This window comes from Micropterus salmoides, unplaced genomic scaffold (genome assembly GCF_014851395.1).
Source record: "Micropterus salmoides isolate LMB-PRFRI ecotype aquatic unplaced genomic scaffold, ASM1485139v1 Ms_hic_scaffold_10, whole genome shotgun sequence".
Taxonomy (NCBI): Eukaryota; Metazoa; Chordata; class Actinopteri; order Centrarchiformes; family Centrarchidae; genus Micropterus; species Micropterus salmoides.
In genome coordinates, this window is record NW_024040041.1 from 12878959 (window position 1) to 13019313 (window position 140355).

Genomic DNA, 140355 nt, shown 5'->3' on the forward strand with positions numbered 1-140355 from the left:
TACAGATCACGTGTTAAAACGAGATGTAAATGTGGCCTGAATGCTTGCTAACAGTGGCTAAAGGCTATAATGTAAACACAAAGCGTGTTTCAATATGCTTTTGTGTGCATTTCCATTTGTGCATAAAGACCTGAGTGGAAACCATACCTGGTGGTGATGACGCAGTGGATAACACACATGCCTTTGGTGTGAGAGACGCTAGTTCAAGTCCACTGTGACACACCAGAGCAAGAGACTTAACCCATAGTTGCTCAGAGGTGTGCAACCATAGATATATATATGTAGCAATTGTAAGTCGCTTTGGATAAAAGCGTCAGCTAAATGAAGGATGACTGTTACTATACCTGCAAACAGTCCCAGGTTTGTACTGTATTTCAAGGCCATTTCCTAGCACCATGTGCTTTTGTTGTTTCTCCTAGGAAAAGATTGGACATAAAGTTGTTACCGTGATGTAGAGACAGTGCACACTTAAAACGTGACATATGAAAGATAAATTTGTTACATATTAAAACCTTACCACTCTGAAACTCTTGCTGCAGTCTAGGTTACACAGCTGGTTTGGGAACATGTGCAGCTGAACCACCCACTCTGCTTTTGATTGGCTAGTGGTCCTTAACTAGACACTACGCCATAGACAGTCTATTACTGGACGAAGCCACCCCGCTGATTTGAATGGAGAGGAGTGAAGCCAGTTTTGGACCAATAAAATACTACTACAGGGATACTTCCTGTTGGCACCAGCGTCTACTGTGCATGATCGCGCAGCATAACCGTGGTTTAATGACGTAGAACAACGGCAGAAACACCGTAATTCTGGTAGCTGCGTGGCTGCACCAACAAAACGTTTCATGGCTCAGTGTGTTTGTCTGACTAGGATCGTCACTGATTAACCAGCCCACCTACGAGCTCACCTGTGAAACACCAACGCAGCGTCACTGATGGCTGAATAGTTTTTTTTACATTGCTGAGAGCTTATAATCTAAGCAATGCGGTTACCTCTCTCATGTGCAACGGGGTGTCATATGGGTTTTGATGTCATTTTTGGGCCTACATGGATCCCTCCATGTAGGCTTTGGTCGGCTTCACTGTCCGATCTCTGGCTTACCCCCTTGCACTGTGCATGCGCAACTCCCAACAAAGATGAAATAGAAGTAAGATGCTTCACTCCGTAGCTAAAACAGACCAGTAAACACACAGGAGGTGGAGAGGAGCTGCAACAATGTACAGTATGACAAAAGTGTTTTTTTCATGTGTTTTCAGTGTTTTTTGAAAATTAAATCATGTAAACCTGTTCTGGTACAACCCCTAAATGAAATGAAAAGTCACACAGATACGGTCCTCCCTCTATCTCACCAGGATCTGCAACTGAACAGCACACTTCAGCAGGGTGGATCTAACATGGGTTCAATCCAGCATGTGAACAGAGGAGGCCTTGGATCCAGGTTTTAGAGGGGAGTGAGGCACCTTAGAGCAATAGCCCCATGAGATATTTTAGATGGAGCCGTCCACACACTGAACGCCAGGGATACATGTGCTGTTTCGAAGTGGAGGTTTGAAGGCTGGCTGTGCCGTGATGCACACATCCGTGAAATCTCACCTTTAATGTTCTTCAGTACGGAACAATGAGCAATGACTTTTCTTTGTCACCTCTGCTTCATTGTAAACCTGCTCCTGCACCAGGACCTGAAGCATTGCCTGATTCTCCCCAGTAACCCTGAGAGAGTCGATGCAGAGAGCCTGTCACAGCCAAGTCTCTCAGATCATTTATTATTCATTCGGCAGGAATGAGGTGGGTAGCGTGAGGAGGACAGAAAGAGATGGAGAATGAGTGAAAATCAGTCATGAATAACAGGTCTTTTCTGACACTCAGCAGAGTGAAAGAGAAAAAAACAAATAAAAGACAGCAGGAAAAGGAGTGAGTGTGGAGAAAGTAAGAATTTAAAGCTATTTAAACAAATTAGTGAAACATAACATGTCTCACAGACAGTTGGTGAGAGAAAGATGGAGTTGAGGTTGGGAGTGAGGTTGTGTGGGACAGGTAGTCTCAAAGCTTTGCCTTGTTGCAACATGCTCTTTGCCTCCTGCAGGCTTGTGCGCCAGAGGCAGAAACATCTCCATGTCGTCCCTCATCAACAGTGTTCCCAGTCTTGGGTCACCCAGCCTGGGGACGCAACTGGCTGCACTCTGTCAAAGCACACCGTGCCAGGGAGGAGAGGATGGAGAGTGGCTTTGTAAAGTCAACATTTGGCTGCATTTGGGTCAGTCAGATAGATCTTTATACCATCCACCTGATTTTATATGCAACAGAAATAAAAAATAACAATTTTAAAGTCAAATATCACAAAAAAACGTTTTTATGAGACTGTCTAGCCAAAACGACATAGTTTTACAACCACATGACAGTCCTGTAGTGACCTAGTAAATATGCAAAGGAGGAAGTCAGATATTATAGAGGAACATAGTCCGCATAGGAATGAGGTCATGGATGGATCTAAAACACTGGACTTCAACACAGGAGGAAGCTGTTAACATTTTCTTTTAAGCATGACCATGGTCATTTCAGAACTTTTAACAAGTGTTTATTATTGTCGTCATGATGACGAAGCTCGCGTAACCTTAAAGATCGTCCTGCTGATAGTGGTGTCAGATCAGAAACCACTTCTTTATGTCGCTCTAGAGGGCATGGACGAAAAGTTTTTTTGTTCATTTGAATTTCTTGGATTTTTGTCTTGGCTGAGGTAAAAAGGTTGGCCCATCGAAACAAAATGTGACAAAGTGCAACAGAAACAGAAATTCAGTCAAAATTTTAGCCACATTTGTATGCAAACTTGGCTATTGTCCATGTGCAATTCCTCTCTTTTAGCTTGCTTTATTAAACCATTTGTTCCAATATGTGTCCCCTAAAACCACAACTGCATAACTGTACAGACTGCAAAGCCCGAGCTGATTGCTTGTAATTAGGCCCAGAAGATTTTTGCAGAAACGCATCAACGTCTCATGTCTTTCAATGGAGTGTTTTATTATCTGGCAGCCTGATCATCAAATGAAAATGAATAATTTCTTTTGTCATTTGGCGGGGTATTACATTACGTTACGCTCCCCCCTTTACTGATACTTTACTACTAACCTTAACCATCATTAATTAAATATGCATGTTGACTGGTTAACCCTACCTGCCAGCAGATCGGCCTCTGATCTGCTTTAGAGCAACAGCAGCACACTTCATTATGCTTAGTGTGAAACTCGCTTTTACGCACTCAAAAAGGCTCCTTGATTCAGGAAGCTGTTTGCTATGTCTCATCATCTCTGACAGATTCAATATCGTTTGTGTTTGAAGTACACTGTAAACATGTATTTCATACATGTAACATCATACAGTGTGACTTCCTTTTGCTCTTCTCAATGCTACACAACAAATTACCCAACCATTGAATTAGCCAATTCAGATGATGTTTTACCTTTATAACCAGTAAACTGGTTGAAGTTAGCGGTGAGTTAGGGCTTGGGTACAATACTATACCAGCCGGGGTCCATATTACAGCACATCTAACAGAAGCTGTTTAGCAATCTGAGAGAAGTGCTGGCAGTATAGAGCTCAGGGCAAAGACATCAATCAGACAGCCGTGCTGGACCCACTGAGAACAACAACCATCAATAATAACTCCCTTCAATTCAACACATTCTTTACAGTCATGAAAATACAGTAAAGTATGTGCAGTTATTATCCTACGCTATGCTGGTCCAGCAGAATTAGTCAGTTTTAGAAGTGAGCTGCGTTTATAATTGCAGGTCATAAAGTCATCACGTCATTACCACTGTCCAGCACTTACACAGCCAAACCAGCCTCAAAACTCTGTTCCACCACTGAGTCTGTATCCGGCTGATGTGAATCCTTATACAATTAAACTCTAACCCTCTCTACAAATCTTTCCCAATGCTAATTCAGTGGAAATGAGGCGGTGATCAGATTATGGCCATCCACAGCAGTGAGCTCAGTTATGAGGGTCTGCAAGGTTAGGCTATTTCCTGCAACGGGCTATTTGTAGAATCAGTCTAAAAAACTATCACAGCCATATGACAACCTTGAAAGACTGCTGCCACACTAGTGGAGGATTCAGTCCTATTGGTGTCTACATGGTCCACATCCCAATACTGATCAGGTACATACAACTTTAAAAGTGGACTGTGTAGTTAGCTATATATTTCTAATTAAGAAGAAACAACAGAGAAAATTAGCCATTGCAGCAGAAAGTAATTAATGCGGACCTAGATCTGATGACCTGCTTTGAGAGGACTCATGAATACCTAATAACTGTCTTAATGGAAACAGCTTTGCCTTGTTGGAAAAAGATGGGGAAGCTAGTGTCGCTCTGGCAGCACATCTGTAGGATAACTTAATTTAAACCACACATAACACTAAAAAAGTCACATCTAAATTCCTGTTTAGGTTCACTTGGACAGACTGACCACCTTCCTTACTTGTCTTGCTTGTGTGCTGCTAGCAAACACAAACATTAGGAAAACATTAGCCTGAGCAGACTCTTAACTGATACTGACTGGTTCCACTCATGGTTTGCAGTGTTAATTTCATAAGTCAGACAGGAGTTTGTGTTGGAATAACATGGTGGTCTCCCGTCAAGGTCACCTCTGCGGCACCTCTGGATCAGCTCTGTAGAAGATAAAATGCACCTCTGTACAGCCTGAAAACATTTGTTGTTTGTACGATGTGGCACAAATGAAAGGGACTGGGCGCATCATGCAGATAATTCTCATGTTAGTCTTCAGCAGCTCTTAGTGGTCAAAGTTAAGGACTGCAAGGGGCTGCACAGCACTGCATCCTTCAATCTGGAACCACCTTCTCGGTATTAAAACATTTACACAGTTGTGTATTTGTGATAACAAAAGCTGAAATTACAGTTGCAGTCTGTGATATGTGCATTCTACATATTATGATGTTTTGCAAATATTCTGTGTCAAGTGGAGTGACTGTTCCCCAAAGGAAACCCATTGCGGAAAGCTTTTTATTTGATGGAGAAACACATCCATGAGAGCCACAATATTTATTATTAGATTAATCTACACTTATGTAACAGTAATGCCTGCCCACTCAAGTCTAATTTTCTCTTTGACTGGATAGTAGATTCATTGAAGGACTGGTATCCCAAATGGTAGCCACAATAATTTAATCTGATATTCCCTTATGTTATTTATTTCTTCACAAATTGCCCAAACACATGAACACATATAAACATACATAAGTCATCAGCACACGCTCTGCAGTTAAAGCTCGGCAGTTGCTAAGATCTTAGTTTGGATCTTATAAATTATTCAATGGCTCCATCATAGTTTCATCTCACAGTTTTAACAAGAAGCTACTGAGCACCGGAGGAAGATTAAGTATGGGGTGTAAGGTGGTAGCAGGTGTTGTCAAAACAATGAATGCTAAATATGTTTAATTAGAGATTGGATTATGACTCAGTGGGAATCCCTGAGGTTCAGTAACGACACAGCAGATTGCATTAGCAATTTAAGAGGTGAGATTATAGGCCAAGCACAGTGGAGTGTGGCCTGTTAAGTAATTCCTGATGTGTTAGTTTATCTGGAAAGCAACAGTCTCTAATATTACCAAATGTAGTCATAACATAGGTCAAGATGTTTGTTATTCATATTAAGTTGTTGAAGCGCATGTGAAACGGCCTAACTTGACCCACGGCGAGAGAGAACTGAGGAGGTTCCTTCAAGGCTCTTGTACATTATTGCTGAATTTTCTTTTCTCTTACACACTAATAAAAGCATAGTAAATGCTAGATTCCTGAGGAAGTAACAGCCATTTCCTGGTGAGTCAAGCAGCACAAGGAGTATGTACGATAACACGAGGAACACCCTCTCACCACCACCAATACCAAAGCCTGAAACACCAAGAGTTTGTCTTCCACACACTCCTCCTCTCCCTTCCTGTGTCCCTCCCTTGTCCTTCTGACTGCTCCTCTGGCCTCTGTCTCCTCAGCCCTCTGTATTTTAATCTTACAGCAGTGAACCACCATTACTCAGGATGGACTCCAGACCCCCCAACCTGCTGCTGCTTCTCAACAGCCTCCTACAATTCTGTAAGGACCCACTGTTGTGCTACTTCAAGGATAAAGGATGTTCCTTCACTTGAAGCTACTCTCCTGATTCTCACTTTTGTTTTTTTCTCCCCTTTTCTCCAAACACAGTTCAATGTGCCAGTGGACAGTCATGTAAGTATAACTACCTTACACTTTAAATTTTACACTTATTTAAATATTGGTCTAGAGGGTTGCAGTTTCTCCAGCAGTGAGACAGTTTCAGGTTATCCAGTCCGTGCTGTATTAGACAAGAAAGCTATTTTTACCTCAAAGTAATTTTTTTTTGCAGGAAACTGGCATTGTATCGTGCACTCCTGGCCTCCTTGATATTTTCAAGCCTTTAGGGAGGTTCATTGAAGCTATTTTTAGTTGTCATAGGTGAAGCTGCATAATCTTTCAAATCAGCATGAGTTTGAATGAACTTCACAAATTCTGAAAAGCTCAAACTGCATGAATTTGAATTAAAATGCTCTTTTTTTCTTGTGTCTGTATTTATCTGGAGCTCTTTGCTAGGTGGCTAGAGAGGCAATCAGTGTCTTAAAGGAATAATTCAGCATTTTGGGAAACACACTGATGGCCGAGCGTTATATGAAAAGATTGAAACCACTCTCATGTATGTCGTCCACTCAGTCTAAGTCAGACTACAGCCAGCAGCCGGTTAGCTTAGCATAGCATGAAGACTGGAAAAAGGGGGAAACCGCTTGTGTCAAGATCTGAAGGTTACACAATCCAGTTACCAGCATCTCTAAAGCTCAATAATTAACCTGAAGTGTTTTTGTGAGCGCAAGGTTACCAGTAACCAGCAGAGACAGGAAGTCACTGTTCCCAGTAAAGATATAGTGCGACACATAACCCTCTGTAAAATGGCTTGGCTAAAATTATTGTTTTTACACCTACAGTTTAAATAAAAGAGATATAATGTGTTAATGACTGATTAATGGAGGGGCAGATTCCAGGCTAGAGTTAATATTATTTTGTCAAACTATTATTTTCAAGGTCAAGAATGAACTTTCTCACTCTATATTTTTCTGTGCTGGAGTTAGCACAGAGCCCAGATCCCAAACTAACAGCAGCACTTTGAGGATATGGACTAAGTGATTGTTTCTTAGCAGCTGAGGCAGGTTACACTGCGCTGTTTGTTGCTGAGGGAGAGCAGAAGCTGGGATAAATCAACAGAGCTCTCCCAGGGGGGTGGAGAGGGTCAGGCACTGTTTGTTGAAGCTTTTTCCTTCAGCAGCTCCTGCTTACTCTGCAGTAGACTGGCTGCCAGGGAGTGTCTTCCTTCAGACTTCACCTTTATTGTGGGGAGAATAATAGTGCCTGACTGTTGTATTATTTTACTGGTTGGTTTTATAAAAACATGCAGTTCTAATTACATTATTTCTTGTTTGTGTGCCTGTGGTGTTTGTGTGACATTTGGACCTACAGTATACATTATAGATACCGTTGGCCTTACAATCCTACCCAGCAGCACAGTTCAAAGTGGAGCACTGGTGAACATACGCTGCCGGGTCAGCGTCAGTCACGACAACACCCCTCACCTGACGCATACTTTCCAGCTCACACGGGACGAAGTTCTCATCCACTCCTCTACAACTGCAGAAGACTCAGTCCTGTATGAACTCAGCCCAGCCAGGGCAGCTGACTCTGGAAGTTACGAATGTCGGGTCACAGTCAAGGACAAGAGCAAAGTCAGCTTGAGCCAAAAACTTGACGTCACAGGTAAAGCTGGAGATGACAATCCAGAGTTTTCTTGTTTTCAATGAGTTTTTTTTGTTTGTTATTATTGCGTTTCTCTAACAAGGGTGGTATAATATGAAAACTTTGATAATATACCTTAAATCCATCCATATATTACCATGGTTAGGGAGGAAAGTCAACGTAAAGTAGTTGGACAAAACCAGTGGTATTTTCTTTCCAATTGATGAATAATTAAAATTTCTACCAACCATTTTCCACAGCATGAAAGAACATTTTAGAGTTCCTGCCTTCTACAGTACAAACAAGCATTTTCAGTCACCGGAATCTTTTTTTAATAAAATATCATTATTTCCTGCAGTATAAGAAAAAGCTCAGTGGCCGCTATTAGTTACACCTTGCAAGTACCGGGTTGGACCCTCTTATGCCTTCAGTTCACTAACAAGGACCACGCCAAGTTAGAGGTGGTTTATGTATCATGTTTACGAGGAGGGGTCGAGAGGGAAGGGATGAAAGGGGTTGAGGGAAGGTAGATGAGAGAGGGTCTTATAGCGCTACCAAGAACACGGGGGCCGAGACTCATTGTGGGGACTCGTCTCTGTAGAGGCTTGGTTATGGAGCAGTTGATGGATCGTCCCCCCATGGTTCCTAGGAGACTGAGGGAGCTAGATGAGGCCATATGGAGAGAAGAACTGAGACAGTGAGAGAGAGTTTGGGCGCTTTTATGTATGTGATGGTGATTGGATTCGCAGGTGTGTGTGATGGGACACAGGTGGTTTAATCAGTGAGGGGAAAGGGGGAGGTGTGGTCCTGTTCCTGAACCTCAGTTTACATAACTCCATAAGTGCCTTAATTCTTTGTGGCATACTTTTAACAACGTATTGGAAACACACCCGTACCACCACGTTCCATAGGTGCTCTATTGGATTGAGATCTGGTGACTGTGGAGGCCATTGGAGTACAGTGAACTATTGTCATGTTCAAGAAACCAGTTTGAGATGATTTGAGCTTTGTGACATGGTGCATCATCCTGCTGGAAGTAGCCATCAGAAGATGGGTAAACTGTGGTCTTAAAGGGATGGACATGCTCAGCAGTACTATTGCATTTGAACAAACAACATCAGTATGTAGAGTAAAGGCTTTGCTTTCAGCTGTCATGTTGGGTTTTCCCCTCTCCTTAGGCCTGCAGACCCCCATTCTGTATTTGAGTAAGACCAAACCCTATCAGAATGAGGAGTTCAAAGCCACCTGCAGTGCTCCGGAGGAGAAAGGATCTCTCATCTTCCGGTTTTACCAGAGATTTAGGGCTGGAGATTCTGAGAAGATAAAGCAGCCAGCGCCCACTGGGAACTCATCAGAGACTACACTGGTCCTAAGGCACATCGGAGACATCTTCCTGTACTGTGACTACGAGATCAATTTGGTTTCTGGGACCAGGCACTCCAACCACAGCAATGAGATTGAAGTCATAGTTAAAGGTAATTAGATCAAGATCTGTCATGTTGCTAAGAAAAGATTGCTTAATGAAAGGTGGGATTGAATATTCTGAGTTGTGTTTTACAGAACTCCACATTACCCCGGTCATGAATGTGCTGCCATTCTCAAACGTCTTTGAGGGAGACATAGTCGAGGTGGTCTGTAAAGTAGTGAATCCACCGAAGAACATTTATGTATTCCTGACGAGGGACAGGAGGATCCTCAAGCAAGCCTCGGCCAGCCTCAGTTATCAATTCACTGCAAAAGAAGGCGACTCTGGGAAGCTTGTGTGCAAGGCAGAGTGGGGCAATGTGCAGAAAGAAACCTATCATGCAATCACAGTCAAAGGCAAGAACTGGAAACTCTTTATGAAATGTCTGATATGACATTAACTACCTTCTTATCTTAAGTTAAAAGCCTTTTGTATTTTTAAAATATACCACATATAATAATGGTTGATTTTGCTGTCCCACTCCAACAGAGCTGTTTTCAAGGCCACACCTGACTGTTGAGCACATACCCATATTTCTGGGTGAACACTTCAAACTGACCTGCTCTGTCAAGATTTATGTTCCTGAGAGGATCAACAATGACACCATGCATTTTTCCATCTACAAAGATAACATCAAACTTACCAGCGAAGAGACATACGTCGCTGTGGCAGACTCTCATAATAATGGCAACTACACCTGTAAAGTTGAGACTGCTTCTGTTGCAGGCAGTTTTGTAAAAGAAAGCCAAACCATTGTTGTAAAAGCAAAAGGTGGGTCATCAAATCAAATGACAATGAATTAATTATATATATAATAATTAATTGTTTTTAGGCAGACAGCAAGACTTCCTTTAAGCCAATGGAAGAATTATATCATCAATGTAAAGATTCTGAATATGATTTACTATTTTTAGTCATGCTAGAGGCATTGTAATATGGATCTGCCAATTTAAATCCAGACTCAAACATAAAACACAAACATTTGTACAGAAATGCATGATTCCCAGATAAGTAGGATAATCCTAATGACCTTCCCTGACTTTTCCTCAGCCTTTAACCCTAATTTGTGTTTATTGATAATTAACTTGTGTTCGCTTGCTAACATGTTAAACTAAGATGGTGAACATGGTAAAGATTATATCAGCTAAACATCAACATGTTGTCAGTGTGAGCATGTTAGCATGCTGATATTAGCATTTAGCCACACAGAGCCACTAGCGTGGCTGCAGGGTCTTTGTCGTGTTTATCTGTGTCTTGTTCTAACCAGCCAAACCAAATCACCTTTTCCCCAGTTCCTGTTTCAAAACCCAAGCTGAGTGTGGTGGGGGGTACGCTGGTGTTGGGAAAGCACTTCCAGTTGCTGTGTTACAGTGACAATGGCACTCTGCCCATCACCTACAACCTACACGGGCCTGACAAGAAGATTCAGCAAAGGGTGGTGAGCAAGCCGGGGGAACACGCCATCTTTAACTCTTCAGCCATCTACAAGATTGCAGACTTAAACAACTTTATTTGCCATGTGACAAACAGTCAACAGAGGGCTCCCATGGTAGCAACAGGGGACCAGATGCTGCGTTCAACAAAAATCATAGGTGTGTTTGATGCAGGAATTATGACAACACATTCAAACATACAGATGTTAACATGGTCTAACATATATTTTACTCCATGCAGAGCCTGTGTCAATACCAGTGTTGACCTTGCAGCCCAGCTCGAATGACATCTCTGAGGGGCAGGGCGTCACTCTCGTCTGCTCTGTTCAGAGAGGCACTCTCCCCATCAGCTTCACCTGGTACCACACTGAGGGAGAGGGCCCTCTCGAGTCCAAGACCCCCAATACACTGGAAGGAGCCTACAGGATCATCAGTGTCAGACAAAAGGACCAAGGGGGATACTACTGTGTGAGCACCAACCCAGCCAACGAAACCCAACAAAGTCCCACTGTCATGATTGGAGGTGCGTTTTGTCCCCTTGATGATGGTCATGTGCGTGCGTTCTTGTATGTCTATCTTTGTGAGGACCAGTTAGAGTTTTAGAGAGTTAGGATGTTTTGAAAAGTGAGGAAAGTCTAAAATGAGCAGGTTACTCAGTCTGACCCAAAGTTATTTTTTTTAGAAATGAATGACATAAAGACATTTGCTGTTGGAAAAATAAGAATCTTGTTGTGGCACCCCATGAGGGTACACAGATTGTTTTGTGACTCAGCATTTATTAGAATAATTACAGACCGACTAAAATATAATTGAGCCATAATGAGTTTTAAGTATACACCATGAGGCAATTTTTTACATTTTTACAAGAAATATATAATATAATATAAAAGAATAAATACTTAAATTTAAAAGTGGTGCCAGTGTTTGAATCCATTCACATCTTTGGCATCCAGCCAGCACTCTGCAGGTGTGGAATAAACTTTAACAAAGACTGGACTGACCTTAACAGAGCTCTCACATGATCATAAAATGAAATAAGTATATACCCAGAGGTGAACGGTACACTAAATCAGGCAGAAAGGTTTGAGATTCTGTAGGAACATTTTGATCGGTGTGTTTTATAATTCAATTAAAATGTAATTCAAACCCCTTTATATATTTTATTCTACTCTACAGTGAAGATGGCTGGTTGGAAGAAAGGTCTTCTCGCAATCATCTGCATCCTGCTCATACTGGCATTGATCCTTGTTGTCACCTTTAAAAGACGTCTCCTTCGATTCAAGAGGAAAAGAACTGCCGATCTGTCAGTGTAAGTAACATTTCTCAAGTGCTTATCAAACATTTAAAGGCAAATTAGAAAAGTATGTAGAATGGTGAAGCCCATACAGTTTCCTGTTGTAAAATGCTGATTGTGTTTTGTGTCCACCTCGTCTTAGGAAGTCAGCCAGCACCAAAACAGAGAGGTTGAGCCTCACCCAGGCAGAGTTTAATGAGGCCGCCAATGGTAAAGTCTATAATACTGATACAAATACTAATTAAAATGAGATTGTATTGATTCAACAACTGAGGCTTTATTTGTCCTCTCTGTGTAGTCACTCCAGGCATGATGGGAAAGAGTATTTGGAGTGAACATGTATCAGGCTCTGGTGAGTACAGTGTGTAGAAATTTATGAAACTTTATTCATATGTTTATTAAAGGATGAGGCTAGTGCTATTCTGCATGTTTCTTATTGTCAACAAATCCTGTGGAAAGACCAAAACCAACAATTTGCTAGTCTTTCTCTCAATACTCTCTGACTTCCCAACCTTTCTGTGATCCTCAGCCTTGAGCCCATTTGTTGCTAATGCAGTTACAGATCTAAAAAAAGGATTCCCAAGTACATTGTTTCCATTTCTTAAAAAGGCTAAGTAATTTCCTATAGCAGCTGTAGTGTATATTGTAGTTTTTACCAAACATTACACAAACAAGAACAAATGGTGTATTTGTTAGGGGCTATTTTACACTGCGGATTAATACACATTTGGTGCACATTTGGAGTATTTTAAAGCAGCCGGATCGTGTGTGTGACATTAAGTCAAAGTGCCCGTGTTTGTTATAATGAAGAAACATGCCTTCCAGTGCAACAGTGTGACTCTTTGTTTTTAACAGTTTTATCAGTGAAGTCAAGTGGCACAGAGGATATATATCGGTCTAGCAGACAATACAAGTTTTTGAGCTCAGTTCATTGTTGCTTTTGTTTTTTTACAAGAAAGAAAAATACAAAATACCACCAGCCATATCCTTTAATTTAATTTGACTGCTATGCTGTGATTGATTTCAAATAATATGAAATGCGATAAAGTTTAACTTTGTTAATGCTCTAATGTACTGCAGAGTCTGATGACCAGAATAGTGTGATCTCTCCAGAAAAGCCAGAGCCTCAATACACTGAGGTGCAGACCAGACAGCCAGATCCTAACAGAGGTGAGACTGTTTCTGAATTGTAACATTTTTAGTGTTCAATCATATCACCATTGTCATTTTGATCTTTAAAACACAGTCTAAAAGAATTATGCACTTGTTGTGACAGCTCCGGTGAAAAAGGGCACAGACACGGTGTACAGCGAAGTGCGGAACTCCAAGCAAGGTACGACTTACATCCTCCTCGTCATTCAACTCCCACTTACGTTACACGGTGGGAGAAATCAGGCTGGTTGCTGACGTTAAAAAAAACAACAAAAGGGGTCAGGAAACAGGATCAGCTCCAACTGTAAACATCTGCATTGTTAGTGAAATAATGTCCCATTAAAACAGAAGGCCCAGTCGCCAGGTGTCCACTTCCTGCTTTCGTCAAGGAGAACTTCCTGCTCTAACAATCAGAGCCAAACAGTGTGTATATCCGTTATGACTAAGTTAGCAACACACTCCATTGTTTCATACTCATAATGGAAACTCTTGTCTATTGTTCAGTCATTAGCTCCTAATAACTTCCAGCAGTTTAAATGTCAGCCAACAATGATGCAGCAGTAAAGCAAGTAAAGGTAAACGCAACTCCAGGCATGTTTTTTGCTCTGTGTTTTCTAAGAATAGACTTGCTTGTAGCTGAAGACTGTACATATTAGTGTGAATGTGTGCAATGTGATATTATATTAGTGTGAATTTGTGCGATGTGATAAGTAGTTTCCTGGGATCTGGGATCTGTTCATGGGAGTGCTGAAGACTATACAAGCCCTCCTTTAATCCTCAGACTCCTTTTGTTTCCTGAGCTTGTCCTTTTGCTTTGTTTTTGCAGGTGTCCCAGAGCAGGCTGATGGCGTAAGTAGAAACACACACCACACCGCATTCATACAGTGCACTCACATGCTACAAAAAGGCACACACACATACTTATGAATGCCTTGTGTCTTTGCTCAGAGAGACCTCTCACGGACAGACACACAATAAACGGAAACCCTGTGGAGTCACATTCTTTAATGTTTGTAGACAGCTAACTAAAAGCACTAATTGTGTTCAGTAAATTGACCTAGAGTCTATTAGCCACTACACAGCAGGTCAACTGAACATGCAGTTAAACATGTATGAGGAATAAAGTTTTCTATAATAGATAAATGATTATACATTTGTGCTTGGGTTTCAAGAATATCCCTGTGAAAATCAACTGCATTTAAACTCAACTAACTAACTAAAATTATTTAATCATGCTAGCGGCGGGATGGCATGACAATTATGGTGCCCAGAGGATGAATTCTGGTGACTTTGGTAATCCCCTGACTTTTCCTCTAGCGCCACTGTGAGGTTCACATTTGTGGTTTTCTCTGTCTTGACAACTACTAGATGGGTATTCGATTGAAATTTGGAGCACAAATTTGTGTCTTCCCCCCCCGGGATTCATTTTAAAAACTTTTGATGATCCCTTAACTTTTCATTTCATCATCAGGTCAAAATTAAAATCTGTTCACTACTTTTGTTTGTCACTATACCCATCGGCCTCAGCTGTACTTTGTGTTTATTACTAATTAGCAGATGTTAGTATAACTGGCTCTGAGTTGTTCTACATGGGCCGTCCTTGGGTACTTGAAGCAGATGACCTAACGAGGAGGCTAAAACCCATTGGCCCTCGCGTTCGTCGCTAGTGCATGTCTTAAGGCAATGGGGAGTGAGGTTTACTCACTACACAACCTAGCTGGCTACATCACATACTAATTACATACACAACATAGCTGGTGTTACATTAGCATACTAACATGCTAAACTAAGATGGTGAACTTGGTACACATTTTCCTGACAAAGCATGTTAGCATGCCGATGTCAGTATTTAGCTCAAAGCACCATTCTGCCTCAGTAAGTATGTCTGAGCTGCTATCACGACTGCAGACTTTTGTATTCTATATAATTTGTACTAGTTAGGCTACATCGGTTTGTCTACTAAACTTTCTAGAAATTATTAGGAAATAAAAGACTTAGGGTAACAGTGTTACCCAACACTACTCTACAGGCACAAGTGTCATACAATGATCTTTTTCTTCACACAACATCTCATATTTAATTTGTCCCTTCTCAGCAGGGATCAGTGGAGTATGCACAGCTGAATCATGAGACAGATCATCACATTGTTCAGGAAGACCATGGTGACCATGATGTCCAGGATGACCACACAGGCAACAGTGTTGACAGCACCACTGCTGACCATGGGGAATGAAAACATGACCTAATGCCGGACTGTTAATAATCCAATAAGAATATTTATTCCCTTATTTATCCGGCTCGTTAATGCAGCTGGAGTCTTGTGCACTGAAAGACCTTAAACAGCCCTAAGCAAATGTACTTTTTGTATTTTTATAGCGCTTTACAAGGGAGATTCCACACTGTAAATTCACTTGTTTTGCCTTTGACAGGGCAAATAAATTGTTTTTGTTAAGTGGAAAGCTTCTCTTTCCTTCTCCTGGTTGTTTTCCTGCCAAGACACAGAGAGAGGATGTGTATGGTGTTCCCAAAGGAAAAGACATTCAGGTCTGTATCCTTCCACTGGTGGCAGCAGTGACAGAATAGGAAGAGAGGTCTTTCAAGTGAGCAGAGCAGTAATGTTACTTCTTTAGTGATAAGGTTTATGAGTACATTCATCAGCCCCCTCTGCTGTGTGAAAGTTTCTGTTTAAACCACTAGAGGACAGACTTCAGGCAGAAGCCGCATGGAAACGTAGTGCCATCTGGCTGTGATCTCTCTCACTGTGAGAAGGTCTTTCACTGTGTATTCAGGAGATATCAGTTTCATTTTCCATTATCTAAGCTTTAATTGAGTAATGCAGCTTGAACTCATTCAAGGTCTCCATACACTATGTTTATCAGACTGTGGATTCTGATTATAGCATGGCTGAGTGCAGCAGAGGAGGATATAGTATATTAATAACTGGCATGAACTTTAAGTGACACTTACTATCCAGGAAGCTTTTAGCTCAGAACATAATGTAACAACTTAGCCTGCATGTTGGAATAATATGTTAACGTGAGTCCGATATGACTGCAACTACCAATTATTTTTGTTGGGTTAACTGTTGATTACTTTTTTGGATTAAATGAATAATTTAGGCAGTCAAAAAGCCCAGGTTGACTTCTTTAAACTGATTTGTCCAACCAACAGTACAAACCCAGACACATTCAATTAGCATGATATGAAATATAGGAAAGCACCAAAGTCTCACATTTGAGAAGCTGGTACCAGTTAATGTTTTGTTTTTAATGCTTTAAAAATGACTTAAAGCATGAATTTTTGATTAGCATTTACTAACAGATAGATTAACTGACTAACCACATCTTATCGTAAATACAAATTTGAGCCAACTAAACTGCAGTACCAAGTTATACCATAACGGTCACTTCATTGCAGTGAATGCAAAGCATGAAAATTATCTTATTTCATGTCTAATTTTAGTATTTTAATTCAATTTTTAAATAATTATGAGTAATAATATATGGTGTCTTTACAAAACAAGTATTCTTGTACATAATGGATGGCCATTGTTTATGATATTGTATTAATATATATATATTTTGAAGAGATCTACAGTGTACTACCATTATGTTAAACTAACCTCTGTACATATACAGCATTACTACTAAAACTTCAGAAATGTGGGCATATTCTAGCAGCTTTGGAGTCTCAGAGGCTGACCATATAATCGCAAGGGCTCAAGTTCGAGACCAGTCTGAGGGGCGTTGTTGCATGTCATCGATACGCTGTCTGATAGCCAAATAAATGGGAAAATGCTCCAAAAATACTGTGAGGAAATGTTCTCTTCGTGATGTGCCATGTCAAAAAAAGGCCTACACGCCTAAACACATGACTAGGCAGATGAATAAAGTGTTCTACTGTAACTGTATATTGCTGTTGTGACATAAAACCTATTTATTTCCATGGGTTTAGTTTTATCATTTTAAATGGCTTGACCTCTTTCAAATATCTGCGTGTGGATGTCAATAGTGCATCATAATTTTTGGTAGCTTGGCAGTGTGATTTTCACCTGTCAGCGGGTGAAAGTGGAGAAAATCAGAAAGGTCCTGCACTGGATCTGAATTCGAGGGCATACATTGACTTTACTAGGTTCATGCCAACTGCTGTCGATGGTCTGGATTATGAGGATCTGCGTTTTGACAGGAAGCTCTTAAGGACACTGAACAGCAGATCAAATCTGTGCGGGAGTCTGTAACACCTGACACCAGAGCTAAAACCAACAGCCTGCCACCAACTCACACACTTTCATCTCCATTCTTAGCACAGACTAACGTATAGACATGGTCTACGTAGGAGATCAAGTGTTCATCTTCATTAACTGCCTGTCTTCAGTTTGTGCATTTGCATGTGTGTGAGTGGGTGTGTTATGCATATGTAATTCCTTCTTCTCCTCCTCCTCCTCTGAGCTTTGTTCACTGCTGCAATTGTGCTAAGTCTTCATGAATGTGTGCAAAATACGTGACACAAGGGTGTGGCAGAATGTTTCTGGGGTTTGCACCATTCCCTCAGGCCCCCCCGCGCTCTCATATGCAGAATGATATGTGTGCTTCTTGGCCTCCGTGGGGTCCTCAGATAGCAGATACAGATTCAGCTTTGAGGTGCCAGAATGAAAACTCAGCCTTGCCCTCAGTCGACTCATGGTTTATTAATCACGTTACTTAACCAGGGGGCTGGCCTTGACAGGAGGGAACAGCATATTCTGAGCACACAGGAACTGATACTGTGTTAAATAAATATCAGGAGTGTAAGTTGTACAGTGTCAGAGTTGTCAGAAATAGGCTGTTGGAGTATAATGAAACAGTGGGCAGAGAAAAGTATTGCCTGAGCTTGCACTGGTTTTATTTTTGGACACATTTGACCAAAAGACAAAACCACAAAGTTATGTAACACCCATTTTAACCAGTGCAACGAGCAAGGGTTTGTTTCAGACACCCCACACTTTGCCCAAGGATGGTGCCGTTCCACCGTCAGACCATAACTCTGTCAGCTGTGTCAGGAGGAAGATGGTGGATTTATTACTTTTCTCAAAGCTGCGATGTGTGAGTTCATGCACCCTCACAGACTTTTGGGTGTACTATTACAAGTAGGGACCCACCACCAACCTCAGACAGAAATATTGTCACATGATCAACTCTTATGGTGTCAATAGTATGGTACCGTAACATACCAGTATGGTACATACTGTACATATGGTGATAGGTCAGTGTCATAGGTCCACTGCCCCCGCTTTATAAGTGCACGTACGCTGTTCGTGTCTCCGCCGCGTAACCTGATCCAGCCCCTCCCATATCTGGTGCACAACTCCTGAACTGCCATTGGCTGCTATGCTAAAATTAGCATATTGACCCCTGTGAAATGCATTCTGGGAATCTCCTGTCTTTGACTTGGCCTTATGGAGCCAGTGCTGTTTGCGGTCTTCAGATGCAGCAATGAGGTCATCATGCAAACCGCATCTTTCTTTTCCTTGCCAAGGAACATTGATGTGATAGAGATGTTCTCAGCCACCATGTAATTATCCTACATGTATGTGGTTTTATATTTGACAGTATGGCACCACATAAATTGAAAGCAAAGACAATAAGACAATAAAATCCCTATCTGCATCAAGTGATTTGTCTACTCATTTTACTCAAATCAAGATGTGCAATAATGCTCATTTCTAAAACATATAAAGCCAAGCACATGTATCATTTTTAAACCTATACCGGGTAAAATTCAGTGAAACACAGCAAACGTCAAACTGTTAATCACTGTTTCTAACATTCAATATTTAACGGAGAATACTTGTTTTAATCTGCGAATTGGTGGATACAATGTGCAACCTATGATCACAATTCAAGGACAAGCCTGCCAATGAACCTACAATAAAATGAATTGGGAATCCATAGAGGTTGTTTATTAAAAGGATGGTATTTCATGACTCATTTGTCTTTTGGTGGCCTGTCGCCGTCTGGAGCTGTCCCCAAAATGTCCCCGTTTTTAACCACATGGACCCTGGCAACTTTGTGTGTTAATCATAGAATGCATAAGGTGTTAACAGACCTGAAATCAGATTTTACGTAGCCATACAGACTGGACAGCAGAGCATAAAGGTGTCATGCCGAAAATGAATGTCCGCCGGAAAGCGCTTGCAGCGTGTTAAAGCTGTATTTTATCTGGATCAAACAGACATAACGAGCAAATAAACATCACGAGCAAATAAACATCACATTATGTCCGACGTAATAGCAAATCTCTTTGTGAAACTTGGAATAATCACAATTGTGGCCAAATAAGTGTTTGCAGTTTATAACGTAACCAGGCCTGACATTTACGTGATTAATGTAACGATAGAATATGTGTTTGGTAGGCCTATGTCTAATATCCTTCTTTATATTTGGAAAACGGAAGCTTATAATAACATGACTTACTGCTAAGTTATATATAAAATAAAGACATGATCTCTTTTGCAATTATCCTTATGACTGCATTATTTAACTTGCTGTGTACTCACCAATCCAGTCCCTTTTACCTGTTGAAACACCTTTAACCCCTTAACGCAGATTGTCGCAAATTCGCGTCACACCTCTTCCTTTCAGACTGCAGCTGAGATAGCGTATGTATTCCCCCAATGCCTGTTTGCACATATTCAATACGTACCAGGGAACCTTTTGTGAACGCTGGTTTCTCCTTTATGCCTGCTGTCGCTAATTTGCATCATACCTAATTTATTTTTTATTGTAAATAAATTCAGGCATCAAGGGGTTAAATTGCCAATACAAGTCATGTAATGCAGTATTCCACTTGCCAGAAAGTGACTGCAGCTTCTACTTGACTGAAAGGTAGATTCTGCCTCAAAATGACTTGATTTCATTCAGATTCTGACAGATTGTCACTCAACTAGCACTTTTTACCTCTTAATACCTTTCAATAGCCAAAACAACATATAAAATGCAGTATTCTACTTCCCAGAAAGTGATTGCAGCCTCTACTTACTGACTGTTTACTTACAAAGATTGTTTCTGCCCTGAAATTAGTCCATTATGCTCATGAGTTATCTTTGACAGATTATTAAACCGAAATTGTTCCCCTTTTTTACTTCATATATTATAACATAATAGTTTTTTAATGACATACTGACGACCAAACCAAAAATGTCCCTGGTTTTCAATTCAGAAATCTGGTCACCTTATCCTAGATACCACTCACTGGTACGAGGCGCATTAAAGAGTTGTGCCGGGATATTAGAGATGACTACATGCAGTAGTGCACAGTCTAGGTTTGAAACCTATTAAATAGTACTGATATCACTGAAGAACAGTGAGTGTTTATGCAAGTTCTATAAAATAGATGTTTATGTCGTAGTGCACAGTTTCCTGGTAGGAAATGATGCAAATAACGTAATTGTTTTGAGGCTGAAGCTTTGAAGCTGGTGTCACTTTGGGTGTACCTAGACTTCATATTAACAGTGCAAACTGTATATTCTTCATTCTTGTCATTAACACACAGCCACATGTCCCTGTGCTGTATAAAGTCTGTGGGCTAAAGGCAGCCCAGGGATGCCATTGTGTGAAAGTGTTACTCCATCGTCCTTCATATACTGTGTAAAGGTTGGATTTAGTAAGTCCACCTGTTCGATGCCCTCCATCTCTCATTGCTTAAGCTCTCACAGATCCAGGAAATTAATTCATCATAACCCCTCGCAACCTGAGCACACAGTGGCAGCGCAGGAGGAGGCTCACTCTTCTTCACTGACCCCTGACCATTTCCAGGATGAAACACAATTGTGAAATTAGCCATCAATAAATTAGGCACACATATTCATAACTTTTAACCTCTGACCTCCTTTTCCATGGATGCTGGCTTTGACTAAGGTAACCCAATCCTCACACAAACGGCCAGCCTTGGTGCTACTCCCACTCCCTTCTGTGCTAAGTCTGAGCCTCTTACTCTGTCCCGGACAGCTGCGGCGCCATTCTTTATTCTTCACCAATGTCAGCAGCAGCGTGTGTCAACAGGGCAGCAGCTTTCCCCCCCGTGTCTTCAATTGGGCCACTGGATGGCATACAAATAACTTTTCAAAAATGTCTATAAAAGCTTTGAACCCTCTCATGGGACTATTTATTCAAAGCTGTACTGGCAAAATTTTCATTTTGGGTTACATGGGTCACTGGAAAAATATACTGTAAAGAGTTTATGAGGATATATGCACAGTTGAGAGCGCCGCCCTTTCTTATGCCAACATTTAGACATGGCCTCAGCAGTTATATTTCTCTTGGAACAAAAACACATTTACACTCCCAGCGGGCAGCCTGCAGGGTTCATTCACCTCCACCAGGCTGCACCTGTTACTGTTTAGCTCTACATAATAGCTATGGCGTTAATTAATGATTTAAAACTATGACCTGTAGTTCACCTGAAACCCAGATGAATTGATCAGAGGTAAACGTTTTATTTGAGATCATGTACATCGGTCCGTAGAATTAGATACACAGAATCATTTCTAGCTGCTGTCTAATGTAACCACAGCTCTTTGTGATCACAAATTAAATCCACAGGAACAGAAACAAGTCTGTAAATCTGATTCAGGTATATGGTAATTATGAGGCTGAGGTTTTTGGTGAAACTGACCAATAAATGAAATAAGTGGAAAAGACTTAAGCAAGCATGATAGCTCATTTTGCTTATAAGGACTAGGACAACAACAAGATAGTTCATGTCCAAGCCTCGAGCGGGACACTGGCATTCTGCTGGGGTGAGGCTCTAATGGGACTCTATAGGCTTAGCCACTCATCTTTAGAAATGTACTCACAATATGTTAAACTGGCACCTATGCTCATTCATAAAGTTGAAAAAAATATCAAAACTAAGGTAACCAAGAAGACATTATAACACTGTTTTCTAGTAGATCTACTCGTGACAGATAAACTAAACTTTATGTTTCAAATCATTTGAGGGCCCCTTTGACAGAAAATGTTCAAGATATATAATTTGAAAAGCATTTGAAGAGCATGGTGTTTAAAAGAATACATATTCTTTCAGTCTGTGGTAATGAATATGGCCCAGTTCCCTTGGAAACTATGTGCTCATGACTGAGAGGGTTCAGCAACTTAAGAGTCCAGAGGCATGGGAACCACGAGGACCATGCCATGTATGTAGGGCCAGATGGCAGTTGGGCTCATTTTCAACAGCAAATGGCTCACTTTACTTTTGGTTTGGCTTATCTGATGTGCTCGCTTGGCTTTGTGTCAATTCACCACATGCCAACTGACCCTGTAGTCTACACGCACTCGAGGATCCACTACAGAGCACGATGCTCAATAAAAAGCACACCACTTTTGCTGCTTTGGCTGCTGTTTCTGTTAAATGACAAAGCAAATAACAGGCAAAGAATTGCCTGTATCTCAAAAACACTAAAGGTGGCTGTTTCAGCTCAGTCTGGTTCTTCTCTGTAATGTCGTACCATTGGTGTTCTAGCCTGTGTAAATATGTGACATTGTGGACTTTCCTTTTGTTTATTTTGTATTTGTCAGTTTTTTTATTGTATGTTTTTTGCAGTAATTCTAGTGTAGCCATATTATCCGTACTGCATATCCTAAATGAGTAGCCATAGAGCTGTAGAAGTTACCTGGATGTAACTTCAGTGCTATGAGTATATTTACAGCATTCTAGCTGGCTTCACTATTGATAATAAACAGAAGACCATTAGAGATGTGATGCACTGCCAGCAGCATCTAAAACTTCTAATATTGAATTCTAGTTCTACCATGAAGGGTGGATAGTTGAATTAGCAGTAGATGCAATACAAGACCTTCTATTAAAGATCTACTGTTATAATAATTGTGATATCTAGCAAAGATCTAACAAGTAGTTACTCTGACTTGTAGTCTGTTGGTGCCTTTCACTTTGAGTTTTCCAAGATGGAACCATTTCCACGGCCGCAGGTATCACAGTGTCCCTCTTTCTCACTGAGTGACAGCAGGCGACACGCTCCTAGACTCCAAGTTCTTTTTTTTTCTCCACAGCAATGCGTATGCTGTAACCACATACTTTTCTGCCCAAGTCACCATCTCCCACTGGGCCTGCGAGGATCCAGACAGAGACTAATCCCTGCAGTGTTTACCGTCCAGTGATGCAGGTGTGTTCAAGTGCTGCCTGCTAAGAAACACACTGATCCTGTTGTCACCCACGGGACAGGATGTGACCGGGACAGCAGGGTGGTTTCTGAGAATAGAAAGGGGCAGATGAGAACGGCCGGTGTTTTTGTAAAAATATACCTTGCAACTCTCTGGCAGAAGGTCTGGATTATCTCTTCACCATGTGCCCAACTTCTATTTAAAATTCCTGCTAAGACACATCACAAAGCTGTGACACTTGTTCATACGTACGGATTATTCAAACTGACTTTTCACAGACTTGTATGACTTGTTACACTGACCTTTTTAGACAACAGTGTTTATGAGGATGGCAGCCTGCATTAATAACATGCTATACGCAAACAGGATGCTTCACAGCTCCTAATTTTAGGCAGTGGAGTCACCAACCTGCCTCCTACCTGCTTCTCACAAGTCAGTTGAGTGTTGAGGAATGTATAGCTGGCTTTTTTGTAACATGTATAGCCCAGTGATAAGCCTCTGTGACAGGCTGCTATTAAAATTGTCATTCTTCTGGCTTCATGTGTCCTGAACTGTTTGTCCCACCTGGTTGTACAGGGCCGAGGTACTGTAGTAATAGGGAATCAAATGGATCACTGGTGGCAACTGACAGATTGCTAACTGTATTTTGTCGATAATATGTCAGAAATGTCAGCATTTTGAGTTTGTTTTCTGTGAATGAATGTGATTGGCAGATATAAACGTCTAAATCCAAAACTATCAAGAAGCTAGTGCAATATCACAAAATTTGGTGTCTGTCCAATCCAAAACAATATATGGGCCAGGATCAGAGATATCAATAGCGACGTCATGAATAGCAGCCAATGTATGATGTAGGAGTGTAGCTATGTATCATCACTTAAGAGGCAAATTCATCATTTATAGGCTGCTTGTGAATGACATGCATCATTTCTTCAAGACAAATACACAAAAATGTCCCTACCAAAGTAAAAACCAAACCTACACCCTTAATGTAAACTAAGGTGTTAATTAAAAGTTAAATTGTGTTACCTCTCTGAACGAAGGAAACAAGCTGCAGATATGCGTACAACAGCAGCAGAGAAGCAAAGAGTGCATGCAACGAGAGTAGTGCTCATGTGCCCAAAATGTGAGACTTCACGACCAGTATCGATGCTCAGAACAAGACTCATTGAGGACACTGAGGTCATGTCCTCTGCAATTTTAATTTCTTTTTTCAGGCAATGTGGGGGTTTTAACAGCCTGTGGGGCGTTTACAAACTCTAATTAAATATTAACACTCGGTGGATTATTTTATAGGGCGATTACTGCATTTGTGGGGCTCATTGCACTTTATGTTAGGCCAACAATAAAATGCAACGATAACTTTTAGTCCTTGCCTTGGTCCATGTAACATGTGAGAGCTCTCTGCCATTTGTTCAGGAGTAGGCCTAATACAGGGCTGTGACAAACACACGCTGTCCACCGACTGAGGCTCTCATTTCTTCTGGTGAGGAAGTAGCTGAAAGGATTCCTCATCATTGCTCAGGGACGCTCCTGCACCCCCTCGATACCATATAAGAGAATGTGAAACCTGATAGCTGCTTCTAAAAGTCTCTTCCTCAAGCTGTGAACACTCAGATGCTCTCACTTCAATTTGTCTAGACATTACATCTATCTCCCCTCTTCCCTGTGTTTAAAGACTATCAGTAATGCAGGGAGGTGATAAATCATAATTTGTGTTGTCATTCAATACTGGCGTCAACTCTTGTAATGACAGAAATGTATTGATCAGTTCCTGTTAGAATACTCTGAGTCATTTGATCTCCCGATTATGTAACACACCAAACTGCCCTAAACTGTGCTTAATATTGTGAAAATCCTTTGTGTTCTCAATTTTGAAACTGCGTTATCTGCAGGTTTTCTGTATTTTCAGTGTACTTATGAAGTATTACAAATACGAAGCAGCGCATTAGAATAGCTGCAAATTATAACAGAGGAAATCAAGTTCAGGAGTGGTACCTTAAGTAGTTGGAGTTGAGGATAAGGATGGCAGCTATGCTATTTCCTCTATTACTTTGGCAGTGTCTGTGAAATGCCCAAGTCCTCCTTCCAAAGGTTTTGGGAACCAGTCGTGTAAGCAACTCTGCCCATCGTAGAAGTCTGTCTGGGGACAGCTGTTGCCACCAGTACCATTTTATAGCACCATATACATGTACTGCATGTCACAAACCTGTATTAGTCTGCATTTTGTACATCATTCATTTAGTGCAAGTACAGTTGTGGAGATCAACAGGATAGGAATAGAATTTTTTGCTCAACGTACATCAATCTTATTTTCTTCAGTGTTGTAAATAGCTGCATTTCTGGCAACCATGTGACTTTAAAGTGACATTTGAGAGGATACATTTAGTGGCTTGGCCCAGTCACTTGGTCATGACTACACTCCCACATGTAACATCCTCAGTGGATGAAGTTTATTGGTGTATCTGGTTATGATACAAAGGGCAAGTGTCACATGACGGACATGCAGGTCAACGAGGCACACTGGAAGGAACATGGATGAATGGAGCGGAAAAAAACTCCACAAATGTGTCTGGAAGAAAAATAATGCGTAAGGAGTGTTTTCAAAATCAGTTTCTAATGTCTCTGGTCAAACTAGGATTATATTGCACCATCAGGTATGATGTAAGCAGACAATTCAACAACACATGTCACATGCCAAAATGAAATCATGTGCTGTTGCTGTTATTGCAGTTGTTTATTTGTCCTGCAATACATCTCCTGCATTAATAGCACCAAAACAATATGACAACACTACAAATCTATAAAACTACTTGTAAAAGCCCTAAATGGGGAAACAACTGCGCTCCAAGGCTCCTATGATTTTCAGGTATAGTCGCCCTCTTCTGGTTTTGTTTAGCTCTAATATTAAGCATAGTTGTTTAGATGTTTATGTAGGAAATTGTATGTCTTAAGCAAGACTCAAAGGGGACATTTTGGTTGTCAACATTTTTATTATGTAGAGGTGGGTGCAGTGTCAGTGGGCATGTGACAGTCCAGTGGGAGGAGCCGGACAAGGGCCACTCATTTCTAAGCTGAAGTCACTGGATCTTAGGCCCTAAAATAGCCCTACAGAGGGTATATAGGGATCCTCTCCCACTTACCCGGTCAGACAACAGTCCTGCGCAACAGCAAGCACACTGCGCAAAACATTATTTCAAAATTGGATGGGAGAAATTCACCGCAGGCAAGAAAACGCGGACACAAGCTAAAGATGGAGATTGCAACATACTGAAGTGAAGTAAAGGATTTGAGAAGTGCTTGTATTCTGCAGTAACAATAGGAGACTCTCCTGCTGGAGACAAAAAGGATAATAATCAAGCGAGGAGAGGACAAAAAGGACTCAGAGCAAAGGATACTGCCCTTTCATTTGATTGGTACATTCTCTTGGATTTCCCACTTCCCTCCTCCTGGGCTGACAGCATAGGGGGAGGCAGAGCCGCAAACACTGCAGGGATGAAGTACAACTACCATGTACCAGTGTCAACGTACACACGCAGTTCACAGTACACACCAACATACCACACGCCTACCTCTTACACCCTCTCACACTACACACCAACACACTACACACCCACATATACCTCTACGACAAAGTACACCCCGACACAGTACAGCACGACACATTACAACCCATCAATTTACACGTCCACTTACAAGGCCGCGTCGACATACACTCCTTCATACAGCAAAGGGTCCCGGTACAGTTCAACACAGCGCACACAAGCACAGGAAAGTCCAGCACCTGCAATACCTGTCGCACCTGCAAAGAGAACTGTGCATTTCCCCAATGACATCATCTTCCAAGATATTGTAAGGAGAGGAGATATGGAGCAAATTGGTCGGTTCATGAGAGCGAGGAAGGTTCGTGTGGATACAATCTTCCACTCAGGTGAGCAAAGTCTCGGATTTTACTTTTTCATCGCATTGTCCAGCAATTTTTCCTGCTAGGATTCATAACTTTAATATTTGAAATGTGGTTTGAAATTAGAAACAATGCCAGCCAATGAGGATCAAGGCCGCAAAACCTATTTGTACGCGTCCCTTGTTGTAGATGTTGAATGCTGTATGTGCTGGGGTGCAACCAAAGCAATGTTTCACTGGCTTGAATTGACCGCATGGCTATACTGCTGCATTTTTTAAAATTTAACCAGGTAAGTCTTATTGAGATTAAAATCTCTTTTGCAAAAGAGACCTGGCCATATACTGCTGCAGAAGACTGATATAGCATTTTGTGCAGGTATGGCAGCGCTACATGAAGCTGTGCTAACGGGGAACCTGGAGGTGGTGAAGCTGCTGGTGAAATATGGCGCCGATGTGCACCAGAGAGATGAAGATGGCTGGACACCCCTTCACATGGCCTGCAGTGACGCCTACCCAGATATTGCCAGGTAACTTTTTAACCTTTCAGCCTTGACTGATCATGCTTGCTTTTTCAGCACACTGATCCATTTTTATTATCTGGCGCTAATGTGTCAAAAGCAAAATATCTATTTCCTACGTCTTTAAATTCATTATAGAACAGATGAGCAGCATTTGAAAACACAGTAATGTGAAACTTTTCTATGAAGTACACATCCTTCAAATATCCCTCAAAGGGTAAGATGAGGTCACCTAATCGCAATGACCTTACTAAGACAAAGTTTATCTGGATATGTCACTGGTGTTTTGGATCTGTACGCAGTGAAAAACACACACATTAAATTGTGGCATAATTCAACCGTCACAATCCACAAGACATGGTATTCAGCATTAAGCAAGCCAAGGGATTAAAAGAGGGATCACTACTGAAACTGAATTTCGACAGCCCCCCTTATTCCAAGGCCTTTGAGTTCAGCCTGTGAAACAATGAAAAATGACAGCCACTGAAGAAAAATGGTTGCTGTAATGATAAACTATGCCATGTTGTATTTTAATCTGAGAATCTCTGATTAACAATGCTCCGCTTCACTTTCCACTCAGATATCTGCTGTCGATGGGAGCCAGCACAGAGGCAGAGAACGAAAATGGAGAGAAGCCTGCAGATCTCATCGACCCAGACTGCAAAGAGCTGGTCAAACTGTTTGAGGCAGGCTGTGTGTGATTGGGCACCAAATGGACCCAACAGAGAAGACAGAAAGCTGAGCAACCACTTGTCAAATAAAAGAACACATATTTAACAGAATACAACACCAGACAAACTTGTAACAGGGTGGAAGAACATAGCCAGAGCTGAGGGCCATGTCACTGAAACCAGAAGATGGCGGTCTAGCGGTTAAGTTTGAAAAGTGCTTAACAAATTGAGATTATTATTTTTTAATTACAGCCTTAAAGCAATGCTCAAATGAGCTGTATTTATCTTTTTGTAGGTTGTTTTTATTTTATTTGTCTTCATATGTGTATTTGTCTGCTGCAAATGTCATTCGATGAATATCTTCACTCTCAGCTCATGTAATACAATCACAATAATGTGTCACTGAAACGAAATGACATCTTCACTTGTCATGAATGGCCCAGAGCTGAATATCTAGTTATTCATTTGAGTAATTTCTACCGTTGTGAGCCTTTCTGTGTATTTTATCAGTTTGGTTGGTGTTAAGCAGTCATTTTTAAGTTGGTTGTAGGAGATGTTTGTGTTTTATGGACAGAGTTATGTGTCCTCACTGCTGGGCAGAAAGGGGATCAGCCAAAATAACAATTGGGCAGGGGTGAGAAATAAAACAAAACAAAACATGAAGTTTAAGCTGTACAAGCACTAATGCTGCAGTATTTTCCTGTCATGTGTTGCTGTTGTTTTCTATAGAAATATGAAGGTCAGTAATGAAAGTCTTATAATGTGCAATTCAATAATTATTTTTGTACGTTTTCATAAATAAACTTTTTCTAAATATGACTAATTTGCTGTTGTGTGGTCTGTGTAAATGAAAGTGTATTACAAGACCTAGAGAGAACACACCGGCATTGTCAGCACCATCACCTCAAGCCGACCTCTTTGTGTAATGCGTTGTTATATGCTACAAGATTACCTGGGGTAAAAGAGGTGCCCTCAGCTTAAGTTAGGTTAGTACATTTAATGAAAGGGGATTCCAAAAATACATCCCTATATCCTGGTATGGTATCCTGGCATGAATTTAAAATGGAAATACAATAGCACCAATGAACATAACTGTAGTGTTGTATTTTTACTGAAGAAGACAGAGAGTTGTTTCAAATAAAGAGAAGACAATGCAAATCTAGTGTAACGTTACACATTTTTTTTTTTAAAGAAGTAGCTCACCTGTAGTGCAGTCTATTCAGTCTGCTGCAGTCTGCTCTGTTGTACAGCGTGTGTATATTTGTTTATTATAATAATTATTGTTATAATAATTTATAATAATAACATAATACTGAATAATGGAACATTAAACACATATTATAGTTGTAAAAGCTCTTTCACTTCCGTGTCTTTTCCCGGAAATGATTGGTTGGCATTGGCAACGTTTTAGCCAGGTCTAACGGCGGATAGTCTCTGAATAAAGAAATCGAAAGAAAGGGCCATAAAAAGGTTTGTTGAATATTTTAACAGTGTGTCTTTTACTGGACATCTTTGAAAGGATTTCGCTACGCTACGTGTCTTTCTAATAAATATGTGGGACCACTAACGCCATCAGAAGCTGATGCTAACGTTACGACAATACAATGTAAATCACCAGCTAGCTAGCCGAAATTATTGTGTCAGCACATCTTTAGTTAGCTGTCTCTTGGGGTATAGCTATAGGGGGACACGAAACCGACAAAGCCGAAATTATTTTGGAGACAATACACAAGTTGTTCGTGTTCGTGAGAATTTAACCAGTAGTTAAAGTACCGGGTTGGGCTCTGTGGGTTAGCCTGGTGCTAACACCACTGAAGCAAAAAACGTAAACAAAAGCCCCTTGGCTAAAGTGGTTAACGTCAACATTTGTTCATTTCCTCCAGACTTACAGCGTACCTTAGCTATATAGACATGAGTTAACGCAACCAACTTCGAGTTAACACTGTTAATTGAATTATCAGAACTATTCAGTTGATTTAGTTTTTGTAAGTGACTAGAAAGTAGCTAGCAGATTTAACTATGTGGGCTAACCAGCGGTGTCACTAGTTTACTGTTCCTGAAAGTTAACGTTAGCTTTGTCTTAAATGTAGGTCCGTGTTATGTAATTTAGAAACTCACACATCAAGTGGGGATGCTATGGTTGTCACTGTTTTTTTATTTTTAGAATTCAGCAGAGGACTTCTGTACCTTGTATTCTTCAAATCCACTCACCATAGAGGAGCGAGGAGCGAGTACAGACTGCAAACAGAATGACCAGGTCTGTAGCAAGTTGCTAAAGGACCAATGTTAATGATTCATTTCATCAAATGTACATTTTTTGCGTAACGTTACTGCTTTGGGCTTGAGAGACCGAAGAATTGTATGTGAAGCTTAGTTTACAGTAAACAACGATTAGAAGACTGATGAAATGAATGTTTTGCTGCTAACTTTGCTGTTTGCTGTTCATGTTTGTGAAGCTCATCTGCTCCCAGGATGGTGAATAGTTACAAGCGGACTTCAAGCCCCCGATCCCCTACTAACACTGGGGAGCTTTTCACCCCAGCACATGAGGAAAATGTGCGCTTTATACATGATAGTAAGTACGCCATCTAACACTGACGTGTTGACTTTTCTTTCAGAATAATCTAAGCATTTTATCTCCATTTACTAATGATCATAATAAGAATTATTCAGAGCTAAAATTAAATGTTGTTGCCCAGAGGCCTGTACCACGAAGCAAGTTCAACATACCCAGGATATCTTTTTGTTATCTGGCTTCACTGACCCTAACATTTACGATCGGGACATGCGGTACCACGAAGCTGCTTATCAACTCGGTAAGTTAACCCAGGGTTTCCCCATCCAGCCGTGAGTGCGTTCACATAAAAAAAGGCGGTGTTGGCAGCAGATGACCAATCGCAGACATGAACAAGTCCACCGGCATCACAGCGTAATATTTTACAAACGAAGAGGAATCTGTAACACTAGCCTGCAGAAATACGACATGGTCTAAGTAGCACGGCTGCAGCTGACACATGCAGGGAGACAGAAAATCGCAGACAGTTTGGCTAAATGAACATGCGTGGTCTAGTCTATAATAGGGTAATGCATGGATTTGATGCGTTCTTATGAGCTGTATGTAAAATATCAGCCTTATTCTTTCAGCTCGGCTGTGTGTCTGCGTTTTCACGTTAAAAGACTCTGATTGGCACTGATTAAGTGGTCTTCCACCCCCCTTTATAAGAACTTCATCACTTCAAAATTTGGATTAGTTTATTTAACACACTCAAAATTCTTTCAGACATTGTTCTAAATTAACTTCATAAAGCAATGTAATGAAAATTCCATGCATGTTATAAAATGTGCTCAAATAGTGGTTGAAAGACTGAATCTCAACATTTAGGCTGCTGAAAACTCACCTCATTACCTGCGTCCACATAACAAAAGGTGGAGCGGAACATGACCAGTTTCTGTGATAGCCTATAAGATAGCTACTAACCTAAAATACGTTCATATTAAAATTTATTTCAGTATCCCCACCAAACTGCTGATAATATTCAGCCTCACATAAAATGAAACCCATTTATTTTAACAGCTGTGACAGACTATGTGGAATGGACTGGGAGCAAATAAAAAAATATGAAGTGAAATATGTAGGCTTACTGTAAAAACCTGTACAATACATTGTTACCAAAGTTTCGCCATATCACCGCAGCAAACATAAAAGCATCCTATAAAAGAGTCTGTGGGATTTCCTACAGATGGTGTCATGTAATTTTTCAAGAGAGCTGATTGGTCAGTAGGCAGTGTTTCTATAGAGCTGATCTCTTATCTGGAAGATAACCTGCTCCGGAACAGGTTAGCTGTTCAGCAGAAGTTACCATGGCGATCTACTATGGTAAGAAGTGAACCACCTTCGTAGTACTGAAAACCCAGGGTTAACCACAAAGTTACCTCCATAAACTCAAATCATGCTTCATGGTACAGGCCCCAGGAACAGCTTTGGTCCAAGTTTATTTCCTGTGGACTATTTGCATTAGGGAAAACTGCAACAAGAAAAAAAATGTTGACCTGTTTAATCACTTAATGCGCTGCATATAAACACAATCCTAACCTTTTGGTTTATCTTGCATCTTGACACACACACATGGGAATTGCCAGTTAAATTGGCATGTGTAAACAGCAGCTCATACATACCACTTGAATCTGCAGGTACAGACTATTTTTTTAAAACCCATATCATGTATTTTAGTTTTATGGTTAATGCCATGGACTGAACAGACTCTTTATCATCAATGTGTTGCAGTAGCCTCCCATGAAATTACATTAATGACTTAATAAGTCATATAGCAGGTTATTTTAAACATAACATTGTAACTTAACAGACTTGCAGCTTTAATAGTTTAAACAGTTTACAGATAAAGAAAACAGCTTATGTGCCCACTTGAATGTGAGGACATGATTTGTAATGACAGAAGCATTACAGCATTTGGCCTGTCAGTCCCTCTCCACAATGCAAGCATCCACACTTAACAGTCTCTCGTTCTTCTAATCGGTGATAAATCAGTTTTCATTGTTTGCATACCCTGAGGGAGCCGCACCTTGTTTAGTGTGGGGATTTCAAGTGGGGGAAAAACATACATATTCAGTGTTTCTCAACTCATTGTGTGTATCCATGAGGTCTAACAAACATGCCAGTAGCATTTCTTTCCTCTCAAAACATTCCCTAACTTGGCGTGTTAACACCACCTGTAGATCAGTGGAAAAACCTGAAACCATTAGCAGGACTATGTGTCATGCTTGTGCTTGCACTTGTGCTGTCATGAGAAATACACTCTCTAAAACTCCACAGGGAACCTTTTTAAGTCCTGACAGTCATAGTGTCAATGAGGTAGGTCCAAGTGCTGGGACAGTGAGTGACAGTGTGGTACTAATGACCACAGTACACGCTTCTGATAGCTTTTCACTTTTGACTTCAGCCATCATCATTAAAAGTAGAAATGGTGCTACAGTATCTGAATTGGACAACTCAATTTGCCCGCTATGAGAACAAGTTCTGGCATTAAAGCACGTGCTAAACGTTGCAAGTCAACAAATGTCAGCATGCTGTCTTGGATTCAGTGAGACGTCTCACCTTCATTAAAATGAACTTCTTATTAACGTTCAAACTGCACTTCTGTCTGTCATGCATGGTAGGATAAGATTTCCTAAATTTAACAAAAGCATTTGTTGTCTTTACTTGTTCACAGCCTGGCAGTGTGTGCTTAGAGACATCAGATCAACACAAAATAGTGAACGTAATGACCGTGGACCACAGGAGTATGTGGAGAAGAACCCAAATCCTAACCTACATTGTAAGTTAAAATGTAACTTGGTCATGGAGTGGATTTTATTTTTATGTCACACTAAAGGATTAAATTAATCAAGCAACTTGTTTCTGTCTGGCTCTTTGCAGCTTTCACACCAGTGGACCTGAGTGACCTCAAGAAACGCAACACACAGGACTCCAAGAAGTCCTAGTGTTTCTCATGATGGTCCAGTCGCTTTTTTTTCTACCCATTTTCCTCAAGAACTTTTCCTCCATCAGCCAGAAAGTCAGCCCTATTGCCCAGTCTAGCACAGAATGCCAATCTCCCTCTTTTTTTCCTTTTATTTTTTTAAACTCTGGACCATAGAAACCTCCGTCTCTTTCTTTACCCTCTACAAAAGACTAAGAAGAAAAGAAGTGGGATTCCAGGGAGCACAAATTCTCCCGTCTCTTGGTTCATGTTTTTTAAGTGAAAAAATCTTCATGTGTACATTCTTTATGTGGATGGGACTGATGCAAACTTTCATCCAAATTTGCTGACATCTGATGCTGAGGTACAAACTGTTGACACTCTCCACAGGACTCAAAAGACTGCAGTCTTAAATACAAACCCTGTTTTCTTTAGTACTGCTACTTATATGACTTTGGAGGAAAATGCAAAAGGGCTGACTGCATTTTATTTTATTTTTATTTTTTTGGTTTTGGAAGATAGTTTGATACGTAAATTGTAGACGTAATGGAATGGTCACATTGGATACACACTTTATGGGCAAGTTTGGGAAGCCAAATCTAATGTAGAAGGCCAACATTTTTATTCTAAATTTTCTTTCCCTCAAATGGACTTTACTAAGTAGAGACCTCCCCAAGTATGCTGCCCTTGGTTAACCCCCCTCCCCTAAGCCTTGAAACAAAATGTTGAATAAAAGACTTTTACAGTACTGTGCTTGTATTGATCCCAAATAAATATCAACCATGGGACATGGAGAAAGGAAACTGTGTGAAACCTCCCCTAAAGGGGTCCCATGGAATTTCATAAAGCCAGGTAATTGTGAAAAACGATTATAATATATACTGGTTATTGATTCTAGAGCTTTAGCCAAGGGTTATTACCAATCATTTTCAAAATGTCAAATGATTAATCATTTGGTTTATAATTTATACTATATATACTTCTAAGACAACTGTAAACAATTTCTTAGAGCCAAAGTTGACAAATTCAAATTGCTTGTCTTGTCTGATCATAGACATTTAGTTTAATGTCTTAGAAGGCTAAAGAAACCAACAAATATTCCCATTTAAGTGGCTATAACCAGTGAAAGGTTGACATTTATGCTTAAAAATGACTTGAAATGGTTGTTGATTATCACAATCCTTGCAGATTTAATCTTCTGTCAATTGACTGACTGCTAACTGATTAGAATCTGTGAAGCAAAACTTTCCACTATAAATATGAGTCATCGGGGAACACGATCCATTCACGCATGACTATACATTTTCTTACACTGGTCACGCATTCAATTCAATTCAGCTTTATTGGCATGAATGTAAAACAACAATATTGCCAAACGTATCATGCTTATTACGTGATGACGTCATGATTACGTGCAGTACGTAGTGAGCCAGTTTGTCTATATCCTGCTGCGGACGTTGGCTCATTGTGTTTTGTCGTCGGCGCAGAGGGTTGTGAAAGGGCAAAGAGAGGGACCAATCCAGGCTAGGGTGTATTGTTTTTTTTAATACTTTGTTGACAGTTTAGCACTATTGGGGCAGCATAATGGCGGATAAAATGGATATGTCTCTAGACGACATTATCAAGCAGAACAGGCAGCAGAGAGGTGGAGGCCGGGGTGGAAGAGGTCGAGGCCGTGGAGGCTCAGGCGGCGGCGGCCGGGGAGGAGGAGGCGCCGGGCGTGTTGGAGTCGGCAGCGGAGGATTTGGAGGCCGAGGTGGCGGATCCGGCCCCATGAGGAGCCGACAGAACCTGAACCGCGGTAGAGGCAGACCAACGCCTTACAGCAGGGTATGAGAAAGTTAGAGGAATGGGCAGAAAAAGGAAAAACCTTCGGCAAACCTGAAAATGCCTGGTTAACATCCTTCTATTCTCCAATAGGCTTGCTAGCTAACCCTCTAGCCAGCTTGCTGGTCAAGCGAATAAAATTATTGCTGTAACCGCCGAGTTTCCCTCGGAGGAGAGCTCTATAGTTTGCGGTTGAGCATTAATGGCATTTGTATGCATAGTGTGTCCCTTCACCCACAACCTATATGTGTTGCATCAATTTCAAGAAGAGGCCGTGTGTTAGCCGTATTGGTTAACTAGCTAAAGTTGGATCGTGAAGGCCTCGGCGGCGCCATTTTGAATCCAGCACCTTAAATTAGAGCTAGTCGTCCACGGTCAGTAAGAGCGCTTTCCACCCGAAGTTTCGAAATGACGATGAGAGGAAACGACTTCATCGAGAAAATTCACCCGCAGTGGGGTTTTTCCATCTCTTTGGGAGCATAGTTTTTGTCCATGTCCCGGTGCAGCAAGAAGGCGGCCTTTTGTTCGGGAGTGGCTGGCGGGTTCACAACAAGGCCCGTTTGGTGGCAACCATTGTGGCTGTTACTTGTGGATGGATCAGTGGACTTCAACTCCCCATCTGATAGTGTCCATATAAATCGTCACTTTTTTTTACGTGTGAATGAGTGTTTAGAAAAGACCAACAAAGCCCCAATCAAAATGGCGTGGTCTCAAAATGGACGCTCACATAATCCACGCTCGCATAGAGGAGGTAGCCGGCCCATTTCTAGTTGTTCATCCACCACTTCAAGTTATGGACACTTCCCCCTGCATTAAAGCCCGTTTCGTGGCTTGGTAAAGAACTTTTGGGCGAGCCGGGAAATGTGGTGCAACGCTGGAGGCAACGCTGCTTCAGATGGCGACCCCCCCCCCCCCTCCGTGTACCCGAGGATCATATCTGGAGCAGATGGCAAGAGAACAATGGGCTATATTGGTAGCTAGCCGGGGTGGGCAAGTTCTTAGTATACAGATTGTGGGTGGGTTTGGGATAACAAACTTTGCTCAGTTTTGACTTAATAGTCATTGAGTAAATGTATACGGTCTCAGTAGATGCCGCTAGACCTCACAATGTTGGAAGCTATATACATTATGTGTGTGTATGGAGGTGATATACAATGAATCCCCTTGCTGTTATAGTTGTTTGTCTTGTCTGTCCTCTGTCTGAACTGATTCACTTGCTTGTAGTGATGGGGTGGGCAGGGAACATTGGGGACCCTCTTGGGGGAACTGAGCACCCTGGCCCTGTTGGAAGTGGAGCCCCTGCTTGCCCCAACACCCAGCCGTGTGGACTCTGTGATTGACAGAGGCAAGGGGATCCTGAAGTCAGCAGGTGCGTTCTCTTTCATCTGTTGCAGCCTAAACAGCTTCCAGATAAGTGGCAGCACGACATGTTTGACAATGGCTTCAGTGGCTTCAATGGCGCTGCTGGAGGCGGTGGTGGAGCTGGTGTGGAAACCGGAGGGAAGCTCCTTGTCTCCAACCTTGACTTTGGGGTCTCAGACGCAGACATTCAGGTATTTCACCATACCCATTTATTTTTGTTGTCAGTGCATTTCGTTGGTGTGCTAAACCGGGTGGATTAAAGGGATGGTTACTAAGGACTTTCTTTTTTTTTACCCCACTAGGAACTTTTTGCTGAATTTGGGACTCTGAAAAAGGCGGCAGTCCATTACGACCGATCAGGAAGAAGCCTGGGAACCGCAGATGTCCACTTTGAAAGGAGGGCAGATGCACTAAAGGCCATGAAGCAGTACAATGGCATCCCACTTGATGGTATGCCTCAAATGCTAAGCAACACATCCACTGCACAAATATGTTCATTTTTGTTCAACTTTGTTTATAATTTTATTAATCGAAGAAAACTACTTTTCTAATTTCCTGACCATTTCTAGCACTGCTGTTTCTCAAAATTGTGAGATTCCCTATGCCTTTGTCTCTCTAGGGCGGCCTATGAACATACAGCTCGTCACGTCACAGATTGACACACAGAGGCGACCTATGCAAGGGTGAGTGTAGCCATATGATAAAGAAACTTTACTCCAAGATGTTGGACACCATTCGTGATGGGCACTCTTATTTCTAGTCTCAACAGAGGAGGTGGAGGCATGAACAGAAATCGCGGGGGCGGCTTTGGGGGGCATGCAGAGAGGCCGCGGAGGACGTGGTGCAGGAGGTGGTGCCAGAGGAAGGGGGCGAGGTGGGCGAGGCGGTAGTAATAAGCAGCAGCTGTCAGCAGAAGAACTCGACGCCCAGTTAGACGCCTACAATGCCAGGGTATGTTCAGCAGTGAATACCTTGCCTGTTATCGATGAACAAATAGTGTGTTAGCAGCTGTCTAATTTCATTCTTTTGTTTTCTCAGATGGACACTAGCTAAGAAATGATGCTCCTTCTGGTTGTCGTCCCTTCGTCTCTGCACAGAAGGGTGGTTGTTACAAATGTGCAGAATATTTTACACTTGGTTGTCTTCAGATGTGATTGAAATTATTGTTCAAACCTCTTCTTTTAAATGCCCCAAAGTGTTTTTTACCAGTATTTTTTTTTTTTTTCTTCCCTTTTTCTGATGAAAATGGTTTTGGCTGTAGGTCAATGTGAATTGGGTTTTCCCCAATTCTTTCCTCTACCCTGTAGTTAATGGAACTTGTAATAAAACCTGCAGTGCATATTAACCAAATTCTGTCTCTCTCAATTTGTGTCCACACATCTGCTTGTCTGTCCAGTTTTAAAATTCATTTTAAAAATCATTAAAATTTAACAAAGAAGGTGCTTGTGGTTATTTTGGGCTGAGATTTAATGAAGGGATTAATTGCATTCTGTGTCCCTTGTCTTTTTGAAGTTTAGTTTACAATATAGTCTGCTGACCCACCTCCTCCAATGAATTAATATTGTGTGTTGGTGGGAACCAATTGATTGCCAGAGAGGAGCATGAAATTTAGCCTTAGAAAATAAATCACTGTCTTGATGTGAAAGCCCGATTAATCATTTCAAATGTGTGGTCCCTGTCGGTAGGTAACACTTCTACAGCAACTTTTAGTCTATGCAGCACATTAACTTATAAAGATGTAAACGTTTAACTGACTGTAGGTTTAGCTCTTCTTCAGACAACCATTGAAACAATTGATCTGATTGCAAAAGGAGAAAGTGGACACGTGTTAGTCTGGGTATGAATCTGAAAAGCAAATTGAACTGTCTAGTGAAGTTGCTAAATGAATGATGTTACCATCGACTGTATTTGGGGCCTGGAAAAGGACGTTTACCACAGCTGAGCAGTGTCATTGTTCTAATTGAACAAACATGGTGACAACCTACATTTCATGCTCGACTGCTTAGTGCAGTACCCCACCGCAGCCATTAGATGTCGTCCTGCTCTGCATCCACCATATCTGTCAGCAGGAATGTGAATTGGAGTTTATGAGCCTACAGTTTGTTGGAAAGTACTTGTCAGTACCTGCTTGCCACACGCATGATATGAAGTGAGTCGTGTACTACGTAATATGTCGGTGGATAAATGACGTCAGCTCTGGGAGGGAGCTAAAACTGAGGTGGAAGTTCAGTGAATAAGGTGTAAAATGTGTGGACCTCTCAGAGCAAGGTATGTGAGTGCAGCACAGACATGCAAACCCCCGCACGTCGCAAGCGTATTTTTTCCCGGAAGCGTGTCTAAAGCAGTCTAAAGACATTTACATTACAAACATTTGAATTGTTAACAAATACGGTTTCCGGTTTGGTTTTCATGGTTAAACAAATAGCTGTGTTTTTTTTGTTTTTTTTCTTAGAAAACATCAATCGTTTGTGGTGGAACAAGTTTTCAGATGTTTTACTTTGATAAAAGTAGTAATAACATAATGTAAAAAAAAAAGTTTTTCATTAAAGCTACAGGATTATTATCAAATTATAAGTATATTATATTATAAGTATATTATATTATAAGTATATTATATTATACTATAAGTATAAAAATCACTATCAAAGTGTTATTTTGCAAATGAGTGGATTATTTTTATTATGGACGCACTAACATGCAATAAGGGGAAGCATATTTTAACTATATAGCATACTTTTTAAATAATCTTTTACTTTATAGCAATGCCTATATTTTTATTTTATAAAATCTTAATATAATTGTAGTGGAGTAAAAAAATATTTCTTTTTGAATTGCGGTATAAGTATAAAGTAACTCAAATAAAGACTAACACAAGTGTAAAGTGACAATAACAATTATCACAAATATATTTCCTCAATAACAATATAACAAATGTTCAATAAATGTTTGATTTAATTCATTTGAATCACAAACAAAATAGTACTTAATTTTTCTATTCAAATTCATTTTGGTGAGGAAAAGAGACTGAAATTTCATTGCATCATAACTGTTTATATTATATTCTACCTCAGATATGTTAAGTGATCCACTGTTTGGCATCAAGTGTTTGTCATGTTCTGACCATAAAGAGTTTAAAACCACAATTAGTCATCTGGTTTCTTCAACTTTCACTCAGGTGCAAAAATCAGCCTTTAAACTTGAAAGAAAGAATGATTTGACATTTATGGTGATAATGATCGATATTGAATTATGTGATTTTCTTAATAGCGATAACATTTTTGCCCATATCGCCCAGCCCTAGTTTGAATAAATGTCTATAGTCTGAAAACGTTTCTCAAATGTTTTTTCGTGGTGACACAGTGCTTTAAACCATAACTTATCAAGAAAAAATATTTACTGGAACATCAAAACACACATTTCTTCTCCTGTATAAACCATCCACACTCAGCTGAAGCCCCACGTACAAACTAGACTGTATATAAAAAGGTACAAGCCTGCTTTTATTTTGAAGTCCTCACACCGGACGTCGTCGCCCCTGTCAGCCGCAGTTGGCTCAGATTGTCTCCGCCGCTTCACTTCACTCCCCGCCGTTCACAGGAGACTGTCCCAGCCTTCCAGCGGTATAACGGTAAGAGTTGATGAAACACTCGCTTACCTCTTATATTAACTCATTTTAGCCGGTAAAGCGTACATCTCGTAGTTAGCAAGTTTTTAAAAAAGTACTTAACAACTTAACCCCTGAACGTGAATTTATGAAAGGAGAAATTTGTGTACCAAAGAGCAACTTCCTGCAGGCAGGGCTGTGCCTTTTTAACATAACGTTAACCTAAGTTACATTTATCATGTTTATCGCAGAATTAGTTTCTTATACTCTTTATCCTTTATTATGACTAATTGCAATAAATAAAAGTTATTCGGCGGCAGAGAGGAGTTACAAAAGCAATCATTAGTTGCTCATTTCCGGGTGTTTCGCCTGATGTGAGCTGCCAGTGATGGCCGTTAGGTAACGATAATGTCATCCATTGCATTGAATTATTCACAATGAAATACACAGCGGGCGAATGCACTGAGGATTGAACCAAAAGTTTATTCAGATGAGTTACTTTAGTCAACTTTAAAATGTGTGTGTGGCCTGACAGTCATGCGGTGCATGAGGAACATTTTCTGCCACTTCCTGGAATTCTTCTCATTTGAATTGGCCTGGAGGGCTCACACCTTAAATCAGCCACCATCTTGGCCTTTTAATGCTTTTACAGTCAAGTGCACATATATCACAAGTGCTTAATCAAAAGTGCTTCAATTGACAGTCACTTTTATGTACTTTTGTGTGATAGTTATGCTGTGAGCTTAGCTGACTGGCTTATATAGGTGATTTCAGAGATCACCTAAACTGTGAACCCTCCCTTTCCTTCCTGTGTGTGTGTGTGAGCTCAATGGCCTGGAGGATTGTTTTTTTTTTCCTCCCTTCTAGGACTAGGAGAACTTTCAGATGGTACGTTTCTGTCACAGCCTTGTCATTTGCTTCATGTCAACCTGAAAATTTGCAGCCTTGCAGCCGGGGCCGGATGTCTCATTTAGCAGTTTCTGTTTCTCTGGTTGAAGCTGGTTAATCTTGAGCAGGAGGCAGAATTAGCCACTCAAGGTTTAGCATGTAGCTTTTTCATTGTAGCTTCCCTGCCATCAGCATTATAAGCTCCGAACATGTTCAAGCAGCTCTCAGTAAGGAATGCAAAGGTCAAAACCACAGGCCTGAATCGGGAAAATGCTGCACATACCAGCTTGTATTTAGATGTAAGTAAAGGTGTGACTATGGTGCTGAAACGACAAGTTGATAAAATACTCTATCTGCTAATACAACAACTTATTTGCTTTGACTGATACTGTTAAGTCTTTTTTTTCTTTTCTTTTTGAAGTATTTCTCTTTGAGAGTCAATCCTGTCTGTCTATACCTTGTACCATTTTAATGAGTTATCTAAGCCTGCCATGGCGCGTTATATCAGTGGCCTCTTCTGTTTTTGCTCAGCCTCACAGGGGAATAGGTGCACACACACAGACCAGTGTGAGCTAATAATGATTAGCCTTTCTTTCTCTCACACTGTGTGGTTCTTCTCAGACAGAACATGGCCTTCCTCAGACTCAACAGGGACACATCCTCTCAGAAACGATGAGCTTCAGCGCGGGGTGATGTTGGTAGTCTTTTTGTTAAATAAAGTGAATTCACCTCCGCCGTGCCTGTTGTCCAGGGAGGCAAACTGAATCTGGGCATGTTGGTTAAACTCCTGTAGAGCAGGGGAATAAGCCCCGACCTTTCAGCTGGCACCTTGGCGATCCCATTCACTGGCAGCTTCCTGCTGCTGCATGCAGGGATTTGTCACTGGCTATTTTTAAAGCTTCCTATTTGTTCTGGTTCTTCCTGGGCTCGAGTCATGTTTTGTTTCTTTTTCTCCCAGAGCCACCTCTTTCTCTCTGTTGCTCATTTTCTTTGCTGTCATATTAGTCTTCTCTACTGACGCTATCATTTCTGTGATAGCTGTCCTGCAAACGTTATCTTGGTTGTTAAAGGGCCGATATCTCCCCAGTTAATCAGTTAACACAAGCTCATAAGTTTTCTAGCCTGTCCCTTCTAATTTTCATCTCACTGCATTTCTGTTTTATTCTCACCCCCTTTTCTATTCCTGTTGTGTTCCTCTGTATTGCATCAGTTCTGTCAAGCACCCGTGGTGTAACACTTCCTCAAATCTTTGGTAAGTGTCGCGCTACAACCTCAGCTCAGTTGGACCCAGCATGATTGCATCCACTAAGATAACATCTAGCCACTATCCTTGTGCATTCATGTAATTACAGCATCTTAAAAACAAATTAAGGTTAGGTTAGTCTCAGGTAGGTACTTTAAGAAGATGCTTCAGCTTTGCAGTGTGTGGTTTAGCGCGCTAAAGGATATGAATCATCATGCTCTCGCAGGCAGGTTGAAAAAGGAAGTGTGCAGTAGCTTTTTTACAGACAAAAAAGGCCTGGTTGCAGCCTGACATGCTCCACTATATCATCAAGTATAAAGGCTTAGCAGTATCCAGATACACAATGTACGGGTGTGTTTTAAAGGCATATTTATAATTCTTGCTATCGCAGCTCCACTATTTCCAGCTGATGTGCTATTTGCACTGTTATCCACTCACGAGGTAACGGTTACTTTGAAGCTAAATCAACACTAAGGTGGAGGCGGGAACATTTAAGAAAAATGGCTACCGGAGCTGCTCTGCACATAAGAGTCAGATGATATGCAGATAGTTAGAAATAGATATGGTTAGTTAGAAATGCTTTGGATAGGTGTGCAGCATTTCATATGAGCTGGTGTGTTTGGTGCGTTGACACATTGCTGGAGGATGTACTCATTTCGACAGCTGCTGTTGCATTAGAGCTGTTGCACACTCACTGTCAAGATCCAGAGGAGGGGCAACAGGACCGAAAATGTTGATTTGAGTCGATTCTTCTTTGAAGTTGCACCTATACTTGACATGCTTTTAGTAAAGCAGCATGACTAAGGTACACTAAAGTGTAGAGAAGCCGTGAGGATAAAAGGAAGGTCGATTGCAGACTGAGTGTTGCATGAGAGAGACCAGAGATGAAAGCAGCCATAGATCTGTGGGTGACATATTCAATAGGGAGGTGAAGCCAAGAGCTAAATGTCACCTCACAAATACTGGCATCTTTCAGACACTTTTAGTGAAGCAACATTCATGTCCTGTTTGTTATCTGAATTACTGTTAATACTTCCTAGTAACGGTAATGCAGAGGATTAATCATTAGCTGTAGGACTTCCACTTCTCTTATCAGTTAGTCGCTCTATGGTGCATGATGGCAGTGGTTGTTGAACTACAAAGCTCCTGTTAGGGGTCTTGTTCTCCTGATGTCTGCCTGACCATGGGTGTTTCTGTGATGTCTGCAGTTTGCTTGATATATTTGTTGTTTGCTTATCCCTTGCAAGAATGGAAGCTGTAAACTTTGAAGTGAAGGTAGTGAGCTGGGCTACGTGCAAGGTTTCCAGTTTACCGACTTATTGCACAAGCTATGCTACTTGTTGCTCTCGTTTTGTGACATTGTTGTTCCTCCTCATGTATTCCTCTCTGTGAGGCGCCTGACATTTAGCATCCACTGTGTGATCAGTGGCACCATAACATTACATCAAACGGCAGTCATACATGAAGGTAGTAGGTCTACAGCTTAGTATTCTTTAGCTTTACTTAAACTCTGTCTAATTGGGACAACATTTTTTCTAAATTGTTCCAGTATTAAGCGAGCATGCTGTAGATCCACGCAAGTGCTTGTTTTTGTCACTGACAGGCTCAAATTGTTATTATTATGTGTAGCATGTGTGTGTCAACATTATGGAAAGGATCCCTACAGAATTAGACCTTTTTAAGGATTAAGATCCTTTGTTTAACCGTAAACGGTTACTATATTGCTCTCGTCAAAGCCACCAGACTCCCTTTGCAAACATCATTTTACATCTCTGATCTACCGATGCCACGATTGGTTACACAAGAACAACAAAGTTTAGGCCAGCAACTCTCACGCTCTGTGAGGTAAGGTTTATTAATGGATTCTATTTGCTTTGATGAGAGCGCTATAACGACTGTTTCTGGTTAAAAAGGATCGTATGTTGCAGCCCTGTTTCGCTGCTGATGACTGCAGCGGTCTTGCTCGATAGTGGACCAATTTTGAAAAATGTTGCCCCAATTAGTTGCAGAGACACAAAAACAAGGTAATAAGGTAAAAAATAGGTTGAAAAATACTGAAGTTACCCTTTAACCTTGACAAAAAAAAAAATTGTCGTCTGTAACTCATAGGATTCCTTTGACTAATCCGTTAGTTGATTTAATTGAAGAATCTGTGAAATTGTCTCCAGCATTATTGTCCCTTAATGAACGGCCATGCTGAAGCTCTTAGTGCTTATTAAAGACCAGATATGAAGCGTTTGCTACAAATGACTAAGGACTAATAGCTGATTTTGCAATAAAGGCTACTAATCGGCTACAAATGTTTTCTTGATATTCGGTGTTTGACTTCACACTAGAAAAGCCTATGAGAGTCTGAATATTGCATCAGTTACGTGTATTATAGCTATATACTATAGATAAGACCAGAAGACATTAAACTGTATACAATATGTAGTTTCCGTCACAATATCAGTACTGTATTGACACTGATGTAGATGGATGGTCTCTTTGAAACATCACGACCCCCCCCCCCCCCACACACACACACACACACCCCTCCATTCCATAAAGCCTGTATCATCCCACAGGGATTCCCTGGTCCTCGCTGAGCTCGCTGATCAATTATCTTCGGCAACGTTTTGATGACACTAAGGACTTCTGTGAGGAGAATCCTCTTGATGGGTGCTTTCCCCTCCTGTCCCTGAATGCCTCATTAGCCGTAATCCCACTTTCTATAATCTTACTGCTCAACGGTGTTGCTAAGAAACGGGCTTAATCTGAAGCTTCAGCCGCTGCCAAGCCTGGGGTGTTTGTAAAACGGTGCCGCTCAGGCCCGTCAAGCAAACGGATTATCCCTCTGTAGAAGAGAGCTGTTTGCAGGACTGTGCAGGTGAAAGTCAGGACGGTGGAGAGGTTCAACGGCACGTCTAGTGTTTGTTTGTATGATCTCATGACCTCTCCCAGTCACCCAGCAGGCTGAACTAGGAGCATGTAGCCAGGTAGCCTGCATTGTCTGAGCGGAGTTGGCCAGAAAGAATGTATAATGTATTATTTAAATTTGCTACGTAGACAATTTCACTCTTGGTTAAGATGGCATCTCTGAGTGATGTGACTGTGTGCAGACATTGCACAACGGTACTTGCAAATGAAGAAGAAATTCTTTGCAAGTGCTTATGTTGGTAAATGCAATGTTGTTGACAGTGACAGACTGCAGGGAAGCTGCACTGGGTCCTGCACAATAAGCAGTGATATACTGTAGCTACACTGAAAAAGGACCACCACACAGCATGAATCAGGGTTTAAGGTTAAACTGTTAAAGTTCTGTTTAAAATTTGCATCGTGAAATCAAATGTACATTTGCGATTTGGGTGTAGTTTACGGCATTTATTTCGGTTATCGTAACATCCAAGTTAATCATTCTCACTGTTACCCACTCTGTCCTTAACAGGACTGGATATCATTTGAAGGTTTCTATAACAGTAATGAGAACATACTTTTGATACCAATACTGAATCTATATGTTTTTATATATTCAACTTGAGACATATAAACATTTTTTCTACAAAACCTGTAAAACATCAAACGTTCCCAAATGGTATCTTAAGACTAGCAGCCATACAAGAACTTTGCCATCTTAAAATATATTCTGAAATAGACAGAATGAAGCACGCTACACAGCTCTTCTCCAACGCGCCAGACCAAACGCATGTTTCGATAAACTTGTATTGAAGTTCACATCGGTTTGAACCTCAGTGTGGATTTTCAAAGACAAAAACCCCTCTTAAATCCAGCAGCGTACTGCAGGAGAGGGATCATACGGCGAGCTGAGAAGAGGTAGTGAGGAAAAACAACCTGTTCATTGATATGTCAAGAATGATAGAATAATACAAAGGCATTGCTGTGCTATCGTGTGTGTGTGTGTGTGTGTGTGTGTGTGTGTGTGTGTGTCTTTCTGTGCAACAAGGAGCCTCTCACTCATTGTCTCCGACCAGAAACACTCACGCAGCTGACCAGTTAAAAGCACACTATTGGCAGACGAGGAATTTGTGCTTTTATGGGCGCACAGAGGCCCCATTTGGGGGAAAAAAAACTGTGCTGCGTTCTCAGTTCCTGCTTGGCTAATACCCAAGTATTTATGGCAGGCACAACAGGACAGAGACCAGGGTTAGATAGAGAGGCAGACTGACAAACCGGTGTTTGTGTTGTGGCACGAGGTTTCTGTGCGCAGTAGTGTGATTCATTCTAAATAGGTGGACGCTCTCATTAAAAATAATACCCCAGCATGTGAACTGCCTTATGAGGTGTCCTCAGTTACAATTGTCACCTGGTGGTTTTCCTATGTGTTTTACATTTGTATGATTTGTTAGCCACATTAACACTGATTTGCCACAGTAAACGAAACTGAGCTAACCAAATAAAGGGATTATCTACTTTACAGCGAGTACACTTTATTAGACTTCAATAGAGAAGCAGTTTGTGTATCACCTTGGTATGTCTTCCTCTTTCACTTTCAGACTGGTGGATTTTTTGATCACATCATTGGCATTCAAGCATCGGCCTCCTTTGTTGCCGTTTGGTCCTGCTATAGGCCACATTAAGGATACTGTTTTCTTTTTCAGAGCGCCAAGTTCTCTTCATGGTTCACGCTTGGTTGTACTCACTCAAGGACAGGAAGTCGAGCTCTTTCAACATGCAAAAAATGTTAAACATTCAGGATGGGAAGTTTTGAGGGCGTAGTTGCCTGTCAACTAAGGAATGTTAACAACTAAATTTGACTGAGCCCAACAGCTAACTGCGCCATGCTGCCTATTTGACATTTAACGAGTGGTATCGGTTCTCTAACACATTTGTGGCTGCATCAGGAAAGTTGCATGAAACTCTGTTGACAAGCGCACACTTTGAATTTTGGCTAACTCGGCTCCTGTGAAAACCTCACAGACACCATTAGGCCGACCTCTGTGCATGTTCTCTGGGAGAACAAGAGGAGAACAGGCCACACAGAACAAGTGTTACAAGAGCACCATCATCCAGTTGCCTCTTGGCTTTTGCAGGTGTTGATCAGCATTGTACAGCGGCGCCCAGCACATGTACACCAGATGTTATTAATAGATATCTTTTTTTTTCTTCTTCTTCTCACCAGGATTTTATGAGCAACAGATTTGAGTTTTGTTGCGTCCTCCACACGATCATGATCTCACTGCCGTTCTCTGCTCAGAATGACCATCCTCACTTCTAATCAGCAGTGACTTGTGTTTTTATTTTCCTCCCACTGCTGAAGTCAGTTTGTGGTAGAGGAGAAGACAAAAGATCAGATAATCATCGGCCTTTAGACCACCGACCTCTGCTGTGCGTCAGAGAAACTCGCTCCACTGGGTCCGAGCACACCCAGAAGAGGGCCAGATGTCCTGGCTCTCGTCTCTGCTAGCGTGTATGCTCACGTGTGTGTGCTTATGTCTAAGCTTACACTGAGGCGCTAACTATGACAAGCTTGTTGTGAACATTTTATTTCAGTTGTTGTGTAGCCTGCTATCTGTAGTCTGTTACTCTGTCTGGACAGAGTTGTTGCTATCAAGTGTTGTCAAATCTTTTCGTACTTTAAGCGCCACAAAGCAAATTCTTTTCAAATTATGCTCCACTCAGGGTAATCAGAGGAGCAATGTGATTATGGTGTGTCTTACTACATGAATCGCTGCGTTACATTGCTAGAGCCCCCCAGGTCAAAGTTCATTTAACTTTTCCTCTGGATAAGAATTCCCTAATAATCATCCATCAGCCGGATGTCTAAAGTAAGTAGGACAAGTTTCATTAAAGCAAAGTAAAGAGTATAAAAGGGAAGTGGTCTGTTGTTGTGACTCCTGCCGTCAGTCCTTTATTACTTTATTTCCCCGTCCTCTAACCAGTCCTCTCTGCTGTCACTCTCTCGCTGTGATTAGCACACCATGGCAGAGCAGGAACCCACACCAGAGCAGCTGGCAGCCATTGCAGCAGCCAACGAAGAGAGCGAAAGCTCCATCAACTACAAACCCCCTGCCCAGAAGAGCTTACAGGAGATCCAGGAGCTGGACAAAGACGACGAAAGCCTGCGCAAGTACAAGGAGGCACTGCTGGGCAACGCTGCAGCCATCGCAGGTTAGTGATTTCTGCCAAGTAACTCTTATGATCTTCTATAAAAGTCTCTAAACGCAAACTCAGTCTGTAACTACACCTCACTCGTTGATAAGCACGCATTTAAACATTTTGACTTCATTCACCAGTCCAGCCAGCTGATGCAAAAACCTCTGCAAACTTACTTAAATTTCTCCTATTTGTTTTAGGGTGTGTGTCCTCCAACAGCTGGTAAAGTAGCTGCTCTGTGTATTTGCACTTCCAATAGTGCGGGAAGTTAAACCTGAGTTTTATTTCTTGTGAAAACAATTCAGTTACTCAGAGGATTGAAAACTGTGCACATAAGAAAGCTGACACCAAATGATTGGTCTGATTCAATCTCTTCACTTGATCCGATGTCCGTTTTTGTTTATATTATACTTTTATTTATGCAAAACACTCGGGCAACAACTGATGCATTTCAGTACTTTCAGGATCTTGTGAAATAAAAAAAGACCGTAGTTATTCTCTCAGCAATGTAACGTGATTTATACAAACTCAGTATTCACTCTACCAGGTACATTTGGAGGCCCTGGTCATTTCAAAAGTTTTAAGTGGTGATTGAACTTGAACACAGCAGCAAGACATTAGACCAGGTCCAAGTGTGGAAAGTAAAGCTGATCATTTCCAGATCATAAAAAGCCCATGGAGGTCCATATTTTCCTTTCACACTCACTAAATTCATACAGTATGACATTAATTCATTTAGCGGACGCTTTTATCCAAAGCGACTTACATGCTATACATGTCAGAGGTCGCACGCCTCTGGAGCAACGAGGGGTTAAGTGTGTTCCTCAGGGACACATTGGTGGATGGGTCAGAGCGGGAGATTGAACCTGGGTCTCTCACACCAAAGGCATAGTCTTAACCATTGCGCCACCCCTTATTCTGTGTAGTTGTTGGTCAGTACGCATTTACTCATTATAAGGTATCTTGCAATATTTGCTTATGTGATGAAGATGAGATTAAGCAACAATCAGTTACTGAAGCCATGAAAACACCTCAGAGCTGGAAACAGGGGTCTGGCCTGCCTGGAGTTTTTCACAGCTGTGTTAATAATCATGTTAGTCCACAAATGAACCACACATACAAGGTTTCAAAGTTGCAAATGTAAAACAATTAGTTGCATACAGTAAAAGTTCAGGCAGTGGGAAAATGAGTGGAAGTAAGCACTGCAGGGTTTTATTATATTATAATCTTCAAGGTATAATGTAAACAAACTGTAACTAGTGAGGTGTGATTTTTGTGAATGGGTGGACACCATTCATTAAATGTTTGAAAGCAAGGCGATTTAAAATGAAAAGCACGGTTCATGAGGTGCTGTCCTCTTTTTTTTTTTTTTTTTAGCAAAAGTGGATCCTCTCAGCATTTCTCTCATTTGGGTGCTATAAACGGATGATCTCATGGTCATAATTTTTGATTGCTGTGACCTTTCTCCCTGTCTTAGATCCCAACACCCCCAACGTCCAGGTGACGCGAATGACTCTGGTATGTGAGACGGCGCCACAGCCTCTGGTCCTCGACCTGCTGGGTGAGTAGAACTTGTGTGTGTGTGTGTGTGTGTGTGTGTGTGTGTGTGTGAGACTGAGACACTGGAATCGGGACAAAACTCAACAGCTGATTGAGTGAAAAGAGATCATTTATAGTTGACATCTGAAAGATTGTTTCAGACACACATATTCAGGCAGCTGCCTTTCCTTACAGCAGACACACTGGAAGAATTTGCTCATAGTAATATTAATAATAAACTGTAATCACCCCCATCTTTCTGTGCAGATATAAACCAAATGACCTGCTGGGTCATTAGTTTGCTAAGTAGCAGTGACGTGATTCCTGTGTAAGTGGGTTAATGAGCCATTTCCTGATGGCCCTCCTGCCCTCCATTGGTGGTCACGCTGAGCTACAACAGAGCAGGCACTTTGCCACCTGGTGGCCAGCATCAACACCACAGGCTGTTGAACAGCAAAATAAACTTGACCCTGCTTTTCAGAATGTAATTCCTCCTTTTTTTTTTTTTTTTCAGAAAAGTAAACCATAAAATCCTTGCTTGTTTATTCACCCTCAGTTTAAGTGTTTCAGATTGTGTAAAAATGCTGGCATGTTGTTCCAAACTGATCTTAAGTTATAAATCTTGACAGCCTTCATTGTTGCTTGACCTTTCATGCTGTGTTGCTTTCCCTTACAGGAGACCTGGAGAACTTCAGGAAGAACCCGTTTGTGCTGAAGGAGGGAGTGGAATACAGAATGAAAATCAACTTCAAGGTGAGAGAGTCTGGTCTTTGTCAAACCCAGGGTTGCTCTGTGTTTGATGTTTCAAGACTGTTGGAGGCGTGGAGATGTTACTGTAGCTGGTGTGAACTATCTTTTTCATGGGAAAGTGTGCAGCAGGATGTGACGCATGTTGCCTTTTGCAGGTCAACAGGGACATTGTGTCAGGCCTGAAGTACACTCAGCAGTCATTCAGGAAAGGAGTAAAGGGTAAGTCTGCCCCAGTGAGTTCATTGAATCTCTGCAATTCCTTAGGTGGATTTTGACATGAAAATGTAAATTGGCATCCTCTGAAGGTGTACAATATGATTTATTTGGGGAATAAGCTTATTCGCTGTCTTTCTGAGTTGGATGAGTAGATTGATACCGTCAGCTGGTTATCTTAGCTTAAAGACCATGGGTGCTTCTCAATTTCCTAATTTGTCTTTTTCTCGCTGCTCAATCACCGCTCGAACCGGAAGTTGTTCAACTCCGCCATCTTGCAGACCGTCAAAGCTCTTATTTGTGCTCCGAGGAGCGATCTCTGAGGAGCTATGAGCAAGGATACACAAGATCTTTTCTTTCTTCCTTCCAAAGTAATCTTAATTTTGGGGGCTTAACGTGTTCGAAAACTCACCAAACTTTGCACATAATTCAGGCATGGTGAAATTTTTTCTTTTTTATGTGTTTCACTCATGGGCGTGGCAAAATGGCTCGCTAGCGCCCCATACAAAGCAGCCCCCGGACAAAGTTTCACCTACGTGTACGAAACTTCAGTGGTACATATATCATGTCCAGACATTCAAAAGAGCCTCTAGGTGCAATTGCCAGACACCCAACAGGAAGTCGGCCATTTTGTATTTAATGGTCATTTTTGGCTCCGTACTTTAACAAACTCCTCCTAGGGATTTAGTCCGACCGACTTCAGATTTGTGCTGTGGAGTCTAAACCCACTGATGGTTAAAAGTTGTACGAACGGTGAGTTTTCGTGGAACGGCTGCCCCGTGGCTTGGCGTCCAAAATTGATGATTCATCATAAAACTGGAAGTTGTTATAACTTCAGTATACATTCTCACATCTACACCAAACTTAACATGTATAATAAGAGTCCCGCCCTGAACACATCCACATGCCAATATTCACTCAAAGTCACAGGGCCACCTGCTGGCAACAGGAAATGACATGTTTTATGCTGTAATGCACCACTCCTAGGAGGTTGGACATATCAACTTCAAAACTGTCCCAGAAAACCCATAACGCATGATGAAGCCATGTTGTAAAACTTTTGAGTTTGCAGTTAACGGTGTGGCGGTGGCATGGCAGCAAAGTTAAACTCTTCGCCATGACACAGGAACTTGTTGTAACTTAACCAAACTTTACCTGCTTGATAACAGTCACACCCGGAAGACATGCCAATATTCATTTATAGTCGTAGCACCAAGTGCTTTGTAACCCCACAAAAGGGACGCAGGAAGTGATGATTTACACCTTTGTGCAGTGTACGAAGTGCGTGGCAAAATCACAGCCACACCGGCAGAGCTCCAGAATCTGCAACGCAGCCGCCTCAAACCTCCACACGCTACATGTACGAGGGCCCGCCCAGCGCTGCTTGCAGCTTTAATATTTTATTTGTTTTATGATTCAACAACAGGACCACACGCAACTTTCTTCATTTATTAAAACATATTTCCCTTCTGCCATTTCTCCCAGTAACTTTTATTATGGAGACAATTAAAGTCAGATAGAGTCAGTCTGCAGGAAACGATTCAGAGCCTACATCATTTATCATCATTTCCATTCAGACACATGCGGCTTATCATTCCTGAATGTTTAGTCCAAACAGACAACAATAAAACGTAGTGAACGAGTCGCAGTCACACAGTCGGTTAGTTTTTTTTTTTTTTTTAATGATTTACCTTCAAGTTAAAATCTGTTTTTAAGTCTGAACAACAAAAGCGCCACACACAACTTTATTTATTAGAAAGATTTTTCTTTCTTTTATTTCTCCCATTAACTTTTATCACGGAGGCAATTAAAGTCAGAAAGTTGGAGTCTGTCTGTCTACAGGAAACACTTCTTACATCATTTGTCATTTACATTCATTCACATGTGAGGCTGATCATTCCTGGATGTTTAGTCCAAATAGACGACAATAAAATGTAGTAAAGGAGTCGGAGTCAGACATAACAAGTCACTAAACTGCAGTAAAGACTGAAGAAGCAAGCAAAGATGGGGGGGGGGTTTATTTTTAAATGCCCCAAATTAACCTGCTTTTCGGCTGCACTGATAAAGCTGCAGATCATACTGTGTGTTTAGCTTTGCTTTACTTATTGTTGTTTCTCAACTGAACTACATTTTTGGTAGATACTTGACCTGTTTTTATCCACATTTGGTAGATTTCCCCCTCACTAATAAGCCATTTATCAGGCAGCGTCTCTGCTGGTGTAAAGTCTATATAAATATACCTTGCACTTGTGCTTCTTACAACCCGATTTCTCTCCCTCTGTAATGTACAGTTGACAAGTCGGACTACATGGTCGGCAGCTACGGGCCCAGACCAAACGAGGAATACGAGTTCCTCACCACTATGGAGGAGGCACCCAAAGGGATGCTGGCCCGCGGCACCTACAACATCAAGTCCAAGTTCACTGATGACGACAAACACGATCATCTTTCCTGGGAGTGGAGCATCACTATCAAGAAAGACTGGAAAGACTGACTCCTCCTTGCCATCCTCCCATCAACGTCTTCCTCCGCTTCACCCCTCTTTCTTTTCCTCGCTGTCATTCCATTATCTCCGCCTGGGTCCATCTCTGGATTCTGTGGGTTTTTTTTTTTTTTTCTTTTTTACATTTTTGCTCTCTCCGTCCATTGTGACCCGTTTCAATCAGTTCATTCCTCACATTATAATGCTTCATTTGTATGATATATATAAGTATTAAATCTTTAAAATGGAGAAAGCAAAAAATGTGCACAATCCAGATTTTGCAGTTATGGTTTGTTTATAAAAGTAAAATAAGTTTAAAAAAAAAATATAGTCTATATACCTCTTTTGGAAAAATGAAACTCTGCTTCTTGCCACTTTCTTTCCTTCCCCCTTTTCACTCTTCTCTACTTTTCGTAAGATTACCGTGATCTGCCTTTGAAAGCATTGTACAGGAAGCAGTAGTGCTGTATGTGCATGGCAACTGTACGGTCATTGAGCAATCATTGCTGGAGACAACTCTTGGATGCAGCCCTCCTAAAGCCTCTGAGCAGATTATTTGTACCAGGGTCTTGGTAAAATATTTGGAATTCAGGCCACCTCTTTTTCAAAAGGATTTAGCGCCCTACAAAGTCTGCTGAGAGAACGTGCGGGGAAACAAATGACCTCTAACCCCACGTGACCCCTCGCTTTAGGTGTGGCTGTTCATCTCCTGATCAGGGTATTTTGGCAGGTCTTTTTTTAGTAGCCATGTGGCCTTAACAATAACCCTTAGGAAGAAAGACAACCTAGTTGAGCCATTTGCCTTCAGATTATATTTGTTAGACCATCATGTGAGCCTGTTTTTAACTTGCAATACATGGACAGGGAAGCAGGGCTAAGGACTTTTAACCTATAACCTTTATTTCAGGTTTGGAGATTTATAAAAACCATTACATATTTGGTTTCAATCATATTTACATATTACAAACACTTTTCATTGCAGTACTTCTGGTTTTCTAAATCAGGTTTTTTTTTTTTTTGTTCACCTGTAAATATAAGTCCAGGTTGTTCTAATGGCCTTTTGTCAGCCAGTGTCCTCTTTGTCCCTGAGCCCATATTTCAGCGTGTCCGAGGTGTTAACCTTAGTTCCTTCCTCAATCAAACGCAAGGACTTTTAATCCGCTCACCTCGTATTACTGAAGTTTAAAATTACAAATGCTGACTGTGCCTCCGGTCTCTTTCAACCACACGCTGCTCCTGCTGACTCGACTTGCACTCAGGTGCTCAACATCAGTGAGGTGAAACCTTTTCTGTAATTGACTTCTGAACCAGTACAGAGACATCAGTCCCCAACCAGACATTGATGGGTTATACATCCTGCCATATAAAGTGTTTTTGTTTTTTTTACACACTCCAAATATGTGAATGAAGTCTGTCTGCAGCTTCAGTCAGCTGTCATGTGTCATGGACTGATGTTTCTCTGTGGGTTTGACTCAAACGTGTGCTACTTGTTACCTACAGTTTACTGATCTCCTGTGTTCACATTAAAGTGTTCAGACTGGGCCCGCATGCGTCCTGTTTTATTCAACCAAACAAACTACCTGCTGTAGTATTTGAATCGTTGCCTCCCTGAGCACTTAACAATGAAGACGGAACATGGATGATACATTTCTTAGTTTAATTAACAGAAGGGAAAAAAACATTTTAAATGGCCCCACTACAAGAACAAATTTGCCCCCCCGCAGCGTGTAATGCATGCTGTTAAACACCAGAGGCATCTCCGCCCTTCACCAGATAAGTTATAAACCATGTAAGTAAACCAATCTCCATCAAACACTTATGCGCAGTACACTTTGGCAGCTGTCACCAAGGATTTGTACCAATCCGACAAATTCAAAATAACTCATCACTCTTGTGTCTTTAAGCAACCTCAAGCTGGTCAAAGCTTGTGATTTAGTTTGTACTTGCTTTTAAAGACCAATTTAGCACTTAGTGTTTATAGTACAGATATAAGCTTCAAATGCCAATAGCTGTCTTTTTCTTATTTGGCTTAATTATTTTCCATAAATAAAAAATAAATAGTTGAATCTTTTCAGTACATCTCAATGACAAATACTACACCACACACTAGACTGCCCTAAGCCAAACAAAACCTTCCATTCTGATTATTTGTCAGTGACGATCACTCAGGGGGGGAAAAAAAAGGCATTTCATCCACATAAACGATCTCTCATCCATGTGCTGAAATAAAACATTTGGCAGTTTCAAATTGATTCCCAGAGAGCAAATGGAAGCGTCCGCTCTAACAATATGCATCAGTAATCACCCAACTCCATGACTACAGGCATCCACCCATTAGGTCATAAGTGGTCAAAGGTAAGACAAGAAAAGCAACAGGGAGGTAAATTAACATATCTTGTGTAGTCACTGTTTTCAGTGCATGCAGCATCAGTAGCTGTTATAATGAACTCATTTTTTAGTCTTTCTGCTCTTGGTCGAGTTCATGTCACTCTTGGTCTTTTGCAAGCGGGAAAAGATCTCCTTGAACAGGGCCTTGTACTCCGGCGTGTTCTGGCTGAGCCGTTTGTCCACCTGCTCCACCTGCCTGCTGATCCCCTCCAGGGCCTCTGGGGTGGAGGGAGTTTGAGGGGGTGTGGGAGGGGCGGCAACGGCCCCCGATGTCGAAGGCCCCGCCGTGACCATGCTGTACTCCTTCATGGAGGGGTCTCTGGAGACGGGCCGCGAGGTCTGCACCCCAGCGTGGCACAGGCTCTCCTCATGACGCCGGCACTTCCCCAGCAGCTCCTCATACTTCTCCAGCAGAGCGTGGTACTGCTCGTCCACCTCCCGCAGGATGGACATGCCACGTTTGCGTACGCCGTTGGCATGGAGGGCGTAACTGCCCTGACGCCTGCCTGAGGCGTCGCGGGCTGAGATGGCATTCAGAGCTGTGTCGCTGCAGCTTTTCCTCACTGGGCCTCCCTGCTGCCCTGTGACCTCTCCAGCACCTCCTTCCCCTCCTTCCTCCGGCCCTGTGTCCTCCTCTGGGGAGTCTGTCTCAGGGCCGTTGTTGAGCAGGGACTCTAGGCCGTCTTCCATGTCCCCAATCAGGCACATCCTGGACTTCCTCAGCTGCTGCATCTCCTGGAGCTCAGCCTCGAGCTCCTGAACCCGCAGCTGGCAGCCCTCTGCACCCATGAGACGCTGTTCCAGGCGCTCAAACTCCTGCAGCACACCGGCACACTCCCGCTCAGCGCTTTCCCTTTTGGACCGCTCTGTGGCCATGGCTGAGCGCAGGGAGGAGACAATGCCTCTCAGGCGCTCATTCTCCTCATCCACTGGCTGTCTCTCAGCCAGGTCCACACTACCCGGGTTGGCCAGCAGGAAACCATCCTCATACCTGACATAAAGAAGCACAGTTTTTTGAATACCTTACAACTGAACAATCATATAATCAGTGCACCAACTTCTTTAAAGGCATTGTAAAACCTAGAAGTCCTTAGATTATGACTGCAGCGTGCCGTACAAAGGCACACAGCATTAACTAAAGAAACTAAAGCACTTTGAAAGCTCCTACACAAACTGTGAAACTCTATATGTTGTAAATCCTTAATTGTATGCTTTTTGCTGATAATAAATTGTCACAGTGCAAATTAAACCTAAAACAGATACTATGTAATGTGCAACGTATGGTTGGACAATCTAAAGGGTCTAAAACAAAATGTGTTCTTCTTATCTGTTATCTTGTCCATTTAAACTAATGAGCTAGTTTAATAGGTTGATCTTTAATTAAATACATTTAAATATGTGATTTAAAGGAAGCTTTACATCAAATCATGTGAATGCCACTAGACTATAGAGATGGCAGTTACTGCTACTCTGCTAAACTAAGCTAGGCTAGTGTATAGCAGGCCATTATTTTTTAACATTCAGCTATTGTCTTATTTATGCAGTATTACAATGACTAAGATGTTGGATCATCAAAATTGGCTTTTTAATTCCAGGAAACAAGAAAAGTGGGTAAATTAGCTTCAGCTATCAGTTTAGTTTTACCTCTGTTATCTAGTTCTGTGTTCCCCAAAAAATATACTTTGGTGGTATAATCTCAATCTCAATGATGAGGCTACAACAAAGACGTCAAAAAGTCAGATTCTCTTAACTCATTTTGGACCAAATATGTAGTTGCTAAGTTTTGGCTTTTTAGGGCAGTGTGGTCTGATAATAACTGAAGAATCAACCCACCATGTGTCCTGCAGAATAACCATTCATCTATTGTATGCATATAGTATTACCAACATACTAATCCGTGTGAACAACATTACATGACAACAGAGCCTGGCTATAGACTGTGGGTGTCTCCTGGGAGTGACTCTCTCAAAGTCAAGGGCCTTTTTGTATAGTAGAAAATAAACTCCTAACAGCGAGTGACCTTGGCGCTGTGCAGAGCTCTTTGAGGCAGGGGAAGGAGTGGACAGTCTTGCGCCGTTCCTTCTTCTCTCTGAGGACCCTCAGCTCCTCCAGAGTTCGCAGCTCCTCCACCCGGCCTGTCAGGCTGTCCACCTGACCCTGCAAGGTCTCCATGGTGCCCATCAACCTGTGCACACACACAAATGTTTGTTCAGTGCTTGTTACGTCATTATTAAGCACCAGTGAGTCATTTACAAAATAAAGAATGTGAAAGCGCATATGTAGACAGAACAAAGGCAGCCATTGAAAACTCTCTTAAGCCTTCAGCCCACTAGTATGATCTGAAAAGAACTTTGATCCCTGATTATGATTGTGACAGTGCTAAAGAGGGCTAAAGTGTAAAGTGATTTGGCAGTGTAAACACAATTGTTGTAACAATGTAAATTGGTACACAAAAAAACGTCCCTTTAAAGACCCATTGTATGTAATTATGACGAAGGGTGACTGATCTGTGATCTTGTAGATGTTTTTCTAGAGTGTATGATTTCTGGTGTCCCCCCTCAGTGTCCAAAATAGGAGAATAGAAGATGGTAATTGTGACGATCTCAGACACTGTCAGCCGGCAGCTGTCGGTCACCTGTCTATTTTCTGCTGCGAGGCCTTGCTCTCCAGGACCAGTTTCTCGTTGGTGATCTCCAGCTCTCTGGCAGTCACATCCAGCTGTTCATACACCTTTGCATGCTGCTCGTTCATGTCCCTCAACATCTCCAACTGCTTGGACAGGTACTGCAAGGGAGACAAGTTTCATATTAAAATGAGATGAAAAACAAATCTTAAGCAGTTGAAAAATAAGAATTTACACACACAGTCCCTGTAACACCTGACCACTAACAAAACACTGAGAAATACTTAGCTATATGGCTAAATGGTTAAACAGCTAGTAAATAAAGCTGAAAGTCTAAAAGTTGAAATAGTTAGCTAAAAGTAAAATGGTTAATGATTGGTTAGCTGTTAAAATAGTTAACTAAAAGAAATGGATAATTGATTGAAAAATTTTGCTAAAAAGTAATAATAGCTGTTGAAATAGCTAAAAGAAAAAATGGATAATTGTGGTTGGTAGCAGCATAAATTTGGACAAATAAACTCAATGCAAATTTGGCTGACTGGCTGAAAGTCTAGTATAAATTAATTTGAAACATACATTCCTGACACACTCAGTGTTTTTATTTGGCTTCCTGGGTTGACTTGTGTGCTTTGTCTGCAGCTGAGTACACTCATCCTCAGCCAGGCTTCTGACTAATAAGGAGTCGAGTCATTTTCCTTTCATGTTCACAGAATAATCTTTAGTTTCTTTTTTTCTTCCATGTACGCCATGCTTTAAAATAATTAGCTTGATACAAAATCAAGAGGAGCGAGTTCATGCCAGGTGTTTCAACTGGGTATTCCTTCTGCAGGATGCGTTTAAAATCACCGACTTGAACATGTAAGAGATACAATAGCTGGGACGAGCATACGTCTATCTCTTGCACTTGCTCCTCATTGTTGATGTACATCTGTTGTAGAGAGTCCTCCAGCTCCTTGTTGCGTTCCAGAAGAGTCTTGCCGAGCTCGGCAGCCAAGTGCAGGTCTAACAGGAGCCAAGAAAGAGGAACAGATGTAAACAGCAGAAAGTGGTGAGCGTTCACTAAACCATGTCGGACGTCTTCATTCTAATGTAACAAAAATAAGGCCTACCCTGATCAGACTACCTTGATTTGGAAACTAACCCTCCTTGACACATATCAAATTAAATTAAGATGTGAAAGATAAACTCTTGGATCTTAATTCAATCCCTTATGGTTTCTAAAATCCAGATTTTTCAGGCCTGTTTCTTTCTCAAAATGAGTTCATGAAAGACAAGATGAAAGAAAGTGTTGAACTGACTATTAATCTGAAGGTTCACATTTGTAGCCTTTTACTATCAACTCACGTCCATAATAATGAAGAAAAGATATGAGGAAAATGAATGTAAGCACAAGTACAACGAAGAAAATGTCTGCAATACATTTCACCACTGTGTTCAGTCTGCTTGAACACAGATCGTATTCATACAAACCTGTAGACATCTGCCCACCGGGGGCCCGAGCAGTGCTAACACCACAGGAGCCACCCTCACAGTTACTGTTAGTTTACAACACAGCTTGAAGCATACATTATTCATCTCCTTAGGCGAAATGAAACCTAGCGGGACTGAGTAGGAGGAGGAGAATCCTGCTGGCTCTGCATACTTGGGAGCCCATAACAACACAGCGCTGGAGGAGGGAAAGATAGGAAGAAACAGACAGCCATTGACACCCATTACTGGGCATGAATGCAGTGTGTTATCACCACAGTGTGGGGCGTGAGCAATGACAGGAACACACACACACACACACACACACACACACACACACCCCATCGTTGGTGTAAAACACAAGAGATTAGAAGTGATTTACTGCTGATCCATCTGAATGTATTCACGTGTAAACTTCTACACCCAATTGAGCGTGCCTGAATGCAGCAGGGGTCATTCTTTTTTATCCAGTATAATTAACAAGTATCATTTGCTCAAGCTGTGCACGGCCGTGTTGCTACATTTGTCTCCAATGCTGCAGAGGGACAGGCTGTGATTTCCTGTCTCAACAATGCAGAACCCACAACATAACACAAAACCGCTGAGCGATAATGAGCTGTGTGTGAGGAGAAAGCACAGCGAGCCTTCATCCCGAGGTCCAACTCGGTCATAGCTCTGTTTTTGCTCCTGAGGGCCGACACGTGCAGAGTCTTAGTTATGTAATTTCAGAATTATGTGCAGGGATGAGAGGCTGTGCTGAGGAAATAGCAAAAACCGGACACCCAACTACACAAAAAGGGTCACACATCTGCTCAAAACAAACTGATGAACCTGATCACAAAGACATTCATGGCATCTGTCTCCATAGTTGATACTATGGAGACACATTATATATATATATATATATATATATATATATATATATATATATATATATATATATATATATATATATATATATATATATATATATATATATATATATATATATATATATATATATACACACATATACATACACACACACACACACACATACATACACACGATGCTCTTTGATGTGTGCATCTCACATACAGTCACAGGCCCCTGGGATGAGGCTACAACAAAAAACATGACATCTCCACACCATCTGCCCAGACGCACTTCATATGTTTGCCAGATCATAATGAAAACAGGGGTCACCAAATCTCGGGAGCTGGCAGCTGAGAGAAGTTGCATAACCGCATCATTTCTGGGGCAAAATCATGCCGGAGCATGAGCGCATGCAGGATAATGTTTGTTTGGAGCAGTGAGCACTGACGGCAATTATGCGTCCAATATGACCCTAAAGCCTGGAATCTCTGATCCCGACTAAGGAGGTCTAGTCTGGGGCTCCCTAATCAGATCAGCCAGGGGCTTAATGACTTCAAGCTCTATGCTGAGATGAGATACAGGCAGCATGGTGTGACACACACACACACACACACATCCACCTGCCTCTCTTCTTTCTGACTATGTTCAATGTGATGATGAGACACAAAGCTGCTTTAGTTCTCTGGGTCAGCAGGTAATCAGGGGATGGGGTGATGCTGAGGCCATCGTTGCAGAGGGACACACATCTCTCCTCTGAGATGCACTATCAATGAAAGTGCATCCATTCAAATCATTACTGAGGAGGCTGATCACACACATACAGACACACACACACACTGCATCACATTAGGCATCAGTGAAGCAGCAAACACATTACTTATGATCTTCTGCTTTTTGTCTTCCTCCTCACACACCCTAAATAACGTCACTACCTCCCCATAAGTGATCTGTGCTTTGACATCCCTCTGTGGCCCATCCCGCAACTCAGCAGAGTGAATACAGAGTGACTGATAGATTTAAGAAAAAAGGAAAAAACTAGGAGGAGAGGAGTGCTGGGATGTAAGATGTGGCCCTGCAAGGAGGGAGATGAAACAGAGGCAACATTCACTCAGTCAGACACCAGGAAACGCCACTGACAAGATCAAAATAATTGACAGAGATGAAGGGCATGTATATCCAGACTCGGATGCAGGGACAGACCGAGACATGGTTTTCATAGTGCGTGTACTCGTGCATGAAATGTGTTTGACAATGGGATGCAACCTCCTCCTGCAGGAATTCGTTTATCCCAGAATCCAAGCCAGAATAGCAGCGTGGATGGGGCATTGTTACATCGCCCCTAAACACACACGCCCACAACCAATTAAACACAAACCTGTGACAGGAGAAATGACGACTCACCTTGCTCCAGGTCCCGCTGGTCGTACCACGGCTCCTCATCCTCCGTGACAAACTCCTCCATCCTGCCTGCACGGAGCATCGATGCTGATGAACTTCTTCACCGGCGATGTGATCTGCCAATTCACCGACGGCTCGCCCGGAAGTGACAACAAACAACAGCGGCGCAGCCTTCCCAAGCGTGTAACCCTTTCAGACAAATTACTTAATTAAATCCCAGCACCGCACCTGCTTCTTCAACCATCTGCAGATGTGAACGAAACCACACCTGAACTGCCAGACCTGCAGAAAAACAGCTGGTAGAGAATACTGCAGGTTTCTCGTGTTTGTCTCATCAGTGTTTGATGTGTAGCAAGGCCCTGCAGACGCAAGTTGGCAGCCCGCTCAGTGGGCAAATGCTGCTGTGTTCAAGTGCTGTCGGAAATGCCGCATAAGATGCGGGCACTTTAACTCTTCGTCATGCTGCTGCAGCACTGCTTTTTTTGTTAGGTTGTTTTATTACTGCTGGGTAGTAGTAAAATAACTTCATCACTGACTGGTGATGCTGCTGGTAGATGTTTTTAATGTCCCCACAAACAGACAAAAGTTAAATTTGGATTTATTAAATATGTCTGAAGTATGATATTACAAGCTACATTTTTCTCAATACGTAAGCGTATTAATTAATCAAATTTAATTTCTGAAATCAAATTCAATCAACTTTATTTCTTAACCTCACTTTACACAAGTTAGTTTGAGTGGGGAATTATATTCTTTCGTATTATTGCATGTAGGGTTTCCCCTCAATTTGATGTTAAGAATGCGTTTTATATATTAGGACGACCATTCCCTGCTCCCAAGAGGGGAAAAATGCTCCAAAGTCGCTGCTTTTTCTCTGCTAATAGCCAAAAAAATAATGAACTTTTTTTTAAATCAAATAATCTGAATGTAGGAAAATCAAATGCGTAAGTTACAAGGAGCACCTGAATGCGGCACCAGAGGAGGTGACGTCATCATGTATTTGACAGCGTCCCCGGCACGGACATCTCCTCTCCTCTCCCCCCCCCTCCTTCTCTGATAACTTTAACTGTCCAATTGAATACATCAGCTTTCATGGATTAACACACAGTAAATGTCACACTGTGGTTGCTCTGTTCCTGTTCAGCATAGACTTTATTGTAAACATGTAAAGAGCACAGAGTATATAGACAATGGCTCCCTCCTGACTGTGGACACTCTCACAGCCCCAACAGGCACTATAACTAAGGAACTTTTCCCTCATTGGAAACCAAGTTGCTGAAAAAGAAATACCTCATTCTGCATAAAGTCTCCCTTTGCTACCAGACATAACTGAATTCACCTTTTATTCATCTTTAAATAAAAGAAACCACAAAAAGGTCAGTTTTACATCATACAATATCTATCATGTATGTCCATTTACTTTCTTTGTTCTGCAGTCAAAGACAAAATATGTAGCAGCAATAAAAATATATCTGTTAGACCCCACAGCACAGAACTGTCTGGTTTATGTCAAAATTTAAAACATTGTTTCAGTATTTTTCTGTTTTATCCCCATTTACTTCACATCATGTATTCTTCACGTTACCGACAACCATTTCCACAATGTGTTTCCAGCCGTGGCTCTATGGATGGAAATGTCAGTTGATCAGTCCACCACTTCGGTCTAGACTGAAATATCTTAACTATTGGACAGATTGCCAGGTATTTTGGTACATACTTGCATGGTTCTCAGAGGACAAACCCTAATGAATTTGGCGATCCTTTAATTTACATTTTGACCTAACTGCTAGTTTGCAGTCAGGTCAAAATTTTAATTCGTCCAATACTTCTAACAAAATACCTGCAAAACTAATTCCCATCAGCCTCAGCCTACTTTATGTTCTATGCTTATTAGCAAATGTTAGCATGCCAACACACTGAGATAAAATGGTAAACAGTATGCCTGCTAAACATCAGGATGTTAGCACTATCATTGTGAACATGTTAGCATGCTGAGGTTAGCATTTTGCTCAAAGCAAAGCCGTGCCTAAGTTCAGCCTCACAGAGCTGCTAGCATGGTTGTAGACTCGTTTGTCGCAAGAGCAAACTTGAAACATGTTTTACATCAGATTTAAGTGCAGAATGACATGAAAAGAAGGAGAGTGCAGTACCACCAAAGCGCCATACTGTAGTGAAATGAATGAAGACTATTTGCTGTCTGCAGAGGAGTCCTTTAAAAATCACATACTTTGGTCATCGGTGATCATTTTTCAGTAAATGGGCTGAAACACAAAGAACGCTTGTCATACAAGTATGCACGCAGTTTTCCCTCTGCTCTCTCAGGCTGTAACAGTCCCCATTATTGCTTAATTACTGGCATAAGCTAACGTAGCAGCGACAAGCCTGAAAAAAAAGCAGAACTCTAGCAGCAAATCAACAATAAACCTGACCAGCAGTGTTCCTCACTAGAACAAGGGAAGCTTAGGCACTGACGGGTAGGGAATGGCTACATTTCATTCCTTGTTCTCTGTGGTTATGCAGCTGTGTGTCCTTTTAAGGTGCTTCCAGTCTGCTTCGCTTTCACAGCGCTGAACTCTGCTGAAGAACTTCTTGATGAGAGCCTTGGCTTCTGCTTTAACTGTGGACACAGAGATGAGCGTTAGAGAGGAGCCCGTCGCGTGCAGCAAAGCGCAAGTTTTAGATGATGTACCCCCTGCGTACCTTGGCCTTTCCCCCGACTCCTCCCCTCCGCGAGAAGGTGAGATAAGTAGCGGGCGAAAGACTTAAACAGCTCCTACAACCAAAAAGAAAACAACAGCTGTGAAACGACTCATTTCACCAAGCTTTTCCTGCAAACAGGAAATGGTATTCTGCTCTCTCACCTTGGTGGCAAACCTTCCCTGAGTGTAAAAGGGGTCCAGGTAGCGGACCACGATGTCGGCTGCTTCCTTTAGTGTCACAGGCTTGGGCGGCTCATTAACAGGCTGCAGGGCCCTCTCCTGCACATTGGGGTTGAAGGTTACTCTTCTGCTGCTGCCGTCTGCAGGGCGGCTGCGCTTCACTGGAGGAGAAGTCTCTCTGTTCGCTTTCATATCATCTGTCAACTGAACACACACAAAATCAGTGACTGAGCGGGAAAGACATCTTCAGATTGGATAGGAAACTCATACTTACCCCTGCTACCAGAGGCGCTTTATCTTCTTCCTCAGGCTTGTTTTGTCTGCATGAGAGAAAATAATGTTAATGAAGAAGACTTTTCCGTCATCTTAAAATGGTGCATTCAGGGTTTCTTACTCTGATTTATACTCTTTAGATGTGTCTTTAAGTCGCTCCAGCTCCAACATCTCTGTCTCCTCTTCTTCATCATCAAGTATAACTATTACATTGTTTTTACTTTCTTCTTGGATCACATCCTGAGTCTCTGACTCCACAGGACTGATCTCTACATCCTCCACAGTGACAGGTGAGTGTTCCCGCTGGCTACTGTTGTCTTCAGCTTCCAAGGCGGTAGTATGAGATAATATAACGCCCTTTGGCGTCTCCGCCTCCTCCACTGTCTGTTTCTTAGCAAAGTACTGGGAAATGTTGCGGGAACTCTTTGCCGCTTCCGCTAGCTTCTGCTGCTTCTTGCTTATGGCTCTGCTGGCCTTCGTCGGGCTGTTCAGGCAGGAAGCTGCGGCATTTGCTCTGGCTCTGATCGATGACGTTACAGCCGAAGAGGCATCTGTGTTCGTCTGTTCTCTCCTCTCCAATTCAGAGCCTCCCGAGCGGTCGTTGTAAAATCCGCTGCCCTCTGTCCATTTGTTAGACTCAGTGTCCAACATGGAGGACTTCAGCAGCTCCTTAGCAGTCAGGAAGGGGTTGGATTGGCCCCTCTGCCCTGCCCCTATTCTCTTACGCTTCAGCTGGAGGAATAATAGAAAACAGAATACGTTAGGCTTGGGCGCTATTTATTTTTTCATACCTTTCAGACTTTTCACCGGGTTATTGGTATATCAAAAAAGTGAAGCAGGTTATCGAGTTGTAGATGATGTAGGCAGTTTTACAATGCATCGCCCGCCTACAATACATCAGCTCAATACAGCATGTCTGAATCAGTTTAATTGAAAGCAGAGCGTTTGTATTTTTGACTGTATTCAAAATCATACCGTTGGGATTTCTAAATACCCTGGTATGCTGTAGTACCCCCCAAGCCTAGAATTAATGTCTGCAACTGCTTGTAATAATCTTACTGAGTAGATCTCCGATGCAGATGTGAACCCCTGCAGCTCCTCAGAGAAGCAGGAAGAAGAAGGGGAAGATGCTTCCTCTTTGAGTTTTGACTCCATTTCTGTGGATTCACTGTTGCTGTTTGTCTTCTCACTTTCTCCTCTTTCTCCTCCAGCTGAAGCCGGGACTGTTTTCTTCATCTCTGATACCTTTAAGAACAAGAACGGAATATGGTATTTAGATTTTACTTTGTGCTACCGATGAGGCTGTGCCAGACAGAACAGTCAGTACTCACCTTCTTTAGGACAGCAGCCTTGTACAAATTGGACGTCTTGCTGCTCTTGAAGACCTCATGTTCGAGCTCCACCGCTAATGACAGGGTACCACAGCTGAGAGATGGAGAAGACATTAAAGAGAATGTATAGTGACATTTCTGCAGGAAATTAACTATGGATATGCATGATGTTTGAAGCATGTATCTGCATAATTACTTGAATGTGTCTTCTGCCCCCTGGTGGCCATGTAATGCCTCCTGCAAGAGGCACAGACAGTGCTCTCTGGCCTGAAATAGAATACAGTATTTATATAATTAATTAAATTAAATGATAAACTAATAAAAACATTTTCAAATCAAAGCTACAGAATCGTAATTATTTTAATTTAGTAGAAAGGCATGGTTTTGAGGGAAATGTTTGCAGCACCGAAACTTCTTGCAACTGCACACCAAAGATGAAAATAATAAAATAAATTATCTTCACATCTTTGTATATTTTGTTCTGTAAAACTGTTACCGAGGATTCAGACACTGCAGCTGCATATTCAGCCCACAGTGACCACTTTTACTGTACGAAATATTCTGCTGTCTCATTCTTTTCTTTCCAGATGCTGTATATACACTGTTATTTACTTACATCAATAATAGTGTTTGTATTGCTCAGCTGAATCTCTGACTCTGCTATCTGTCTTCACATCTCATGACACATGAGTCACTGAATTCCCAGAGACGTGTTGATGAACGCAGCAGTTATGGGGAATGTCTTCACAGTGCTGTGTGAGTACCTTTACTGTGAGCCTGGGGATCCTCTGGCTGCTGGCCTCTCTAAGTGGACAGTCAGCATCTGCACAGTACGACACACTGGTTATATGGCAGTACAGATCAGCCTGGATATCCACTGATACTTATTTTTTCTTCTATTGATTTTACCTGGAGGAACAAAGTCTTCCCTCTGACCGTCACTTCCCTAAAGAAACACGAACACAGACAGAAGTTAATTCTCAGATTCTTACTGAAACACAGTAACTTATGACACAGTGACACACCTGTATGCTATCTCTGCAGTGTTCCCTTCTACTGACACTATACAATAAAAAAGGCACAAATGCCCCCAAAATAGTAAAATAAATAAAAAGATTGTATGAACGTATATTTTGACTTTCAAACAGCCCTTAAAAGGTGGCTTTGAAATTCGTAATTTCCTTTACTGAGTCCACTGATGACAAGTTTTCACAGCAGAAAATCTATATAGCATAATCTCAGTATGTTCCATTATTTTTTTCAAAACATGGCTAAAGCTACATTTGACTACTAAAATATGTTTTTTGACTTTTTTTTTTTACTTTAACCTGGTAGATCAATGTGTTTAATTTCAGTTCTGAATGCTGTGGGGTCGGGCTGTCCACAGCCTCCTTTCTACCAGTTTAAACAGGTCATAGTATGCTCATTTTCCGGTTCACCCTTTTATTTAGCAGTGCCTAGTTAAGGACTAGACGTCTTGTTGCTGTGTGTGCTGCAGCTCAGTGTGTTTCTCCACTTGTGTTTTTGAGGGTGTGTCTGACTAGCCGACAGGCGAGCATTATGACGCATGTTACAAAGTGACGCAGATAGTTTAGGGAAGTAAAGGCTGGACTACAATCGAGCTGTTTTCAGACAGTTCAGAGCAGTGTTTTCTGTGGGCTATAGTAACTCCCTTTGGAGTGGACTTTGGTCTTTTTCACTTTGCAAACCAATTACATGCACAAAAAAGATATATAACAAAATAAAGGAGAGGAAAAAGCAGAAAAGCATGATATGACCTCTTTAACAACTAATCTCATTTGTTTATGTCACTTAGTTTCTTTCTACTTTTTTTACAATCATGGCATTCCACGTTGTGTTGTAAACTGGACAAGCTCCACTTGGACCTTGTGAGGAACAGATTTACTTCAATGTTGCGTCAATTCCACCGAACATGTGGGAGCAATTTACCACAATCCTCAGGGGCCTCAACAGGCTCTGCCTTCCTGCTGCCAACAGATGGCAAACAAATGTGCAAAGACGCAAACAGTACATGGAGTTGTTTTTCTAGAAAATACGCATTTCTAAAACAGGTTTGTGTGTTGATGATTATGATTCACCTTCCGCAGGTTCATCTGCTTCTTGAAGAGGTCAGAAAACTCCTTTTTCCTCTGTGTACCATCATCTTCACTACTACTGGCGCCCACTTCATCATACCTGCAAGGTATCAATGTCAAGCTACAGGTTCACCACTGAGTTACATTACAAAAGTAGTCAAAATTAAACATCTCAGTGTCACTAAGGTTGTCCTGCCTTTCAAAGCCGTAGCCCTTCTTCCCTCCTTCATAAAGGCCCGGCTGGAAACCAAATGCTCCTTTGGGCTCTTTGCTCTGAGCTTCAATCTTGGTGCTGAGTGCAGCTGCCCTCTCCAGCTGGGCTCGTACAGCTTTGGGGTTACGACAGTAGTCGCAGGCACCTGCGCAGTTGGGAGTCTTGTCCCCAAAGAACTTGGAGATGGTGGCATGGCGACAACTGGTGGGAAGATAAGAGACACTGCTATTAAAAACCAAATACATGTGGGGACAGGCTGGTGATACAGCTCCTGCAAGTCTGAATACAAAAGAGATCAAAGGCAGTTTGCAGTTGGTTACATACTAGAGCCTGCAGTCCTTAAAAAGGTCAAGCCTGATGATGTTTTTGAGCACACAGCAAACATCACTCCATCATATACAGGCCATCTAGTGCATCATTGATCTGTTAGGTATTGTGTAACCACCGCACACTTCTGTGATCAATGTTTCTGTTATGAAACAAGTCAAACAGTGTGTGACATGAAATAAAAACATCATCTGATAATCCCAAAACTAAAGCTAAGACACAGAGATAATATTACTGATTCATGTATTGATAACAACAATGCATTAGAGCAAGTTATATCTTGATTTGGGAAGTAATTAGTCCGTCCTGCTGCATTTTTAAAATCCCAGCTTTAGATTTGACTGTTGCCATTTTTAAAATAATAAGGCCTCCTTCTTTGTATCAGATTGAGTATTATGCAACAACCAATATTCTCACACACACACACACACAATTAGACGAGCCTCTTCAACAACATACTAACAACCTTGCTGGAAATGGAAACGCTGTCTCCACACAGCCATGAAAAGAAAAAGGGGCCGTTTCACCAAAGGAGGTGGGGAATGACAGAGAGGCACACAAAGACTCTGTGAAGCAGCAGTCACTCCCAGGGAGGACTGTCGAAGAGCAAACAGCCTTGGAGTTTGGAGGCAGACAAACTAAAGTGAGGCACAGCAGACAGCTACTCTGTGTGTGTGTGTGTGTGCATCTCCACTAAAAACCACATAGAAGAAGAGAAGAGCAACAAACCTGAGGACCAGAGAAAAGAAAGATTAAGAGGAGCATGAAAGAGTACCATTAGAACCCGAGGAATTACCCCTCCAAACCCTAATCTCGACCTGACTGCTAATCTCAGGCAGCACCGGAGGACTCCTCTGGATGATGTGCCGCACGTTTCAGCAACAAAATAACACAACGGCAAATAAGACCCCCAGTGATCAACATTTCCTCCCTGAAGGAGTTACCCTGCTGCCTACTCCCCATCAACTGGTCTGCTTACTTCTGCTGTGTCGTTTTTTGCCAGTCAGTTTGGGCTTGGCTGAGTGTGCAAAAACAACAAAGACTCTCACAGGTAAGTGCCTTTTACCTTAAGTGTGTCTGTGCACCTGACCATAAAATATTTAAATAACAGGGTCAAACAATCAGTGGGGAAAGGGGAAGTCTGAATATAATCCATATATTATAATTCTGCTGCACTAAAACTGGCGCTTCAACACTAACTGGTGTTATTATTACTCGTTTACAGAGTAATGCAACACAGCACTTGTATTTTTTGGGCCAAATAACCTTACTGTAGGGCTGGACGATATGGTCAAAAATTTAATCACGATAAAAAGTTTTCATATATGTATGAGTAAAATTAAGTAAAAGCTTTTTTCAGTGATTTGTCCTCAACAAAATAAATATAAAGTCCTAATTCGTGTATGATTCAAGTGAATACGTTTTTTTTTGTTGAAAAAAAATTATATCGCCATAATTATTGTTACTGTTTTATTGTCCAGACCTACCTTAAAAGGAGTACTTTGACTACTACTACCCAGACTACTACTTTTGACAATTGGGGAACTTTGTCAGCTTAGCAGTGCAAATAGCACAAAGATTGGAAATAGGAATCAGTTAGCCTGGCTCTAGTCAAAGGTAACAAAATAGCACATTACATGTTGTTCATCTAATCTGTAGTCCGAGTGAATTACAGTGAGACTACTTCTTGGCCGGAGGAAAAGAGGAAGTTTCTGTTCCTAGCCAAGAAATATTCAGACCCATCCTAAAAACCAAACGAATCTGCGAGCTCATGTTTCATTTGTTCTGACAGACGAGTCTGGTCCCAATCCCATTCAAACAGATATCCACCCAACCTGGATCTGGTCGGGCCAATTACTGACGTGGAACTGGTTCAGAAGAACCCGTCATCACAGCAGCATCCAACAAACTGGGCAGTATATTTTCTCAAAAGTAAGAACAAACTGCACTTAAAGCTTAACCCACTGTAAATCAGCAAATTTACATTTTTTGGCACTTTTTTTATCAGATAACGTGTTAATTAATGAACTTTAGAGGTGCTAGTAGGTAGATTTTGTTACTTTTGGACAGAGTCATGCTAGCTGTTTCCCCCTGTTCCCAGTCTTTATGCTAAACTAAGCTAACGAGCTGCTGTCTGTAGCTAAGTATCACACATACATGACAGTGGTATAAATCTTCCCGCGTAATTCTCAACAATAAATAATTGAGCAAATTTCCCCAAATGTCGAACTATTTAAAAAAAAGACATTTAATTATGCAGGAGTTTGTATTATTTTATAATGTTTGGTAATTCACTACAACAAACTGTGGCTTCCCAAACCATCAAGAGCTAAACCCACAGACTGTCACACCCTGGGCCTGTAGAGCACAATAACACAGTAAAGCACGTAAAACTTGACACCACCCATTAAAACACATTTTAGTGTATACACATTAAATACAATGAGGCTGGTGTCAGGAGATACTTCAGTTCAAAAGCTTAACACAGAGAAGGACCCCGTTGTACTTCCTTTTGTTGCGTCGTCTTACAGGGGGTTAACCGCCAGCACCACCCCGTGTCATTGCCCTGGTAAATAGATTCCCTCTGACTTTCACACTCAGCTAGAAAAAACACATGCTTTACATTTGTCTAGTTCCAGGCAGTAAAACGCCTGCCTTTCTTTCTCACTTTAAACACTTTCCCTTCAAAAAAAGGTGGAAGTTACGTGCCTGTGTCAAAACACCAGCGACGTCTTCTCAGGGTGTCAGTAACAAGCAACAGGAGTTCAAGCATGACCTTTTCACCGGAAAAACTTTCACATCGTTTCTGCCTCACTAGGATGGATGCCAGACAAGAGACGCTTGATCTCCTGAACAAGATATGGGTGAAGCTTCAGGGTCTGCCCAACGCAACTGCTGTAGAGCTGGGAGCCTTCTTTGTGCTCTTAACCTTCATCTGTGAGTCTCTGCTCTCAATTATCCCTCATTTCTGTGTTGTTTTTAAAAAAAGAGTGATCTGGTCATGATGCTGTTATTTGCCCTCCTGCAGTGATGGTCCTGCTCATGACAGTGTTGACCTGCGTGACCTGCTGCTGCTATCGCAACACCAAAAAGAAGGGGACGAACATTTGAGACAATGTGCTCCACAAAAGCAAGCCTTATTCTTAAATCTGGCACAGGAAATGGTGTAAAACTTCCCACGAAACACAAAAACAGACATTCTCTGCAGACTTTGTCTCTCGCAAGCAATCCTGCAGAGAGGATAAAAACTCCTACTGAGAGTCATGGTCATATAATGAATAGACAGACATTTGGGATATTTCAGTGAGCAATGAAATCACATACAGGGTGTGTTCAGTGGGTCTAGAGGAGCCCAGCCCACAAACAACAAAGCACCTGACAAGCAGAGAGAAGGATGTCATGACTGGCTGCCAAACACACCTGCTGAAGCTGCCAGGTTTTCAGGAGAATCTACATTCTTTAGGGTATCCCTGCGCTTTACAGGGCAGCAACCGCACCTATGGCCCGAGGAAAAGGCAGGGCCGACCCAAAGTGTCTAATAATGCAGGCAAATACATATACAAATTTGTCTAATAATTTTTTAAAACTTCAGAACATTAACAGCGAGTTGGACTGTGAGATGTAAAGAGGACAGCTAAATTGGTCTGTTAATGTTTTTCTAAACTCAATTATGTGTCATTCTTAAGGAATGAGCGCCGGCAGTCAGACTTACAGAAAGATCCTCCTACAGGGAGAAACTGTTTTCCAAACTGAAATTGTTCCTTGACATGTTTCACAACAAAGAAGAGAGATGAAGTCTGCCATCTGCTGTACACAAACTGAAATGGATTATGAATGTATTAACAGTGTGTAATGGCAGTTTTCATGTATACACCTGCATTTTATATATGTGCTAAGAGTGGAGACATTATGTAATGATGTGGTTTTATTAACCTTGATTTGTACGCAATAAACAAGAATCGACTTGCATGCATGCACGGCTGCGCTGGACGCTTCACTTACCCTTCTTGTGCACAGAAGGACACCATGGCTTCAAAGTCTGTTATGGCTGTTTTGTCCGTCTCCTTCGCAGAGCCACGTTTTTCCTGCGGACAAGTTAAAATGTTCACAAACCTTGAAACGATGCAGAGTTTTATTTACAGGAGCTCCTCACATTTTGAGTTTTCTGTTAACGTGCTGACCTGTTTGCGGGCAACCTCCTGGCGGATGAGGAAGTTAATTTGCTCCTTATCTTTTGCGGAGTAGTACGTGCGGCAGGAGGAGGGCAGTCCGTCCCTTCCAGCTCGCCCAGACTCTTGGTAGTAACTGGCCAGGGACTTCGCGAGGTTCCAATGAGCCACAAACCTGCAGGATTAACAAAAAACATTAGCACATACAAACTCAAATTCTGTGTCCAACACAGCAAAACCTCATCGCCTCACCTGACATTGGCCTTGTCTACTCCCATACCAAAGCTGATGGTGGCTACGATAACCAGCACCTTCCCCTGCATCCACTCATTCTGGGCCTCTGTGCGATCTCCTGCCTTCAGACCTACAGTATAAAAACAGAAGGCAAGCATCTGAGCCCAGATCTTGGCATTTTCTGATCCTACCGCTACATGGAGGAAAAAAGTCTAACCTGCGTGATAAGGCTTGGCCAAGACTCCAAGCTTGGTCAGCTGGTAAGCCACAGTTTCACAGCCTTCCCTGGTCCGACAGTACACAATCCCACAACCCTGTTCACAAATATTACATACAGTAGGTTAAAGAAACCAGGGCTCCTACGCTTATATTCAAGGGAAAATATCAGCTAATATTGGCTCATCACAGATTAACTGGTATAAGGCTACGTGACAGGTGGCATGAAAACAAGAATTTTTTAATTGAGGCTGGTATCAATAGTGATAGAGAACTTTCAGACAATGACATATCAGCACACAAACGTTTTTATAAGGATCCTTTAAACTTTTAACAAAATTGAGACCCTGGTATGTTCTGAAGGGACCCATTTACAGTAAATGATCTTAAACACATCTGTGACATATCTGTACGGCCGTTTCTTGTTGCTTAGCGAGTTGGTAGAGAAACATATCAAGGATGGGAGGGCGTAAAATGCCCTGCTTCCAGCAAATGTCTTAGTCACAACTTTTAGTTGAAGTTGAGTGAAATTCAACAGCTCAAAAAAAGATTTGAACTAGACAAAATTACACTGAGAAATAAAACTATTTCAAAGCAAACATTTGACGATTAGATTCAGAGAGCTGAGACATTTAGGTGATACGTTTTTTTGAAAACGCACACCAAATATTATCGTTTGAACTTAGCTCCTCTGAGATATATCAGTATCAGCATATTACATAGTTTTTCCATGTGAGAGCACTGAAAAGTTATTTTAGGTTATGTGTGTATATACAATGATTAAAGACTAATATCATTATTGGATTTTTTTTTTTTTACCGAGATATACAGTAGATATCGGCATTGACCTAAAAAATCTAGACTTTTTAAGGCTTTATTATATTTTCCTCAAATCCGCTAAGGGCTTTTCTTGCACATACAAACACTTAATGAAGAAATAGTAGGCTGTATTGAAAACCTTTGGCTAACCATGGCTATTCTCAATCTCTTTTCAATGTGCTGCTCTTTGTCTACTGCAAACTACTACGTGATTTTAATATATGTAAATCTTTACAAAGTAGATGCCTCATGTGGCTGGTGATCTATCATTCACAGAAAAGGAATAGTTTCACACAAACAACCCTATGACCACACACGTCTACCAACCTGTCCATAAGACCCACTGTCCAGTGTCAGTGCCTTCTGAATGAAGGCGTGGAGGTGGACGTAGGGGTTTGGCAGCAGCTCTCTGAAGATCACATCATAGTGCAAGTTACTGCGGAAGACAGGTGTGACAAAAGACAACGCCGAGCGCAGCCTCAGGGACTGTATAATGTCCTCTTGTACATTCTTGGGCGCTGTTGCTGTCAGGGCCAAACAGGGAACCCCCGGCAAGCGAGCACGCAGCTCACCCAATTTGAGGTAGTCTGGCCTGAAATCGTGTCCCCACTGGGAGACGCAATGTGCCTCGTCCACAGCCAGGTAAGACAGCAGGCCGCGCGAGCACAGGCCTGTCAGGCAGGGCTGGAACGAGGGAGAGGCCACCATCTCTGGAGTGATGTAGAGCAGCTTGAGCTTGGGGCAGCTGCTCCCTAAATCAGCCAGGATCAGACGGCGTTCGCCTGCTGGGAGCTTGGAGTTGATGGAGCAGGCAGGGATGTTGAGACCCTTCAGGCGGTCCACTTGGTCCTGGAGGGGGAACACAGGAGGGGATTAACACAACTGGCACCACACACAAAACCATACATGTATGTAAAGCATTTGAATAAGCTGACCTGAATGAGAGCGATCAGCGGGGATATAACCAGAGTAATACCCTCAGCCAGAACTGCAGGTAGCTGGTAGCAGAGGGACTTTCCTGCTCCAGTGGGCATGCACACAAACACATCTTTGTCCCCTGAAGGAAGACAACAGCAGTCACCACCATGCCATACATTACTCTCTCTCTCTCTCTCTCCCTGACAACACTACCTGTGAGAGATAATTCAAACTGAGCCTCTTATCTAACTATCAAGGAAAAGGTCAGCGAAATTTTGCCTGTTGCTACGAGCCAGCTAACGTTAGCATGGAGATAAACTAACGTCCCCACAGCAGATAAACAGCTCGCTCGCTCACTTACCTCTGATGACTGCTTTGACAACATCTTCCTGTAGTTTAGACCTAAAATTGTCAAACCCGAAGTGGGTTTTTAAAGCTTGTTTTAAAGTTGTTGTCATCGTCTGTACGTCCGTAAAGAACTCATAAATAAACCCCTTTGAAGTCGTCGCACACCGATGACGTAATTACAACTGAAACGCAAAAACGTTTTTCGTTTAGTGATTCATTTGTTTGTTTTTTAGTATATTTGTATTATTATTATTATTATTATTGTACTTAGCTGCAGTAGTTGAGTAAATGTAGGTCTACTTTATTTCCACCCCTGTTGTGCTAAAATTCTCAATCTTGAGAAATCTCTATCTTACAGCATACAATGACAATACTGTTGCTCCACTTTTTCCAAATTACAATGTTCTTGTACACAAAGCCAGCTACATAAACAAATTAGTTTCTGAGTTTGGTGTGGAAGAACTTCACTGGCCTGCACAGGGCCCTGACATCAATCACATCCAACACCTTTGGGGTGAACCAGAACGTTGACATGATGTCGACCCAACATTAACCTCAATATAATGCTCTTGCTCTCATGCTGAATGGGAGCAAATGTCTGCAGCCAGATTCATGCGGGGAGTCTGAATTGTTTTACAAAAGACAAAATTTAAATAACCACCTGTTCACATGTACTGACAACATTTTAGTTGCTTCATAACCAGATCACCAACATCTGTTTTTCATCAGTCTGCTGGTAAGTAGTTTAAGTGAATGCTGAGATAACACCTGTTTCACCCAGAATGCACTGCTGGTGTTCAAAATTACCTGTGCAATAAAACCATTCAAAGCAAATGAGAAACATATTCAGAAATTACCTCATTAGCAACCACTCAATATTCTAAACTTGGCCAGCTAGAGGGCCATGTTTCACACATGTGCTGCTGTTCCCCCCACTGTCACTGTAGTGTGTACAGTTTTTCTGTACTGAAACACTAATGGCCTCAGATTTGGCCCAGGGATAGGCAGTCATGGTTTAAGTATAAGTAGCAATACCACAGTCTAGAAATACAGTCTAAAAGTACTAGTATTAGCATCAAGATAAACCTAAAGTATCAAATGTAAAATAACTCATTATGTAGAATGGCCCATGTCAGAATAATGTTTATTTTTGTATAATAATTATTGATGCATTAATGTGTACATCTTGTTGCAGCTGATAAAGATGGAGTTGCTACTTTAATAATAATGCTGGATAGCTTGTGAATTTCCTCTGGGATCAATAAAGTTTATCTTCTTAACCAATGATAATACATCATCATTTACTTGTTTAGTACTAGCGACCAAAGATATCGCATAAATGTGAAAATTGAAATTTGGTGAAAAAAAGTAAAGATTACATTATTTCCCTCAGAGTTGTAACAGAGTAGAAGTATAAAGAAGTTCAAAATGGAAATACTCAAGTAAAGTGCAAGTACGTCTAAATTAAGTACAGTACTTGTACAAATGTGCTTGGTTACTTTGCACCTCTGGCGATATAACCTATATAAGCACATAACTGAAGTGAGGAAAGCTACATTTTTACACACACATCTTTAAAAGAGAGTGTCAAGATCGTAGAAGCTTCAGGTGTGTGTTTTAGTGCAAACACCTAGTATAGTGTGACATATTAATCTCACGAAGTCATCACAGAAATTCAGTCGGTCTCTCAACATTGAACTGCGCATACATGATTCTGATACTGAAATATTGTGAATCATTTTACACACTTTTCCCAATTGACATATTTTCCATATTTTGAAACTTGCAGCCATGTTCTGCAGGTAAGTGCACTCCAGATATTTCATGGTAAGGATGTGGACTGCAGAGACACAAGAGAGATTTCCCAAGACCTACCTATCATGGACTGGGTTTGATTATGCACCAAACAATTCAGCTCTCAGGTCTGAATTCTTGATTCCTGTGTTTGTGATATATATGGATCATGATGTAATGCCTAATGTGCTAATAAACAGAACAAAAAGAAAGACATGGATTTGGTTTATTTATTACTCACAGATGTGCATTCTTACTGCAGGGTTAATATTGAACAATCCATCACATTAATGCTATAGGTTTCTTTTCAAATATATGAAAATACAATATGTATGTGAGCAAGTTGTAGCATTATAACTCTATAGTGAGGAAGTGTTTGCAACGATCATCACATTAAAGCAGCAGCAGCATAGAGAGTGGTCACATGGTGGAGCTATTCAATAGGACAATGATGGTCTTTTACATCAGGCTCTCTGATTCCTCCCAGTGATTATTATATAACCTGATTTGTTAGACTTATTATTATTATTATTATGACATCTACTGGATTCTAAAGGAAGAGGTGACAGGAGGAAACTCAACCCCAGAAGCAGGTTGTGGGACACAGACATTGGGTCTTAGCTGCTGGAGACTTGATCACCAGATCCTTGAGGATCTCCACTGTACCAAACAAGGGGAAAAGCTTCTCATCGAAGCTCTCGTTGTAGGTGTAAATGTGGAAGCGTTTGTCCACGTCGTAGAAGGACAACTGGCCGCGGTCGTAGTCGAGGTAGATGCCCACCTTGCGAGAGATGAGGCCGGGAGGCAGAGCGGTGAAGGGCACCGTCAACGCCTTCAGCTCAGTGCCCCTCTCCAGCCGCAGGGTCAGGTACCCCGTATCTGTGTTCAGGGACTTGAAGCCTTTCCTCAGGGCCGACTCTCTGGCCACGCCCAGCCGCCAGTCCCGCTCACCCACCTCCACTTCCCAGTAGTGGCGGCCAGAGCTGAAGCCCTCAACCCCGACAGCGCACCACCACCCGTCGAAGCGCTGGTGGTAGTTGGGAACCTCCTTCCTCTCAAAGCCACAGCGCATCCTCTTCTCGTCAGTGGAGATGAGCAGATCAGGGTTGGCTGTGTCCAGATCCAGAGTCACCTCCACTAGAGGGAAACGTTGAGAGGTTTAAATTCAGTTCTGTTAAGTTTATACCGACTAATTTTTTGATCAAATGAATACTGTTACCTGCAGCATCTGAGATCCAATCCCACACTGCAAAAAAAACAGGAAAAAAACAGAGGACTTTAAGAAATGTTTGTCTGATCACACACTAATGTTACAAAGAGATACTGTGATGATGTTGTCTGCACTGAAAGCTCCCAAAATGTTAACTGATGCAATGTTTTGTATACAAAATATGATATCCCCAACACACAGTATAGATATGAGTGTTATTTTGTATTGGTCTTAGTGTCTTTTTTTTGTCTGCCTGTTTTTTTGTTCTAATGGATGTTTGCCAGAAGAAGATCTTGTACTGTTCCAGTATCTTCAATAGTGTAAAATAAATGTTCGATTTAATAAATTTGAATCACAAACTAATCAGCATTTAATTTTATTATTAAGATATTTATTTAGTTGAGGAAAAAGGACTGAAAAAAGATTTTCCTCATGTGCATTTGTTGAAAAAAGATTTTATCATTGTAATTGTTTTGAATGTTTTACCTCAGACTTGTGAAATGATCCACTGTTTGGCATGAAGTGTTTGTTCTGAATATAAAGTGTAGTTTAAAACAAACAATTAACCGTCTGTTTTCTTCAACTTTCACCCAGGAGCAAAACTCTTGAAAGAAAAAAAACAATTATAATAATGATAATTATCATTATTGACAGACATTTTTTATCGTGATAACATTTTTTTCCCAGTCCTACTGGCAGTACTGCACCAGTACCCAACGGGAGTTGAATGTGCACGTTGTCCACCTTCTTTACTTATAATGTGCCTTGTGGATGTTCATACATTTGGATTGTGCAAAACTACAATTAAATATATTTTTGCCAAAGAGAGTATGGTCCATACAAAGAGCAGTATTAAGAGGTTGTATGTAATGGTTTTAAATCATTTGAAAGTAACTGAAAAAGCAGTTAAAAGTTTTCATGTGTGCATATGCATATACAGTGTATTTCTCACCTGGTTGAGGGATGTAGGATATGGCACCTGGAAGCAGATAATTGCAGTCTCATAAATTAGTGAAAGTCCCTAGATTTACTATAAAATTCTACTTGATTCAGTATTGATTTACAAACCAATCTTCTGCGTTCTCTGCTTCCACATGAGCCACTGCTGCGGGATGGTATCCTGCAAACAGATTTGTGTTACACCTGCCCAATACAAACTGATGAACTGCAGATAATACACAAGGGGTTAAGTTGTTACATGGACTTCTACCTTATCTGGGCGCTGCACCATTAAAGTCCACATAACCAGCTCCATAGCAGTCAGCAGATTAGCCACGCGACCCCATCGCCAGGCTGACTGCAGGTCCTCCAGAACCTTTGCCACAGGTTCCCCAGGCCACACACTTTGCTGCAGGATGATCAGCATGAACAGAAATGTGAACACGTTTTTGTTGAACGAGCAGAGGCAAGTGAACAGGACATGTTATATGTATGTCTGAGCTTCCCACCTCAGGCTGAGCTCTCAGGTCCTTGATCCAGTTGAGGATCACAGTTTTAGCCTGCAGCAGGTCCTGCTCATTAATCATATCAGGGTGTTTTCCCTCACCCATCTCTGGCCAGCCGTCTGTCTGCATGGGCCTCTTCTGCATGGAGAAACATACACACTTTAGTGAATAAACCTTTCTATGCCTTCAGTAAGTAAAGTTATATTAAGATGAGCACCTTGCTCTCTAGCATGGAGGCCCACTGTAGGAGGAAGGCCCTGCAGAGAGAGGTTGGCCAGGTGTCATCCTGGTTCCAGATGTGCTCCAGGACTGCTGACCTCTGCAGTGGTAAAACACAGGGGGAAACATGAAGTTGTTGATAGGTAGAGAGAGGTAAAGACAAACTCTCATGGTCTAATGGTCCCTCGTTTGCGATCATAAGGACATTGCACAGCTCAGTAATGTTTAAAAACTATTAATGGTTGTCTATGCCAAAAGAACTTCTGGTTTCACAAGTGAACTCTTACCTGGCACACTCGGCTGAGATCTCTTGCCAGCTCCACGACAAACAACTGATCCTCATCCAGAGGCTCCCTCTTCTCCTTCTTCGCTCTCTTGTGTGATTCCTGCCAGTAAACAAAAAAATTGAAGGATTTTTTTGTGGGAAACTGTTTGCAAAGAGAGACATTTGGAGGACATTAGTGCTGCTTTACAAGTATGTTAGAGAGTAATGAGATCAAATTAGAAAGGAGGTGGTCACTCTGCCTGATCAAAATGCAGACTGTGGCTCTGTTCCTGTCAGTAGAAAAGATAGACACCCCTCCCTTCCAGACTGCCTGGCATTGATTCATCTCCCCAACAACTCTAGCTCTCTCTTGTTAGGAAAAATGCGTGCAGTCACATGGTACTAAATAATGCTATCACATCAGCTGTCTACTTAGGTATCAAGGTGACCCAAAAAAACAGGTTTGCACATTAAACACACAACCAAAACTTGTTACCTTTATCTTGGCCGTTAAGGTTTTGGCCGGCTCCACCATAAAGTGAAAACACTGCATCATCTTGGCTGGTCTTTAACAGAGTTCTACAGAGAATAAAACAAATGCAGTAAGTTTAGAAAATGGTATGACCATGTCTTATTTAGCAGTAAAGATCATTTGTTCTTCTTAGCAGCCCTGGCAACTTGACACAGGACATTTCAAGTTACATTTTAACTTTTGAATGTTGACGTTATGTGTTGAAGCCCAAATGCATCATTAGTTTTGGTGACACTGCCTCATCAGCCTACGGGTTCAGTCCTTTAAAAGGTCACATCTTTGCGGTCTGTGTCAGCCTGTAAACTGGAGCACCACTAATGTTGACTCCCAAAACACCAGCGTGTCATGTAAATCATTAAACACGTGATGGAAAGTTCACAGGGCCCTTGAGAAAGCATAACATCTGAGCGTGATCACAACAGCTAATTAAAAAGCGAGCGGTGTTGGTGGCCTTCTCTTTAGCGGGCATCACTAAACATATAAAGTTGATACAGGCACATTGTCTCTGGTGAGACACGAGTGTCCAGCAGGCAGCTTTTCAGGAGGTCACATCAGAGGCCAGAACACATATGTGATCATTAACTGTAGCACAATCGAGCAGTAAAAAGCAGGCAGTCTGAAACGTGACTGGGCCTTGTACACTTGCACACTCAGCTGCCAGTCTGACTGTGTCGTCTCTTTCTGTCTCATTTTCTTTTTATGCCCCTCTCACTTTCTCTCCATTGTCATCTGCAGAAGAAATACCTGAGCTCAGTTTTCTTTTGTGCCAAACCACACTGAGGATGATGTGGGTGAATGCACTTGCATTAATTATGTGTCAATTCATGTTACAAAACTAGGGTTTCTCTACAGTTTTATCAAACACAGCCTAATATATCTTTGCTCTGGATCAGCTCAATCAAGCTCCACAAACAGCAGCACTTGTTGTACAACTGTTAATGTACTGTATGACTGTGTACGTGGATCTTATAATGCAGCAATGCTGATTCATACAAAGCTGAGGGCAAACACTATAAATACAAAATAAGTTGTTTTGCTGTAGTGGACAAAATGTTGGAATTGATAAAAGCAATTGAAAAGGAAATGCCCTGTTAGACAGGTTTAGGCCTATTAGTGTCGTGGGAAATCATGACCAAGCAGCTTTTACAGAGCGACCCAGTTAGAGGCCAGCTGATGACTGCGCATGAGGTAAACACACACCTACCGTGTGACTTTGCGGCAAATCTAGGTTATAGAGGCAGTTCCACTCCTTCTACGGGGTGCAAACGGATTCATCTACAGCTGTGCATGTAACAGAATTACATATTTAATACATGTATATACAAATAATGTCATATAACTCGTCCCTGCAGTGCGTCCTGCACGACAAGACAAATAACATAAGTTACCGTTGATCATAACGCGCGCATGACGCACAGCCTACCTTTCTCCTCAGAGGTTTGGTAAAAAGAAGCTTCGTCTTGCTTTAAAAGCGACCCCCTGCCCGGTCCAGAGAGTGGTTGCTCTGTGTGCTGCAGTGTCTGACCTTGTTTACATACAAGACTGGCAGTCGGCCGGTCGCGAGTGTTCGGTTTTGTCCGTCAGTGACGTGCGAGATTCTCCGGTGGACAACGCGCGCCGCCATGTTTGTAAGGTCGTGGTGACGCTGCTGCTGACACAGGTTTAAAGGGAGACTCTCCTCCACTGTGGAATTTGCATTTTGGAATAAAAGTGATTTCTGGCTGTAAACATAGATTCTTTAACAGTGGTGGAAAGTAACTAAGTACATTTAGGCTACTCTAGTACTGTACTGAAGTAGGCTATACTAGCCTATTTACATGAGTGTTTGCATCTTCTGTTACTCTTCTTTAGGCTAAACCTGCTTTTTACTCCACTACAGCTATAGTTTCTAGTTTCTAGTTACTTTGCAGATAGAGATTTGGCATTAATAACATATGATCAGTTGTTAAAATTAGCCCCACCATGACCAGATATAACATCCTTTTTACATCCTTTTTACATCTTTATACATCGGTTATTTAATACTCATATATAATAATATAATTCAGGAGTCATTCTGCTGCATAACAAATGTTTTTGCTTTTGATACCTTAAGTAGCTTTTGTTGATGATACTTCTGTCTGATGTACTCCTATCTAAGTAATATTTTCTCTACATTGTTGTATTTCTACTTTAATTACATAAGGGGTTAATATCTTTCTTAACTTCAGACCAGCAAGAGTTGAAGTGATGATAGTATTTTGAATTTAAGCCTGATACATATTTATAGTGTAGACTACTGCACTGACTTAATGATTATATACTTGATAAGCAAAATATGAATAAAATAGGGAATATTGGTCTGCTGCTCATGTCTAATTAAAAAGTTAGGCTCATGTAATCACTGCTTATGTGATTGAATGTGTTTAAAATTGTCCTAGATCATCAGTCATAACTGAGAAAACTTGCATTTCAAGCATTAGGATTTTCACAGAAGATAAAAACACCGGACCTCTTCCAGCTGGTGTAAAACGTATATTTTAATTAGATAAAGATGCTAGAGATGAGGACAACACAGTTTGTCGGCTAATATCAAACTAGTATTTTTTTAGGGTAACAGTTGAGTTTCACACACAGTGATATCTTTGTCTATTTCATTCAAAGGGGACGGCTCTATGGGGCACTATTATGCTTAGAGGCTCCACATCCTGTGGACCTTGAGAAAATACCCCTTTTAACATTAAACATGGTCGTGTGATCCACTCTTAATACATCTCAATAGGCTTTTCTTCATCTACTGAGAAATAAATACACTTTCTTGATTTTAATAGTATGCATGTTTCTCATTCATCTGCCTTGGGTGGTGGAACGAGGAGCAAGCTACATATTATTTATTTGGAAATATTTGTTTCTGTCAAGCTCAAGAAGAGTATACCTTCAGTGGTTATAGTAATAGTTAAATAAGGTCAAATCTAATAATAATAATAAATAAAATATATAAAATATATATATAAATTATATAAATATAATAAATAATATTTAACACACTGCTGGTTACAATGGAGACTCAAACATTGTCCTTTAACAGTGAAGACACAGCAAAGTAAATAGGACTGATGCTCATTAGATATTTGGAACATATCTGGGACAATGTGTTTAGCCAACAGAAGCCAATAAGGCAATAAGAAAATAATTAATGACTAATCTTGTTTAGCTTTTATTCTGATGACTGCTATTGCTGAGATACATTTCTGATAGTGTGCAGTCTCATGGTACATTACTGCAGTTTACAGCTGACAGAAAAAGACCTGGAGGGAAAATGGAAGAACATCCAAGAAGCTTCAATTAAAATCAGGGTGATGAAGGTGTATGTATTTCTCAGTAAATTAATTTAAGAAGTATGAGAATATAGTTGGACAAAAGTCTACTTTCCCATGAATCTTCCCTTTCTGTCTTTCACACACCTACACATACACATACTGTAGCTAGAGTATAACCATGGAAACATAACGACACTGTGAAAGGTCAGCCTTTAGTACCTGAGTGGTACTACTACTACTGATCTGTGTTTGTTGATGTTAATTATGTGTTACTGCTATACAATTACAATAGTCCACCAACAAAACAATAAAAGTGTTTATTACATTTGTTTTACACATGAGAAATATTGAGGAGTCACTCTTTTGTTTTTTGCTTCAATAAATACAGTACACGATAATGTGCGGGACAAACATTTGGTATGTGTACGTGGCAGGTTGCAGAAAATATAACAGGAAAACATAACAGGCCTTGACAAGAAACTCTCCATTGTTTTAGTTTCACACTCACTCTGCTCCTTGAAGCCTTTCGCAGAACAGAACAATAGACTTGATACCAAAAAGGATGAAATGTTTCATAAGAAAGTGAGAAATTCCCATGTGCCTTATCAGAATAAAACAACTGAAGCAAAGTGGTTAGAAAAACTTTTGTTGTGATATATGTCTTCACTCTCATTAGCATATCTTTCTTTTTAACTCTCCCTCTCACAGGCAGGAGCAGCATGGCACGGCCTCAGCAGGGTACAGAGTCGTCCTTTACAGCAACTCCTAATCAAACAGGTCACTGATGACCTGAAACTGAAGGCCTCTGACTCAGGAACAACAGAGAGCACACAGGCAAGTGTTTACAGACAGAGTTTAATCAACAAAGTAAATCCCTTTTTGGTATGTTGTAGTCCTGTAGTCTTCTTCCTCGTCCTCTTCAAGATGTACCAGCCACCTCAGTAAATGTGAATATCCAGTGATCGTAGAGTCCACCGTCAAGTGTTTTTAACATTCATTTGTGCACAGCCAACTGTGTCCTTTCTTGAAGGGTGCGCAGCTCCTCTTTGGTTTCTCCATTATCAGCTGTCTATCAGCATCGACTCACTCTTGAGGTATGTGAATCAGCTTGTGTGAAGGATCCAATCATGTTCGCTGTCTGTATAAAGCTATCGCATTTCTTTCCCGTTCACCAGGCAACCTGATCAGCATCACACCGGTAGAACAGTGCTGTTGGTGTCAGAGCTCACTGGGTGATGTGTGTTTGGCCCTGTGCTGGTGTAGATGCTCTGAGGAGGGGAGATGTCCAGACCAGATGAGTGGATGTGATATGGCAGCTCCACAGACTGGCGGATGCTCTCTTCATATGTTGGAGGAGGCTGTAGGAAATGCGGGAAAGCAAGACAGATGTTTGAGTACGAAAATACACTCAGTGGCCACTTTATTAAGTACACCTGGTCAGCTTAAAAACATCCCATACAACTGTTCTGCCACTACATTTTGTTTTATGATGCCTATAATATTCAGCTTTTGTCAAAGTTGTTAATTCTATGTTGTGTAGCATTGGGGTCATAGTTAGTGATGGTGTTGTAATGGACTGCATTATATTCAGAGGTGTTTACGATATTCTGTTCCCCTCACTTATGTCAACAGCATAACAAAAAATTAAAAAAACATCTCTCAATATAATGCAGTCCGGTATTACACCACCTTTAACTATGACCTCAGTAATAAACAATAATAAAATATAACTGAGTTTACACATTTCCGACAATGTCACTAAAAACTAAAATGATTACCATTATAGAGATAGATGTTATAGCAGGGATATAATGTATAACAATAATGGATCGTGTTTCCTTTAAAACAGTTAATCACAAAGAACAATGAATCACATGACTGTATAATGTGAGAGGGGCCTCTCATAGTGACAAGCCCACAGAGATTATCATGTGACTGAGTGTCTTTCAGCTCATTGTTTTTGTTTTTATGGCCACCATCTTTACTGTTTTGGTTCACTCTCTCATCAACCTTGTTTCCACCGAAAGCATGCAGCTGTGTTTACTGTACAGTACCTACCCAGCACCAAACGACGGACAGTCAAAGTTAGCGACTAGTTGGTGAACTTAGCGGAGCATTTAGCAGCTAAAGAGCCAGGTATTTCCCTCAGAAGTTGGTGGAGACCAAAAACAGAGCTCAAAGAGAGTGAGTATTCAAGTCAAATTTGCTAGGTGGACACAAACATGATTCTAATTGCCCCTCTGTGTAAATAGCCACCTTTTTCCTAACAAGTTTGCCATAATAACTTTATACTGTAATAACGGCAATTTGTATTTACAGCTTGTTGCACTGCCCTGTGTGGATCAATCAAATCAGGTAATGCAGGTTGAGTTCAAGGACTTAGAATTTGGTAGGGATGGTGTGACATGTCCAGCAACTACTGAATTGTCCCTGCAATAATTTTGATCAAAACATTTGTGTGTGTATATGTGTGTTTGTTTTGTTTGGTGATATACTCACCATCAGGATGGCAGCCAAAGAGTGTAAGATTTAGGATGGTCTGTTTGCAGAATATTGCAAGTATGTTTATGTTGTAAGTATGTTTTCTTTAGCATGTAATCACTAATGTTTTCATTACCTTAGAATGAGCGTTTTATACCAACAGGGGGGAGCGGGTCCTCCATAACAGAGTGCATGAAATTGTGGTCAGAAGTCTACTTCCTGGTGGGGCCCTACAGACCGCTTTCATGTCCCCACCAATGTCAAACTCAAACCTATACCCTACGCCCTAAGCTACAATAGATGATAGATTTACTAGCTGCCCACTTGGTAATACTTGAGGAAAGTTCACCTTCTTCTATTATTTCCAATTTTTAAGGAGATTTTCCTCCACTTGCTAGACGACACTGTCCAATATAAGTGTGTGAAGCCATTTGAAACTATTAATGTGACTTACAGACATAAAAATAAACTACGCACTATGTCAGAAAGAGTATAACCACTGAAAGTGATTACCCTAAAATGCTTCAGTATAATTAAAACATCTGACGAAGACAACCAGAAAATGTTATTTCCCAGAATGAACTTCAAACATCCTGAGGTCTGATATCTATCCTTAAAAATAAGCGGAACATGTTGGTATTTACATTCCCAATTAATCTGTCTCCACGCCGGCTGCCTGGAACATATTTTTCTCCAGTGCATTATCTTTCTGATCACATTTTGCAGATTCACACTCCCCGACTGAGCCTTCTTATCTTTTAATTGCTTGGGGACCCTCAGGCGACAAGACAACCCTACAACCCTGCCCTTTGTCTGATACACGCACCACACAGACACCAGGCCACAAAGTTTTACTACTATCCTGCCTCCGGCCACAGGACAGTCAGGGGTAAATTAAGGGGCCATCATTTGAACTCTTAGCACATCTAAAGGGGGGGGGGGGGGGGGGGGGGTTCTCATTGGCTAGTGATGGGTTGACAGAAAAGTGTGTGAATGTGCTTTCTTTGTGTGCGAGTGTTGTGTAAGAGATGGGCAGTCATGCTAGTAACTGTTTAATTAAGAAAAAAAATGGACGGTCAAAGACAAAAAAAAACACAGTATGAAGACAGAAGCACAAAGCTGCATTCCCGGGCACTGTTTGCACTCAGGACGCAGGCTTTAATTATGTTTGATGTGCCTTTTTCTCATTACCTTGTTTGCTCAAGCGTTGTGCGAGTCAAAAGCTCAGCGAAAGATCAACACGGTAAAACCTTGAAACGCGGCCACTAGCACCATTCAGCAGTGAGCATCAGATGAGCTGATAGCGCATCCTGTTTACTGCACTCTGAATGCAGTCTAATCTTTGAACAAGCTCCTGTTACAATATTGTATGACAGTGTGGTCATAATAGAAAGAGCCTACTTTTTATTATCTCCATTCATTATGAGGGGCCTCCATGATAAGATGAGTTTATGAGCTTTGGCGTTCTTTGAAATTGTAATAAGTGTCAAATATCCTCTCTGTAGGCTTAACAACAGCTCCTGAAATACTTCATTGTCAAAGTATTTGTGACTGTATCAAGTGCTGTGGCACAGTCCTAATCCCTAATTTACCTCTGTCACAATGGGTCCATTGAGGCCGAAGCGGTCTGCGATCATCATGTGGATCTGCCTCTGGCGGTCCTTCTTTCGAACACTCTCATAGGAGGGGAGCCTCGGCATGGGGGCCTCCAGTGTGGGCAGGCTATAGCTGGAGGGCAGGCCAACGTAGAACAGCTGACCCGCCTGCTGAGAGACACACAGAGGGACAGTTATTAGGGACAGAAAACAGAAGCTTTAATGTGCTGAAGATTTGTGGATAACGGTAGAAGTATACCCCATTGTTGAAACCCACTTAGAACTGTAAGCTGAACTCAATGAAACATTCACTTCACTGTACAGTGTGTGATGTAAGAGGGAAGTGAAAGTGTCTTCATCTATTGCAACCATGTACACAGGAAGGGAAACTGATGCTTTAATAGCAGATGATGCCACTGCACTCCTGGGCTCTCTGACCTGACTGTTGTCATCCATGATCTGAGTCTGCTCGAGAAAAGGAGATCCCACCAGTGTCTGCCTGCTGCTGTAGTACTGAGGAGGAGCATCCTGTGAAAACAAGCGGTAATGATTGTCACAAGTGTGTCTCAGAAAGTAGACCCTTGGTTATTAATTAAACTGTTTCTGTTACAAGCATTTATCAGATTACATTTTAACTAGAGGCTCTCTATGGATCCCTGTTCCTCTGTGTCATACTGCAATTAGTCAGAAATCCACTAATTTCAGCCCAATTAACCAATTTTCATGGCTTGTTTAATCACTGTAGAATGGCTTGTTTGGCAATACCATAAATTTTCTAATCAATAAGATGACCACCCTCCAATTTCCGTGCCTCCTCCCAGTTCCACCCCCTCTAAAACGAGACCTGTCAGGGTCTCACTGTATGAGGTGCAGGAATCTTGAATCCTGACTGCCAGGAAAAGTAGGTAATGGGTCTAAATGAGTCTCCTTTGTGTGGAGAACAATGTGGTGTCCTACTGTGGCATCAGGGTCCCTAGGCAACAAACCACACCGTGTGGTCTTTTCAGTGTCTTTCTATTCCCCTTGTAACTGCAGCAGGTACCTCCTAACGAGCACACTCCAATACACATTATAGCCTTGTATGTCACATGGGCTGTCATTACAACAAAGTCAATTTGTTGCCTGACTGAGATTTAAATACAGCGTGAGGATAACAGATGTTGGAACAACATTTGCTGCTTTTACTTAGGGGATTTCCACCGAGATCAGCATGCAGTAACGCTGAGCAGTATCGAAATATCTGATTTATCATTTTCCCAGGCCAGTTTAACAATGACATCACTCACACACTTAGAGTGACGCACTCTAACGACCTTTGCCATAACCCTCACATAATTGCAGAGAGAGAGAGAGAGAGAGAGAGACAACACCAAGAAGGTGATGTCAAAGGTCACTTTCCCTCACTGGTTTGTACTTTTAAGAGGCCAAAAAAAGTCCTCAGGAAAGAGAAAAAAGAAGGAGACTTGTTCTTTTGTCTCCTGCCATTGATTCAGCCAGTGTGAAAAAGCACAACCGTGTAAAATCAGTGTTGAAGTCGGGGGAGGACCCCAGCGGCAGTGTGCCTTTTTCATAGTCACAACCTAAAGGAGATCCATTGTCCCCCTTGTGTCCCCAACACCCACAGTGGGGTCGGCCCACTATTCACGGTGCAAACTGAGGCAGGGAAAGGTATGTGACTATGAAGTTGAAGACATGACATGTCCCACAGAAAAACAATGAGAGTGTTTGTGTGTGTTTTTTACCCTGGTGGAATAACTAACCTTCACTTTCTCCTTATAATAAAACCACTCTATCACATCTGTTAGTTACATGTTCAGGGAAAAATATGAAACATCCAATAATGAATGAATATAAACTCTTAAATACAGGTGTCAACTTTGGCGCTCACTGTAAACACTTGGTTTACTGTAAACACTTGGTGTTGACAGTCTGTCACATGTAGTTTACTGCACCTGTCGGAAAGTTAAAGCAGCCAGTGTTGTCTTATTAGCCGCACCCTGTATGGATACAGCTCTAACTAGAGGTCAGCGTGGCCAGTTTGTGCCAGTGACGCTCTGTTCCCTAAATGGGACAACAGGGCTTCTCCATTAAAACCACAGCTGACAAAGCTTCCTGTCTGTTGAGTGGGGGGAGAGTATGAGTTATGTCTCTGCAATGCGAAGATAACACTTAAAACTTCTCCCCTGGGACTTAAAGGAGGTGAGAGGAAGAGGAAACAGGGAGAAAGGTTACCTCAGTGGAGTGTTTACATTTCCTTTTCACCTTATCCTGCACCATCGCCTACAGCTCTCACACATATTCAAGCTGTTATCTTTAGTAGACAGAGAGATATGTGCTGTTGGAGGTGTGTTATTTCTACATAAGAAACTAGATTAATATTGGTATAAAATGTCACACTCTCCCTTAAAAAGCTAAAAGATTAGAATGTGCTACATCACCTGCTATGCCCCTGTTCAAAAACAAAATCTGATTTGCAATGATTTAATTACACTGATGCTGACCTAGCATCAATATGCGTGGCAAGTGCTAATGTTGTCCAATTCCATTAGAGTCACTGTGGCACTCAAGAGATATTTCTGGAGGGCAGCTAATTTGACTGAGGCAAATCCATTGCCTGACAATGATCATATCAGGTTTATTCTAGTCCTTTTCCCACAGCCATGCAAATTGAATCTGACACTTCTTAATGGCGCTACACTGGGTGCACACAGTGTCTTTGAGCCTCTGAGTCCTCTTTCTGTCAGTGTGATCTCAACAATTGCAGGATCAAAAACGGAACATATACAGGTCACTAAAAAAGAGAAGGAAACTCAGCACAAACGCCACTTCTCTTCCTTCTGTTTTGTTTTTCCAGGAGCTTACCATATCTACACGTGGCCGCTGATAGGAGCTGAGTTTGCAGCACTGGGGATCCTTGCGGTAAATAATGGATAACAGTACCACGATAACCACGAAGAACACCAGAGAAGAAACTGTTTGAAAGCAAGAGAGAAAGAAGTGTTAATGCCAATCACAGCTAAACAGACGTTGTGTCTATTCTGGCTCAGTCCTGTAAAACAACTTGTTAAAGAACAGCGTCAGAACAGTTTTAGTTTAGTAAATGAAGTATGAGTTGATTCACTTTGAACACTCGTGAGTGACAGGCTGTCTTTACAATTTGAAACACTTAAAGGTGTAATTCCCCTCCTTTGCTCTGCCTGTCTATCAAAAGCTACCACAGCTTGAAAATAATAAGACCTGATAGACTTATTTTGTCATTAACTGTAATTATGGTTCAGAGCTTTGAGTGCAATATGTGACAATCAAATTAGCTGCTATCTTCTGTCACCACATGTGGAACATTAAAAAAAGAAAAGAAATGATCTAGTAGCTTACAACCCTTGTAGCAAGTCTAGATTAAGTGCAAATACTACAAGTAAAATATCACTATACAGACAGAACTGTTGGGTTAAAATGAAATATTCTAAAGGAAGTATAATATTTTTACTAATTTTTACAGTTTAAAGGTTTTACTTACAGGATGCAGCGAGCACTGTGAGTTGGTCCGATGTCAGCTGTGAGGAGGGAATGGTTGGACTTGCAGCTGTGGACATTTCGTCTGTGAAAACTGTTAACGTCCCCTTCAGAAATCCTCCTGAACTCATCAGGCTCAGCACAAAGGCTCTCATCTTACACAGCTATATATCAGAGGAAGACACGGAGACCAGTTATGTTGCTGTCCTTCATTGTCAGCTCGGTCCAGGACAGATTGAGAGTCTTGCGCTCTGTGGAAACTCTGCGCTCGGTGAACGAGCCCACAGCGCGTATGAAGCCCGGGCAGGCGCACGGACGCCCTCTCCGCGTGACGTCGCTCTGGACTGCTGCGGTGTTTGGTTTATGGTTTGGCACTGACAGGGAGCAACAGCCACTCAGGCCAACAGACTTATTATTACTTAGGCTAATTGACATAGATCTTTTTAATGTGCAGAAGAAGATTTCTGACTTGGAATGGGGCTCCAAAAACGGCAGTATAACACGTAATATCCGTGCGGTAATTTCAACATCCAGCCGATATTCCTTATTATACTGGGATCACAGTCGTGTTTAGAAAGTAGTGCTGCTGCTGCTTCCTCCCCCGTCTAATCACTGGCATCCAGATCAGTAGGTTAACACAGTGGATGCCTGAGCTGGGGTCCCGTTACCCTGGAGACTGTGGGGGACCCGTCCTGAGTTGTTTTCTATACAAACAAAGAGCCACAATGTAGCATTAGTATTCATAGTGGGGACTATGAAAAATATTCCTTGTTTTTCAATCTGAACTGTCACTTAACACCCTTTAACTTGTTGTTTTTTAGCTTCTTCTTTTTTATTGGTAGAATCTCCAGCATTGCAGATCTGAACCTGAGATTAGAGACATGCTGTGCAACCCGGTATTATACCAAAGCTGTGCTGTGGATCGTCTTAGATTTTTTGGTTTTATCTTCTACTTCTTTTTTTTTTTTAAAGAAGTGGTTATGACTTAACTGTAATCCTAACTGTACAGTAAGGCCACAGTAAACAATCTGCCAAAATCAGGCAGCTCTAAATATATATATATATATATATAAAGAATACCAATGAAGTTTATAAACCAATAGGTTTAAGTAATGTGGATAAAAATTGTTTAAAAAAAATTTGTTTATTCATGGTGACAAGGATGATCTGATACAATCTCTGTTAACTATATGCACCCTGTGCTTTGAATGCAAAGAAAACATTTGAATGAATCTCTTGGTCTCCACAGACTTGGCTTTGATCAAGACTTTTTTTATTATGGGCCTCCTACTTCTTTTGAGGAGAAGGAAATCAACTCTAACTTGAGTCTGCTGAGAAGCTGCACCCTGACAAAAATATTGGGCCTGTAAGGGTGAGAGGTGGGTTGTAAGGTCACAAATAAGATAAATAAAAGACTGCATTCAATTGAAGATGTGTACTGGAGAAAATGTTAGGGACTCCATGGGAATATCTTGTGATAAAAAAATAAAAGCTCTGCAGCATGTAAGAGGCAACATCAAATATGAGCCAAATTATTTTGCAGTCCTCAGAGAATGAAAGAGTTCACAAACATCACATCACTATTGGTTTGATTTACTTTTAAAAACATCTTCACATGTTTTAAAACATAAACATATGATTTATTTATGGGTCTACAAGAGCTAATATCAAAGTGAGAGTTTCTTTTTCACATAATGTTAAAAATGAGACAATATTAATCATCAAGCTCCTTTCTTGTGGAACCAAGTCCCAGTTTGGGTTCAGGAGGCAGACACCATCTCCACATTTAAGATTAGGCTTAAGACTTTCCTCTTTGATAAAGTTTATAGTTAGGGCTGGCTCAGGTGAGTCCTGAACCGTCCCTTAGTTATGCTGCTATAGGCCTAGCCTGCAGGAGGGCTTCCCATGATGCACTGAGCTCCTCTCTCCTCCTCTCCCTCTCCATCTGTGCGCATTGACATTAATGCATGTTACTAACTCAACTTCTTCCCTCTCCCGTTCTTTTCAACCCTCTCCTCTCTCCTTGGTCACTTTCAGATGTTTCTGCCTTCAAAGCTGTGGAGCTGTGTTCCTGCTCAATACCTGCTGCTACAAATACTATTATAGTCCTATTTATTATCATTAATAATTTTTTATTACCACAACCATTATTATTTTACATCTCTAAGTGTTGGGCAATACCCAACCGGTCAAGGCCGCACACACCCCGAGTCATGGTTCTGCTCAGGTTTCTATAAGGGAGTTTTTCCTTGCAACACTGCCAAATGCTTATACTCATGGTGGGAATTTTTGGGTTTCTGCAAATAATATTACAAAGAGTACAGTCTATGCCTGCTTGATATGAAATGTGCAATGAGATAACTTCTGTTATGAATTGGTGCTATTTAAATAAAATTGAAGCAATTGAAACATTAAATTATATGTTTAATGTTTGTATTGGTGTAGGCTGCTGGGTTTATTGTCCAGAGGGGAGTGGGAGGGGTTCTTTCTCTTGTGTTTGAAGAAGCAGAAAAAAGGAAAAACTTTGCATTAAGGGACACAATGTTTAATAGTTACCAGGAAACAAATGAGGAATGAAAGAGGAACCAACTGCTACATTACATTTATCCAAAGCGACTTACATTTTACTATATATGACAGAGGTCGCACGCCTCTGGAGCAACTAGGGGTTAAGTGTCTTGCTCAGGCACACATTGATGTGACACATTGGGGAATTGAACCCAGGTGTCTCACACCAAGGCATGTGTCTTATCCACTGCTAGGGAACAATTAGTAAATAGTTAAAGTTAAATAGAGTAACTCTTAATCAGATTTTAAAGTTAAATAGAGTAACTCTTAATCAGATTTTAATGATCACTTAATTAAAAAATGTGTGAGGAATGAATCGGAAACTACTTGATTATTGATTAATCATTTTATGAGTAGGCCTACTTCCCTAATAATTCCTAATGTAGGGCCATATCGGAGATATTTGTGAGTTACTAGAGAACAGACTGGGAGATATTAATGAATCATTAGGTAATGATTAGTTCATTAATATCTGTAAATTGATCATACTGACCACTTTCTTCATGAGTCGTTCCTGATTAACAAGTAATAACTCTTACATTGCTAATTACTTAACTATTGGTTACTGTTTTGGTGTAGCCAAAGTAAAGTAGTGCCCATACTGAGTAGTTAAGTAGTCCCTCATTACTTATTCGTTATCTTATGATTACTTACTCTTAGGTGGCGTATCATACTGAGTAGTTATTGTGCTGAATCATTACTTCATCATTGAGAGTTAATCAGGAATGACTCCTGAAGAAAGTGACCAGTTTGAGCGATCCACAGATACTCATGAACTAATCACTACCCAATGATTCATTATTATAGGATCTCCCAGTCTGTTCTCTAGTAATCATCGTTATCTATCATTATCTGATGTAAATGTGTAGTAATAAGTCAGTAGTACTTTATAGTGATTAAGATGTTGAAGGTCGTTGGCAGAGGACAAGTTCAGGACCAGAAATTGTCAATAAATCCTGTAATTTGACTTGTATTTCTCACTTCAGTGATTTAAGCGTGTTTGCTTGTAATCCCTTAAAACATGGCTCCTCATCACCAAGGCCTTAGTGATTAGTGTGGACCTGTGTTTCCTTCCTGGATCATTTCATTTGAATGAACGCTTCCAGTGTTTCACAACAAAAAAGCAAAAGAATAGGCCTATCAAGGGTGTCACTTTGTGTTGAAAAGTGGTGGGGACATAAAGGCTCAGAATAGGGGCGTGATTATACAAGTGTGTCACCAGATTTGACAATGGTCAAAAAAAAGATGAGAAGATTTTTAACACTATTTTGAAGAAATATGAATATGAAATGCTGAATATATATATAAGTGGAGGGTCTGGGAGTCCTCCCCCAGAAGATTTTGAGCATTAAACAATTAATTTCCTGCATTCTGGAGATATTTTCTGCTCCAATTCATGGTGGAAATGTCTTTATTTATATAAAGAGAAATTCAACTGGCATGTGACAATTCATAAATATAAAAATATTACAGAATATAATGTAGCAATCAGCAGCTTGATTTCTTTTAGCTTAAGTTACTTTTTTAACATTTTACGTTTGTTTCTTCTATAGGCTATTAAATTGCCCTGCATGTTTTCTTGTTGTGCAAATAAACCTTTTTCAAAACCTTTTCATTTGTTAGTTAACATTTCTTGGTGCAAGCAATTTTTCAGAACATTTTTAAGAAATGCTTTCAAAAAGTGATGGGGGACAAAATCAACCGTTTCAAAATGTGGTGGGGACATGTCCCCAGCGTCCCCGGTGTAAATGACACCTATGAGCCTACATTATTTTGTCAGGTGACCCTCTGAAGGGCCTTCCTCACACCCAGCGAACTTTTGCTCTTAACAATGTTTTACACTAAAACACACCGTGTAAGAAATAGCTAAATCGACACAGATTTATAAGTTTTGGGGGACGAAACTTTGCAGCAACTTGAGGATGGCTCAAGCGACACGGCGTGCGCGCGCAGTTCAGAATGCGAATGCACGCGCGCTCCCCGTCGACCAGAGTCGGAAAAATGGTGGCCAGCGCTCGAGTGCAGAAGCTCCTCCGACGATATAAACTAGCGATTGCCGCCGCGTTAACTATCCTCCTGATCCAAGGGCTTGTGGTATGGAGTCTGAGAAGTCTGGAAGAGGGCGAGGCAGAGGTGAGCTACGGTCTCTCCGGTTATTTGTGGCGCGGCAGTGATTCGGTTTAATTACAGAGCTAACATTAGCGCGTAGCTCACTGTGTGTTATGATACAGTAGAGCTAGCTGGTGTTAGCTAAGTTAGCAGCTCCGAAACATTTCAATACAACCGGACCAGCCCAGTCTGTCTGTCCCTGACCACGACACGAGACCAGTACAGTACGCTGGGCTACATTACTGGTACTGGCAGTAAGTGACTCGTTGTGTGGTAAGTTAGTTAACTTGTTTAAGAGGCAGCAGGGGGCTGCACACCGGTGATAATCACCATTACATTTAATTTATAGTCACTTGGGTGTTGAGAAAAGGTGATGGGAGGATAGACAAACCCCGTGCTAAAGTTACTCCTCTAAGAGTAAGACGATGTCTATGAAGTGATGCAACTTTTTGGTCACATACGACAGGACTCAGTTATGATTCATTGATCGTTAACAGTTCATCAGTATGAGCTGCCGTGCGTCATGCAGTCACAGGACATTCTGCATCTGTTGTACTTTTATTTCTTTTTTGTCTTATGCTTGTTTATATCTACCAGAGGCCTTTCTCTGTGGGGGTTGCTCTTGTCTCCGTGACCTTCACTGGGCTTTGAATCATACCAAAACAGCCAGAGAGGGAGCATGTCCCAGGGATAAAGGCTGAAGTTGAGTAGAGAGTTGCCTCCACTGCACACACACCACTGAAGCAAATTTATTTTAACATGAACCAAGTCCACCGTGGGTAGCTTCTCTCTGTGTCTCCCTCATACATTACCTTGAGGCAGTGCCTGCTCCTCCTCTAAATAAGGGTAAGGGGAGTTGTTAACAGATGTGACCGGAGGACTGTGCCTTCTGATAGAGATGCAGAGGAATGCAGGCTAAAACCTGAGTTGGGAGCTCTGCTGTCCCTGTATCGTGATAAGCGTGGGCTGTGGATACTGTTCCTCCTAACATGTATGGATTTGAGATCTTGTGTCTTGGAGGGTGAGACAAGCAGCAGATGTAATGCAGTGGCTTCAGGTTTATCAGATAAGGGAAAAGAAGGGTTATGATGGTTGTCTGTGACCCAGACAATGATGTGGATTAATTCACTTTACTGTAAGATAAACACAAAGCTGGTTCCTGGCGCTGTACTTACTTTACATTTAATATGAGTGATGTCAGCCTAGATGAAGTAATCTGTGTCCCTTTGAACACCTTTAAATGTGGAAAATAAGGGCAATGTGACATGTCATTCATATTGCAGAAGTAACGTTTCTTTTGACTTCTATCACCTGTTCTATTATACGCTTCAGGTGCACTCAGGCTTAAACATGCTTCAGCAAAGATATAGAGGAATGTCTCTATGGGTTTTTGGTGAACTGTAGCTCACCAAGGATTGTAAATCAGCAGAAAGTTCACACCAATCTCAACACGGCGAGTATTTGCTGTCCAGATTGCTTCATTTTGTTAATAATCCAATTCAGCTTTTCATGAATAATTTAAGGTTGAAAACAGGTCTCATTCATTTCTTGTGAACTCTGGTTTCAAAAACATGACACTGCTGCTCACTGCATATGTCAGCCTGATATGCAACTATGTTGGCAGACGTCTATGCAAATGTCAGCACGTCTTTGCAGAATCACATTTCAGGCTTAGGGATGCTTTTTAATCATCGCTTCACCTCTCAACTGTGCGTGTTCGGTCAGGGAGGCTCGTCTGATATTGCCAACATGAGCGAGAGGCGCTGGATTCCTCCATGCTCTGTGGTCTCCGCGTTAATTTCTGCATCTGCTCTGATCAGTGGCTTGCTGTGCATGTGTGAACACAGCCACATGCATTATTTAAAGCCCTGGTACAGAAAAAAGGGGGGGTAATATATTGAGGACGGAAGAAGAAGACTCAGTCATCCTTGTGTCACCCTCTGCTTGCCCGCTCTCTCCTGCAAAGCTGAGTGCTTGTTGCTACTTCCCGCTTCAGCAGATGGCGACGCTGATATGGTTTCACTCGACTTTAATTGGAAAGTAAAGATGCTGCCTAGCCTGCCTTTGAATCAATACATGATGGTGTTAATTAAAAGCTGTGAAAATGAGTGATAAGGAAAATTGAATCGTTAGCCCCTGCTGCATGCTTGTGTCTTGTGTGTAAGAACATTTACTCTCGCAAAGAAAGTCTTTATCAACGCTGACCGACAAAAGGCATAGACTTCACCATAGAAAGAAAATGTAGGCTACCACCGCTGTTGGAGGAAATGTGAAATGTTCTAATATTTTGCAGGATGTCGATGTTTAACACAAATATTTTTATCATAATTAATTCCTAAAATATGAACTGTTATTTTGATGCTTCAGTTTGCGTCTGAGTCAAAGCTGAGACCAAAATCAGAATAGAAAAGGTGTTGACTGTTAAACTGACCTTTTCCGACTGCATTTACATGCACATAAAAATGTTGTTGTTCTGAGAAATCAGATCACGAAATCCAAAAGGCCACTTGAGTTTATTTAGCAGAAATCTAGCTGTGTGAAACGGCAGTCTCTTAATCCTTTATCCACATCAAACGAACCCAGGGTTCGTGTTTAGGTGACGTTCAGGACGTCAGGTTTCTGCAGAGAGCTGACCATAATCAGGTTATTCAAGTGCATGTAAACTCACTGAAAGAGGCTTGGACTCCAATGGCTGGTATGTAACTAGGCTCCACAATGCCTCTTACTGTAATGGGTTTGAGAGTGCAGTTGGCGATCAGTAGCTGACTGTGCTGTGTTGGTTGGCAGCTGGTTTATTGGCAGTGTATTATCTGGCTCCTCGTCCCACGACGCAGCTCCGGTCCCTCTTTTGTTCCCTAACCCGTCTCTGGGCCTGTCGGCATGCCAGCAGCGTGTGGCGAGTAAGCCCGCGTTCTGCCACATCGTCTGACAGAGGCAGAGCGCTCTCAGCCCACTCGCTGTCCTCCTTCCTCTTCTCCATGTGCACATTTTGAACGGCTTTTTTTTGTGATCCAGTAATCTACGATGCCAAAGCTGTGATGCTGTTTGCCTGATTTAAAAAGTCCTTATTCATTTTTGGAGGTGTGATTTTGTGCTCCAGTGAGACACATTCTCTCTATACTCATGCAGTAAAATGATTATACTGTAGGAAGAAGAAACCCAGATTAGTGATGGTTGTGCTGTATCCTCACATTATTACAGTACCTCACTACAAAAACAGAAACACTGACACTGAACTAAAACTTTCACCTACATTTTAGATGAGTAAACAATATTTAGGCTGATGAAATGTTGGGAAACATAAACATTTATGTTAGGCCAACTCAGCAGCACATTTCTTGGAGTTTATTCTTCCCTTAAGGCTTGTGCAGACTACACGACTTTCAGCGTTGGTCGATGGCCGTGCCGTTCACACTACACAACCTGCCGTTTTGTGACCGGAGTCTTGATGTCGTTGTGCCGTTCACACTACGTGACTGATCGATTACAGGGGGTCACACACTACGCGAGCTGACAACGACCCTGTCACCCAACACTGGTTCCCAAACCACGTTTTGTCAAGAAAACACACGTGAAATGTGAAACGGAAATTATGCGAACCTACAGACAAAACAGCTGTTTGTTATTATAAAGATAGCAATTATAAAGACAAAGAAAATTAGTGAAAGAATGGATCAGCACATGCAGGTAGCAGGGATTGTCTGAGCTACAGAGAGAGCTGGAGGGGAGTAAAAAGGGTTTTGCAGAGAAAAGGTAGCTGCCTGCTCTCTTTGGCTGGATGTGGATGTCGAGTCGGCCGACTCCTCATGATATTTGGCATGCTAGATATCTGGCTGGCGTCTGCGATGTGTCGGGGAGCCATGCTCGCTGACCGGCAAATAGGGCTAAAAATCGTGTAGTGTGAACTAGGCTTAAGGACAAATAATAATAATAATAATACAAAGCTTTTGCTAATGTGTAATATATCTGTGTTTGTGTTATCCAAAAACAAACACAGTCGCTGTCTGCAGTTGTGTAAATATTGTAATGCAGTAGCTCCATGAGGTTTCATGCTCAGTTTCGCTGTGTGTTGAGGTGTGTGTGAACATTTAGAGGTATTTTTTGCCAGTGGGTGCTGACAGAGGTTTGTCACAGTGTGTGTGTGTGTGTGTGTGTGTGTGTGTGTGTGTGTGTGTGTGGCTATCCAGAACTGCTTTTTACAGATTAGCTCCACAAAAAGGCAGACGCTCAGCTAAAAATAACCCGGATCAGAGAACTGAAAAAATAAAACATCTAAACCAAGTAAACACATCCGTCCCTCTGGGGCTCTTTCAGCTGTTGTCTTAGTGGCGGTCTTCATTCCTCTTATGTCGGTCTTGGATTGTGAATCAACACCTCCTCCCAGTAGTGTGTCTGTTGAGAGGAGGCGTCTGAGACGTTCCAGCAGAATGACTAGTAAAAACTGGATTTGAAATGTGTTTTCATTCAATGTCCTTCCCTCTCTGACCTGCTTTCTTTTGCTCTCCTCAGAGAAAAACACGTCGGTCTAAGCTGCCTGACCACAACAGCCAGGATCCCAAGAGAGATGCTACACATTGGGAGAAGCACAATTCTTTGTCTGGGAGGAACAAGGGCAGATGGAGTGGCAAGTTGGAGAGGACGGGGGGCACCGCCGCCAGTGCGCTGAGGAGAGGGATGAGCCGCAAAGGAGAAAAGCCCAGCATCAGGCTGAAGTCTCCCCAGCAGCAGGGTGTGGCTGGAGCTGGATCGGATGTTGTTGTCCTCCATGATCTGTCCAGCAGCCGTAACTTCAGCGAGACCCGGGGTGCCCCAGACGGGGCAGCCAAGTTACCTGTTGCTGCTGTCATACAGGGGGAGCCGGGCAGTGTGGATGGGGCGCACCAAGCCCCAAGCAGTGACTTTGTGCCTAAATGTGATATCATAGGCAAGGACGCGCTGTCCGCCCTTCATCGCGCCGGGTCGCAGCAGTGTCGACAGGAGATCGCCAACATCGTGTGTCAGCATCAGGCCGGGGAGCTCATGCCAGACGCACTTCCTCAGTATTGCCCCCAGCTTGGTGAGAACCCTTTAACATGTGCCCAGATAGCGTGATGATAAATGAAATAAAGGTGCAGAGAATCTACACACTGAGATTTTGATCATTTATTAGTCTCAGTTTTACTCATTTATAGATTTTCATTTCAAACATTTTCATTTAAATTTGTGGTGTGGTTCAACACATGCTCTCAATGTGTTCATACATCAATAAAATAGCCCCTTCATTTTTAAAAAACCCAACTTGGACTGGGGGATAATTTAATATAATCATACTGTCTCTTCATGTAAACCTGTCATGACAGTGTTTATATGGAGATATTGGGGTTTACAGTTAACCAAAGTCTGTCTCACAGAGAGATCGTACACACTTGAGAATATGCATTTTATAAAGTCAGTAGGATTTGTTCTAGTACAATAACTTTTTACCCACTGGGATCAATACAAGTAAAATTTCCACAATAATGTAGTGGATGTTGCCAACACTGTGTTTGTGTGTCTTAGAGAATGTGACAAAATCGGTTCAATTGTTTTGTATTGGAATGTCTTGACTGGTGCTGCACGCCGTTTTTAGCTGAACGTTTGTCAGACACCATGTTTGTATTTATTCCGCTTGCATTGAAAGCGCTGCATGGACGTGGATTGGTTTATTCATGAAGTTGAAATGAGGAGTTGTCTTTACCAATCCTCCTCATTTGTGTACAAAAACCTAAACAAGGTGGCAGCTGGCTGGAGGGAGATCGCCAGTGAGCTGGAGTAGCCTTATCAAGGTAAATGACCGTCACTAATAACAACCTACCAGCTGCTGGCTGTAATGTGTCATTTCCAGCAAAGAAACATCTGTTTCTAAATATAAAACGTGTGTCTTCTGTTTAAAACATAGGAAGATAGTAAGTACTCATCTTTTAAATGAGTGGTTACATCTCCTGTCTGATCTCGAGCGCACAGCTGAAACGGTTACATAGTTTGTTTAAATGACGTAACAAGTGCATATTTAAAGAATTCGTGCGATGTGAGAATCAGACGCACGTTTGCTGTTATGATGCGGTGTAGGGGATAGACGTCACAAATCACATGTATCTCTTGATTTTATACACACCGAACTTGTGCATAGCTGTAGTACACACCAGTAGGATAGTTTAGGGGTTGCACTGGAGAAGACACTCTGGTTTGTCTGTGTGTTTCAGTGAACACTGTTTGCAGCGTGTGTCTTCATCAACACCCAGCCTACAAGATATTATTCTTTGAAACTCTCCAGACCCTACTGAGTCAGTGCTTTATGCCTCTGCCCTCTTTGCCCAGGTGTATCAAATCAAGGCCAAGCCATTGAGGACCTGGACAACAACCTGTCTGAAGTGGAGAACCCTGTCAGAGTGGTGTTCGTTCTGATGGTCCACGGCCGTGCTGTACGGCAGCTCAAGCGCCTCATCAAAGCCATATACCACCGCGACCACTACTACTACATCCATGTGGACAAGGTAAGTCCTAAAAGATGGTCACAGTGCCTTGGCATCACAGTTTTTCACAGACAAACGTAATTCTGCATGGATCACGATAGAAACCTCCAAATAAGAGACATTTCATTCTTTGTTGTGGAACAGTCAACAGTATTGTTTATTTATGCTTATGCTGAAGTGTATTGTGCACCCTGCTTGGTGCTGGATGCACTGAGCTCACAAATGCTTTTACCGGTTAGGTCTTCTTGCATTATGAAGGTTAAACTCATCCCACGGGTCTCACAGTGTGGTAAAGGGGATTAGTCTGGATAGAGTAAAGTGTGGTTATTCTTAGGGGCTGGATTTAGTTGAGCAAACGTCTGCTCTCGTGCAGCCGGAAGAAAAAAGAGAAATGTATGGCTGCCTGGTGATACGGAGGCCAAGACCTCAGGTGTGTTTAGTGCAGACAGCAGAGAAACGGGTGCCTGTCGTCAGTGCACCTGTGCAGCCGGAAAGGTTGTTGAGTCCTAGGGAGTTGCTCTGTTCTGCTGCCAAGGGACGGTGGAGAGGCTCAGTGGAGGCAGTGATTAATACGGAGTCAGTGGGACAGTCACACCACAGCCACCATCTTAGACACTCACCCTCATCTATCTCTGAGGCAAAAGCCTATTTGAGAGACAAGGCTGTAAACCAGGTCGGTTTGTACTGGAATCAGTCTACCAGCTCCTCTGTGCTCCACCTCCCAAACCTCTCTGTGTCCCTACATCTACAGGTACAGACTGTGAGTTTAGGGCTGTCATCCTGTTGCCTTTTCCTCTGCTGTTGTCTCCTTTATGGACACGACCAGGATTAGGGCTGCATCTAATCATTATTTTTTGATTGACAAGTCTCTATTTTTTAAATTGGTCAGTTCATCTAAAAAATAATTTTATTGATTTCACGGAGATAATTCAAGTGATCACTTAATATGACAATCAAAAACTTGTCCCATTAATATTTTTTCTATCATCATCCTGATAAAGAGACACATAAAACACATTAGAATAATGACAATAGTATTGTATTTTAAAATGAGTCTTAATTTTGATGAAGAAACATTTAGAAAATCTATTTTAATGGACGACTACCAACAAAAACATGCTCCTCATGCTGATAATCCTAATATACTGTACATAGGAAGAAAAAGTTAACAGGATTTGCACTGCCGTCTGCTGCTGTGATATATATCATTCATTTCCTAGTTTGCAGAGCTTATACAGCATCATGTTGTTGGATCTCTGTCTAAAATACTCCCAAACTTTAGTTTTTTTTTAGCTGCAGCTTGTTCTGCGCTCTACTTCAGTGCGATGTGCCGACTAAAGTCATTCAAAATTGATTGTGTTGATGAGTCGTGCCAGCCCTAACCAGGATACCCACACATTCTTGCAAAGTCTTAAGGCGTGTTGGCTAAATTTAAGGCTTTATAGAAGAAATAATTTGGCCCGGTTCGTGTACTAAATGCCCGCTCTTTATATAATACAGGACAGAGTCAGTAGCACACAGTTTGTGCTTCACTAAACACAATTGGACTTTGTGTTCCTCAACAATTAATTTAAAGTGTCTTTTCCTCTTAAACTGCCCATTTATCGCTTGAGAAGCTTTTATTAGCTGTGTTTATTTTGGAAACACGCTGGTTGTTAATTAGTTTGTAATTAATCTAATTTAGCTTCAAGGGGATATTAAATCAAAGGTCTTTTGAACCAACAGATTTTGGCTTCAGACAAATGGTCACACATGCTCACTTGTAGCTGTATCTCTCACCACTTATAATGTCTCTTTAGAAAGCCTGACAGCTGCTTGGCTCTTCTTCTATCTCATCCGAAGTTTAATCCCTGCTTGATTTTGTTATAAATTTTTTTTTACAGAGCATCCTTTAAGCTCAGTTCATCTTAGTTCTGTGTTGCTGTCTCCTATTGCCACTTTGAGAAGGTGATCGGTTACGGGGGGGGGGGGGGGGCTCATTTTTAATTTTCTTTCTATCATCACGCTGACCCACAATACAAAGCACCGTGCGGCTGTTGTTCGGCTTAGATCAGATTCTCTTCCCTCATCATGAGCCAGCTTTGTGTGGTTTTCTTGGCACAGTGGCAGCTGCAGATCTGTGGGAACTAGATCGCGTTTGTGATGTAGGACCACAGTTCTCACTTGATTAACCGTTTGACGTCCTGCTCTGAAATTCTCCAGCGGTCCAGCTACATGCATCGGGAGGTCCTGCAGATAGCCCAGCAGTACCCAAACATACGAGCCACACCCTGGCGAATGGTCACCATCTGGGGTGGTGCCAGCCTGCTGAAGGCCTATCTACACAGCATGCAGGACCTGCTCTCCATGCTGGACTGGAAATGGGATTTTTTCATCAACCTCAGTGCTACAGATTTCCCCACCAGGTTGGTCAGCAGAGGAACACTGTTATTACGTTACTTTGTACATTCTGGTGGCTTAATCTTTCAGTACTGCATGGAGATTTGATTCCTTTGGCTGACCTTCACTAACTTTTACTGTTATAAATTGTTTTGGTTGTTATATCACAGAGCTGGTAGTAAATACTTTTTCTTGCAGCATTTCTGAGGCTGCTTTGATCACCTATCGAAGCAGCTGTTAGTTCTCCTGAACGACCCCAATCGGGTAATAAGCTTGAAGTGGTTGGATGCACACCGACAAGCCTGCGCCAGCCAAAACCTGTCCAGAGCAGCTGATTTTACAGCCATCGACATACTCAAGCCAGCATTTTATTTCCAAAGGAATCCTCTAAAAATTATTTTGTCTTTCTTGCCTCATCTTCCTTTTAATTCTCACCTGAACACCCTCCTGCAGGACCAATGATGAACTGGTGGCGTTCCTGTCACAACAAAGAGACAAGAACTTCCTCAAGTCCCACGGGAGAGAAAATGCCCGGTGAGTATGCCAGCTGCAAGTCACAGACTAGATAAAACACGCATTTGTTTGGCAACATTTAATCCAAAAGTGTTTTTCCTCCAGTAAATGAAAGGGATAGTTTGAGATTTTTTTGACAGGAATGTTGCTCAGTGGTACCAGTAGATGATGTATGGACATAGACTCACTCTATGGATCCTGTAGAAAGATTGCTGCAGCAAATGGGATCAATTAATAAAATATTCCATGCTACTGAAATCACACGCGAGAGGCAAAAGGCAATATGATTAAAATGATTCTTCTACTATTAAACTCAGTCTGGCAGCTCAGACAGTTTGTTTGATCATTTACTTTGATGAAGGCTGCAGATAGCACTACAATGTCTCCGCCACACATCAATTTAAACTGTCTTCCACGTTGAAGGTTTATTAAGAAGCAGGGCCTTGACCGTCTCTTCCATGAGTGCGACAACCACATGTGGCGCCTCGGCGAACGCAGCATCCCGGAAGGCCTGGAGGTCTCTGGCGGCTCTGATTGGTTTGCGCTCACCCGCCGCTTTGTGGAGTACGTCATCAACTCCCAGGATGACCTGGTGTCGGGGCTGAAGCAGTTCTATTCCTACGCCCTGCTCCCTGCTGAGGTAAGTAAGCCTCGGGTGGTGTGTTTATCTCCCGCGGTTGAGACAGACAGTTTGACGTAGAACTCTGTCTCATGCTCGTTCCTCCCCTGCCAAGTCAGAAGAGCCAAGCAGCGGAGATAATGTAATACTTTAGGCTTTAAGGCGCAGCGTGCAGCAGAGGTGCCAGATGACAGTAGGGTTCACTAGAGTTTATCTGACTGTGTGGTGCAGTGGTTTATCTCCTGTTGTTTGGTGCTATAGAGGCATACCCTTCTGTAATTTAGAGTCGGTGGTTAGAAGCTGTTTACACACTTTGTCGGTTGTATTGCACAGCATGAGACATATGTATTTATTCCCTCTCTTCCCAGTCCTTCTTCCACACAGTGCTCGGGAACAGTCACATGTGCAACACTTTGGTGGACAACAACCTGCGTGTCACTAACTGGAACCGTAAGCTGGGCTGTAAATGCCAGTACAAGCACATTGTCGACTGGTGTGGCTGCTCTCCCAATGATTTCAAACCACAAGACCTCATTCGGATCCAGGTGAGCGGGAAATGGGAGCCAGCTGCAGGACAGCAGTGGCATGTAGTTTTCCCAGTTTAGTTCAGCGTCTTTAAAGGCTTCTATTGTGTTTTGCTTTTTCTGATCTACAGCAATTGACCCGTCCAACGTTCTTTGCCCGCAAGTTTGAGTCATCAGTCAACCAGGAGGCCATAGATATCCTGGACACACACCTGTATGGCCAGTACGCTCCGGGCACTGTTGCCATCAAGGCGTACTGGGAGAATCTGTTTGAGCAGTCTGATGGCGTGGGCTCACTCAGTGACGTTGCTCTTACTGCTTACGCCTCTTTCTTTCGCCTGGGCCTCAAGAATCTGGTGACTACTCAGAGCAACATGGAGGCTTGCAGGTCCAAAGACACTGTTTAGTTTTCTTTTTTCTTGCATCTGTGAATGATATAATAAGTGTATTCCTTTGCTGAATAGAACTTATTTTCATCTCTTATGTGTGATTTGTCTTTTCCACTCACTGCAGGTTTGAACCAGTAGGCTACCCTGTATCTGTACACTTGTACTTTTATGACGACCGTTTCCAAGGATACCTGGTGCGGCAGGAGGTCCTGGCTGTGGGTTCAAACGTCAGGGAGACCCTGGAGATGTGGGCAGTTCCCCAAGCCACGCTTGTCCTCGAGTCAAACTTTAAAGAGTTTGAAAGGCTCAAGAATCTTGAAGTAAGTGTACTTACATTCAAGTTTCTGTCCTATGCAAACTTTTAATATCAAGGTACCTTAAGAAAACTGCAGTATAGGAAGATTTTTTTCCTGATATGGGTGGTTTTATCAGACCAAAACTAAACTTTAATTAAAGTTTAATTGGTTTAAAGAATATGTTAATATTGAGAGGAAGGCTAGTGCAGAAAGTGCAAACACATTCTCTCACCTTGTCCTCAAATAGACTATGAGCGTTAAATGACGTTGTTTTGCTGTATTCATATTATAACCATTATGGGATCAGGACTCTACAGACTGTGATTCCTTTTGTCTCTCTCCCTGGCAGATCGGCACAGAGTGGGATCCAAAAGAAAGAATCTTTCGTAACTTTGGTGGGGTGATCGGCCCTTTGAATGAACCGCTGGCCGTCCAGAAGTGGGCACGTGGTCCCAACCTCACAGCCACTGTTGTATGGATCGACCCAGCTCTGGTGGTGGCTGCATCTTATGACATTACCGTGGACGTAGATGCAGAGTACACCCAGTACAAACCCCCGCTGCAGCGTCCCCTGCGGCCCGGTACCTGGACGGTACGGGTGTTAAAACAGTGGGAGCGCGTGGCGGAAGTTCGCTTCCTTGTCATACCCTTGACCTTCAAAGATAAAGAGCCACTACGCAAAGGTGAGACGTGGATTCAGAGCATTTGGTTTTTGTTTGGTCTGTTTCAAGGATATCACCGGACAAATTGAAGGTTTAAAATGTATCATGTGATAAAGCATCTGGAAAGTTTTGCTGGGTCTTGTAAAAACTAATTTCCCCTTTCAATTTCTCTTTGGCTGCAAATCTGAATATCCACTCCAGAAGAGGACGGCTGGCTCCATGCAGGTCCTCCAGGTAATCTTTACCTGGAGCAGAACTTCCAGCAGCTGAACTCTGTGCTGAAGCTGCCTCCCCAGGAGCCTGCCATGCAGGAGGCCCAGCGTAAAGCCCAGCTGGTGGGTCAACCCCTTGATGAGTGGGTGGACAGCAGCATAGGGACCTTCTGGGTTACAGGCGACATGTGCGCCACACAGACTTCCTCTTGCCCAGCCATGGGACCTTGCTCCAAGACCTCCTGGAGCTCTCTGTCCCCAGACCCCAAGTCTGAATTGGCCCCAGTCAAAAGCGATGGGCGGATCAGGTAGCCCAAAGAGAGGAGAGACTGTAGACTTCAGCACATACACAGGAAGAGTGAAGGGAAGCTTGGCCCGCACTGGAGAGCTCCAAGAGAACCTGTGTGAATCCAAATGTCGTCTGAGGTTGACTCAGAGCTCAAGGGCACATAAACAACAAGACATCTACTAGGAGGAGTCAAGACATTCTCTGTTATAAGTGGTAATACAGACTTAAAAGAGGAGGAGATGACTGCTGGAAATTTTGCACATAGAAGGTTGGAAGCGAAAAGACTTGTGTGTCATTGTTTTCTGAATGGTTACACCGACGCCACTTGTATTGTGTTATTTTGCTGGCTTTCGGTCTGGGTTTGTCTGGGTCAGACTTTAAAAAGAGCCCTCTGTGCATGTTTGAAAACTGACTGGGGGCACAGTTTTCAGCTTTCCTCTGCTTTTGAAAGAATCGGGAAGCAGTTGTCAAAACTGTGTTCAATCTTCATTTCAAGGGAGAGTGGAACCTCTGAATCATATTATCATGCTTGTTTTGAAGCATTGTTATGTATGCATAATGGAACAGACAGATGAAGTGCACTTTACTGTAAGACTGTAATGTTACACAGAGGTCACTTGGTTATAGTGTGGAAAAGTTAAAAAGTTGTGATGAGGTCACATCACTTGTCTTTTCATTTTACAAGAGACTCTAAGGCAACTAATTGCACCGTCACTCCCCTGCACAGACACATCACTAAATACTATAACCTGTATTAGGAACAAAATAAGGAAACAAGAGTGAGGGTTCTTATGTTTAGAGTCTTGTTTCATTTTTAGTTGTGTTTACTGTGGTAAATCATGTGATTTTCTTTTTTTAAAATGTATTCGTTTTGTCTGTTGATTCCCTGAACTGGTTGTAAACTTGTCTTTGATGTCCATTGTTGCAACCGCAAAAAAAAGCCACTCTTGAGTTGTTTTTCTGGTCAAAGGAAGTGCCTAGACAGCTGCAGCATCAAGGCATTCAAAATTCCTCTGAAATAGAAGACAAAACAATCTCAACTCAAAACATCCAGCTACAGACAACTGAGGACCTGCCGATGAAGACCATTCATATAGTGGAAACCCTCAGAAAAAGTTTCAGTGGGCCTTTAAGTTGAGATTGTTTTGTTGGCTGTTTCCAAGGTTAAGAATGAACCGTCAAGCTGAAAAATTAATTTTTGGCTCTAGAAAGCCAAATTTAGCATAGGGAAGAAAAAACTTTAAATGAATAGTTTTGTGAAACGTTTATTTGCTTTCTTTGCGAGAGAGAGTTAAATGAGACGATTGATACTACTCTCATGTTTGCATGTTAAATACGAAGCTTAAGCCGCTGTTTTACAGATAGTTGGCTACTTCTTGGGCGGGACCATGTTTTTATTTGGAGGTACTATACATTCAGGTTCTAATGAAGTGAGGCTGCCCATACAATCTTTAAAGTGGTATCAATCTTCTTTCTAACTCTTGACAAGACAGAGAATAAGGGTTGCCTATTCCCTAGAATGACGAACTTTTCTTTTAAATGCACATTGGCTATATGGTTAGACAAAGGCTATAGCATGTCATACCTCCTGTGTATCAGTTAATATGCAGTATTGTGTGCTCTGGTTGCCTCACAGATTGGTTGGTCACATTTAATTTCAAAGTCCACCAACCAAAACTGGTAAACAGTAACGTTACACTGTGTTTTTATTTTAGCGGGATCAGGAGAGTTTAAGCTGCCTTTACTTAGTTGAAAAGAGGAGTTGTTTACCACGGGATAGTAGCTTCCAGAGATGTGCAATGAATGCCTTTTCAGAAGGATAGTGAAGCTCCCTGACTTTGTCTTAGTTTTAATTTTTTACCTAGTTTTATGTGACCTTCTTATTTTCTTAAATAGCCTAATAGTTGGCCACTATATGAGTGTTCAAGTGACCTTGTTTACCTTGCACAGCACAGTTGCTTCAGTGAAGCAAAGCAGAGTAATCGGTGCAACAGATGTTATTTTTCTAAACTGTTTGAGAGAAAACGTGTATGTCATATCCAGTGCTCTGTTAAAGTATTCATGCCAGCTGTCTACTTGTGTTGTATTTTGACAGTCCCATCCATTCACTGTTGTTTGAAGCAGACCTGTTTTTTTGGAGGGTGTGGGGGTTGAGATTAAGGTCTCCGTCCATACTGCAGTCCTGTTGGTGAGTCATCTTGGTCTCTGTGGATCTGATCTGAGGACTTGCCTGCCACTGTATGCGAAAGCTCATAAGATCCTGACTCAATAAAAAAAAAACGTGTCAATTTAAGTTTTTGTCTCGTTTTTCTTTCTCATCTTCAGCTGAATCTATGAGGATGGTGAAGCCTGTTTTTATATTTCAGGTGGACCAAGTTAAACCCTTGTTTTCAGTAGGGTTAAACGGTGGGTTTCCCCTTTAAAGTAGATGTAGGAGGTAGAACATGTTTACAGAAGGAGAGGCGCTCTCCAAGGTGCTGAACACTTCCTTGTAGAAACGTCCGACATGGTTTTACCTCATAAATACTGTAAACTACAACCCACTGTTTGTCTCCAACCGGGAAGCTTTCATATTTATATTAAGTCCGGGTTGTGCGTGCTTATCCACAGGTAGTTTCACGTCTTTGCTTAGGAATATAAACCTGAGGCGTGCAGGAGAGGAGGGGCGGAGGTGGTGACCGAAGTGCAGAGGAAACGAAACCACGGATATAGCCGAAGCAGAGGAAGTTTAAACGTTTAGTTTATTTTGCAGGAGCTCGTCTGCCTTTGACCACAAAACAAGTTTAAACTATAGAACAAAAGGGATGGATGACATGTGTGAAACACAGAGGCAGGAGGTGGTTTCCTCGGACAGTGCCTACGGGTCATCCGCGGTGGACACGGATCCAGAGGACGGACCGACACCCACAGCCAACATCTGCCCCTATAATGAAGACCTGACGCATAAGGTGATTACTTCGGCTGCTTTTGACGATATCTATCTATACTTTTTTTTTCCTAAGGTCAGGGACACTTTTCATGACAGATGGTCACCGCCTCATCACATGCACACTACCTCCTAGTCAACAACTGCTACCAGATTTAGCCAGTTAGCTGCTGGTAATTACTAGCATTACTTGATTGACTACTTATTTATTATTTAACATTGAACACTTTGGGGCTAGTAAACCACTGGTTCCCAACCTTTTTTGCTTGTGTCCCATTAAAACAAAGCATCTTCTTGGTGTGACCCTTCATCACAAATGTTATCTCAGCTGTTCAAAATGATTTTACTTTCTCAAATTGTTTAGTTTAAATATTTTAAGGGTTAAAAATGACAAAAGCCGCTCTTTTGGGAACCACAGTTTATTAGGTACACCTGTACAATCTAATGCAATCCAATATAACATCTCTGTAATAAACCGTAATAATAATCCGACACACCAATATATCTGCTCCAGGTTTTATAGCCTGGTGACTCAGCACAATATAACTTAGTCAACTGTGTGATCTGTGTGGGTGGTTGGCAGGATGAGAGATAATCGAGGAAGTTTTGTTTTTCATATTAAAATCCTCAACTGCTTTGCTGATTTCCACTGTGCTGTTATCTTCCCAACACACCGTTTAGCTGGAGAGAGCACATCATTGGTATTCATGACTAAAATCGTGTTAATCCTCTGCGTATGATCACATGCAGCAAAACTTCCTCACATAGAAGCACAAATACACATGTGCAAATGACACACACACACACACACACACTCACACACACGGATGTATCATATCTAACACAGGTGGTGAAAGAGCTCAGTACTAGTTTTCTAGGTTATAATCAAAGTACTGTGTTAAAATAGCACATGAAAAGCTGACTTCTGCATGCTTTTGGCACATTAATTGTTTCATAGTCAGAGAAACAAACGCTCAGCTTTTAACACTGCCGCTGTTTTGATGGTTTCATCCCTTTGTATAAGCTTCAACGCTGTAAATAACTCAACTGTTCAATATTAGCGCAATAAGTAGTGCATTGTGTGTGAACCTAGAACAGACTCCTGCTTGCTTGGTGATCAAATATGTGGTTATGTTTGTTGTTTTGCCGAGTCACAGCCTGCCAGAAACTTCATAGCGTACTTGATACAGATGGCTCCACTTTGGCTAAAATGGGCAAAATTAGCCCAACAAACCTAGTACTCAGGAAATTATGTGGTTTACTAAATGCTGTTGCAAAGCTTTTTAGTTTAATAATTATTCTTAATGTGAAGGAGAATCCACGCAGCGCTGCTCGTATTTAAAGACTGTAATGGAAATTTGTTCTGTAGTGAGTCTTCTGAAATAAAGAGTTCAATCCTGATGTCTTTTAAGGGTTCTGTTCTTTGCAAAGGGTCAGAAACACATACAGAGTGCAAACAGTCTGCAGAATGTAAGACAAAGAGCCAGTGAAGAAACAGGTGACTTTATATTACGCAGCTATCCAAGGGAGGAAGGGAGTAGGGACCAACTGTCCTGAGATGAAGGCCTATCAAGGGCGGTCAGATAAGGAAACCCTCTAATGAGCTACTTTCCCATGGGAACCTTCACCAGCTGCAACATAAGAAAATTATCAAACTCTACACAGTGAAACATAGGCCTACAATAATGCAGCATAAAAGGTAAAACAGTAAAATATAAATTTTCCATCACAAGACAAGCCAGGCTTTTTTCTTCAATGATAAGTTGTTGAATGGGCAAATTTATATTTTTAAAGAAAACACCCAGAAATCTGTGGGTTGGTGCGTGTGAACGTGAACATCTGAGTCTGTTAAGTGCACAAAATATGCATTTGGCAAGATTTGCTTTTCATTCAACAATCCCTAGAAAAAGTACCTAAATATTAAATGCTGGTAAATGCTTGTTATTTAAGTAAAAGCTGCTGTGTGGTGACGTATCCACTGGCCGACCAGGTTGTACCCAAGAGTAATGAGTACATTAAATCACCATCTACTGGATTCAATGGACATTGACGAGAGTCTTGGGTTTCCACTGAGCATTTTCATGGAAGCTGTCTCATTATGAGACGTCTCAGGTGCTCGCTCGTGATGAACTCAAACAACTCTGAGCTATCTCGTGTTGCCATGAGACATATTCAACATCCATACTAGGGACCCCCAGCTCCATCCTTACTCCATACACACCTCCCATGTGCTTCCTGGAGATAAACGCCTTGCTGCTGCTCTCTTCTCTGAGAACGTTTACATGCCAACATCAAACTTTGATGAGGGAGGCATGAAATAGTGATAAGTTGATTTCATGCTGGCCAGCTAAACACAGCACAACTTCCCCTTCACGCAGTGAGTCATCCACACAGCTGCTTGCCTCTGGTCTGCATCACTTACACGTGAGGGCCAATTTGTGCTTGTACCCACTCACACTGTGGGGGAATGAAAACTTGTCTCACAATACCTGTAACTCAAAACCAAAACAGCAGCAGGTTATTTATATCCGGTACGCTTTGTTTGAAAAGGTCTCAGCATTTGCTGTATTAAAAAATGTTGCTTACTAAGCTTTTTAGAAGATTACATCTTCAAAAAGAGCTTTGCAAACTTTAAAAAAACAGATTTTCATCCTGTGCATCTGCTCACACTGTTGGGGCGTTATGTTTTAATGGGAGAGCAAAGTCGAATGTGCAGAACTTGTGGATGTCTGTGATTAAACTGAACGTATTGCGAGCGCTGCATGCTGTAATGCTGCGCCGCATGTGGGCTCATTGAGACTGCAGATAAGAGGCAGGCAGCGGGGCTGGCCTGCTGGAGGAGGAGGGGGATAAATGTCAACAGGCTGGATGCACCTGCAGCCTCCAATGAGCTGATAACCATGGTGACAAGGCAGATTGATGCCTACGTCCAGCGCAGATCCCTGCTGGGGTGACGCATGACCCTCCGCATTAAGAACTGATAGTTATCAAACCAGCCTTGATTGTTTTTATTTGTGTGTGTGTGAGGTTTGATTTGTGTCTGATGAACAGATATGGAAGTACTCAGATCCTTCACTTAAGTAAATGAAGCAATAAAGCTAAAATGCTCCAGTACAAGTTCAAAGTTCTGCATTATTTACAAGTGAAAGTACACAAGTACACTCACCGGCCACTTTATTAGGTACACCTGTTCAATTGCTTGTTGACACAAATAGCTCATCAGCCAATCACATGGCAGCAACTCAATGGATTTAGGCAGGAAGACGTGGTCAAGACAACTTGATGAAGTTCAAACCAAGCATCAGAATGCGGAATAAAGGGGATTTAAGTGACTTTGAACGTGGCATGGTTGTTGGTGCCAGATGGGCTGGTCTGAGGATTTCAGAAACTGCAGATCTACTGGGATTATCATGCACAACCATCTCTAGGGTTTACAGAGAATGATCTGAAAAAGAGAAAATATCCAGTTCAGAATTAAGGCAGTTCTGAAGGCAAAAGGGAAAAGATGTACCTAATAAAGTGGCCGGTGAGTGTGTAATCAGCTAAATATATTATGACTTATATATTTTCACTTAGATTGTTAATACTGATGTATCAATGTGTAAGTAGCATTTTACTGGGTGGCGATAGAGCAGTGGCTAATACAGGCCGCTGCGCCACCTGGGTTCGATTCCCGCTGTGACACATCACCAACCCTGAGCAAGACACTTAATCAGTAATTGCTCCAGAGGCGTGGTACCTCTGACATATATAGAAATTGTAAGTCGCTGATTTTATTGTACTTTATACCCTGGGTCACAAGTATGTAAATCTGAGGGGTTGTGAGATGATTCAAAGGAGGAAAACTTTTTTAAACAAAAGTGACATAAAATGTAAATACTTCAGTCAAAATTGTACTTACTGTAAGTAAAGTACTTGAGTTACTTAGCTACTCTCCACCACTGCTGGTGAATATGTGACTTTTGTTAAAAACTGAAGGAGAAACAGAGAGAGAGCTGTGGATAGTGTTCCCCTTGGAGGGGAAAGGGCAAAGGTGGAACATCAGCCTCAGTTGTGAGCCGCCATCTCTGGTACAATGACTTTCAGGATCACACACACACACAATTCCTCAGTACATTCCCAGACATTCCCTCCTGAAGGCATTAAGCCGTCACATTGCATTACAGGACATGGAGCTGTGCGCTGAGCAACAGATGAACATGTACAGTAACCCGCACTGTGTGTCTGCACAGTATACTGGCCTTGGGTGGCAGCAGTGGGGTCTTGTGTCATGTCTCTCCGTGACTCTCTCTGCAGACAATCCTTGTGGGGGACAGCGGAGTGGGTAAGACTTCCCTGCTGGTTCAGTACGACCAGGGCAAGTTCATCCCAGGGTCCTTCACTGCCACCGTCGGCATCGGTTTCACAGTGAGTCCACGCTTCCTGTCCTCCACGCATTCCACTCCCACCCTGAATTTGTTTTGCACTCACCCTGAATTTGTTTTGCACTCACCCATCTTACTCGCACTTTCCCTCATGTTTTCTCTCCCTCCTCCCTGTCTCTCCACCCCGTTATGCTTCACCCGAGTGATAAGAAGAACGTGTGACTGCGATGGGCTGTTTGCACTGAAGGGGTGACGTTACAGCGAGGCAAATCTTCTCTGTTTCTCTGCTGTTTGTGTGTCACTGAGCATGAATCGGTGGTGTTCTCCAGTGTGGGATGCCGCTTCACTGCATTCATTACGAACACCCCGTGTGTGCGCCTTACTATGGTTAATGATGCCACTGCTCTGATTGAATTACTGCGAAGGGAGCACTGCTAATGAGAGTCACAGTGGCAGGCTGTTTGCTGCTGGATGTTTATAACAAATCTGTTTTAAACAAGAGATTTTATGCTTTGTGGCAGGCTTGGGGGGAGGTGGGGTGGCAAACAGATATTTGGTTCATTTAATGTATGACTTTTCAGTGGTGACTCTGTGTCAATGCCATTAGGGCAGCATAGGGGAGTCAGAAATCTGTGAGAAAGTATAAAATTGGCTTTGCCATTTCGTATTAGCATGAGCTTTTGGTGGTGTGTGATTCAAGGTTCAAAAACCCTGCAGAAAAATAAATCACTCTGCTGCATATGTCTACTGGATTTAAACTCAAGCGGTGAGACAGCGCCCGCGAAATGTACTAATATGTTGCCTTAAATGCACACATGGTTAAAATGTATGTTTGCCTGTGCTGTTTCATGAGTATTTGTTGTTCTGGCTCACTTAGATGGGATAGGTTTTCACTGTTCACATTGCCTCTTGTTAGATGCAGTAGATAACTAATTAAAAGCAGCAACTCACAGCCTACATCTGAGAGCTTATTTTTCACTCTCCAGAATTAAATCAGTCAACTATTCAGTCTGCTCCATCTGCAAGTGGATGTTGTATCATTATGTTCATGTCAGAGGGATGAGATGTTGCCTGCAGCTGCCCGTGACACAGAGCGATGAGTTCATATCTTTAAACTAGAGATAACATGTCAGTTATATAACATAAGTGATCTCTGGCCATGTGTCACTAGTCTTGTCTCCACAGACAAGGAGCGGAGACGCGCTCCCTCTTGACTCGGACACTGGGGGGAGACAAACACTGCAGGAAAAGCTCCATTTGCAGGACTTGACTGGGTGAGTCAAGTCTTAGTGAAACCCTTTTTGACATGTATGACGTGCTAATTAAATAAAAAGGGATTATGATTGAAGGTATTGATAGGATCATCTGTTCTGGACGAGATGGATAATTAATTAGGCTATTTGTTTATCTGCTGTGAAGTGGAGCCGTTAAAGAAAAATAAAGGGTTGCTGAACAAGCTATATAAATAACAAAGGATAGGCGCTACTTTATGATTATATAAGATGGTGTTTGCAGCATTTTTCTGAGATATTCTTAAAGGAAACGTGTTTTTTTAAGGGTTTCTGGGGATGTTTTGAGCAGAGATGCGCCCTTTTTACGCACACTTTGATCTTGATGAACAGTTTATATATCTTTAGGAGGAAATTCACGTTGTAGGCCTACATGGAAATGTCTTCAAACTCACAGTTCAGCCTCTCTCCTCCTCTCCGGGTGCGTGACCCCTCTGCTCTGACCCCGTCAATGATCGAACACCACCTGTGGCGGATGAGTCAGCCCGCCATGCAGCTTGTTTTGTGGACAATGTCAGCCTGAAAGACATGACTGATGTTTCACTCATGAGAAAACACGGCGTTGTTGGAGCTGTCGACGTCCTCACATACTCAGTTAATCATCTGCCCACGCCAGGATGCACCGCTCCGCTCTGCAAAATCAGAGAAATGTTTCCGCCTGTTTGGCATCAGCGCTTTCCTGACTGGTCTGTGTAGACGCCGGAGCGCCGCCGCCGCTTGTTTTTCAAGTTTTGCTCGTCGCTTCCGTCTTTTGACAGTGCGATATTTAAGGTGTGATTTTTTTTTTTCTCATCCCGAGAAGCGCCCGGTGATCATTTTGTGGCCACACGCAGTAATGCGAGCAGCGGGGCTGGAGGCTGGCGGAGACCGGGACTGAGCGGCGGAGATCTCACAGACACTGTGCGCGTCTTTCTTGGACACATCTCGGAGACAACTGTGGTTCGGCTTTCTGTAGCCTGCGCTCTTCTTCTTGGCATTGCGATGTCCTCAAGAAAGACATCGTTGACGGAGAAGCAGGCTAAAAACGGAACGTCAAAATATGTGTTGGAGAGATGCGCTTCTATTAACGAGTATTATGATATTGCCTTCAAGGTGTGTATCTCCGTCTTGTCATGTGTGTTTTTTGTGCTGCTGGTGGAACAGGTGTCTACATGTACTGTAGGTTTGGCACAGAAACAACTGGGTGTACCTGCAGCAAACAACATGAATATTGACTCCTCACATCTGGAGACTGTGCATAATCTAAGGGAAACCCATTAACTATCAGCTGACTAGCCTGGCTTCATGCACCCTCCTTGTTAAACAGGCCATGTTCACTGTTGACAGAGCAGGACACCAAGTCATCGACCTGATGCTTCCATTAGCAGTCCCTCTGAGCCTGTAAATCTCTGGAGGTTGCTTTGTCCGCCCTTTCTGGTGCAAATATTTGCAGAGGGTGTACTTGTTGCTCCTCACCAACCCTCCCATTAAATATTTCTAGAAGCTGCACGGGCACACCTGTAACTGCTTTTATAAAGAACCACAGACAAAAGTTAAATTCAAGTTTACCTGCATTGCTATTTTGTACCCTGTGTGTTTATGCAGCTATGACTCACTGTGCGAATAACATGTAAGGTTCACACCACACGCTGCTGGGCGGTTTGTCTTATTGCGTGTCCTGTTGTTGCAATCATATTGATTAGTTTTGGAGAAGGATGCACAGATGACGAGAATAACTGGCTCAAACATCTTGAACCTCCCTCGCCACAAGTGTCACATGTTGGTGGCAGCTCAGTCAACAGTGAATCTGAACACTGTCTGTACTTGTACGTGCCGTAGCTGACACATCAACTGAAAGCTGTCCAGAATAAGACATTGCACAATATCATCATATGACTCAAACATCATGAGCCCACTTGTGAAATATTTTTCTTCACGCATTTGCAAAACAATTTATGCAACACGTCCCTCAGCTTTAATTTCCTCTTCAGAGAGACTGTACTCCTTATCCTGCCATCTTGTATTAGACTGTAAGTAACCTGTTGTCCCTCTTCTTTGGTGGTGGGTTTGGCTCTAGGTGATGCTGCTTGGAGACTCATCCGTGGGGAAGACATGCGTCTTGGTGCGGTTTAAAGATGGGGCATTTCTGGGAGGCAACTTTATAGCCACCGTTGGAATAGACTTTAGGGTGAGATGCTGTTGAACAGTCCTACCCTCACAGAGTGACTCATTCATTATTTCTGTGTGAACCATCAATGGTTTGTCTTTTGTGTTCTCTTCCTGTTGCTCTTATGAGGAAGTATATTGCATTTTGGAAAAACAACCTAATGTTATTTACTAAGCAACAAGGGATCCACTTGTTAGAGTGTTATCAGTCCAATTATCACCTTATTTTTTTGCACACACGCAGAACACTTCATCGTTCTGCGATGATAGCACCAAATGTACAAATACTCTCGCCAATTAGTCAAGTTCACAGGCCACTTGTTCTGCGAGGTGCTGTGGATGGCTTCATAAATGTCTTGGCAGATGCCTGCCCACGTCCCTGTCTCCTGGAAAGATTGGCTGCAGCTCAGCTCGGTCCTGGAGGAGTCGCACTGCTGACAGACAAGCCCCTACCTAGTCACACACACACAGAAACCGACTGTTGCTGAATTTGGAGCAGATTTCTACTGTATATCTTCCTCTTCTGGGAGAATGAAAATAGACTGTTTGGAACAAGCAGCCTGTGTCTACCCCTTAACCTTCCGTTTCACTCCAATCAAGGCAAAACACTCACACTAATGGCAAGTCAAGTAGGGTTGATGCGGGGAGGAAATTGTGTTGCATTAGCCAGAGTGATGCATTGTCTTCTTTGGATAGTGGTGTAGACATTAGAGAGCATAATGGATATCTGACAGAAAGAGCTATATGGACGCTTGTGTATTCAGAAGCATGAACATTTCATCTTGCCCCCACTCATGCAAAAGCAACAACTACTGCAGACAGTATCCATTCATAAAATGTGCTGAAAGGGGAATTGACACTGGTTCATACTTTGCCACGCTATTCATTCAGAAGAATGGCTGTTAATGTAAGCAATTAACTTTTGTTTTCCTGCTTACGCTTGTGAAAAAAAGGGGCAAGCTGCTTAGAAACAGAGTCATGTGAGAGAAACAGTCAATATGCTGAGGTTTTGCTCTATGCATGGATAGGCAAGCAGGCAGGCTGTTGTGGCAGCTTGTAACATGGCCGGTCTATTTTCGCCATAGTTGCTTGTAGCAGTTACTCAGCATGCAGGCTTGTCTCACGTCATAATTGGGGGGGGGGGGATGGAAACCCATGGCAACTAATGTAGGGGTTGAACGATGTCGTTTCTGCCAAGGCAGAGGATTCAGCAGGCAGCAGCTTTATCTGTCAGGCTTTGCACACAGCGCAGAGGTGTCTTTTGTTACCGTGGAGCCCTTTCTGCATTTCTTTGGGTGCATGTATGTGTGTGTGCGCTCTTGCAGGAAAGGCAGGGACTGTTTGCGATGACATGTTACTGATAAAAAACTTATGAAGTGATTAAGGAAGTGCTGCACCACATTTGCTAGTCATACTTCCTTCAACTTAGCCTGTCTCTCTCTCTTTGGTGGTTTTTGCTGTGCAAGGTTGAGATACGGTTGTGACCTGGCTTGCTGCTTTAGCAGGTCATGGTAACATTTAAAACTCCCAAAATACCCTCAAGAAACAGAGCGTGGGAGAACCTGCGTTTCTGTTGTTGCATCTTGAAGCATGCATGTTGAAATACTTCATTTTACCATAACCTTTAATTTCCACTTCACTCTTAATTCTCTCAAGATTTTCTTTTTGTTGCTAGTTTTCCTCTTTTAACACATTCACGAGTCACAACATTTAGTCTTTTTTAGCTGGGGTGCCTGAACTATTTTAGGCAAATCTTTTCTCTACAGGAAATCAGCAGGCACCCCCACGGGGCTGCAGGAAATTAACGGGGGAGTCAGTTGTTATGCTGCCAGTCGTCTTTCTCAATGTTGTGTAATTAAGTCTAATCCCAGGACCTTGTTGTTGTGTGGGCGTTGCAAATTACTTTCTCTGCCAGCATCCAAAGCCACTTTTAGTTGTCTTGTTTCTTTTGCCACATGCGTTTTTTGTCTGCCATGATGTTCGTCATTCATTTGTGTGCAGTTTTGACAGCACTCCAGCCTCCAAAGCATGTGGTGGATTGTCAGTCTCTCACAGCACTTTTCATTTCTGCAGAATAAAGTGGTGGATGTCGACAACCTGAAAGTCAAGCTCCAGGTGAGAACATGGACCTTTTCTCTACACCTGTGTCTATATTTCAGCTTACCAATTGACAAGTCATCTCGTGCTCCTAGCAGCTACTGACCTATATATATTGATTTGAACTCCTCTGGTAGTTTATGTTGAATCATTTGCAAATAATAGTTAATAATAGATCCAAATAGGAAGTACATTCACTCGACTGTCATTGTTTGCATTGCCAATCCAATCAAAGTCTCTGGTGTTGTAGTAATATTGGGGGCTCTGCAGGGTTATGTGCCAGCAGCAAGCTGTTATTGTAAGGCACATACCTGTCTGTCATCATAACCTGTTCATTCAACACTGAGTGGGAGATGCCAAAATTAGATTTCTCTGCTAGCTCTAGTCAATTCATAGCTTTTTATTCTTTGCACGGTCCTTGCACATGATAACATCCTGTGATTAATTGCAAAATAGACTCTGACACCATGAGTCTATACTAAACAAAGGCAGAGAGCTGTAGCTAACTGCAGAAAAGCTGATGTTTAGAGAGAAAAGGGGTTAAAGTTGTCAGGCTGGTCATTTTGTAATGATTTAATCGATTTATTTTGCAAAAAAAAATTGACCATAGAAAAGGCTGTGACCCAAAATCTCCTCTCTCCCTTTCGAACAACTTAACAGAATATGAGGGAAACACAGTATCAGCAAACAAAATGTGTTATCTCAGCTTTCCACCCACTCATTTTTTTAAATAATGTTGCCTAATTTTGCTTATAAAATACAATGCTATTAATTTAAAGTTGCCACATTTAAATTAACTTTAGTAGAGTCAAAAGCCAACATGGCAGTTACTTTTCAACGCCATCCACCTCACAGGTGTGGCGTATCAAGATGCTGATCAGACAGCATGGGTATTGCACAGGTGTGCCTTACGCTGGCCACAATAAAAGGCCACTCGAAAATGTGCAGTTTCACTGTATTGGGGGGGTCTGGAAACCAAATTCTCTGAAACTGTAGAAAAATGAACATTCAATTCACGGGCAATAGCTCTGGTGGACATTCCTGCAGTAAGCGTGCCAACTGCACGCTCCCTCAAAACTTGCAACATCTGTGGCATTGTGCTGTGTGATGGAACTGCACATTTTCGAGTGACCTTTTATTGTGGCCAGCCTAAGGCACACCTGTGCAATACCCATGCTATGAATCAGTACAGATTTCAGTGTCACTGATTAGTTTAGTTGGTAGAGCACAGGACTAATAGTCTTACGGTTGTGACTTCGATCCTCACTGAACACCATGTTTTTTTCTTTTTTTAAATCCCCTTCAACAAAGTTCTCCATGAAGAGACTGTTTCACATGCTCACAATAAATTACATGCTGGACTGTGTGCATCCCGGCGATTGGTCCACATTCATCAAACAATGGACTTTTCATTTCCCCATCATACCCAGGCAGAGGAAATTCCTGCTCTTCTCATTCAGGGGAATTCATATAACATTACAAATTTCCTGATGGCTATTTCGGAACATTTGAAATAGCCGTCGGTAAATATGTGATTGGATTCCCATGATTCTCTTCATAATAACTTTGCCGAAGAGGATCATGAAAAACAAAAGAAGAAACAAAAAGAAGTTGAATGCAGGAGTCAAACACATAATTCTTTTCAAATCCTGTGCTCTACCAACTGAGCTAACCTGTGACACTAAAAGTATACTGAAATTATCCTAAAGAAACCTGTGTTCAGCTATGGTTTGTTATCTCGAGATCACAAGAAAATTATCCCATTATTAAAAAAAATATTTGAATGGATGGCTGCTTAGGGCTTCTGTAGGAAACAGCCACAGGGTGTAAAAGTAAATTAAGGTTTAGCAGTTTGCTAAGTTATCTCATCAGCAAGCTTGAACTAGCTACATTTGGCTAAATTGTGGCAGTTTTCTTTATATGTTTTCTATGAAATAGTACAGTTTTATATATAATATTTTTTGACCTTATGTTTAGCCACTGCATTTTGGCTTTGTAGAGCGGTATAGTGATATGTTTCTGCTTTAGTCGTTGGCTGTGGAGGATTTGCTGTGAGGATTGTTCAGGATGTTTTCCCACGTTAGCCGGTGTGTAATTATGTGGTTTGTTACGCAGATCTGGGATACAGCTGGCCAAGAGAGATTCCGCAGCGTAACGCACGCCTACTACAGAGATGCCCAGGGTAACCTTTGCTTTTTATATTTCACTTCCTCATGCTTTGTGTGTTTGTGTGTGGGAAGGGGTGCTGTAGGTAAGGGAGCAACCTGGCTGAGATGTGTAGTACTCTGTATTAGTGTGCATAGAAAGTGTGTGTAGGTGATAATGCGTGTGTGTTTGTTACATAAGCCAGTGTGCAGCTAACAATAAAGGTGCAATCAAACGGCTCTTCTGTTTCCTTTTTACAGCGTTACTTCTGATATATGATATCACCAGCAAGCAGTCATTTGACAATATCAGGGTAAGACTGTCTCAAATTACTTTTCCCTCCCACTTCGTCTCTACCCCTGCACTATCTCTCTGTCTTTCTTTCTCTCTCTCGCTCTCTGTATCTTAATTTCCACTACCTAAACCCTCTCAAGCTGAACGCTTCACTTTGTCCATTTACATGCAAAGTACTATGAGGGCCTCCAACATTTTCTCATAGCCTTCTTTGTAAATGACATGATGTTATCGTTTGCCTCGCTACACAGTCCCAGTTTCAGTAATGAAAAGCAATAAAAGTGTTCAAGGATAATGACTCAGTCTCGCCATGATTGATTGGACAATGTAATAATGTATAGTTGAGGAGGAAAGGGAACATGCAGTCTTAAAGTGGTGGTATTTGTTTTGTTTATAGACCAATCTCTGTCTTTCTCCTCCCCTCCTGTATTGGTCTGTCGTTTGTACTTTTAAAGGCCTGGCTGAGTGAGGTACACGAGTATGCCCAGAAGGATGTGGTCATCATGTTGCTCGGCAACAAGGTGAGCAAAGCGTCCTTTTTTGCTTTTACAAAAAAAGATCAGGAGGACAACATGGTCCCTTAGCACAATTTTAACACACTCTTATCACACTCAAACATGTGAATGCCCAAAAGCCAGAAAATGCCTGTGCTGTGTGGCACATGCATGAATGCAAAGTCGCTTTTTTGATGCTTCCACGTGAAACGTAGTCTTCATTGTGTTTGCGTCTTGTGATTTATGTTTTTAATGTGCATACACAAAGAATTTCCCTGCAGTGAAGATAAAGTTAATTAACAGACGTCTACATCAACACATTAATTTCTTACCCATCACCCAATGTCATTTGATCATTATGACTGGGAAGGATAAATTCAAAACAAGCTAATCACTTGCTTCAAGCTTCTCTTGCATAACACCATTTCCTCCACAATGCTGCTAGTGATGAAAAAAGAGAAATGTCTTATTGCAACCAGCAGTTGTTGCTAATATATCTTTAAGCTCCCTCTGGTGGCACAGAAAGGACTCACCCTTCTCCAGGGTCAGAAATGTCACAGCAGCAGCTCGGATCATTTGCTGTGAGAGCTGCAGGACTGGCGGCAATCGTCTGCGGGATTGCTGCTCTTCTGCCAGAGGTGGAGTTTCTTGACGTCTCATCAGTCTGAATGAGCTCTTGCTGGCGGCCTCAGCTGCCAGATAAGAGGACAGCGCGGGGCCGACGCACTGGTGCATCACTGTAGCTAATGGCATGGTGAATCTGTGACCCTTCACCTCCACTATGATGACTTGTTTTCTCTTCCCTCTGTTGTCTTACAGTCAGACATGGCTGCAGAGAGGGCAGTGAAGATGGAGGACGGAGAGAAGCTGGCGAAGGTAATGTATGACAGCTCCACGTGGTCATATTCTTAACAGCAGACAATCCACTTGCTCTTCTAATGTATTTCCATCTTAGGAATATGGTGTGCCATTTATGGAGACCAGTGCGAAAACAGGAGTTAATGTGGACCTGGCCTTTCTTGCTATAGCAAAGTAAGTCACTAATCAATATTTCTGTATTAGCAATGGATGAAATGACTATGTGTAAATGTCAAAAGAGAAGCTCAGAATCATCATCCGACTCTGCAGTTCTCAGATGTATACAGCGTTTCTTTTAGCTCTTTGTTTAGGTTTCCCGGCCCAAAACTTTACAGCTTTGGTTCACTCTCATCAGAGTCGTTTCCGGCATCAACAGGCAGCTATTTTGACTGAAAGAGCTGTGATAAGCGTGTGCACTACCGGTCAAAGTAAGAGACAGGAGTTAGAAAAACAGTTAAATTTATCATGTGACTCCAAAAGAGTCCTTTGTGTCTTCTGGAGGTGTAAATAGGCAACAGTGTGATAACAAGTTACAGTACAAAGGTGATAATATGTCAGTTTTGTGTTTATAACTTGTTGCGCTGCCCTCCAGTGGTCGATATTTTTATTTATTAATGCAGGTTTAAGAGGTGTATAATCAGATGCTAATTTTGCAGATATGCTTAATATTTCAAACTCAGTATTTTTCCTAATATTAATATTAATATTAATTATAGAAAATTTTTAAATGTTTTCAGAGCAGTGTGCTTCCAACTTTGTGGCAACAGCTTAGGGAAGACCCTGTTAGTGTCAAAAGACCTGAGAGGCCCATAGATAACTTTTTTTAACTTTGGGTCTTTACCTGCACAGAGCCATGACCTCAGTCCCATCCAGCACCTTCTGGGTGAACTGGCACTGACATTGAGTCAGGCCTTATGGCCCAACACCAGTGCCTGTCTAAGGTCACTATCATGCTCTTGTGGCTGAACGGGAGCAAATCCCTGCAGCCTGGTTCTGAAATCTGCTGAAAACCCTTTTAGAAAAGTTGACAGTGTTACAGCAGTATATTAATGTAGTTTTAGAATAAAATAATTCACTGCATGTAAGTATTTGTTGCAAGTTAAATATATTGTACAACCAGAGGGGAAGGATGCAGGTGTGAAGTTTTTATTTTTAGAGATAGAGAGAGATACGTTAGATAGGTAGGTAGGTACTTTATTCATGCCCGAAGGGAAATTCCAGTGTTGCAGTAGCAGCGGTCCACATAATATGAAAAATAAAATCAGTTACAAGACATACACAACATACACAAAAACAAAAAACATGCAATAAATAAATAAAATGCAATTAACAAATTTACAAATATGTACAACTAGTAGAACCGTAGTTCCTGCAAAAGGCTGCCATACTTGTGGTGGCAAGCAGACATGTTCTGGTTAAAGACACTGGAGAGAAGTGACATGTCTGTAGAGTAGACCTCTCTTCTAACCACACCACCCACCTAAATGAGAGAAAAAGCAAGAACAGCAAGAACAAACGGAGAGAAACAAAACAAATACACATGGGGATAATACAGAGAAGTTATTTGTACTTTTCTCATTTCCGGAGTCATCTGCAAGTGATCCCCAAGACAAATATTCTACGCTTCAAAGGCTGTGTCTTCTCTTAAACAGTCCTCTGCAGGAACTGCGCTGAAAAGTGCACCTTTCTCTGCTTGTCATAGAAAAAAAACCCCAAAGTGATAGTTTGGGTCATGCTTCAGGAGTAAGAAACACTGAGGTTCCACATAAAGGGTTTGCCTTTTAATCTGCTTCCTGCATCCAGTCAAGCCTTCATTATTTTTATATTTTTCTTTGAATTGGCATCGGTGCTCACAATCCTCCCTTTGATTCCTGCAAATAATGCACCCTAATGGTTTTTAGCTAATTTAGTTCCTTTTGATTCGTAATAATGGGATTGTGTTCCCTCCCTGCAGATCTCAAACACTCACTGTGTCATTTCTGTTTTTGACCTACTTCCTTGTGCACACACCTTCCTTACTGAATGACAGGAAATATGAAAAGTTATTGTTATTTAGTCTAAAAATGACGGTTTGTTCCCAGCGCTGTGGAAGAAAATCATGTAGGTGATTTTCTTAGATCGTGATTATTTTAAGTGCTAGTTGGATTAAATGATTCATGCCAGGCATTTTGATTAAATCTCAGTGCAAAGGGAAGCTTCTTTCCCTCGCTTGCTATATTTTTATTTCTTCCTTGATTTGCTCGCCCTGTCTGTGCTGCATCCCACACATCCACCCCCTCTGCATCTAACTTCCTGTGTGTCTCTGTCCATCAGGGAGCTGAAACACAGAGCGACACAGCAGCCCAATGAGCCCAAGTTCCAGATACACGACTACGTCGAGTCTCAAAAGCACAAGTCTGGCTGCTGTGTCCTCGGGTAGCTGATCCCGATCACCAGGCAGAGAGAGACACGCAGGCAGAGAGAGTGAGAGAGAGAGGTACAGATGTCTGCCCTCTTAACAAAAGCCAATCGCAGCACCAAACCTGAGAAGCAGACGTCCTCGTCTTCTCCACTGGGCTTTTAACTGAATGGAAGTGAATCTGGATTGGCCGCCATCCCTTATCTGAAATGTGAATTTAACTCTCCTTTATGTCATGCGTAGAAATGTTTGTGGTCATTGTGGTGACAGTGAAACTACAAGTCAGGAGTCTGAAATCTGAAATGCTATATCCACCTGCAGGGACAAAAAGAAAATTTTGTTCTGCAAACTCATTTTTTATTTGGGCTGACAGATTGCACTTAACTAGTTCACTAACTACACTCTCGAATTCATCTTGAAGTTCTCTCCCAGCATATTTAGAAAATGCAGCCGAGGAGTGTGGGGAGGCGTGACCTTGTGTCGGTGGGGGAGTGTTAGTAAACAGCCATGCTTGGGGTCAACATACATAATAGAACTCAAATCCAAACACATACAAGCTAACTCTGAGCAGAAAAAGCAGTATTTAACACATAATGTGTTTCGCCAGGAAATAAAATATAAACATCAAATGCCAACAAGAATCTATGTGTTGAGTGTACAGTGCATACAAAACAACTGAGGTGGAGATCCTCTTTAATTAAGGCAGGACCCTGCTTGACCTCATGTTTATAAATGAAACTGTTTTTGGTTGCTGTAACTTGAAGTGTTGCTGTTAAACTGAGCTTCAGTAAGGTAACCCTGTTCTCAGAACTGTCCGAACTTTTTCATCCATCTGGAGTTTGCAGGCCTGACTCTGGATGCACGACAGCTTTGTGTGAAAATCAATGCGACTGTTGTTATGTGGATATAGCATTTTTGCCATGAAGCTCTTAGTTTGTTTTCATCTCAGTTTTATTGAACTGAATCCCTTTTGAGAAGTGGACGTCAGTCTCACAGTCAGATTGTAGCTCAAATGATCCCGTCTGTTCACATCTGTACTTCTGTTAGATAGAATAAAGCCAACGTTTTGAGGGCGCTCGCCCACTGTGTGTTTGTCTGTACATTCAATTCGGGGCCAGTGAAACTTACTTACATTACATTCAAAGTACTGTACATGTAACTGCTGGAGGATCATCCCACTGTTGCACCAGGTTACATACAGAGAGATTATTGTCATTCTTTTTCTTTTTGGGTTTCCTCAGCATGCTATTTGCCCTTTACCCATCGCACACAGAGATGCACATGGTGGTCCCAAACATTGGTGTGTCTTTTAACAATGGATGTTGTTGTGTAGACTGTACCGAAGCTGTATTTGTTCGCGCACCGCATCTTTGTACAATGTTATGAATGTTTGCTCGATGTCACATTTGTCCCTCTTCTGAGGCGTCACGGTGATCACAAAGTGCCATGAAAAAGTGCTTTGTTATCATATAATATATATAAAAAAGTATATTTTGTAATGTATGTGGTGTTGTTTTATTGAAGTCAGTCTCGTCTGTGTGTTCTGTGTGTGTGTGTGTATGTGTGTGTGTGTTGGGGGTTTTGGAGTAAAGAGGCAGGAGCCACAGGATGTGGTGAGGTTAATGAGCCACTGTGTGGCAGCAGCTACTCTGTTTATTCTCTATGTTGCACACAAAAAAAGTGTGCTTTGCCAGTCAGACAGGTTCAGCACACACTGTCTTTTAATTTATTCTCTGCCCTTAAAGGGGTACACTGTTTTTGAAAGGATGCCCAACATCTGCATCATGTTGTTTTTTTTCACTGTACTGGGCTTTACACCTGAATGCACGGCCTCTCCCACTCACACCGATGAGTCAAACAAATTAAGGAGCCTGTGCATTTTCTATCCTTCACTGTGAAAAAAACTCAATTCATTATTTGGACGTCTTGTCTTTAACTGAACTAACAGCTGAAGTCCCCCGAAAATACTGCAGTTATCAGTGCAGACGCTCCATTAGCTTTAAATATCCAGGTATGGAGAGTGCTGAGAGATCCTGTCTCCTCTTATCAGGTCTGGAAACTGTCTCAGCTGAAAAGTCAAATCCTCCCTGAGGTTTTAGTTCAGCAGCTTCCAGCCAGGCTTTATTTTTACAGTTGTGTCACTCATATATGTGAATGGCCAGAGGGGTTAACAGGCTCCAAAAGACTGAAGCCGATCATTATTGTTAAATGTATCTCTAGTTAGGATTCTGCCTGATTTGTGCATATTAATCAGTAGAATTTAATCTAATCTCATATTAGAAGGCGATAACTACGTTTTACTTGATTAGAGGATTAATGGGGGGAAAAAATCTTAGATGTTATTTCTAGCAGCCAGACAGTGACTCAAACCCCCCTTATAATAACACTTGCATGCTCTTTATATTTAAAACACATTACTGACAGGAATTCTGTTTTATGGCAGATTATATGCCACAGAGGGGAATTAAACAAATCAAATGCTTTTAAGTGTGATAAGGTCACAATATAACCACAGAGTCACTGTAATTTACGTCCCTCTGGCCAAATTATACAGCTGTACAAATATTAGATAGCTATTAGATGGATGGGTGGATATTTAAATTCTGCCAGCCAGCAGCACTGAATAAAAGCATTTATAGAGAATAAATACTCCATGTATTATAGAAAAATGAGTGTACAAAATGACACCAGTAAATGAAACAGATAGAATGGAGGCCTATCACAAAAAAAGTAATCAGTGAAAATGAGATATATCTTCAGGTATCAAGTATAAATGTATGTACAGTGTTGAAACTGTGCAACAGGCGTTGTTTATAGAAAGAGAAGTGGGAAACGTTCACGAAATGAAAATGACAGGAAAAGTAAAACAAATCAAAACGAACTGTACAATATCTGGATATGAAAACATAATAAATGTGTAAGATTTCAAAAACTACTATCCAGGGATTTACTGTCTGTGCCTTTGTGGGACTGACCAGCACACACAGTCTTCATCCAAACAGCTTTCTCGTTTTCATCGTGCTTTATGTCCCCTGGAGAGCCTCGGATTGTGTTTATTCCTCCCTACTTTGCATGAGGCAGCCAGCTGGGCTGTTCCGTGAACGCACCTCCCTCTTCCTGAGTGGCTTTTCTCCTCTTTTTTTTTTTGTTCTTGTGGCACACTGAAGGGGAGCGACTGCTGTTTGAGTCTAATCAGCCTGAGTTCAGCCCCCCGGGTCAGCACCCTCTCTCTCTCTCGCTCTCTCTCTGCGCAGCGCACAGGACAGACTGACAGCAGGAGGCACGGCGAGGGTTTACTGATCAAAACGGGACTTGACACGTCTGTGAAAGTGGACTAGAGAGTGGGACAAACAACATCACCGTTTAACCCACGGACTAATCTCCCCAAGAAGGCGGGGGTTGGGCTCTTATCTTTTTTTTGAAGGAGTACCCCTTATTTAAACACACTCCTCCTCAGCAGCATCCTGAGCAGGTCTTCTAGGCATTTCCACTGTGAACGAGCCACAGGTTGAGCCACAGTAGTGTGAAGGCGAGTGAAGCCCACCATGCCGAGCAAAAGCCAGTATCTGCGCCCCCGGCTGTGCACGCTGGAGAAGGGGGACAACGGCTACGGCTTCCACCTCCATGGGGAGAAAGGTAAGACGGGGCAGTTCATCCGGTTAGTGGAGCCCGACAGCCCGGCTGAAACCTCAAGGCTGCGCGCAGGAGACCGGCTTGTGTTCGTGAACGGGGAGGACGTGGAGAACGAGAGCCACCAGCAGGTCGTGTCCCGGATACGGGCCACCGTGGGCCTGCTGGAGCTCATAGTGGTGGACCCGGACACGGAACAGCTGCTGAAGAAACACAACATGAAGTGTCTGAAGGAGTATGTCACCGAGGGTGTCCCGATACCCTTCGACGAGGAGGAGGAAGAGGAGAAGGAAGAGGAGGTGGTGGTGGTGGTGGCGGAGGAGAATGTGGACTTAGACGGGACGGACCACGGGGATGAGCGGCGCGCCAAGAGGGACGAGGAGGCGGAGGAGGAAGAGGGGACACCTAGGGAGGTCACGCCGGTCCCGGAGAGTATGCCTAACGGAGAAATCCACCGGCACGTCGAGAAAAAACTGAGCATCAACTCTGAGAAGGTGAGTCAAAGTTACAATAAGTGCCTGCAGCTGTCATTTTCACACGCCTTTTCTGCAGCTTTAGTTCAAGACACACGTGCCTCCAGTGCCTGTGATGACATGAAACCCACTGAACGCAGGGAGGGTGTGTTGCGCTGTGAGAAAGAATAGGTGCTCTGTGTGTACAACATGGATAACATGGGCAGCTGCACCCACATGCAACCAGGAGCATGTGGGCAGGGTCAGCTGGCTGGACATTTGCTGTGGGTGTGAGAGGACAAACAACCTGGTTCAGCTTTGGGAAAATCAAAAACCGAAACATCTGAAGCTGTAGCTCAACTTTCTCCCCTCAGATAACTTGATTGTGGTGCCAATGTGTTATCACAGCCATGCCAGGAGGCTGAGCATAAAAACACAGGGGACACACTTGTCTTTGCGTTGTGTGCTGTAGAAACCGACCATAACAAATGTCTGACATTGCTAAACCCTCCACAACAGCCAGCAGGGAATAGTTAGTGTGTCTCCACAAAATGAATTTTTTCAACCTTTGATCTTCATCTGTAAAACATTGTGGGTGCATTCTCACCCTGCAGCGACCACTTGTTGCTGCGTCTGTTGTGTGTGTGTGTGTGTGTGTGTGTGTGTGTGTGTGTGCGTGCGTGCGTGCGCGCGCGGCTGTGAACTCAGGACCGGTATTCATTATAAAGCACTTGAAGAGAAGACGGTGCCTCCAGACTGGAACATCTGTGCCCCCTCGCTGCATCCAGGATGTTTACACCCGAGGCTGTTTTCTGTCTGTGTCCAGCTTGCCTCCTGTGTACAGTGCTGTGGGTGGGAGTGAGGTGGGAAGAAAGGCCGCAGTGTGCAGAGCAAGCAAAGACACAGAGAGAAGACCCTGCTGTGGTTTTTTATTTTTATTCCTCTTTACTTTTCGCTGTTGTTCTAGCTGTTGAGATGTGAACATATCATCTAGTGCATCTAGCAGTTCTGGCATCTGTATGGTTTGGTGGAGGCACAACTGAATAATAACAATAATAAGTGTTGCCCAACAAGCCCTGATTTAAGCTTTTCTACATTATGTAATAATGGTGGGGCCACAAATGAGCATGTTCGTGCTGCTGTGCTATGTTTATGATGATCCCTGAAGATGGGAGGTCAGAGAGGTCAAAAAGGTGGTGACACCTAATGGTAAAGTGAGGAGTCAAGTTGGGAGATTGCCTGGCATTTTGGTTATTGTAGTAGCCTATGTAGTTTGAATATTGCTCTTTTACAGTTTGACATTTTGGGATATATGCGTACATGTTTTCTTTCCGAGAGTAAGATGAGAAGATTGATACTACAGTTAGCTACCTTCAGCAGCTTTAAACAGGGAGAACTGGCAGTCACTGCGCCCAGCCAAAAAATAGTCCAGCATATAGTCCCCTGTAAAACCACGATGGGTTGTTTTTACACTTCATTTTTTGTGTGGATTAAACACATAGCATGTTAATTGAGATTTAGAGATGCTGGTAGCCATATTTAGTTACCTTTGGCTTTGACAAACCCAGGCAAAGGTTTCTCTGTTTCCAGTCTTTATGCTACACTAAGCTAGCCTGCTGCTGCTGTTAGCATCATATTTACCATGCAGACATGACAGTGGTATCTCTACAACTAACGCATTTAGAACAGCAGCCAATGATTATTTTCATCAAAGTAAAGTAATAATTTTTTTGACTAATCATTCAGTCTATGAAAAAGAACGCCTGTCACAGTGTCCAAGGTGGCATCTTCCAGTCGCTTGTTTTGTTTGAGCAACAATCCAAAACCAAAAGAGTTAAAAAATCTGGAACTCACAAATAGGCCTATTAAGGATTTTTCTTGATCGAACAACCTAAATGATTTATTGATTATCAAAATAGTTGCAGATGATCTAGGCCTAATCAATTTATTGACTAATTTGTTTGCTCTAGTTGCTTTGCAGTTGAAATTAGAGCTGCAACTAACAATTATTTTCACGACTGATATATAGATTCTACATTTATCATTCTTGATGAAATGGTTAATTGTTTGGTCCATAGTAAGTCCATCACAGTTGAAGGTGACGTCTTCAAACGCTGTGTTTTTCCAAAACCCAAAGATATTCAGTAAAATATCATAGAAGACAATGAAAACCAGAGTCTTCACATTTTAGAAGCTAGAGCTAGAGAGTTTTTGTCACTTATTTTGACAAATCGCTTAATTGGTTTATCGTTTCAGCTCTGCTCTGGCATCGTCTCTGGCTGCTTGTTCATCATATGCAAATTAATATTTTTATGTTCTCAGAGAATTTGCTGCCTATTTGTAAACTCCCTCTCCTTGTTTGAACCCAGCTCAAATGTCACGTTGTCAATATTGAAGCTCTGCTGAGCCACTCGCTGCTTCCTTAAATAGTTTTTTTCCCCCACAATAAAAGTCCAGAGCATGCAAATCCTTTTGGAGTTATGTTATTTTTTGTTTCTTTACCCTCACGCTTTTGCACAACACTTGAGCAACGCTGGGCTACGTTGTTTGTTGTAGGAATATACAGCGATTGTTCCTGTGTTTACTCTCTATACTATCCACAGACGGCCTAATGGACCTGTGGCAGTACAATTGACACTGGCACACAACCCAGAGGGAAGTGGCATCGAAACAAACAAACTCATTCTGAACGTTTTTTTCTTTAATTTTCAACAGAGTTTTACAATCTTCTGGAATAATGCTAAGCACTGAGCCCAGCTGGGAATTTCTTTTTTATACAAAGGCACAGCTCATACAAAACTAAAATTACATACAAAAAAAAAGGGACAGAGGACGCAGCAGAGTGTGTATATTTATGTGTAATTGGGCTTAAGGGACTCAGGGAGTCTGCAGCGTCTCTATGTTGCTGTCAGAGCCACCTCAGGCTGTGTTTTTTTACTTTGACTCCACTCTTTCTGGAATTTTCTCCCTACATCCTGTCCGGCATTCCTGTGCCCGAGCGTCTGCGGCCTGGCCAATGACACACACACAAACACACACACAAACACACACATATACACACACACAAACACACACATATACACACAAAACCCTCACACACATATACACACAAAACCCTCACACACACAAGCACACTCATACACAGCCTTGGAAGACTCACACAGCGTTGGTTCAGCAGTCACACTGACGTCCGCACTTTGCCTGTCTGGCCTCCTCTTTGAAGTGACACAAAAGAGGGTTCGAGAGAGCGACGCCTTCTCCGGAAACCAAAGAGCCTCGTTCAAGGCTGCCATGGTTACGCTGATGTGTGTGTGTGTGTGTGTGTTTGCAGTGCATGTGTGAGGATGCAGGTAGGCGAAAGTGAGACAGGGCAAGGGAGGTGTGAAAAAAATAAGTGGAGTGAGCAGCGATGAAAGTCAAAACATGGAGCGTGGCCCGGGAACAAAATAGGAACCGCTGTCGTCATCCTGGAACAAAACACACACACACACAAAAAAACACATCATGGGTTCCAAAGGTCATTGTTTTGTTTACCAGGCAGTAAAACATTTTACTCAGCCATTGTTGAGTGCAGTGTAGTAGCAGCGGATGCTCTCTCTCAGCTCATATTACAAATCTAGATCCATCAGCTCATCCAGAAAACGAACAAAAACAAGTTTGCATTTGTGGCTGTGCTGATTGTGATTGACTGTTTTTACTTGTTGAAAGGTAGCATTTATATTTTTTTGAGTCAGTTTATAGTGCCAAAGCAGAGTTCTCTGCAGTGCGGTATGCAGATTGTAAATTTAGGGGGAAAGTCTTTCATTGGAGAATTTCCTACTAAAACGACTGGCTTCAGCTACATTTTGGAGGTATTTTTGCACAGAACAAAGACTGTGGATGTTGTCACATCCACTGGACTTATGTAGAAAGGGACCTTTCAATAGCCAGTATGTGGACAACTGTCGCTAAATGACAGTTGTCCACATTTTTCAACAAATCAGTCAGTTGTTTGAGCACAAACGAAAAACAAAAATGATCCCACTAGTTTTGTCATTATTTAAAAGAAACAGAGTGGTCTTGATTACCAAATCAGCTCTATAAACTCTATAAAATGGATTATTTCATACAGAAACATTTTACAGTCAAACCCACAAAAATGTGTTTTCCACACCCTGTATTTGTGTCATCATCACACTGCTCTGGCTGTTTTTATCCAGTGATTCACTTGGACGCAGAGAGTGTGAGAAGTCTTTGGGAGTCTTCCTGAGTTGACTGCTGGCCCCTTACATTTAAACACTAATTAGAGGAAAGGAAGAGCGCCTGTGTCAGATGAAGTTGACTGTGGCTAGATGAGATCTGGCATGTTGGCAAGTGTTTCCAAGTGTGCGCGCGTGTGTGTAAACTCTCTGGTGATATGCATCGCTGTGTACGATCTATCCAGATAGAGGACGCTGAGACAAGAGGGCGACTTTATGTCGGGGACGGTTGTCACTCTTCTGCCCTCTAATCTGAGCCTCTAATCTGCACATTTGTATAAAACCTGCTTATTAAAGAGCTTGAAGCCTTCAGCTGCACGGGGCCACGTGTTTTCCCTAAACAAATCATCCTCAAGCTGTTGTGTGGGAGGATTTGGTTTATTTTTTATGTACGCTCCACTGCAAGGCCTTCAGTGCATGGATTGATAATGGTCTTCTTGACTGGCTCTTATGGGCTGTCCATAGCTCATTTTAACAGACCAGGCCATGTGTTTTCTCAGTTGTGACATTCAAAGTCTTTTTTCAGTGGCAGAACTTTACCGCCCGATAAAATATTTCATAATTTTTCTCTAATTTATGGCACAAGGGAGGCTAATATGATGGCAATGTCACTTACCTATCTGTGTACTGTCATATCTTTTTCAGCAGGATAGACTGACTTGAGTTTTGAGAATTGATCGTTAACTTTTAACAAGTCTCACATTCACTGACATCTGATGTAATGCCTACAGGAATAGCGTGTGAATAAGACTTTCTGTTAATACAACAGAAAGTGAGCTTTCGATGATCATTTGTCATGCATGAGAGGCAGAAACAGCCACACCTACAGTAACTATTTGAGCCAGGATGGTCAGGGGCGTGTTTCTGGCGGCCTGCTGCTGTCTGTGAGAGTCTAGGCCTTTGCTGGTTTCCTGTCATTGTTGTTGGTGGATGTCCCCCCCCACCACCACTACCACCATCCTTTTCTCACCCCCCTGGCCTGTAAGGAGAGTCCCAGCAGCAGCCCATAGCGGGACAGTAAACTACAGCTTAAAGTGTATCTGAGCAGATATGATATCAAAAAAGGATATATAACATAATGCTATTCAACCAGTGGTTGAATAGCATGTTGTTTGAGCAACAGACACTGAATCATGGCTCAAGGTAAACACTATCTCCACTCTGTTTGTTGGTTCATCATCATTGAAGCCATTGTGACAAAGTCAGGAATTGTTCAGGCTCTGCTGGGTAATGGTGTGTGTGTCATTGTCTGACAGGATCAGATGTACTCTGTGATTTATTCTGACTGGTCGTATGCGGCCACTTGACATTTACTCATACAGAGCCTTTGGGCAGATGATGCACTTATATTTGTTTTGTGTGGGTTTCCTCATTAATGTTACATGCATGTGTTGGTGTATGTGCTTGTGGGAACGTTTGGGAGTTACCGTTCCCCGTCCTGCTATTTGTTGATCGTCGGGCTGTGTGTTACAGGGGAAATGGTCCACGTGATAAGAAGAGGGCGTCAGGGGGCTTCATTGTGTTTCCACTCAAAGATTTGTGCAATCTCAAGTGTGTTATGTAACACGTATGGGCCGGGTGATAAATGATAAATGGCGACAGACGATGATAGAAATTAGATATAACCCTTTAACAGTGAATAAATCCCAAATCATCCGTATGTAAGCTGCATGCAGTGCCCTGATTCTCTCTGCCTAGTTGGTGCTATGTGTTCAGTTTGTCTTTTAGTATCCACCACCAGATACTGGCAGTCGTTACACTCTATGCGCACGTCTCTTGGACGTAGCTGTTTTTGTGTGTATTATGGGTGGGAATCATGATAGGAGTAACTCATGATACAAAACTATCCTACTACTACTAATTGTCGCCAGAGATAACGAGAGTATCTGAAGTATTATGCAAGACAGTGACGCATAATTTATTACAAGACCTGTTTACCAAGGAGGTGAAACATAGACAACAGTGAAAACATGCTGAATATCATTAGAGAAATGGCGTGTACCAAAGTACGAAGAGTATGAGCCTTTTTTGGGCAAGTTTTTGGCCTTTTTTAGCGACAGTGGAGCGAAGAAATGAGAGAAGAGAGGGGAGGACAATCTGCATCTCAATCCCTTATAGGTCACCAGGACAACCCAATATTTTCTAAAATATATTACGTAGTATCATTGTTTAAATGTCAGACAGTTATAAACTGCCAAAAGGTTACAGTTCTACCACATCACAAGAGAGAGAACATAACATTGCTATATTGACTCAAATAATCAATATGGTGAAATGTCGTCTTTGCAAATCATCATCAGCACTCTTGCTCACTGAAACTACTCAATGACGTCAGTCCAAACAACAGCACCACTGTCCCGTCCCCACAGCCAGGACCTCTGTGGCCCAGGTCAGGGGTGGAACCTGAACCGTGTGGGTGTGAGTGTGTGTGTGTGTGTGTGTGGGGGGGGGGGGGGGTGTTTAGGTCCCATGGGATACTACACGGAGGCTCTACAGTGCCACATTCCATTTCCCTCTCCATTCTGCTGAGGGTTCACCACCCCGGTTGGACAATGAGCTGGAGGGCCGCGCCCTGCTCGGGGTGGGGGGGTGACTTGCTGTTCACCCTGAAATAGACTCACCCCACGCCGTCCACCTCCCAGACAGAGACGCCATACGCATTGAGCACAACCAAGACAGAGCGAATTATTGTACATGTTGGTGTTCACATACACTGTGATAACAAAATAAGGAAATAAAGGAAGAATGGATCCCAAAATTCCTTGTTGTATATAGTTTAAATTCAACAATTAGTAATATAGTTTGCTTTCCTTGCTCCATTTTGTTTTGTGGTCATAGTATTTTGGTGATGCTCTATAGATGGCGTTGCCGGTCTATCACATCTATCTGTCGGTCCACCTCTTTGGTCCAGTCTGAAATATCTCAGCGGCTATTGGATGAACACAATTAAATGTTGTACAGACTTTCACGTACTCCAGAAGATGACTCATTATGAGTTTGGTGATCCATCTGGCGTTTCCTCTAGCGCCAACATGAGGTCAAAATTTCATTTTGTCCAATACGTAAGTTTATGGCCAAACACCTCGAAAAATGACATTCCCATCAGCCTCATCTGTATTTTGTGTTTAGTGCTAATTAGCAAATGTTAGCATGCTAACACGTAAAAGTAAGATGATAAACATGGTAA

General features: G+C 42.0%; 12 protein-coding genes and 1 long non-coding RNA gene across 24 annotated transcripts in view; 9 read left to right on the plus strand and 4 right to left on the minus strand.

Moving 5' to 3' along the window:
* The first annotated feature begins 5954 nt into the window (after window positions 1-5954).
* Window positions 5955-17097, plus strand: pecam1 (platelet/endothelial cell adhesion molecule 1). 2 transcript variants are annotated; one of them, XM_038696700.1, is made up of 15 exons: window positions 5955-6107; window positions 6216-6239; window positions 7536-7829; window positions 8987-9283; window positions 9369-9629; window positions 9763-10044; window positions 10566-10865; window positions 10948-11229; window positions 11883-12015; window positions 12143-12210; window positions 12299-12352; window positions 13081-13170; window positions 13277-13333; window positions 13979-14001; window positions 15248-17097. In XM_038696700.1, exons 1-15 carry the CDS (start codon window positions 6053-6055, stop codon window positions 15383-15385), a joined length of 2358 nt encoding a protein of 785 aa, XP_038552628.1. In that variant the 5' UTR covers window positions 5955-6052; the 3' UTR covers window positions 15386-17097. The 2 variants fall into 2 exon arrangements, with proteins under 2 accessions (XP_038552628.1, XP_038552636.1); XM_038696708.1 differs by having other exon boundaries at window positions 15251-17097.
* A 9360-nt stretch (window positions 17098-26457) lies between these two features.
* Window positions 26458-28532, plus strand: LOC119886165 (protein phosphatase 1 regulatory subunit 27). Its single transcript, XM_038696718.1, has 3 exons — window positions 26458-27240; window positions 27589-27739; window positions 28311-28532. Exons 1-3 carry the CDS (start codon window positions 26805-26807, stop codon window positions 28429-28431), a joined length of 708 nt encoding a protein of 235 aa, XP_038552646.1. The 5' UTR covers window positions 26458-26804; the 3' UTR covers window positions 28432-28532.
* A 1225-nt stretch (window positions 28533-29757) lies between these two features.
* mcrip1 (MAPK regulated corepressor interacting protein 1) lies at window positions 29758-34626 on the plus strand. Of its 2 annotated transcripts, XM_038696744.1 has the most exons (6): window positions 29758-29871; window positions 30566-30658; window positions 30858-30976; window positions 31101-31217; window positions 33630-33734; window positions 33836-34626. In XM_038696744.1, the coding sequence occupies exons 2-6, from the start codon at window positions 30651-30653 to the stop codon at window positions 33898-33900; spliced, it is 414 nt and encodes a 137-aa protein (XP_038552672.1). In that variant the 5' UTR covers window positions 29758-29871; window positions 30566-30650; the 3' UTR covers window positions 33901-34626. The 2 variants fall into 2 exon arrangements, with proteins under 2 accessions (XP_038552672.1, XP_038552680.1); XM_038696752.1 differs by lacking the exon at window positions 31101-31217 and having other exon boundaries at window positions 29759-29871.
* A 713-nt stretch (window positions 34627-35339) lies between these two features.
* alyref (Aly/REF export factor) lies at window positions 35340-38417 on the plus strand. The gene is given in 7 exon segments (XM_038696732.1): window positions 35340-35708; window positions 37100-37258; window positions 37370-37517; window positions 37687-37750; window positions 37828-37882; window positions 37884-38018; window positions 38106-38417. Coding segments are annotated over 7 exon segments (822 nt in total). The 5' UTR covers window positions 35340-35462; the 3' UTR covers window positions 38121-38417.
* A 2129-nt stretch (window positions 38418-40546) lies between these two features.
* On the plus strand, window positions 40547-55421 carry arhgdia (Rho GDP dissociation inhibitor (GDI) alpha). Its single transcript, XM_038696800.1, has 6 exons — window positions 40547-40695; window positions 48715-48910; window positions 50373-50456; window positions 51111-51187; window positions 51340-51403; window positions 53689-55421. Exons 2-6 carry the CDS (start codon window positions 48721-48723, stop codon window positions 53889-53891), a joined length of 618 nt encoding a protein of 205 aa, XP_038552728.1. The 5' UTR covers window positions 40547-40695; window positions 48715-48720; the 3' UTR covers window positions 53892-55421.
* On the minus strand, window positions 54885-62992 carry cdr2l (cerebellar degeneration-related protein 2-like). 2 transcript variants are annotated; one of them, XM_038696788.1, is made up of 6 exons: window positions 62879-62980; window positions 62614-62799; window positions 59780-59892; window positions 58903-59051; window positions 58288-58452; window positions 54885-57258 (listed from the first exon to the last, which is right to left on the minus strand). In XM_038696788.1, the coding sequence occupies exons 2-6, from the start codon at window positions 62690-62692 to the stop codon at window positions 56328-56330; spliced, it is 1437 nt and encodes a 478-aa protein (XP_038552716.1). In that variant the 5' UTR covers window positions 62693-62799; window positions 62879-62980; the 3' UTR covers window positions 54885-56327. The 2 variants fall into 2 exon arrangements, with proteins under 2 accessions (XP_038552716.1, XP_038552707.1); XM_038696779.1 differs by having other exon boundaries at window positions 62614-62992.
* A 743-nt stretch (window positions 62993-63735) lies between these two features.
* recql5 (RecQ helicase-like 5) lies at window positions 63736-76607 on the minus strand. Its single transcript, XM_038696765.1, has 19 exons — window positions 76448-76607; window positions 76104-76225; window positions 75496-76017; window positions 74351-74447; window positions 74152-74263; window positions 73912-74074; window positions 73733-73815; window positions 69386-69604; window positions 69193-69289; window positions 68003-68039; window positions 67858-67916; window positions 67290-67360; window positions 67094-67187; window positions 66822-67007; window positions 65884-66494; window positions 65764-65809; window positions 65472-65693; window positions 65311-65383; window positions 63736-65227 (listed from the first exon to the last, which is right to left on the minus strand). The coding sequence occupies exons 1-19, from the start codon at window positions 76542-76544 to the stop codon at window positions 65103-65105; spliced, it is 3036 nt and encodes a 1011-aa protein (XP_038552693.1). The 5' UTR covers window positions 76545-76607; the 3' UTR covers window positions 63736-65102.
* Window positions 70075-73703, plus strand: LOC119886222. 3 transcript variants are annotated; one of them, XR_005441460.1, is made up of 4 exons: window positions 70075-70781; window positions 71523-71662; window positions 72549-72667; window positions 72759-73703. It is a non-coding gene; the product is annotated as an uncharacterized LOC119886222 (long non-coding RNA). The 3 variants fall into 3 exon arrangements; XR_005441461.1 differs by having other exon boundaries at window positions 70090-70781; window positions 71553-71662; XR_005441459.1 differs by lacking the exon at window positions 71523-71662 and having other exon boundaries at window positions 70176-70781.
* Window positions 76608-78438: 1831 nt separating the features above from the next.
* Window positions 78439-83479, minus strand: si:ch211-120g10.1 (butyrophilin subfamily 1 member A1). Of its 2 annotated transcripts, XM_038696835.1 has the most exons (11): window positions 83323-83468; window positions 83104-83180; window positions 81864-81946; window positions 81390-81488; window positions 81101-81202; window positions 80887-81021; window positions 80649-80786; window positions 80507-80558; window positions 80391-80417; window positions 79448-79474; window positions 78439-79365 (listed from the first exon to the last, which is right to left on the minus strand). In XM_038696835.1, the coding sequence occupies exons 3-11, from the start codon at window positions 81921-81923 to the stop codon at window positions 78806-78808; spliced, it is 1200 nt and encodes a 399-aa protein (XP_038552763.1). In that variant the 5' UTR covers window positions 81924-81946; window positions 83104-83180; window positions 83323-83468; the 3' UTR covers window positions 78439-78805. The 2 variants fall into 2 exon arrangements, with proteins under 2 accessions (XP_038552763.1, XP_038552755.1); XM_038696827.1 differs by lacking the exon at window positions 83104-83180 and having other exon boundaries at window positions 83323-83479.
* A 1603-nt stretch (window positions 83480-85082) lies between these two features.
* LOC119886245 lies at window positions 85083-93078 on the minus strand. 2 transcript variants are annotated; one of them, XM_038696850.1, is made up of 5 exons: window positions 92792-93078; window positions 92137-92246; window positions 89713-89802; window positions 89272-89445; window positions 85083-86556 (listed from the first exon to the last, which is right to left on the minus strand). In XM_038696850.1, the coding sequence occupies exons 1-5, from the start codon at window positions 92940-92942 to the stop codon at window positions 86389-86391; spliced, it is 693 nt and encodes a 230-aa protein (XP_038552778.1). In that variant the 5' UTR covers window positions 92943-93078; the 3' UTR covers window positions 85083-86388. The 2 variants fall into 2 exon arrangements, with proteins under 2 accessions (XP_038552778.1, XP_038552788.1); XM_038696860.1 differs by having other exon boundaries at window positions 89272-89442; window positions 92792-93075.
* Window positions 93079-97321: 4243 nt separating this feature from the next.
* xylt2 (xylosyltransferase II) lies at window positions 97322-112131 on the plus strand. The gene is made up of 11 exons (XM_038696874.1): window positions 97322-97488; window positions 101974-102520; window positions 103801-103976; window positions 106158-106360; window positions 106788-106868; window positions 107271-107487; window positions 107835-108011; window positions 108122-108378; window positions 108504-108699; window positions 109025-109358; window positions 109539-112131. Exons 1-11 carry the CDS (start codon window positions 97357-97359, stop codon window positions 109859-109861), a joined length of 2643 nt encoding a protein of 880 aa, XP_038552802.1. The 5' UTR covers window positions 97322-97356; the 3' UTR covers window positions 109862-112131.
* A 394-nt stretch (window positions 112132-112525) lies between these two features.
* On the plus strand, window positions 112526-130351 carry LOC119886273 (ras-related protein Rab-37-like). 4 transcript variants are annotated; one of them, XM_038696905.1, is made up of 10 exons: window positions 112526-112786; window positions 117061-117171; window positions 120474-120584; window positions 122636-122677; window positions 124775-124841; window positions 125065-125117; window positions 125554-125619; window positions 126412-126468; window positions 126548-126624; window positions 128764-130351. In XM_038696905.1, exons 1-10 carry the CDS (start codon window positions 112643-112645, stop codon window positions 128867-128869), a joined length of 834 nt encoding a protein of 277 aa, XP_038552833.1. In that variant the 5' UTR covers window positions 112526-112642; the 3' UTR covers window positions 128870-130351. The 4 variants fall into 4 exon arrangements, with proteins under 4 accessions (XP_038552833.1, XP_038552842.1, XP_038552859.1 ...); XM_038696914.1 differs by lacking the exon at window positions 120474-120584 and having other exon boundaries at window positions 112527-112786; XM_038696931.1 differs by lacking the exons at window positions 112526-112786; window positions 117061-117171 and adding an exon at window positions 118314-118402.
* A 1624-nt stretch (window positions 130352-131975) lies between these two features.
* The window catches only part of slc9a3r1b (SLC9A3 regulator 1b), a 29922-nt gene continuing 21542 nt past the window's right edge, over window positions 131976-140355 (plus strand). Inside the window, exon 1 of one of the 2 annotated variants that reach the window (XM_038696887.1) lies at window positions 131976-132972. In XM_038696887.1, the coding sequence (XP_038552815.1) occupies window positions 132394-132972 (579 nt within the window). In that variant the 5' untranslated portion in view covers window positions 131976-132393. The remainder of the gene's footprint in view (window positions 132973-140355) is intronic. The other variant, XM_038696892.1, reaches the window with a different exon arrangement.

Bases quoted from the DNA above. Each gene is read 5' to 3' on its own strand.
- pecam1 (XM_038696700.1), top strand. From the start codon at position 6,053: ATGGACTCCAGACCCCCCAACCTGCTGCTGCTTCTCAACAGCCTCCTA. The intron at 9,630-9,762 runs GCAAGAACTGGA...CCACTCCAACAG, and splicing joins TCATGCAATCACAGTCAAAG to AGCTGTTTTCAAGGCCACAC. The intron at 12,353-13,080 runs GTGAGTACAGTG...AATGTACTGCAG, and splicing joins TGAACATGTATCAGGCTCTG to AGTCTGATGACCAGAATAGT.
- LOC119886165 (XM_038696718.1), top strand. From the start codon at position 26,805: ATGAAGTACAACTACCATGTACCAGTGTCAACGTACACACGCAGTTCA. The intron at 27,241-27,588 runs GTGAGCAAAGTC...CATTTTGTGCAG, and splicing joins GGATACAATCTTCCACTCAG to GTATGGCAGCGCTACATGAA. The intron at 27,740-28,310 runs GTAACTTTTTAA...CTTTCCACTCAG, and splicing joins GCCTACCCAGATATTGCCAG to ATATCTGCTGTCGATGGGAG.
- mcrip1 (XM_038696744.1), top strand. The intron at 31,218-33,629 runs GTAAGTTAACCC...ACTTGTTCACAG, and splicing joins CGAAGCTGCTTATCAACTCG to CCTGGCAGTGTGTGCTTAGA. The intron at 33,735-33,835 runs GTAAGTTAAAAT...GGCTCTTTGCAG, and splicing joins CCCAAATCCTAACCTACATT to CTTTCACACCAGTGGACCTG.
- arhgdia (XM_038696800.1), top strand. From the start codon at position 48,721: ATGGCAGAGCAGGAACCCACACCAGAGCAGCTGGCAGCCATTGCAGCA. The intron at 50,457-51,110 runs GTGAGTAGAACT...TTTCCCTTACAG, and splicing joins TCTGGTCCTCGACCTGCTGG to GAGACCTGGAGAACTTCAGG. The intron at 51,188-51,339 runs GTGAGAGAGTCT...TGCCTTTTGCAG, and splicing joins GAATGAAAATCAACTTCAAG to GTCAACAGGGACATTGTGTC.
- cdr2l (XM_038696779.1), bottom strand. From the start codon at position 62,692: ATGCTCCGTGCAGGCAGGATGGAGGAGTTTGTCACGGAGGATGAGGAG. The intron at 58,453-58,902 runs GTGACCGACAGC...GTGTGTGCACAG, and splicing joins TCGCAGCAGAAAATAGACAG to GTTGATGGGCACCATGGAGA. The intron at 57,259-58,287 runs GTCACTCGCTGT...TCTTTATGTCAG, and splicing joins GAGCTCTGCACAGCGCCAAG to GTATGAGGATGGTTTCCTGC.
- recql5 (XM_038696765.1), bottom strand. From the start codon at position 76,544: ATGACAACAACTTTAAAACAAGCTTTAAAAACCCACTTCGGGTTTGAC. The intron at 68,040-69,192 runs GTGAATCATAAT...GTGTTTCTTTAG, and splicing joins AGCAGATGAACCTGCGGAAG to GGAAGTGACGGTCAGAGGGA. The intron at 65,384-65,471 runs GTGAGAGAGCAG...TTTTGGTTGTAG, and splicing joins AGGGAAGGTTTGCCACCAAG to GAGCTGTTTAAGTCTTTCGC.
- si:ch211-120g10.1 (XM_038696827.1), bottom strand. From the start codon at position 81,923: ATGATGCAGTGTTTTCACTTTATGGTGGAGCCGGCCAAAACCTTAACG. The intron at 81,203-81,389 runs GTAAGAGTTCAC...TTACCACTGCAG, and splicing joins ATCTCAGCCGAGTGTGCCAG to AGGTCAGCAGTCCTGGAGCA. The intron at 80,559-80,648 runs GTAGAAGTCCAT...ATCTGTTTGCAG, and splicing joins TGGTGCAGCGCCCAGATAAG to GATACCATCCCGCAGCAGTG.
- LOC119886245 (XM_038696850.1), bottom strand. From the start codon at position 92,942: ATGAGAGCCTTTGTGCTGAGCCTGATGAGTTCAGGAGGATTTCTGAAG. The intron at 89,446-89,712 runs GTCAGAGAGCCC...TGTGTCTCTCAG, and splicing joins TCATGGATGACAACAGTCAG to CAGGCGGGTCAGCTGTTCTA. The intron at 86,557-89,271 runs GTAAATTAGGGA...CATTTCCTACAG, and splicing joins ATGGACCCATTGTGACAGAG to CCTCCTCCAACATATGAAGA.
- xylt2 (XM_038696874.1), top strand. From the start codon at position 97,357: ATGGTGGCCAGCGCTCGAGTGCAGAAGCTCCTCCGACGATATAAACTA. The intron at 102,521-103,800 runs GTGAGAACCCTT...CTCTTTGCCCAG, and splicing joins TCAGTATTGCCCCCAGCTTG to GTGTATCAAATCAAGGCCAA. The intron at 108,012-108,121 runs GTGAGCGGGAAA...TCTGATCTACAG, and splicing joins AAGACCTCATTCGGATCCAG to CAATTGACCCGTCCAACGTT.
- LOC119886273 (XM_038696905.1), top strand. From the start codon at position 112,643: ATGGATGACATGTGTGAAACACAGAGGCAGGAGGTGGTTTCCTCGGAC. The intron at 125,118-125,553 runs GTAAGACTGTCT...GTACTTTTAAAG, and splicing joins AGTCATTTGACAATATCAGG to GCCTGGCTGAGTGAGGTACA. The intron at 126,469-126,547 runs GTAATGTATGAC...TTTCCATCTTAG, and splicing joins ACGGAGAGAAGCTGGCGAAG to GAATATGGTGTGCCATTTAT.